This window comes from Nelumbo nucifera, chromosome 7 (genome assembly GCF_055504915.1).
Source record: "Nelumbo nucifera cultivar China Antique chromosome 7, China Antique-T2T, whole genome shotgun sequence".
NCBI classification, from domain to species: Eukaryota; Viridiplantae; Streptophyta; class Magnoliopsida; order Proteales; family Nelumbonaceae; genus Nelumbo; species Nelumbo nucifera.
Genome location: NC_142655.1, coordinates 15,878,559 through 15,999,784, shown reverse-complemented (window position 1 = coordinate 15,999,784; position 121,226 = coordinate 15,878,559). Strand labels below are relative to the sequence as shown.

Below are 121,226 nucleotides of genomic sequence, written 5' to 3'. Positions count from 1 at the left end.
CATCATACTCAACTACTACCATGGATTTGATTACAGAATAGCATCTTTAGTTAATAAATTTAATGCCTACATTAATCCAGTGCATCGCATCGTATAGGTCCCAATTAGACAAATCCCGGGTCCAAATTGGTATCTTATATAGGGTGCAAGTTGGGCATTCCCCAACTCGAGCTAGGGATAATCATGGGCCGGGCCAGGTTTTACAGGGTATCAATGGCATTAAGGCCTGCCTGGGCCCAGCTCGACCCACACCCCAGGCCTGATATTACATGTCTGGGCCGAGTCCCATGCTGGGAGATATAATACCGTCTTTTCTTTTTTTGATAAATTTGCAACTTTATATTAAAAATCACAAAAAGAATATATTTAAAAATTATTACGCTTTCATAAATATATACCATGTATGTAAAATATTATATTATTATCAAAAAAACATATACATATAAATGTAAGATATAAGATATAATACTATATATATATATATATATATATACACATAAGTTCCGAGCCGGGCGGGCCAGCCGAACCTAAGACTTGCTTGATCGAGTCTCGCCCCAGGTCCGGCCGGGCCAGGCTGAATCATAAAGAATCATCCGTAACCCGAGCCCACCAACTTTTAAGATGAGGAGGACCCTTTGTCATCATCATTATCAGCATTAAAAGACAATTCACAATTCAAATAATACCAACTGGCAACCTGACACAACCCTCCTCCGGTTAAAACAAACAGACAGTGATGGAGTTATGAGAGAGAACCACCGGTATACCAACAAAATGCATGAGTATTAAATGTCTGATCGGTGCTGGTCTTAGTGGTCTCTGGGTATAGTTGTAGAACTTCTATCTTTTCATCGAGACACAGATATTTGTTGGTTTGGATTCTTAATGCCACATTATTAATTTAATTGGTTATGAAGAGCTATAATCCTTCAACCCCAAGTGCTGACAAATAGAACGTACAGCTCTAGAAAATGGGCAATCACAGATCCAAGAGACAAGTCGATCTCCTCAACCCTCATGCCTCATGCCTGTAGAGAGCAGCAGAACATCTCTAGTTTCTTCAAAATTCCTGCATACTCTCCTTTGAAGCTGTAAAGTGGGTACTGGGTAGGCCACTCGCAGGCCAAAGTGAAAACCGGGGATAGGAATCGGGTCAATTTAATAGAGTTAATTGAGTAAATTACTTTATGGTCAAATTAAATGACCCTAAAGTATTTAATTAAGTTAATTAATTAAATTAAATAAATTATACTAACTAACATAATTAAGGAAATAAAGTTAATTCATTAGATTAAATAAACAAGGGAAATTTTCAGATTAGTACCCTGTACCAAAAACTGTTAGTTTAGTCCAAAATTGTTAAGAAGTGGTATATAAAATGACATAAATGCCCTTTAAACATTATCCAATTTTCTTTGCAACACCCACTTGAACTTCATTAAAAAATGAAAGAGAAGATGTATAGACGCTTCTTAACGCTTCGTTGTAGTAGCTTAAACGTTTCCAACTGATTATGTATGCACAGCAGCACAGGTAAGAGAAATGAGGAAAGACATCTATAGATTGGTCTTTGTTCATCTGTATAAACGCCAACTGATCTCTAATGATCATGGATCAACACATACTAAAATAGCCAAAAACTAGAAATATCACAGAGAACAGTTTCGTTTTCCCCCCTTTTCTCTTGTCTGCTTTTTCTCCCAATTCATGGATAGGTTTAAAAACCTAATCAAAGAGATAATGGTTCTTGAGGTACTGAAGAACTAGAGATCCCATCATCTTTCTAAAACCAAAAGGGGAAAATAACAAACAAAGCAGAGAAAATAGGGAGGGTAGTCTATTGAAGATGGAAGAAGCTACTACCGGTCAGTCTCCAAAGCTTCCAAGATTCAAAAGCCTTGGATGCTTCATCCATGGGAATTGGAGATTTCAGCCATTGCCTCCCCCAATCACCAATCACTCGGATTCAATAAATGGGTTCAGTCTGGTCCTTTACAGCCAATCACTCAAACACTTCTTCCAATGACTTGAGATTGATGAGTAGTTCATTAGCCTGTGACGAAGGTTCCTGGCCTACCCTCAATAACTCTTGGACTGAGGGTAATGATTGATGAATAGTTCCTTAGCCTGTGATTCCCACCAACAAACTGAATACTGAGTCTATATTCATAATCGAGAAGATCCAAACGTTTAATGTTAGTTGTGGCCAGCAATCCTAATTTAACATTCACTTCTTTGGCACTCCCAATCTCAAAGTCTCCCTGCACAATTCACCTACTTCTGAGGTTGATCGAATCTCCTCACCAAGGACCAGACGGGATGAACAGGAGCGTTGATGTGTTTAACGAGTGCGGAGCTGCACTGATCGTCTTTTGTATCGTGTTTGTGGTGTCTCTATATATATCCATTACCATATGTGCACATAACTTTCACTTAAGTTTATTACAAGTTGTTTAGCTTGGGCCCTATCCTTTAGGGTCATGATTGGACTTCAAAAGTTCGATATTCAATTAGACTTTGAATCCGACTATCCTACATTTGGATGTTGGAACTTGCATCCGGATGATAATTCGATTGGATGTGGATTTAACCTCATCCAATTTGATTAAAATCCATGTCTAATAAAAATTAATTATTTTGTTTATGTAGCATAACTATTGTATATACATAGATATTAATATATGTATTTATACTTTAAAATTTATAATCCAACATAGTAATAATTAGATGTGGATGTGCATTTAGAAATTTCATAATCGGATGTTGATGTGAATGTAGCCGGATTTGATTAATCTGATCCATTTATAGCCCTATTACCCACATTATGTATAGGCTTAGTACATTTTTGAGCTAGACCTAATTCAAAAAAAAAAAAAAAAACAGTTGCTTGAGCATGGAAATTTCTAGATCTAATCATGTTAGGTTAAGTTATAAATTATTTGTTACTTTTTATTATTAATTTTAATTATCCTACCAATAACAACTTTTATTAATTTATTAATTTACTAATTTTATTAATTGTACAACCCTACTACCTGCATTATTTGCTTGAGCCCAAAGTTGGGCTAAGTTATAAATGGTCTTCTCTAAGTAGGAGTCTTATGATATAATTAATTTTTGTAATCTTTATATGGAATGCAATTGGTTTATTTTTATTATTTTTCATAATTGTTTACTTTTTATTATTAATTTTAAATTATCCTAATTTGTTATTATTAATTGTAATTATTTTATTAATATTAATGATATTCAAATAAAATTAAATTGTATTTTAGTTTTTAAATTTATGAATTGATAATCTTTATTAATTTCTTAACTTTTAATAGTTGCTAGATAAAAACTTGTTAAATTTTAATATTTTTATTAACTTTAGTAATTTTTATTAATTATAGTTATTAAGTTTCAAATTATATATAAATTATTATTATCATCATCATCATCATTATTATTATTTTATACTTTTATTATATAGATAAACCGAAACTATTTTCGAAAATGGGTCAATATAGACCCGTTTAACTTGTCGTCTTTGTTTGAGTGATAAAATGGGTTCTACATTTTAAATTTTCATTAAAATTTATGTCTTTTGTGTAGTATAAGCACTATGCATAGTAAAGGTCTCAACTCATAAAAATTATTAATTTTAATAATATTATTATTTAAGTAATTAAAATGCATTAATACAAAAAAAAAACACAACATAAGAACATGGGTTCAATTTGCAATATATCAAACTCATGTTTAAATCATAATATTATTAAAGTTATTAATTAATATTTTTGTATTTAAATTTACTATTTTTATTAGTGTTTATTAAGTTTTAAGTGGAGAGACATGCTGACATGGAATGCCCAATTTTATTTATCTATCTATCTTCTATTGGGCAAATTACATTTTTTCACTTTGAAAGCCAATCTTCTCACAATATTAAATTCTTGAGCTTTAGTAACGATCTATGGTCGATTTGATTTCTACTGATCATGATAAATGAAAAGATTTAGGCCCGGTTCAGTTGCTAAGAAAGCAAAGAAGAGAAAAGAACACTGATGAAGCAAATTAGAACGTAGTTAATTTTCTTTTATATTGTTTGGTCATTTTAAGAAAGAAAAATAGAAGTGAAAGAAATTGTGTAAACGTTTTTTGAGAAGTAAACAAATTAGTTTAGTTGAATCAACCATTGACATGCATTAATACGAAAGTGGTATGAAGTACACGTAAACACAAGAGAGCCAAAGCAAGATGTAAAGCTTGACGTGTGATCTTCATTTCAGTGTTTATGGCTGGTGTGGAGAATTATCATTAGTTTCAAATCTCGCTGCACACGTACCCAACCATCACGTTCACATCTTACCATGTTTATGGGTGATGCAGTTAATGCAGTTATCACCATATCTCTTTCTTAGAACAATAATTTCACCTGTGCAATTTCAACTACTGCGGGATTCCTTTAGGCTCAATTTGAAAAGATTATAAATGCAAATATGTACAATACAAATGTATACAAAATACAAAGTTTTGCACTTTATATATTTGTATTTATATTTTTTCCAAATTGAGCCTTACTTCCAATTAAATGGACTAAATCGGCCATTAATTGGAGTGGTCCTGTCCTAACTCTGCAATTATATTCCTAGAGGGTTCTGATTCCCCTTGATACATCATCCATATTACATCATTCTCCTATTGTTTTGGTTTTGTTGAGTGAAATCATTCTTGGGGCTTAAAAAAGTAAAAAAAAAAAAGGATAAACTAACATGTTTTTATTGGCAGTAGTACTATAATGAGTATAGAAAATTAGAAATTGCCATATCTCCCCTATTCTGCTTGCCCTAACCATAGCCAACTAGCATATGTTTGGCATCGATGCTGCAGTTGTAGCACCGTTTTCTGATGTGTGGGTTGAAAGTACTATTTTCTGCCTTTTTTCTTTGTTTGGAATCGTTGCTGTCAGGTAGGACGTTTCTTGGAGCAATAACAACTTTTTTTGTTTGGTACCAATGCTCCAAGAAACGTTTTCTGCACTTCTGCCCATTATCCAATGCTACATCATTGCCACATCACTGCCCTGTTGGCAGCAACAACCTGCAGCTCCAGAAAACGCCAAATTTGGCGTTGCTCCAAGCCATGCCTTCCCAATTTCCAAGGCGTGGCTTGAAGCATCGTCTTCTATGGAAAAACGGTTCCAAACAGATGGTTGTTTCCTAGAGCACCATTTTTTCTTACGTGGCGCTGATGTGGTGCCTAGGGATGGCAATTTCCCTCGTAAAACCGGGGTCCCACCCATCCCGAACGGGGTGGGTTTTCCTCGACCCTAAACAAGGACGGGGCGGGGATAGGGAAAATAAATTTTCCTCGAACCGGGGACAGGGCGGGGACGGGTTTTGTATATAATTCCCCGAACCCGCCCCGAACCCAAAGGTAAATTAGTAAAATATCTCTAAGTTTTCCCTAATTTTTTTAAATCCTAGGATCCCATAATTTTATTTTTAAATTACCTCTAAAGTATTATAATTCAATTCTAAAATACCTCCAAATTCCTATATCTTATGTATAAATTGTCCATAAAATTGATAATTTTTAAGTAATTGCCTTAGAGCGGAGAAAATTCGGGGATTCCCCGTCCCCGATAGGGCATGGATGCCCCGCCCCGAACCTGCTCCACCACCGGGGACGGGGCGGGCACGGGGCAAGGTATCACAACTTCGGAGCAAGAATGAAGAAGGGGTGCCCCACCCTAAATCCGCCCCGTTGCCATTCCTCATGGCGCCGTTGCTCCAGAAAATGGAAAGGATGCCAAACAGCCGCCTAATGAATGCTCTCCTTTTCAGTTCTAAGAAGTCAGAAAATTGCTATATAGTTTAGCCACTCATGGCGCAGGCCTGGCTGAGCTTCAATGCTGCATTGTTAAAAAATAAATATTATTTATGTTTAATATAAGATATATTAAATTATACTGCATTGGAGCAGGTCTGGCTGAGCTTTAATTTAGTATTAAACATATTATATTTAGTATAAGATATACTATACTGCATTGCTAATAAATAAATAAATCTATTATTTATTATTATATAAAATGGATACTTACACTAGTAAATAAAACAACTATTATGCCCTTTTTTTGGCATAATATGCCCATTTCTACATTCTTGTTGTCAATTTCAAAAACAAATTAAAACCATCTTATTTGAAATAGATTGTTTTTCAAAAAAAAAAAAAACATGTTCTGTGCTTTTCATCTTACAAAATGAAACCAAAAATATGTTTTTAAATTTCTAGTTTCAAAAACATGTTTTCATCTCGTCATCTAATATCGTTTAACATAAATCATATAATTCCTATACTATAAAATTTGTTTTGTTTTAAAAACCATTATTTTAATGATTTCAAAAACATGTATTTTTTTCTTTAACTGTGGAGATGTAGAACAATGATGTGGTCCCCATTGCTGCATGTCTGTTTATGTTACTTAGGAGCTTAGGAGTAGACTAGAATTCTTTTGTGTACATATTTATAGAGAGGCTAATCAACCGGCGGATGCTCTCACAAAGCTTGGTTGCTTAACTTATCAGAAAATTGCTTATGACTGCATAAAACTTCTTCCTTCTCATGTCTAGAACTTGGTGATTGCAGATGGTCTAAATCTTCCATTTTTGCGAATTCATTGATCTTAGGTTTCCTATACACCCGATGTTTATGAACCCAGTTTCCTTTGTATAGTTTTGAGGGGTAAGGTCTCACGTCCCCCCTGATGATGCACAATCTGGCCGGTCTTAGTTGTCGATGATCTGGCCTCTGAACTGAGTAACAGGGACCTGAAACGGAAGGAGAAGAGAAGCTCCAGGGAGAACCCGGCGTAAGGGCTCCGAAGCTCAAGTTAGAATCCTTCAAAGGCAAGATAAACCAGATAGCGCGAAAGTTAGCATACCTCGTTCCTGGGGTGATAGAAGCCTTTTATAACCACCTCGTGCACTCACTTCCAGGCCTCCGTCAGGTCGGGCATGATTACTTCTGAACTCCTGCCAGTTCGGGTGTCATTTCCTCTGGCCGGCCAGAACCGCCACTGTTCCTTTTGTCGGAGCCGTCTCTGTGGCTAGTGACGACGATTGCAGGTGGCGGTGGCAGGAAGCCGTTTGAAATGCGGCTGTCAGGCGTCAGATCCCAAATCAGTCAGGCGTGTCGCCCTTGGATACGGATGTCCTTGGTGTCGGGTACGTTCGGCTGGCCTGGTGCTTTGGAAGTGAAGTGTTGGAGTGGCAAGCGAGGTGTCTTGAGTTCGGTTTGGAGTGTTTCGAGCTGCCATGGGCCAGCTCGGGTCAGCTTTGTGAGGCTTGGGGCCCAGTATAGTTCGGGCTCCTTGCAGGGAGCTCGGGTTCTCAGTAGGGAGCTCGCTCTTAACAGGGAGCTCGCTCTTAATGGGGAGCTCGGACTCCCAGTAGGGAGCTTGTTCTTAATAGGGAGCTCGGACCCTTAATAGGGAGCTTGCTCTAAACAGGGATCTCGGGCTCCTAGTAGGGAGCTCGGACTTGGGGAGCTCGGGTTCTTAGGGAGCTCGGACCTTTAACAGGGAGCTCGCTCTTAACAAGGAGCTCGGGCTCCTAGTAGGGAGCTCGGACTTGGGGAGCTCGGGTTCTTAGGGAGCTCGGACCTAACAGGGAGCTCGCTCTTAACAAGGAGCTCGGGCTCCTAGTAGGCAGCTCGCTCTAAATAGGGAGCTCGCTCTCAATCAAGGAGCTCGGACTAAGTACAACAGTCTGGAGTTCGGGCTCGGTAGTGAGTTTGGACTTGCTTCCGATGTTCGCTTTGGGCGCTCTACTGTCTCGAGCTGCTTGCCTTTGCCACGTGTCGGGCGATCGCGAGGTCGGGCCAAATTTCCCTTCATCAATTGCCCCCCACTCCCTGCGACAACGGTCCCGTCTTGGTGCGGGGAGTTTTCAAGGTAGCAGGAGGGTTTTGGTCCGTGCTGAGCGCGCTTGCCCTAATTTGATTTTCAAAAAAGGGCGCGCGTTTGGGAGTCGTGACGGAAGTTGTTCGGGAGTTGCGCTGTAGACGCTTTTATTGCGAGGAGACGTGCGCCGTTACCCCGTCAGTTTCGGGAAGACGCGTGCCGACACCTGTCCTCTGACAAAACGTGTGCGACGTTCCATCAGTTTCGGAAAGACATGCGCTGATTGGTCTTTGGAAGACGTGCGGCTTAGCGCGGCTGCGGGCCATTGGATTGGCTTCGATCTGGGCCGTCGCTTTCCGGCTGCTGTGGATATAAATAGCGCGCGGGGGGGGGGGGGGCGTCCTTGCTACTGTTGTACACCTTGAGCTCGCGCCCAAGTTTCAGCTCGCGTCTAGGCTTTTCAGCTCGCGTCCCTAGTTTCCTTGCTTGTTCGAGTTTTCGTGGTCTGCTTCAGTCTTCTTCTCGGGTGAGTTTTTTGGAATCCCGTTCCGTTTCCCGATGTCTGGTTTGGAGGGTTCAGACTGTTCAAGCGGGTCTGATGTGGGTTCTACGAACCAGTTTGCGTCCCCCGGTAGTTCAAGTGAGCCCGATGTAGGTCCTGAGGAAGGGGTCGGGCCTACCACCCGAGGTGCTTCGGGTAGGTCGGCATCCACCTCCCGTCGTGGCCGGGTTGTAGATCAGTTCGGCCCTTCAACTATGACGCTTGAGGAACTTCAAACCCTCGTAGACTACTACAACTTGCCTAGTGAGTACGGTTACTTTATCCCTACGGGCAGCTTTCCTAGGGAACACGGTCCTGATGAGATGGTGATTTTCCGGGAACAGCTCGCCGCGGGGCTGCGACTGCCCTTCCACCCTCTTCTTGTCGAGGTCCTAAACCACTTCGGTGTGACGGTTGGCCAGCTTCACCCGAACTCTGTTAGGAATTTAGTGGGAACGATCTCTTTATTTTGCGACGAGAACTTCCCTCTGGATCTGGAGATTTTTTCTTCTATCTTAATGCTGAAAAAGCAAGTGGGTCCCCTTCCTGGGCGTAGGCGGGCATACTACTTGTTCCCTCGCCCAGGCTTCAAGCTTTTACACGGACTCCCCAATAAGGTCCCGGCGTGGAAGCGGGACTATTTCGGGGTGCGAAGTGCGATGGGGTGGCCGTTTCAGACCGGCTGGGGGGTGGCCGCTCCTGATTCCGGCATCACACTTGATGAGGAGACGGCAAAGGGCCTCCGGCAATGGGCGCGGCTTGGGCTGGATTGCCAATGGTATCTGACGGAGGCCAAGCTTATTGCTGCGGGCCTGAGTTCGGGTAGGTTCTTTCCCTAGTGATCCTGTCTTGCTCTTCTTTTATGTGTCTTATTGATGCAGAACTCCTTTTCGCAGGTACAATGGATTCTCGAGGGTCCCGAGGTGGGCACTTGTTCGAGGGGATGAAGAGGAGAAAGCGGGTGGCCAAGCGAGCTCGCGCCGAGCCATCCCGAGCTACGGAACCCGAGGTGCCGGATTATCCGGCAGAGGAGCCCGAGATGGTTCCTCCTATGCAGGAGCCGGCGGGGGCTCCTTATGCCGAAACCACACACACGGGGGCTCCCGCCTATTCCGAGTCCGCTCATATGCGAGCTGGGCCGTCGAGCTTGGAGGCCCTGGGGGACTTCAGGAGCGTGCTGTCGCCTGTGCATGCTCTTCAACGGAGTAAGGAGGTGGTGTTTCCCGAGGAAGTTGTGGCGTGGACCGAGCTCCCTCTGCACCAAGTGGCCTGCCGTGCCGTTACTCACGCCATGGTGGTAAGTGATCCCTTCTTTATAGCTCGGCTTTTACTCTTTTATTCGTTTCTTTGATCCCGTTTTCCTTTGATAGGTGAACTCTTCCATTCACGCCTTGGCGAACCAGGTGGAGAAATGCTCAAGGCAGGCGCGAGCTGCCGAGGAGGCTGCTCGGGCTGCCGATGCTGCTGCTCGCCTTGCGCGGTCTAGGCAGGCGAGGTCTCAGAGGGATGTCGAGGCCATGGGAGTGGTGGTACAGCATATGGCGGAAATGAAGCTGGACCTGGAGCACCAGGTCGAGTATCTTCAGGAGGATATCAGGGAGAGGACTCAGATCTTCTCTCAAGGCATCGAAGACGCGAAGAAGAAGGCTGTCAGCGATTACATTGCTTCACCGGATTTCGATGATCTGATGGTAGACTCCTACAGGAGGGGTTTCAAGCTAAGCCGGTGGATGATCCAGAATACGTACCCCGACCTCGATACCAGTGCCATATCCACTTCGCGCATCACTCAAGAGATGGCTAACGCTGCGGATGCCGAACCGGACTCTGAGGGGGAGGCAGGTCCTTCGGGTGTTGTCGAAGTGGCTTCTGATAACGATGAAGTAGCCCCGGGCTTGTGAATGTACACATTTTTTTTTATATGTCCACATCTATTTTGAAATGAAATGGCTTTTTGTTCATGTACTGGTGTCTTCGAGCTATATTTTTTGCCGAACTGACCATTTCGGTCCTTCAGTTCGTTTTATGAAATGACTTCGGCGTACTTGCCTTGGTGGCCTATAGATAGTACCTTCTCAAGTTGACAACGTTCCATGCTCGGGGTACTTGTTTCCCTTCTAGGGTTCCGAGCTCGTACGCTCCCCCACCGAGTGCTTTCATTACTCTATAGGGTCCTTCCCAGTTTGGTCCAAGTTCCCCTACGCCGGGTTCGGGCACCACGACCTTACGGAGAACCAGGTCGCCGACGCAGAAGTTCCTCTTCTTTACTCGCACATTGTAGTACCGAGCTATCTTTTGTTGGTAAGCCGCAGTTCGGATGTGCGCGAGGTCTCTCACTTCGTCCAGTAGGTCGAGGTTGGTGCGTAACTCGCCCTCGTTTGTCCGTTCGTCGTACGCTTCTAGTCGCAACGTAGGCACTTCGATTTCCACCGGGATCACTGCTTCGGTGCCGTAGGTGAGGTTAAAGGGGGTCTCACCTGTGGCGGTCTTTTCCGTGGTTCGGTGTGCCCATAAAACACTTGGTAATTCGTCTGCCCACAAACCTTTGGCTCGGTCCAATCGCGCTTTCAGTCCGCGGAGGATGGCTCTGTTCATTACTTCTGTTTGGCCATTTGCTTGCGGGTGTGCGACCGATGTGAAGTTTTGACTAATTCCCATACTTCGGCACCATTCTTGGAACTTGATATCTTTGAACTGTTTGCCGTTGTCGGAGATCAGTACCCGAGGTAGCCCAAAGCGACATACGATGTTCTTCCAAAAGAAGTTTTGTATGTTTCGGGCTGTAACTATTGCCAGGGGTTCGGCTTCTATCCACTTTGTGAAATAATCTACTGCTACCACTAGGAATTTTCTCCCGCTTGTCGCTGGTGGGAATGTCCCCAGTAGGTCGATGCCCCATTGGGCGAAGGGCCATGGACTGGTGAGGTATTTGAGGTTGGCAGCGGGCTGATGGTGGATGCTGGCATGCTTCTGACACTTGTCGCATTTTCTGACGAGCTCGATTGCCTCTGTCTTCATCGTTGGCCAGTAGTATCCTTGTCGAAGTGCCTTTTGGGCGAGGGCTCTGCCCCCCAGGTGTCCGCCGCACAAGCCTTCATGGATGTCGCGGAGTACCAGCTCGGCTTCGGCTGGGTGCAAGCATCGCAGATAGGGGAGCGTGTAGGATCGTTGGTACAACCGTTCGTCTATCATGATGTATTTGGCTGCCTGGCGCTGCATCCTCTTGGCTGTGTTGCGGTCCGCAGGGAGGGTTCCGTCTAACAGGAAGCTCGCGAGTGGGTCGATCCAGCTCGGCTCTGCTTCGGTGACGGGAGTGACCTCTTCTGCCCCACCGAGAATGCTAGGCCGAGGCAAGTCCTCCACGTACACGGTTCTCCTGGCGTTGTGGCTCGTGCTAGCCAGTCGGGATAGGGCGTCGGCCTCAGCGTTCTCTGACCTTGGGATTTGCTTGATGAAGTGTGATTGGAAGTTGAGCAGAGCTTCCTTTACTTTTGCTAAGTACGCAATCATAGTGAGTTCGCGTGCTTCGTATTCGCCTGTAACTTGGTTGACCACGAGCTGGGAATCGCTGCAGATAACCATGTGCTTTGCTTCGACCTTGCGCGCTAGGTTTAGCCCGGCTATCAGTGCCTCGTACTTCGCCTCGTTGTTGGATGCCGCGAACTCAAAGCGTAGTGCATATTCCAGTTTTGTTCCGCCCGGGCCGCGTAGCACTATTCCAGCCCGGCTGCCTTGTTGGTTAGAGGAGCCATCTACATGAAGGATCCAGGGCTCCTCATCCCAGTTCGCGCTTGGTCTAACTAGGAGGGAAGCCACGCTGGCTGCTACTTCACGGGGTTCGGACTCGTTTGGCTTGGGAGCTCCGAGTTCACCCGAACTGGGGACCTCGGACTCGACCGGCTCAGGGGCTTCGAGGCTAAACGTGCACTCTGCAATAAAATCTGCCAAGGCTTGGGCCTTGATGGCAGTTCTTGGCTTGTACCGGAGATCGTACTCGCTGAGTTCGATGGACCACTTCGTCAGCCGGCCGGAAACCTCGAGTTTGAGTAAAACTTGTCTCAGAGGTTTGTCGGTCAGGACGATGACGGTGTGGGCCTGGAAGTACGGGCGGAGTTTCCCTGCTGCTATCACCAGGGCATACGCTAGCTTTTCTATCTGTGGGTACCTTGTCTCTGCTCCCTGCAAGATTTTACTAACATAATATATGGGTCGTTGGACCCGGTCTGCCTCCTTTACTAGTACCGAACTGACCACCTCGTCGCTAGCCGAGAGGTACAGCTCTAAGACTTCGCCTTCCTCGGGCCGAGCTAAGGTTGGCACATTGGCGAGGTAGCCTTTTAGCTCGTCAAACGCGAGCTGACAGTCTTGGGTCCATTTGAACCCTTTGCCTTTGATTGCTTTGAAGAAGGGTAGGCAGCGATCTGCCGACTTGGACATGAAGCGGCTTAGGGCGGCTATGCGGCCGTTTAGCCTTTGGACTTCTTTTATTTTCCGAGGTGGTCTCATATCTAGGATGGCTTGTATTTTGTCTGGGTTGGCCTCGATGCCACATCGATTGACAACGTAGCCCAGGAACTTGCCCGAGGTGATGCCAAAGACACATTTGTTGGGGTTTAATTTCATGTTATACTGACGCAGGATTTGGAAGACAGAATCTAAGTCTTGTATTAATTCTCGCGAAAACTGTGTTTTGACGACCATGTCGTCTACATAGCACTCTATCTTTGTGCCGATCAGGGGCCGAAACAGCATATTTACAAGTCTTTGGAAGGTCGCCCCGGCGTTTTTTAGCCCGAAGGGCACATGACCTTGTAACAGTATAGACCGAACTCGGTTATGAAGCTGGTTTTTTCCTCGTCGGACTGGTCCATCCGGATTTGGTTGTAGCCTGAGTAGGCATCCAGGAAGCTTAGCAATTCATGTCCCGAGGTCGCGTCCACTAGGCGGTCGATCATAGGAAGGGGGAAGCAGTCTTTCGGGCAAGCTCGGTTCAGGTCGGTGTAGTCGACGCACATGCGCCACTTGCCGTTCGCCTTTTTCACCAGCACAGGGTTGGCCACCCAGCTCGGGTAATGGACTTCCCTTATGAAGTCTGCCGCGAGGAGCTTTTCGACTTCCTCGTCGACCGCTTTCCAGCGCTCCGGGGCTAAGTTCCGTTTCTTCTGTCTAACGGGTCTGACTAAAGGGTCAGTGTTAAGTTTGTGAGTTATAAGACTAGGGTCAATACCGGGCATATCGGCCGCGGACCATGCAAAAATATCTAAATTTTGGAGTAAAAAACTTACCAGTTCGGTCCGTAGGGGTTCCTTGACAGAAGCACCAATCTGGAGTGCGCGAGCTGGGTCCGTAGGTGAGGTCGGGATCGCGACTGTTTCTTCTGTTGGCGAGGATCATTCTTCGCCTTGCTCCGTAGGCCGCTCCAGATCGAGGTTGCCGGCCGGCTTGGACTTGCCTTTTTGGGCGGCGACGTAGCACTGGCGGGACTCGAGCTGGTCGCCCCGCACTACCCCCACACCGAAGTCCGTAGGGAACTTCATTGCCAAATAGTAGGTAGAGACCACCGCCCGCAGGATATGCGTGATTGGCCGTCCTATTATGGCGTTGTATGGGGAGGGGGTCGCGACCACCAGAAAATCGTGGTTGAGTCTGACCGCACAAGGCCACGTGCCGACTTCCACGGGCACCGTTATCTTTCCAAGGGGCCTGACTTCCTCTCCGCTGAAGCCCACCAGGGGAGTGCTTGCATGTTTTAGTTCGCTCCTTGGCAGCTGTAGCCGATCAAACGCCGACTTGAATAGGATGTCCGTCGAGCTGCCTGAATCTATGAGCACGCGCCTAACTTCGAAGTCGCTGATCCTGAGTTTAATGACAAGTGCATCATCGTGAGGGTAGCGAACTCCCCGTGCGTCGTCTTCTGTGAAGAGGATCGGCTCCTCGGTCTTCAGCCTCTTCGGGGGGTTCCGCTCCTCGAGAACCTCTTCGCGAACTGAGGTCCAGGATGCCGCTGATGTGCACCCCGCCACCACCGAACCTCCCACAATTACATGGATGGTTCCCCGAATTGGCCTTTCTGCCGGAGGCTGTCGCTGCATCGGTTCGGCAGGCCTGCTGCTAGTCTCTGGGGCGTCTTTTAAGTGTTCGCCCGGCTGATCCGCTTTATTGCTATTATTGTTGTGCTGTACAAAGTTTCTTAAGTATCCGCGACGGATGAGCCCCTCTATCTCGTCTCGGAGGTTATTACATTGCTCGGTACTGTGACCGTGGTCCCTATGGAAACTACAATACAAATTCTTGTTTCTTTCGTTCGGATTTCCCTTTAGGCGAGGTGGCCATTTCATGAAGGGGGCGTCCTTGATCGTCATTAGGATCTCGGTCCGCCTCGTGTTCAGTGGCGTGTAATCCGTCCGAGCTGGCAGGGGAGCTCGGAACGACTGGTTCGGTTTTGGGTCCCGGGCCGGGTTTTTTCGGTCGGCCGAGCTAGAGGGCTCGCCGTCCCTCTTTCTTTTCTCGTTTCCGCCCTCGGTTCTTTGGTTGATTTCCTCCTCCGTCCTCATGAACTTGTCCGCGAGCTTGAGGAACTCGGCCACGGTCGCGGGCTGGTTAGCTACCATGTGCCACTTGAATTCCTTGTGCGTCACCCCTCTTTTTGCTGCGGCGAGCTGCACTGCGGGGTCTAACCGAGGTATCTGTAAGCATGCCTCATTGAATCGTTTGATGTAGCCCCGTATGGGTTCTCCTTCCCTTTGGACTACTCCGAAGATGCTTTCCTTTGCTCTGGGGCACCGTTTGCTGGTGACAAAGTGTGCAATGAAGACCTGCACGAACTGAGCCCAACACTTTATCGATCCGGGGGCCAGGTTCCTGTACCAAGTGCGTGCTACCCCCTTGAGGGTGGTGGTGAAGGCCACGCACATTCATGATTCGTTGGCTCTGGCGAGGTGCATTTGGGACTGGAAAGCGTCCCCGTGGTCATTGGGGTCGAAGGACCCGTCATACTTGTCCAGGGGCGGGAGCTTGAAATCTCTGGGCAAGGGGACTGCCAGGAGTTCTGAGGCGAGGGGGGAAGGAACTGAGAGAATTGGGGCGACTCCTACCTTGTCCGAGCTCGTCTCGCCTTTGCCTCTGAGCTCGGATAGGACGCGGGTGGCAGTTCGTCGACTTCAACGGCGCCTTCGCTGCTGAGTGGGCCTTGTACTGGCGCTGCTGGCCTCCGTGTTATCGAGCTTGATGGGCTCAGAGTGCTGGTAGTCCGCTGCTGCCAGTGCGCCGAATCGGTTTTCCACCACTGGGGACTCCGGTTTGGAGACCCGAGGTGCTGACCTCGCGGGCGAGGTTCCTGATCCGCCTGCGAGCCGCGAGGCGGGGATGACTTTTCTTTCTCTCCGGCCTGGAGACGAGGCCTGGCTGTTTGGGGGGTTCTGGGGCCTAGGGGCCTTTCCTTGGTGGAGGCGCCTTTACTGGCTTCGGGGCAGGGTGGCGAGGTGGAAGTAGTGGTTGGTTCAGTGTCAGTTGGGGGAACTGCTGCTGATAGTGGTATTGGGAGAGGTTGTGCAACACTTGGTGCTGGTGAAGCTGGTGTTGCTGGAACTGCTGCATCTGGGCTTGCATTACCCGCATGCATTGCATCAAGTCGTCCAACCGATTTTGGCTAGCTGCTAGGGGGACGGCGGTTGGTTCAGTGAAGGTAGTCTCGATGGGAAGAGGGAAGGGGATGTTTGCGGAAGGTAGGCTTACAGGTGCCACTGCTTGTGGCGTAGTCAGATTGGGGATTCCATCCACCGTGAGGGGGATGGTGAACTGCCCAACACACACCACGGGAACTTGGAGCTGTTCCCCGGTGGTGTTTGTCTCTGTGCCACGTCCGGTGTTGCTGGATGAGGCCATGAGTAATGAGTTTTTCAGAGAAGAAGGAAAGGGTATGAAAGTTTTGGAGGGAGGCCTTTTGAAGCGTTCCCACAGATGGCGCCAATTGTTGATGCACAATCTGGCCGGTCTTAGCTGTCGATGATCTTGCCTCTGAACTGAGTAACAGGGACCTGAAACGGAAGGAGAAGAGAAGCTCCGGGGAGAACCCGGCGTAAGGGCTCCAAAGCTCAAGTTAGAATCCTTCAAAGGCAAGATAAACCAGATAGCGCAAAAGTTAGCATACCTCGTTCCTGGGGGGGTAGAAGCCTTTTATAACCACCTCGCGCACTCACTTCCAGGCCTCCGTCAGGTCGGGCATGATTACTTCTGAACTCCTGCCAGTTCGGGTGTCATTTCCTCTGGCCGGCCAGAACCGCCACTGTTCCTTTTGTCGGAGCCGTCTCTACGGCTAGTGACGACGATTGTAGGTGGCGGTGGCAGGAAGCCGTTTGAAATGCGGCTATCAGGCGTCAGATTCCAAATCAGTCAGGCGCGTCGCCCTTGGATACGGACGTCCTTGGTGTCGGGTACGTTCGGCTGGCCTGGTGCTTTGGAAGTGAAGTGTTGGAGTGGCGAGCGAGGTGTCTTGAGTTCGGTTTGGAGTGTTCCGAGCTTCCGTGGGCCAGCTCGGGTCAGCTTTGTGAGGCTTGGGGCCCAGTATAGTTCGGGCTCCTTGCAGGGAGCTCGGGTTCTCAGTAGGGAGCTCGCTCTTAACAGGGAGCTCGGGCTCATAGTAGGGAGCTCCCTCTTAATAGGGAGCTCGGACTCCCAGTAGGGAGCTTGTTCTTAATAGGGAGCTCGGACCCTTAACAGGGAGCTTGCTCTAAATAGGGAGCTCGGGCTCCTAGTAGGGAGCTTGGACTTGGGGAGCTCGGGTTCTTAGGGAGCTCGGACCTTTAACAGGGAGCTTGCTCTTAACAAGGAGCTCGGGCTCCTAGTAGGGAGCTCGGACTTGGGGAGCTCGGGTTCTTAGGGAGCTCAGACCTAACAGGGAGCTCGCTCTTAACAAGGAGCTCGGGCTCCTAGTAGGGAGCTCGCTCTAAATAGGGAGCTTGGACCCTTAACAGGGAGCTTGCTCTCAATCAAGGAGCTCGGACTAAGTACAGCGGTCTAGAGTTCGGGCTCGGTAGTGAGTTTGGACTTGCTTCCGATGTTCGCTTTGGGCGCTCTACTGTCCCGAGCTGCTTGCCTTTGCCACGTGTTGGGCGATCGCGAGGTCGGGCCAAATTTCCCTTCATCACCCCCCTTTGAGGTTTTTTATTACATATGAATAAATTTGCGGTGACCACCCCTCCACTACGAGTAAACTTTGGGGTTTAAAGAAAAATGTAAGCAGTAGCGGTAATACTAGTTTTTTACCTTATTGTAAATCATTAATATAAATAGTTGAGTAGGGCGACAACCTATGTTATGACCCACATTTTTTTCTGAAATTTTCTCCTCTTCGTGTTCTCTCTTCTTCTTCTCTTCTTCTCTTCTTCTCCTTCTCTTATTCTTCTTCTTCTTCTTCTATTCTCTGCATTCTTTCTTGTTGAATTCACATCTAAACTGATTGCAGTCTTACTAGACAAGATTAACTTGGTTTTGCCTTTCGAAACGAAATCAGGGTTTAATAACAAGTTTTTGTTTTTGTTTTTATTTTTTTAATTTGGTCAATGTCACAATTTCAAAAACAAGTGAAACTAAATACATTCATATTGTATATAACACACTATATGGGGTATTATCCCATGTGAATAATTTTTTTTGTTGTTGCTAGAAATCAAAACCAGTTGGTCATGTTAAGATTGTTTCAATTGTACAACGTATCACGTAAGTACCACCGACACCCACATTCATGGGTTATGTGAGCATGTGCACTCAAATTAATAGCTTCAATCAACTTGCAAGTCAACTTTGACCAATCATCATCATCATCTCCTTTTCTTTTCTTTCTTGGCTTGAGCCAAGCACACCAATGGGAACCTCCTTGGCACCACAACCTCAAACTTGCTGTCTATCTTCACAAGTAGGGGTGTTAATGGACCAGTTTTGGGTTGGACCCAGTTAAATCAAAATCAATTTGGATGGATTGGACAGACTAATAAGACATATTGAATTGGATCAATCCAAACTTAATGATCCAAAGTATTTATTGGATTGGATTGGACTTGGTCCATCCATAATGGATTTATATTGGATTGGGTCAGATTTAACCAATATCTGGTCCATTAATAGAAGATAAGAATATAGGTGTTAATGGACCAAGTTTGAATTGAAACCAATCTAAATTGAAACCAATTTGAACAGATTGGATGGTCTAAACATTGAATTGGACTGGTCCAAGATGTTTTGCAGTATTCATCAGATTGTATTGGACCTGGTCCATCTGTAGTGATTCATATTCAACCGGATCAGATTGGACCAAATCCAGTCCAAATGACACCTCTATTCACAAGTACATTTCAAAGTGTTTACCCAAGTTTGTGTCACTTTGCATGTGGGTCATCAAGTTAGCCACACCATACCTTTGGATCACGAGCCTTGGTTGCTCTGAATCATCTACCATTCTACTAAGTGCAATCTGTCAGGGGCTCATATCTAATACCCACGAGCTGTTCCCACATCTCTACTCACAAGACATTATAGCTGCACATTGAGAATATCTCCCTTGTCATTCGTGAAAACAATTTGTGGGTAGTAAATCTAGAACCCATCTGTCAATCCTTATTGTAGTTTTCAAAACCGGACCGGACCGGACGATCGGACCAGACGGTCGGACCGGAAAAACCGGGAATCAGACAGGTGACCAGTTCCGTTTTCCCCAAAAACCAGATTCCCTCCCAAAACTGTTGATTTTGGTCAACGAAGGTTAATGAACCGCTGAACCGAGCAATTGACCGTTCGAACCATTCGAACGGTTTTGACCATTTTTATTTTTTTGAATTTTTTATTTTTTTGTCAGAACGGGCCGAGCGTTCGATTCGAACAATCGAACCGTTCAACCCGAGAACCGGACCCCTGACTAGGTCGATCACCATGTCGGTTTTAAAAACCATGATCCTTATAGCCCATCACCTCCATCGATTCACCAGCCTCGTTTCTTAAAATTTTTGGATCAATAGACAGAATTTATTAATGACCTAGGGTTCTTTACCCATAAGCAACAACAAGCCATATTCGACCATATTTTTAAAGATATTTGACCATTTTCAATTTACAAAGCATTTATGTAGTTGTTATTGCAGACTTTCTATATGTTTTTTCACTTAGGCCCTGTTTGCTTTTCGGTAAATTACTTACTCGGGTAAATACAATTACCTGGGTAAGTTTTTCCTTGGAAGCACTTACCCGGGTAAGTGCATTTACCCATGTTCTTTTATTTCCTAGGTAAATAAGGTAATGACCATTTTATCCATAAAAATCCATTATTAAAATGGGCATTTTTGTCCCATTCAAGTGTTAGCAATTTTCCCCTAGGTGGAAAAATTATTTACCCACCAGGAAAATAAACTTTTACTGGTCCCCACATAAATCTAAAAATGAACATAGGATTCTTGGTCAATGGGAACTAAAATCCCATTAACCATTTTTCCCCACTCAAAATCCAAAAAAAGAACACCCCATTAAAAATAAACAAAATACATCGTAACATAGTTCAAGAGTGGATTAAATATTAACAGAATGTGTATTAGGTTTTCTACATTGATGACAGTTGCTAGTCATACAATTGGAGATTTGAATATATATATACAGAATAGCTACACAATCAACAGTCCTAGTTGCATATTATTTGCTTTTGTAGATCGAATTTATTTGTGCATTAATGGCTTTTTGTAGACCTCTCAAAGGATGATTTTGAACTTTTGATGGTCTTTAATTACCAAAAGAACAAAGAACTATTGATGGAAAATTTGCCAAGAAAGTCATGGTTTGTGTGGAATTGTGGTTCAGACCAGGACTCTAGCATAGACAAATTTTCAGTGCTAAGCAAGGAACACTTGTTCAAGTGTAAAAGTAGAGCTTCAAAGCTGTCAATAGATCGGGTATCTAATATGGGGACTGGTCCAATTCAATGTTTGGACCGTCCTATCTATTTAAATTGGTTTTAATTTGGACTGGGTCGTTCAATCCAAATCTGGTCTATTGACCCGTATTCTTATCTTCTGTCAATGAACTGGATATTACAACCCGACCCAATTTAATATAAATCTATTACAGACAGGACAGATCAGGTCCAATCCAATTCAATAAATACTTTGAAGTTTAAACCAATGATACTGAACTGGCCCGGTTCAACATATGTTAGTTCATCTGTCCTTCAAATTGGTTTTTATTTGGACAGGCCCAACCACCCAACCCAAACTCAGTCCATTGAGAAATCGGATTCAGTTGCTCACAAGATCATATTCACATCATTCTCACAGTTTGTTTACAGCCAAGCATTGAGAATATCTTTATACTTGTATGCTTTTTTTCATGAAAGATATTCCCAATACAAGGGTGCAAAGGAATGTGTGAACGGTCTGAGGACCGAATCCGATTTCGTCCATTGGCACCCCTACCTAGGACCTCAAATAATCCAGTATTCACCTGGCTTGGCCGTCCTCCACAGAGCTGGGTTAGATTGATTTCCTCAGCACCTGATTTCTCAATCCGGTTTGTGTAAGCCATGTTCTTCGGGTTAAGGATTGCACCCAGAAAATTTCCATGTGGCAAGATGGCTGGGACCCAGGAAGGGCCCACATCTGACATCTCCATCTTGTATTTGTAGCAGATCCGGAACCTTCAATTCTGGGGCCAAATTTCAGCTCCAACGGAGGAGAAAATGTTAAGGCACTTGAAAGCTATCCTTTCAGCGCTCAAAGTTTCAACCCAAAGCGTCGATCAACTCGCCCAAATCTTCGCCAAATCCATTACAACTGGTCTCATCAACAGTATTGTCACCTGGAATTGTATCATTAGAGCCTATTCTAAGAGCCCAACACCCATCAAAGCCGTCTTCATATACAACTACTTCATTAGAGCATGCTCTATCTCTCCTGATAATCACACATTTCCTGCATTGCTCAAGTCTTGCACTCGTCTACTTTCTTTACCAAAGGGCAGAGAAATCCATGCCCATATCATAAAGGCTGGCCTAGAGTCAGATATTTATATACAGAATTCTCTCATTCATTTTTATGGGTCAGGAGCCATGATGGAAGAGGCAAGACTTGTGTTTGATTTAATGCCTCAGAGAGACTTGGCAAGTTGGAATTCGGTTCTATCAAGTTATAGTGCAAGTCCAAATTCATGGTTTGAAGCCTTGGTTCTGTTTAAGACAATGGTGGTTAATGGCATTGGAGTTGATGGAATCACCCTTGCTGTGGTATTGTCGGGTTGTACAAAGGTAGGAGATACAAGGTGTGGAAGATCAATCCACGGTTATTTAATAAAACTGGGCATTAGACGTAACTTGAAATTGGAGAATGCAGTATTGGGTATGTATGCTAAAGGTTGTGACATGGATTCTGCAATTCAGTTGTTTCATGAAATGGTGGACAGAAGAGATGTTGCGTCACATACAATTTTGATCAATGGCTACACAGAGTTGGGTTTAATAGATTTAGCTCGTTGCATCTTTGATCAGATGCCTGTTAAAGATTTGATTTCATGGAACTCGATGATACATGGTTATGTTAAGGCCAAGCGTCCAAAGGATGCTTTAGAACTTTTTGAAAAAATGGAGAAAGAATTTGTAACACCAGATGAGACCACTATTGTGAGTGTGCTTTCAGCTTGCTCTAGCTTATCTGAACTGCAATTAGGAAGGCTGGTTCATCATCGATTTATCATGCAAAGGAATATAAGAATAGATGTTTTTGTTGGAACTGCACTGATTGATATGTATGCCAAATGTGGGAGTCTGGAGGAAGCTGTAAAAGCGTTCTATAAGATGGAGCACAAGGATATCTTCACCTGGACTGCGTTGATCACAGGGTTTGCCAGTTATGGGCTTGGGCACAAAGCTCTGAGATTGTTTGAGCAGATGGAAAAGGAAGGTATAGAGCCAAATGAAACTACATTTGTTGCAGCTTTGACAGCATGCAGCCGATCAGGTCTGCTTGAGGAAGGCCTCCTTTTGTTTGGTAGGATGGTGGAGATTTATAAAATCCAACCCAAGATTGAGCACTTTTACTGCCTGATAGATTTGTTGAGTAGAGGCGGGTTGTTATACCAAGCAGAAGAGTTCATTGAAGCCATGGCCACAGAAGATAGAGTTATAGCCTACAAGACTCTGCTTAGTTCTTGCATGATTTATTCTGATATCAGTTTAGGAGAGAAGATTGCAGAACAACTTGTCAAGTTGGGTTCTCAGAACCATGAGGTTTATGTATTGTTAGCAAATTTCTATGCATTGACAGGAAAATGGAACAAAGCTGTGGAGATAAGAAGTAGCATGAAGGAATTTGATATGAGAAAGAAGGCAGGCATCAGTTTTATACAAGTGGAAAACATTGAAAATTCACAGGCATATGAATCAAAAGAAATGACTAACTATCCAGTTTAAGGAATGCATATATCCAAATTTCGTTTTTTTTTTTTCATTCTTAATTTGTTTGGTTCTGTTTATTTCTAATTTCAAGGTTTAAAATTTTGTTACGTATCGTATCAGGCCCTTCCCGGTATGCCCCTGCAGGGGTTGTATTGGGTCAGGCCATGGTTCAAGAGGGTAGGCATGAAACATATAGAACGACAAGGTTCAAACTCTGACATCCATGCATGAAACATATAGAACGACATTAGTAAGGCATTTCACATAAGCGCTGCTAGTCATACACATAGGAGTGCAGCAGGAACGGCTTCTGGATTCAAAAAAACGTTTAGGTCCTTTATGTAAAACCTTATCCAAGCATGCTGTTCCCATTTCAAGCTGCATCATCTCTACCAAATACAAGTTTTGAACGTCAAGACTATGTTTTGGTTTGATAAAAAATAAGAGAGAAACACAAAGTTTAGGGAAATTTGTGGAGCGAAAGAAAGCACTTGTGAAATTTTGTGGAGCTTACATAAAGAAGAAATGGGAATGTAACACCACGATGAGTAGGGCTGCAACTTGGTTGGGCCCAATTCGAGTTACATATGTAAAATTAATATTTTTATTCATCAATATAGTTTGTATTGGTTTCCTAGAGTTAATATAATTGAGATCTGGATGATAATGATGAGGCTCTGTTTGGTTTATCAGAAAATAAGAGAGAAATGGAAAGTTGAAAGAAAGACATTAAGAAATTGTATATAATTCCCTAATAACTTTTTCTCCAACTTCCTATTTTTCTTGTATCAGTGGTGTGCTTGCATTCTATCCTTCCTGACAGACCTGAAAGATCGTAGCTACTCTCATAATGCATATTGGACAAGAGCAGGGTAGGCTCTCCTAGGCTGCAGTGCAAGTTCTTTCTACCGACTTGCACAAGTGCAGGTGAACCCTCTGAACATTGGAAAAGAGGTTCAGGGAAGCCAAAAGACAAATCAATTCATTCAATATAACTGCTCAATACATCAATATTTATAGCATCAGCTAAAAAATAGGCAAAACGGACCAGGTAAATCTGTTAAAACATTTTCAGGACGTGCTTGACCACAAACAAGATGAGCAGCGTGGTTGCCCGGTCTAGGGATGAAATGGACTGAGCGGCAGGAGAGTCGCGTAAAGAGAGCTCTGCAATCGGATTGAAATTAAGGCAAGGAAGACAATCAAACACTCCAACAGAGTTTGGCTGTTTATAGTCATCCAAAGTTTCAAACCTTAGGTTTAGTTTTGGCATGTTGGATTTTATTTTAACTAGTATAAGGGCACCTGCACAGGTAAAGATAAAAGGGAAAAAGCTTGGCTGTACGGAGAAAACAGCCCGAGCTGTTAAAGCTTCCTCCCCATGACACTACGTTACTACCCCATACCCATGCTAATGTGTCATACAGATGAAGCTCTGAAACAGCCCATGCTGTTTTTTTCCAAATCGCCAAGCTTTCCCTGACAAAAGGGCAAAGCTATAGGTAAACCTTATATGATATGAGACTCTGATTTTAACTCTTTATGACCTAAACCAAAAGAAAGCAAGCATTGGCATCATATACTATAATATATTGATTTCTCTAAGGTATCTGTGTATCTTAATTTTTCTGCCATGTCCATGCATCCATGTGTTTCCTATGTATATCTTGACATAATGATCACTCTTAAAATAGAACTACTAATTGCATAGGAAAGGTATGCCTAGTATTACCCATCTCAGAATTATTGGGTTGAACTGTTCTTAGTATAATCTTTGGACCTTGGATCTGGTGTATGGGTGGAGGAAATTCTGGACTATGTATCGAGCAGAATTCTTGTGCTCTATGCTCACAGCAAAACATCAAGATAATAAATAATGACGGGTTTCACAAGCAAAGGTGGAAGTGAAGATAGGAGGGTATTTTCTTGAAGTGGGTTATCACAGATAAAGAAAGATTAGATACATGACTTCACATTCCCTTGGCTTGTACGAAATTACAGGGAAGGAACAATGGAGTGAATACTTACAATTTACAATTATTTCTGCAATGAATCTCCAGTACTTTCCAGAAAATCTTTCATCTAGTGTATAATTTTCACAACTTAGCATATCACTTCTAGATAAGAGCTTCATACTCGATGTTTACGCTGCTTTCCTGAGGATCTCCTACTCCAACCACCTGAATAAGCTTTTCGGTCTCCTCGTTTTCTCTTGTTCTTTGGAGCTTTAAACTCAGAGGCTGGAGAGGCATTAACTGTCGATTGCTCCTTGGCAATTTTGGGGGCTAGATCAGGTTCGGTTGCTGAAACTGGAAGAATCTCCTCTTGATCTTTCATCATTTTCTGAGGCTTCTCTATGGGCTGACCACTAATCCTTTCAAAATTATGAAACTCTTCCTGTGCTGCCTGATTATGGATCAGAATATCATCCACCATCTGCTGACATTAAATGGTGAAAGAACAATTTGATCAGAAACTTCTACCAACATTAACCACTGGAAAATTAACACTAGAAGCCATTATCTATAGGACACAATTTCAAAATACTTTAAGAACTAGGTTTCGTTAACAAGCCAAATAAATATGAAGCTCTATATACTCATGGTTGAGAGAACCTCTCCAACCAGTAGAATCAAGGGTGAGTCCTTGGATCAACTCCAGGGTACACTCCATTTTCAGGAAAATCTCCATACATGGATCTGTATCTGAGGTTGGGTAGACTGCAGTGAAAATATTAGCCATAAAAACAATTATAGATGAGAACGGGCCTAAGGGTAAACATCAATGACTGCAAAGCTAATTAACAAGAAATATCAAGGAAAAAAATGACCATAAATAATACTATATGTGCATTCTGGTGTCTCGTGTAGACTCATCATTCTTATCATGATTTCATGGTCAGCCTTTCAACTAAAATAAGTTGTGGGGAATTTTCACCTTCAGTATCATACAAAGTTAAACTAATTCTAAATCATCACAGAAAAATGCTTACATTATGACAAGAATCTCCCATCTGTGGTTGATCCAGTGCAACATTAGCAGCAGATAATAATCCCATTGTGCTTTCAATTATATCAGGATGTGGAGTAGCTTCTCCATGACTTGAAACTGCACTTTCAGGCATAACGAGATCTGGATCATATTCTGAAATGTGTTGAGGTGGTGTATACAAAGTTCCAACTGGTGTTATGTCTCCATTGCCAGGAGGAAGATTAGGAGTTCGTGCAGAGCTGGTGGGCACATCAGATGGCACAAGAAGGCTTAAGTTCTCAGCAGATGAGAACTTACCAGCATTTTTGCACATAACCTTGTCAAGCTGAGTTTTCAGCTTGATAACTCGAGATTGCAAAACTTCAATCTTCCAAAGGATCTGCTCCGGAGGATTATTAAACTCAAGTGATGACCACTCGTAATTAGCACCAAGCTCTTCATTACCATTAATATTCTGATCTGCTGCAATCACTGCCATAAGATACAATAAAGTGAAATCTGATATTTCTGAAAGTCAACAATTTCAATAAGTTATTTCACTATTAAGCAGATTTTGCAAAATGAACTGGCCATTGAATTGAGGATTCTCAAGGCACCACATGGAACCTACAAAGCATAATATGCCCCATGGTGTACATGTGAACATCATCCATGAATGCATGTGATATTATAATATGAGGTTGCTGTGCTTTGATTAAATCCATCAGTTTTTGTCAACAGAAGAAAATTTTACTAGAACTAAGTTGAAACTGTTTGCTTCATAAATGGATAAAGAAATAACGTAGTACCATGCCTAGCACAAGTTCATAGTGCAGTGTCTCAAACTGCATAAGTATGCAGTAAAAAAAGTTCCATGCAGTAAAATCAACAATTCTTCCTACCTTGATTACCAAAATCATCATCCAAAGAAGCACCATCTGGATTAGACTTCCTGTTCTCTAAAAGAGATCAGGCAAGCAATTAGATAAAACAAGAAATTGATGGACAAAGAACAAAATGGCTGACCACAGAAAAGCAATTTGTACCATAATAGGAGAAGAGGCCATGGCTTGACATATATGACGGTATATCAATTGTGTCTTCTCTTCTCTTTCTTCTCCTCCTTTTCATGACTTCATTTCTGCTTTGTCTAGAAAATGGCAGTGCTCTCATAGCACTATCTTCTAATGCATGCTCCCCAAAATATAATTGCTTTCCTTGATCATATTCGGCAAGTTCTTTGTCATATTTTAATGCCTGTGACTGAAGTTCCTTTATCCGCAGTTCTATCCACTTGCACCGCCACATTAAAGGTTGTATATACCTTCTCCAATGAGCTGTCAACTTCTTCTTCCTGGAAAATTGGAACAACCTGACAAGAAGTGTGAGGACTCTACAAAACACAGGAAACTACAATTTTCTTATCAAAAGACTTTATTTTGTTCAACAATGATTTAAAAAATCAAATATAATCAGAAGGGAATGGTATGTTATTGTTATCCATTAACAGTAGTTTCTCTTTCACTAAAAATGTTAGTGGAGAATACAAAGAGACAAATGATAACATAAAATGGAAAATAAATTCCAACACTCAATTTGACTAAACATGTATTTTCTGGTCTTGTTTGACACCCATGAGGACGCAGAAGTCCAAATTCTTTTACAAGATAAGACATCCTTCAGACCTTCACCAACCCCCTTTTAGTTATTTACAAATGTGAAGCATTCCATGAATCTCCTTCAGAACCAATTTTCATATGAGAGCTCCTTAGAAAATGATAGGACCATGGAAAGAAAACTTCAGCTCTGTCAGACTCACTAATAACAACTTCTTTTTTGAGAAAGATAATACTAATTGTGTTAAAAGTCCATCAACTAAACTCCCCAAGGATTCACCTGAAACTATCATCTGTGGAGTCAGCAATCTACCTTGGTTCACTCCAAAAATGAGCCAGGCACCAAGAGGCACTTCCGCACTTCCCCAGGCATCTAATAGCGTTTGCTGAGTCCCCTTCAATGGCTAGGGAAGAGCCACCTCACTGTTTAGCTATGTGCAGGCCAGTCAGGAGAGAATAGACTTTAGCCTTAGTAGTCTGCCAGTGTTTTAAAAGCGCAAGGCACAAAAAAAGTGCAAGGGCCAATTTGTGCCTGAGGTGTAAGGCGAGGCACGAGCCTTTTTAAGCAAGCCACAGAATTACAAAAAATAAATAAAAAAAAGTCTGAAAATTCAAAAAATGCCAAAAAAAAATAAAAAAATATTAAACATAATGTTAATAAAAAATATGAACTTAAATTTTAAAATAAATGTTTTAAAAAGCCTATTATCTAAAATTAAAATACATAAACATAACATGTAATGCATATTCAAATGAAAATTTAAAAATAAAAGCAAACATATAAAGCATTTTCAAGCATGTAAAACCCAAAATCTCTTTTTTTGTTAATTGCATTGCTTCAAGTAGCTAATGTGATGTAAAACATATTGCACTCTTGATTCTATGAATCACCTTTGTACCACGCCTCTCAAGGCAAGCCCGAACAAGTCTATTTGCTAATGTTGTTCATTCATTCATTGCAATAAAATATCTTCTTAAAAGGCAATGAAAGTTATAGAATCATTATTTTTTATGTGAGAAATAAGAATTTCATACTCTGACATAGACTTGTTCGGGCTTGCCTCGAGGGGCGTGGTCGGGGGTCTGGGGGCAGAGCCCTCGGCCTAGCCATTAGACTAAAAAACAGCAAAAAGCACAAAATTTTAAAAAGGCGCACGCCTGGGCTGAGGCGCAAGGTGCATCAGATGCATGCCTAGGCACCTTTTGAAAGGGGGCGAGGCACATACCCCAAAATGTGCCTCGCCTGTGCACCTACGCGTGCCTCAGGCGCGCCTTTTAAATCATTGGTCTGCCATCAAATGGCTCACTGAGGCCCAAACAACACTGTCATCCACATTGTTTTTTTTTTAAGTAAAATAAAAATTTATTAAAGAGAAGGAAAACTGATTACAACCACTTCACAGGTGTTAAGGTAACACCCCCCACAAACATAAACGACCCTTCCAGACAAAAAGCAAACTACAGAGCAAAAACTAAAATGAGAAACCCATCTTACTAGCACCAGATCCCAAACCTCAGAAACTTCTCCTAAAGCTCAAATCAGTCTTCCCCATCGAAAAATTCTTCCTGCCCTCCTTTTTTTTTTATAGATAATTCTTCCTGGCCTCCTTCCCCATCCCACATTTCTTCTCCTTCCCCTGCTATTGTTTTCTTAAGTCTCTTTTCCTTCCTTCTCTCAAAGTCTTCAAAAGCTCTTCTAGAAAAAGTCTCTCCTCCCAAAAAAAAACAAACCCAAAGACTTACCAACCTCCACCTCCTTGTCAACAATTTTCTTCAAGTCCATGTTTCCTTGTTTAACCTCCTCCCCATCCTGCACCCCCTTGACACCATCTTTTTTTATCAATAACTGCAAGCTTTCATTAATTTAAGAAGATGGCATATGAGAAAAAATACAAGGTAAAGTCAGCGAGAGATAAAAAAATCTCTCTCTCCTCGACACAAAACCCCTCTTACAATTGTGCCCAGAAAATAGCTTTTTGTCCCACCCCTTGCTTGGCTAATGTATCTGCTAAGGAATTAGCACTGCGCTTACACCAACTGAAGGATACTTCCATGCTTTTTGTTAGCCACCTGAATTTTTTCTTCTCATTATTGTAAATCAACATCTTCATTTCCTCATTGTGAAGTCAATTTCAACCAATTGTGAGTCCTTGCCCTTTGCACTCCTTCCATCATTGCCAAAACCTCTGCTCTAAGAGAATCTCCCTCCCCTGCTGGTCCTTAATATAAGGCAACTATTTTCCCCTCTTCATTCCTAAATACACCTTCAATTGATGATAGTCCTGGGTTTCCATGCTACTACCATCAAAGTTGAGTTTGACGAATCTTGTTCCAGTGGAGACCAAGTATTAGTAACAGTCTTGTTTGGAGGAGAAACCGCCACTTCCAATTTTTGAGAATGTCATCAGTTGTAACATTAGAAAAGATCTCTATTTTTTTTTTATCTATAACACCAACTTCATTAAATTAAAATAAGAGAGGGAATAAGGATACAAAGGGAGAGATAAAATAACTTAGCTCCCCAAAAACAGAAAACAAAGGGAAAGCAAAGAAAAAGATTAAAAACTAGCCCAAAAAACAGACTCCCTATTCACTCCTTGCTTGGCCAACCCATCCGCAAATGAGTTGGCACTCCTCTTCACCCAGTTGTACTGAATCTCAATGTCCCTACCCAGCCATAAGAACTGTTTTTTTTTTCATTGTTAAAGTTCCACAAGCCACAGTCCTCTATCTTCAACCAACTAACCACCACCTTCGAATCACCTTCCAGAGGCAATGGGCCACCATCCTCCTTATCAACATTTCCAGTCACCCTCTCCTTCTCTAAAACTCCACCCCCCCCCCTCGCCCTAGGAAGGGATGCTGACAGGTTCTTCAAATCAAAACCTTGCAAGTCTTGACTCTCCCTAGTAGGGCAAGGTCATCACAAGGTGGGGCTCTAAACTTCACCCCTTTTCTTTTGTACTTTTTTTTTGTATTTATTGGTAGGACCTGCCCCAATGAAACCCACTCTCAACCTTGAAAGAAGGTTAGTAACAGTGTTTGAAAAGTGCAAGGTGCAAAAAAGGCATAGAGGTCAATTTACGCTTGAGGCACAAGGCGCAAGGTGAGGTGCGTGCCTTTTTGAAGCAAGGTGCAAAAATACAAAAAAAAAGTCAGAACATTAAAAAAAAATCAAAAAGAAAATATTGAACATAATATTAATAAAAAATATAAACTTATTAAAATAATTTTTTTAAAAAACCTATTGTCTAAAATTAAAATACATAAACATAAGATGTAAAGCATATTCAAATGAGAACTTAAAAAAAAAATCAAACATATAAAACATTTTCAAGCATGTAAAACCTTTAATCTCTTGTTTCACTCAATTGCATTACTTCAAGTAGCTAATGTAATGTAAAACATATTACATTCCTGATTCAATGAGCTGCCTTTGTGCCACATCCCTCAAGGCAAGCCCAAACAAGTCCATGTTAGGTGTTCAATTCAACTTTCTCACACAAAAAATAATGAATTTATAATTTTAATTGCTTTTTAAGAAAATATTTTATTAAGATGAATGAATGAACAACATTAGCAAATAGGGGGTTCTTGGAGAAAAAAAGCATCAAATTTTCAAAAGGCACACGCCTGGGCTGAGGCACAAGGCGCATCGGGCGCACACCTAGGCGCACCAGGCATGCGCCTTTTGAAAGGGCTGCGCCTAGGACCTAGGCGAGGTGCATACCCTAAAATGCACCTCACCTGTGTGCCTAGGCGCGCCTCAGGCATGCCTTCTAAATCACTGGTTAGTAACATGCATGATGTGGGTTTTGTTTGAAGCTTTGGACTTCTTTTGAGCCACCGAAACAACAATACTCCAAACCTCAATAGACTCCTTCCTTCTCCAACCCAAATCAACACCCACTTTTCCAATCCACATTGTAGAAGACTCCCATGTCACCAGGGCTAGGGTTCCCAAAGGAATTCCCATCAAACTGAAGTCTAACTTGACACTCCATTTGCTGTGCTATGGCAGATCCTAATACCAAAACCACAGGAGAAGAATGTAGGATATCAATAATGTTTCTATTTAGGTAAGAATGAATAAACGGTACACCCCAAAAAGTTTCTGAAGTGGTAACCCAAGAGTATATGCAGTACACGCACAAGTAAATCCTCAAGAAACCTCATTATATCTTCAAAGGTTCTTTTCTTCCTTCCTTCCCACAACTCCCACATTATTGCATGAGTAATAGCCTGCCAAAACTCAATTAAGGTAAATGGTTGAAGAGGTTTGGGGTAGATAATGATGCATTATGGAGTAGTGGTATGTAATATGGGGTTATAAAATTTGGGTGGGACTCTATGATGACTTCATCAACATATGGCATTTGTATGTGGAAAGTGGTCATGAAGTTTCCTAGTTACACAAAGTAGGAAAGGAAACTAGAATGAGATTTTGGGAGGAGGAATGGTGTAGATTGGATAATGAAAATACTGTGATCTCTATCCTCAATAACATTTTGAAAGGAGGGTGGGGACTAGTTTACTTTCCTACATTCTGAATAGAAAATCAGGAGAATGTACTAATCTCTCAAACAGGATGGAATAGACTGAAATGGATCCTTGCTTGACTGAAATTAAGTGGTGGAAAGAATGCACTTGTAAGAAACCAGGTTGAGCAATTCCATATCAAAGCAGTGTGGGAAAATCCAGTTCCTTCTAGGGTGGAACCATTTGCTTGGTTGATGTCAATAGATAGCATGACCATCAATCATATGAAGTCCATAGAATATCATATGACAAGTCTTTGCTTCATGTGCAAAAGCCATGAGGAAGGTGTTTGCCATTTGTTTATTCACTGAGATGTGGCAAAATTCATATGGTCAAATTTCCTTGGACCTTTTAGAAGATCAAGTTTCAGTCTAAAACAACTGCATGAGATATTTTCTTGTTGGCCACCAGTAATTTGGAGCATAATTCCTATCTCTGTTTGCTGGAGCCTTGGGAAGGAGAGGAACAAGCATATCTTTGAAGATAAACTCCATTCCAATAGAAGAATTCTGGCTGACATTTGTTCCATGATATTGGAGTAGCTATTGAGGCATGCGTGGTTCAAGAACATCAAGAACATCAGAAGTTGGAATGTGAGAATTTTAGGTAATTTAGGAATCTAGAGGATTCTTGTGTGTGGGACAATGTGTGGATCAATAAGTGTAATTAGTTAAGTCAAAGTCTAGTAAAATATGGGAAGGGATGCTGTTGCAAAGGTGCAAGAAAAGCACGTGTGAAAAAAAAGCAATTATATCAATAAGTGTAGTTAGTTAAGTCGAAGTATAATAAAATATGGTAAGGGATGTTGCAAATGTGCAAGAAAAGCAAGTGTAAATAAGCAAGTATACAGAAGAATTTTGAGTTCCAAGAGTTCTGCTGGATGTCTAATCCTTTTAATGGATCTCTCTATGACCCAAATGGGGAGTACATCTCTTACATCCTCTCTGTATTCTAGATTCATTCTGCTTTAGCATATCTCTCCTAAATTATCCCTTAGCACAGTGGGAGATCTTGACCCAAATAACATTTTCACTAGTTTTAGCACTTATATTTTCTCTAGCTTATTATCTTTTACATGAGACTGTCAAAGTTCAAATTGAGCCTAGGTGGTGTGCCACACTTGTTCCAACACCAGCTGCTATCTAGGAGGGCTGAACTGGATACCAACCTAACCTCCAGCATTTATACTACAAAGTGGCTGCTCTCAGATTAGCACACATTCTCAATTTTGTATACAAGATTTGCCAGATGCTGTAATGGATGATGTACAATTATTAATCATGGTCTGCCATTTATTATTCGTGTTTCATGCTTTCTTTTTGAAAGGGGATACCTCTTCACCTTGTATTTGTAATTACTTTTAATGAAATTCTCATTTATTGTCAAAAAAAAATCTTCTCAAGACTAGACCAATTGTTTGACAGCTTCCAAACTCTGTATAGAAGGAAGTCCCTTCCCCTGTAGCTGCTGCCATGACCCAAAATAAAAAATCATATAATCAGTCAAATAATGGGACAAATCTACAAATTCCATAATGCTTTACATGGATATTTTGTGTAAAACAAGGGCTTTAGGAAGGGCAAATTGCCCCTGTATCATATATTCACATGCACATCACAGGATGCCACATAGGCCAAGTTTGGTCCTTAGGTATAACACTATAACATTAAGGACTCAGATGCTTCACCATTACCCTCCATCAACTGAAAGGGAAGAGGAGAAATGGCAAACTCTCAGTTCAATCTTGCTTGAGGAAGCTGAGTGACCCTACACTCCTACAGTGAATAATTTTCCATGGAAGAAGCCTGGCTTCCTCATGAGCCTTCAAAGTAGGGCTGTCAATGGACCGAGTTCGGATTGGACCCCATTCGAACCGTAACCAATTGGACCGATTTGGATGGTCAGAAGTGTTACATCAGACTGGACTGGTCCAAAATTTGATTCTCCAGTAAATTAGTGGACTGAAATGGATATAATCCAAATACCCAATGGTCTGTTCAATTGTCCACTTAATTTCTCTCCCTCTGTCTCTCTTGGATAGCATATCAGAGAGGGTAGGGTTTATCTCCAACAACGATTCCGCCAGTATTTAAGAGACTGTTTTCAAACGATTTCAGCAACGATCTCTCTCTTTCTATGTTACAGAGGCTTTATCTCTGGCAGTATTTTAGAGAGTGTTTTCAAACAATTTCAGGAACGATCTCTCTCTGTTTTTTTTTTTTTGAACAATTGAAAGAGAACATAGATAAGATAATAACCTTCCTAAACAAATCCTTGTTTCCAGATCACAAACACAAGCAAAATTTAGGAATTCATCAAAACCCAATCCATTTTCAAACTATGTATTAGCAGTACGACTTCAATAGAGGATTCCCATTAAAACAAAAAAATAAAATAAAAACCTGACAGAAGAAATCTCTTAAAATGTAACAGGCCCTCAGCGCAACCTCCTGGTTCCCTTTCAGACTCGAGCAAGGTGAAGATATCACCCTCCCTGAAAGGCCCCTTCACATCCTCATGATAGGCCTGTTCTGGTAATCCAGAAATTTGACCCTGATCTGAGTCACCTATCCCCCTGACCCAGTTTGTCCTATTACCTTCACCACGACTACAATTTTCGCCTAAGAATTCATCCTGTGCTCGGATTGGAGAAAGCAAGTTCAGAGAGAAGAAGTTGAAGGCCGCTCACTCAAAACTAATATGCACAGAACGATTTCTATCATTGTAGAAATTGATTTTCTTTTTATCTTTTTTATTTTCTATTTTGATACATTTTTATATTTTGTGAAATTTTTAATCAATGTTTTAAAAACCAACCCAAAACCAAAATCGCTTTGGCCACCGGTTTCTAGGTCAGTGGTTCAAACATTCGGTTCGAATGAATGTCCCATTCCTATTTAAAAAAATAAAAATAATTTAAATAAAAGAAATGACCAAAAACGGTCAAACAGATTGATGGTTTGACCGCCCAGGTCAACAGGTCATTGACCAAGTCAAGGATTTTTTGCCAAGATACGGGTTAAGAGTGAAATGGGACCAGTTGCCTTGATGGTTTTCAGGGTGAATGGTCCGACCATCTAGGTCAATGACGGTTCGAAAACCATGTTTTTAATATATTTCTTTGATTTTTTATATAATTTTTTATGTTTTATTCAATTTGGATTGGATTGGATCCAATCCAATCCATTTGCATTTTAATTGGACAGGTTTGGATCCAGTTTGTATGGGTTTTGGACTGGATTGGATCTGGTCCATTTGTAAATGGACACCTATTGGATTGGACCAAATCCAGTCCAGTTGACACCCTTACTTATTGATGAGTTTTTTGTTAGTAAGGATGAACTGGACTTCGATTGGATTGGATTGGACCTAATCTGTCCATTTGCATTTTAATTGGATTGGATTGGATTGCAATAGGTGTTGTAGTTTTTTTATATATTTTTCTGGATTTTTCATGTTATTTTGGTGTTTGATTCAATTTGGATTGAATTGGACCCAATCCGGCCCATTGGCATTTTAAATGGATTGGATTGCAGCAGGTGCTGTAGTTTTTTTTATATACATTTTATGGATTTCTCATGTTATTTTGGTGTTTGATTCAATTTGGATTGGATTGGACCCAATCCGGTCCATTTGCATTTTAATTGGATTGAATTGGATTGCAGCAGGTGTTGTAGTTTTTTCATACATTTTTATGGATTTCTCATGTTTTTTTGGCATTTGATTCAATTTGGATTGGATTGGACCAATCTGGTCCGTTTGCATTTTATTTGGACCGGATTGGACTTGGTTTGCATGGATTTGGACTGGCTTTGGTCCAGTCCATTTGTAAATGGACCAATATTGGATTGGACCGGATTGAACCAAATCCAGTCCAATTGACAGCCCTACTTTAAAGGTGGGGTGTCCTTGGTGTAGACTGCTACTTAAGGAAAATATCTAACCAGGGATAATCTGTTTAGAAAGGGTCTGAGAATACCAGACATGGAATGCGTCTTCTGCCTCCTGGAAAGGGAAATGGCAGACCATCCAAAAACTGGGGAGCAGCTGTTGGGATGGAAACTGATGGTCCTGAGCCATAGAGGCAAACTTCTATGGAACACCAAACAAATGGCTGTACTTTGGGTAGTATGAAAAGGGAGGTGAAGGTGACTGTAGTGAAGAACAAGAACCTGATTAGAAGGGTTCAATAGAGAAAATGAATGGCATAGATGAAAATTATAACTTGGATTTGCAGGGGCCTTAGGAATTAGGATCATAACGAGGATAGAAGTATGAATTGTGGCTTGGATTTGCATAATGGAGGTTGCTTCGAAGTACAAACTGGTAAGGTGAGAAAAGCGCTGGGTCGAAGGTTTGTCATACACAAAAGGATGTTTCTTTGCATCTTAACCGTGGGAACAAGGAAATAGGGAAGAAAGAAAAGATTTCCAGCACTGCTAGGCATATTAAGGAGAAGAAGATCCTAAGAATTGTCCAAGTAATAGAGGTCATTACTTGGCTAAGAAGGGGTTTATTCAGGATTGGTCCCAATAAGGTTAAGAAGATGCATAAGAAAAGAGTAGTGAAGGATATAATTCAAGCTGCAAAAACAGTTAAAGGCGGCAATCAAAGACCTGATTCCTAAGCATAGTTGTCAAGGCGATGCCTAGGCAACAAGGCGCCGTTTGAGGCTCGCCTCGCCTAATCGCCAAGCAGTTTTCTACTTCCTACTATAAAATACTTTTTTATTCATTCTTTTTTGAGATTATAATTATAAAATAGACATTATTAAACTAAAATATTCATTTTGTGTTTATATACTAATTTCTTTTTATTATTTTCTTATTTATTAGGGTTTAATCAACACAAACATAGCTAAATGCTGTATTGAACCCTCAAAGACTTAAAAACCTGAACTAATAAGTAAGGAAGAACTTAAAATTTTATCTAATCAGCACATTTTCCTCTTCCATATATTCTTCTACTTCTTCCTCTTCTACTACTACTACTACTACTACTACTACTACTACCAATACCTTTTATTTTATTATTTTCCTATAACAAAAATAAGGGTTCAGCCCCTATATTTTTTGAATTTTATTTTCCTTCTTCCTTTTCTTCTCATGAACATGTTGATTTTCTATACTTTAATATGAAATTTATACTTTTTTATGAAAATCATGAATAGTTATTAAAGAAATATGGCTATGGTACCTAGGGAACTACCCTAGGATCTATGCTTTCAACATAAAAAATCCATCACCTAGGTGACTAGGCGACAAGGCGCCTCCCAGTCGCCTAGCCTCGCGTTGGCGCCTTGAAAACTATGTTCCTAAGTATTACTAAAGTTGAGTTATCATTAACAGACAACGTTTGTGGAAATTCTTTGGGCATGAAAGACATTTAAATATTGGAGATATGTCTGGCAGCATATAAGCTAATTACAAAATATCCTTTTTTGGTCAATAATTACACAATATGCTTTAAAGAATTTATAAACTCCCACGCAGTGCCTGAAAATTGGAGAGAATGAATAAAATCTGCATATTTAATATCCAGATTGTAATATTGGGATGGAATTCCAGGAAATGAACCATTAGGGGTAGATAAGCTTGTGATGTTTTGTGGGTTTCTGTTTGAGATTGTAAATCTGGAGGGTCTTTGGGAGGGGGTGGAGGCTGATGCTCTGTTTTATTGCTGAACTGAGATAGAGGGAATTGCTTTATTTTTTATGTGGACATGGTTCTGTCACAGGATGCTTGGAAGAGATTTTGATTTGGTTGACCAATGGGATTGTCATTGTCATTGAAGTTAATGGGTTTAATTTTACTATTAAAAAACTTAAAAAAACGGTGATTTGCACAAAAGTGGAAAGAAAAAAAAAAGAAATGGAATGAAGAGGGGAAAAAGAAAAAATATGAGAAGTAGCAGAGTCTCACTGCTGGGTTACAATCTTCTGTTTACACCAGGACAAAAATCTTATTTGTCAACCTACAAGGAAGCTACAAATAACTCTCAAAATCTTTTATCAACTAAAAAAGTAAACAAAGGGAAATAACTTTTACAGAAAAAAGACTAAGCTGTCTTGCAAAGTAAGAAAATAAAATTGAAAAATAACAAGCATCTAGAAAATTTATTTTTCTTATCTCCTGAGAATCTACTAGGAATTTTATTTTTCTGATTGGTCATCTACTAGGAATATTCTTTTTCTTTGATAAATAAAATTCATCAAATTTCATTAGAAGCAAAGGATAAAAGTCTGTTACAAGCATCCCAGCGGGAGGCGTGAGGTACAGTCTCATTCTTTAACAAAGAAATAAAACAAATTTACAAATGGGTCCAGTACATCTGATCCGTAGTTACCCCTTGCTTAGCTAGAGAATCTGCTAGGAATATTCTTTTCTACCTTATTCATTATAGGACTGTAAGAACAGGCTTGCAAGCAGGCTTCAATTGTGTGTTATGATCCTTAAGTATTAGGCTGTAGAATAGCAAGAATGTCTTCTTCCTTGGATTTAATGAAGGACTTTCACATGTGTATAGGCCTGAGGAGTGAGATCACATAAGCCAATACCTGCCTATATCACAATTGAAGCATTGGATTCAGTTGAGATGAAAGGGCTTTAATGATAATGAGAGACAGAAAATAATGAATTGAGAACCAAATTGGAGATGGCCACTAGGAGGGAAGAAATATGCCAGAGGCAAATATCCAGGTGCAAAAGGAGGAAGATGGGAATAGTAAGTTTCTCCATTCTGTGGCAAATGGGAGAAGGAAGAAAAATATGATTTCAAGAGTAGTGGTTAATGGGGAAGAATTGGCAGGTGTGGAGTGGGACAGGATTCCAGTGAAGTTGGCAACAAAGTTGGAGGAATCCTTCTCATTGGAAGAAGTAAAGGTGGCTGTAATGGGAATGAGTGGTGGTAAGGCTCCTGGCCCCAATGGCTCCACTATGGCCTTTTATCATGAGTGTTGGGAGAAAATTAAGGAGGAATGGAGGATATGAAGAGAGCTTTTGATGAATTCCATGAGAAAGGAAAGTGAGAAAAGGGATGAATGCCACTTCCATCTCCTTAATACCCTAGCGTGTAAGGGCTGCTTCCACCAATGATTTTAGACACATAAGCCTCAGTACGAGCTTATATAAAATTTTGGCTAAGGTACTTTCTTTGAGGCTGAAGAAGTGCTTCATTCAGTGGTGTCAAGGGAAAAAAGGGCTATTGTAAAGGATAGGCAAATTCTGGGTCAATTTCTTGAAGCTAATGACTTAATGAGGTTGTTGAGCATTTTACGAAGTCAAGAAGAAAAGGTTATGTTTCTAAATTGAATTTGGAAAAGGCTTATTATCATGTCAATTGAGGGTTTCTACAGTAGGTGATGGAGAATATGAGCTCTGGGCAAAGGTGGGTAGGCTGGATAATGGGATGTTTGAGAACTACCCACTTCTCAATTTTCTTAAATGGATCCCAAAAGGATTTTTTTAAGGCCTCAGGGGGGTTAAGACAGGGTGATCCTTTGTCTCCCATGTTGTTTATTTTGGTGGCTGAACACTTGAGCAAATTGAAGAAGGCGGATAAGAGAGGCATCTTGAGAGGTTTCAGAGTAGGGAGACGAAACCAAGTGGTCTCACAATTGCAATTTGTGGATGACACTTTGATTTTGGGAGAGTTTAGGGGTGGTCAAGATTGAGAATCCTTAAATGCATTTTAGAGTTAGTGGAAGAGAGTTTCTGGCTTAAGGGTGAATTTAGCCAAATGTAGTTTGGTGGGAACTTGAGGTCGGAGGTGGAGTGTGCAGAGTTTTTGGGTTGTGAAATTCAAAACTGGCCTATTAAGTATCTAGGACTACCTTTGGAGGGGTTGGGGGGGGATCCTAGGTATATGGGGTTCACTCTAATTAATAATTACATCTCTAGGGGGGAGGGGCGTCACTCTAATTAAATTCACCTTGTTCAATCTTTCTTCCTATCTGTTTTTAAGGCCACTCAACCAAGGCCTAGAATTTTTTTATTACTATTTTTACTTTGGATCTACTTGGGCTGTAGGAAGAAGGAGCCTGATGAGGTCAAGACTGCTGTTGCTTTGGTGGTTCTGAAGAATCCAGAGTTCCAAGCAAAACCCACATCGTGCTTTTTTTTTACTTTTTCACAGTTGAAAGAACAGGTTGTACAAAAGAAAGTTGGTAAAATTCAGAGCTCCAAATCATGAAGACCCTTCTGGTAAGAAGATGTGAAGCTAAGGAAATTGCTGTTGAGATGTTGCCAGAAGGGGAGGAGGTGAAGCAAGGAAGTGTGGATTTAAAGAAAATTGTTGACAAAGACGTGGAGGTTGGCAGCAAGCATTTTGGTTTGTTTTTCTAGGGAAGAGAGACTTTTGCTAAGAACTTTTGAAGAATTTGAGAGAAGCAAGGAGAGAGACTTAAGAAAACCATAGTAGGGGAAGAGGCAGAAATATGGAACAAGGAAGGAAGGCAGGAAGAACTTTTTGATGGGGCCTTTAGGAGGAGTTACTGGGGGATGCCGTTAGGTGTTTGTAAGAAGGGAATCTCATTTAGTTTGTTTGGTAGTTTGCTTTTAGTTTGGATGAAAGGGTTGCTTTTAGCTTGTTTGAAACTTTGAGAGGTTTACCTTGGCACTTGTTATGTGATTGTAATCGGTTTTTCTTTTTCCTTTTCATACAATTTTTCTTTTGCTATATATATATGTTGAGAGAAGATAAATGTAATAGGTCAAGAAGTAGAAGAGTAAATGAGGGGGTAAATATTAATGTACAAAAGGTACAGGCAGCTCCTCCAGTCTCCCACTACACAATACAAATAAGTGTCCCCCACCCCACCCCAAATCCCCAAGTTAAAAAGACCATATGATACCAAATTCATCTCTTTAAGGATTCATATCAAAAAAAAAAAAAAAAAAATCTCTTTAAGGATCCATCTTATCTGAATAGTCATGCTAGCTAATATCTCTTCAAGGCCCACTTTCTATGCTATGACACCACTTTATAACATTATATCTTTTATAGTAAAATAAAAAGAAAAATCTATCAAAAGAAGAACAAGAACTTCTAATAAAATAGCTTGGTTATTTCTTAATAAAATAGCATTTTGCATATCAAACAAAAAAAAAAAGAACAAGAACTGGGTAGGGTGAAAAGGTAGTCCCCAACACAAGAGAGAGTCAATACAGCAAGAGCAATATAGTACAATTAAACATATCAGCTATGAAATGATTGACTACAATGAAGGACAAGCCAAAGGTTTCTCTTTCAAATGAAGGACAGTCCAAGATCAGATTTCTGACCACAGAACATAATCTTTCATGACTCTTCTGGATTCCTTCAAAATCTCTTTTATTTCTCTCCTTGCACCAAACTACAGCAAATGGTACACAGCTCAAACATATTTTAGCCTTCTTGCACTCCTAAAGCCTCAGCAATAGAGAAAACAGTTTATATCAGAGTCCTCTTAATTGCAATCAAGATGAAACTGCTTCTACAACCACTTAGAAGAACCCCCACCCCCGCTTCAGTAGAGTAAGCATCACTTATGACCACTAAATGCTAGGACATGCTCCCAGTGGATGCCCATTACAAGGTCTGGTTCTGAGGATTACCTAGTTTCCTTCATAACCATTGTCTAATTTCCTGATATGTTAGAATTAATTTCTCCTATAAAGTTCAGAGACAAGCACTAGCAATAAATATAGAAGAACCATGTGTGTGGCTTGGACCCCTCCACCTAGTGGTTTTGTGAAACTAAACTTTGATGGGTGTAGCAGGGGAAATCCGGGACAATCAGGGATTGGGGGGGTTTTTAGGGATGAAAATGGGGTCATTTCTGCCATGTTCTCAGGCCCAATTGGAGTGGGTGACTCCCTTAGAGCTGAGATCTTTGCAGTTATGGAAGGAGTCCAAAAGGCTAAGGAGTTGGACATCAGGAAACTCTTAATTGAAGGGGATTCAGAGGTGGTGATAGGGTGGCTGCTTAAAGATCACAATGGTTTATGGAAATACAATAATGAGAGGAGGAAATTCAAGTGGCTGGTGCGGGAGATGGAAGTTAAGATACGTTGGGTTAAAAGATCGGCTAATTCCCTAGCTGACGGTTTAGCTAAACAAGGGGCAGAAAGGGACTCACTTTTTTGGGCCAAGCTGTGACTGTAGTGTGTTTTCTTTCTTTTTTTCTTTTCTTTTTCTTTTTTTCCTTTTCTTGAGGTTCTTTGTTGCTCTTGGAAGATAAGCGTGTTTGTCTTCCTTTTGTAAATCTTCTATTGATGAATTAATGAAAGTGTTATTGATCAAAAAAAATATATATAGAAGAACCATGAAGAAAATCGGTTCATCTCTTCTCCCATCAATGTGGATCTTTCGTTCTGTGGTAAACCTTTATTTAATTATTTTTCTGTTTCGGAAAAGTAACATGAAACCTATCAATGGAAGCTTGAAATCTATTCTGAGTTGAGGGATATATAGAGCTTCTAAACTTTCTTTGCATTGGTGAGGAAAGCTTCTAGAAACAATGATTGTCATAATAACACCACTCAGTTAGTAAAGCAGGTTTCTGATCATTTGGCAGAGGAAGGGGACTTGCAAGAATAACGCTGGGATTGTTGACCAAGCCTAGTTTTCGTTTAGGTGGGTGATTTTGTTGTTAGTTTCCTTTGATTACCAATCAACAAAATGCTAGAAATCAGTTTTATAATTTTATTCTTTTTTAGTTGTCTTCCAACTTAACATTTTTCTAAATGTTCAGACAGTTCAAATTGGACATTCAAACTTAAACTTGTAAATCACCTGTCCCCCAGTTCCATAGTTCACTATCCAATGCAGTTGCAAGGCATCAACATTGCATTGTTGGTATGTTTCTTTTCTGGTTCTCTTTTTCTTTTTTTTCCCTTTTTTTCTTGGAGGTTATGGAGAGGGGAAGGATAGGGCAATATATAGGCGAATGTGGATTACACCCAGGTCATTTGCATGATTGTATCAATATTCACAAGGTCTAACAATTAGCAAGCAGGCATCTTCAAATATAGCAGGCACCAAAACTATTAATATATTTTTTTGAGAGAAGGTAACTGGTGAAGTATAGAAATTTATTAATCAAAAAACCAATAATATAAAATAGAACACACAAGCATTGATAAGAAAAAACAAAGTGATAGAAGAAAACCTTTTCTCAAAAACACTATTAAAGCCATCAACAAAAGTAGAAGTTGGCGCATTGTCACCACAGAATTGAGACTCCACTTCAGTGTCACTCAGCCTTGTATTATCTTCGCTTTCAGTATTTGTGTCAGCAAAAGAGCTCGAATACTCAGTAGCATCTGTCTCTTTAGCTTCAGCAGAACCAATCTCATTAGCATTGAAACAGCCAACGATATCAACATCCACATCCGATGTCTCATCTGCTGACTCTGTATGTTGATCCAACAAGTTTTCCATATCAAAGGTAGTATCCTCACAATTGTTCATACACTTCAGTCCCTTCTCATCTTGGAATGTCAAGGGAACCCTATTTGCTTCCCCTGCATCAACTTCTGGGGTGGGATCTGGTTTCTTTTCTGATTCTATATCAGTTAAGACTTGTGCAGGAGCCATGCCGTAACTATACCCAAATTCCAACTTATTTTCCTAACATGTACAACTCAAAATGTTTCTTCATAGTCCACCTGCATTTAGATCCAATTAGCAAAACTCACTCCATTTAAATATGAAATATGATAAAATAGCATCCAATTTCAATTTAATGATTGACACGCATATCTAGTGCAACCAAAAAAAAGGAAATTGCATATCTAAACAAGTACAATCCAAATTTCGCATCCATTAGAGAAGCTCTTTTGTGTTTTGTAACTTAAACTGCAAACAAACATGTTCTAAGTGTGTCACATTAGAATTGAATCAGACCTTCCAGAAATATAAGCAGTGTCAGACCCACGGTTAAAATCACTTAAGAAACAAATAGAAAATCTGAGTGAAAATAATTCAACTGAGGGCTCCATAATCCACTGCTTAAGTTAAAACAACAGAAACAATCAGAGAACAAGATAAATTCCCGGTACATGCATACAACTACAACTAGAGAACCTAGGCACTCACTCTGATAAGAAAGCCACCCACATTAAAGAGCCCCCATGCTAAGAATCTTTATGCGAGTTTAAAGGCCAAATATCGGATGCCTTTTTTTCTACAATAGTGCCTCCTAAGTCACAATTTTCTAATTACTCTACCCTTGAGAGTTGCCATCCCCCTTTCAAGTTTGATTAATAACAAGATTGTAGTTTTCTTTGTTTTTCACTTTCTAAAATTTCTTCTTTTGTTGGGTTTATTATCAACTGGACCTAGAAGATACCATCAGAACAGAAATTTAATGTGGGATAAGGTTCAATCAACACCCATTACAAGATCAGAGTAGAAAACACGTACCGGCAATAATAAAAATAAAAGTAAGAACAGTTAATAATAAATAACATAAAAAAGATGAAAAGAAACTTGCAAACAATAAATTTGATAAAACACCACAAAGATAGAGAGGGGTACCAAGTGGTGAGAGGAAGAGACGAAAAGGAAGCTCCTACTCTTTATTTGATTCGTGACCCTGCAACAGGAAGGAGGAAAAGGGTAGGTGCCGAAGAGAAGAAGACGATTGAGAAAGAAAGAAAGAGATTCACGATTCGCAACTCGGACTGAAAGACAGAAAGAGGACGGAAATACGGGAAGAGGGTCGGTGACTAGCTGACTCCCGAGTCCTGACTGCTGCCTTCCGCCATGACAGGCTTAGGCTGGGCTGGATTTTTGATCCAAGTCCAAGACATCCTGTTCATGCCAATATGGGCCAAGCCTCAAAACTCAGCCTATAACAATCCACCTCGAGAAAACTTTTGGGTGTCTCGTGTCCACCACGGTCGGATTTGTTCCGCGCCTCACACCGACCTCACTGCACGTATCAGCCGTGCATTGGGAGCATGTCCCCCATAATAAAAATTTATAATTACAGATATGTTCCATATACACGGCTGAAACGTGCTGTGAGGTATGCTCTAAGGAGCAAATCCGATCTCGTCCACGTTTGGATTGAGACGGGATCTGCTCCTCACAAATGGGCGCCTCACAAACATATCCACTGTTCATTAGGAATATCTCCCATGAATAATAATTAATAAGTACAGGAAATATTTCCTAGGATGTGCATGTGAGGCGCCAAGTGTGAGGAGCAGATCCGGTCTCATTTGGATCGGTACCACTGTTATTCGACAGCCAGGCTTAAGGAGCAAATGTATATGTTCCATATACACTCGACAGCCAGCCATTGTTATTCGACTTCATATTGGTACTCCACATGCACATACCACCGTGCATTGTGAATATCTCCCCTACTTGTCATGTATAATGTGATGTAGGGTGTATTTTATGGGGCGCCCATTAGTCCGTACTCCATAGAGTCTGGATCTGCTTCTCACACTGACCTCACAGGCACATCCCACCATGTATCAGGAACATTTTCTATACTTTTGTATAATTATTTGTAAGAGATGTTCCCAATGCATGGTGGGATGTTTTCGTGAGGTAGGTGTGAGGTGTGCTCAGTAAAGAGCAGATCCCAATTCCTTCGTAGAACCACGCCTTCAACGAGTCCAAATCTGTGCCTCACACCAATCTCACAAAATGTACCAATTAAACATTGGGAACATCTCTTATACTCCTATGATTATTATTCATGGGAGATGTTCCCAATACATGGTAGGATGTGACTGATTGCGGAACACACCAACGCTAAGTCTTCTTGCATATCAAAGATGCAATGTTTGGGTAAGAAAAAATGAAAAGAATGAACATAGAGTTTTTCTCCGGTTGGTGGTATTAACAGTTGCCGGTGATGGCCATTGGTCACAGCTTGTTGAAGAGGGAGAGAGTGAGAGTGAAAAGGGTGGGTTAAATTGGGTGTGGCAAGAGAGTGAGAGTGAGAGGAATCTGGTGAGAGAGGAGCATAAGGAATGAGGAGGGGTTATTAGTGATGCACATTGATGCAGAATCGATTCCAATTAAGGTGGCTTATTATTGGTATGTTGGTTTGCTCTCACATTGATGCAGAATCGATTCCAATAACCATTGATTTAGGGAACTGGGAGGAGGGGTTATTAGTGGTGCACAGCACCAAATACCCAAAATCTATCACTTGAGAGCTATTGCAACTAGTGTTTACCCAGGGGTACAGCAATTTGACTATTAGGTCAAATGGTTTGACTGCAAGTCGCATGCAAAACATATAAAATAGATTTTGTAAATAAAATTAAACTTGAAAGTGGCATCTAGATGTATGTATCTATCAAACATCTAAATACGTTTCAACTCCGTTTTAAGTTCTAACATGATGTGACGGGATTTGCTCTTCACACTTGGGCATCTCATATGCACATCCACCGTGCAATGAAAACATCTCCTGTGAATAATAACTTAAAAGTACAGGAGATGTATCCAATACATGGTAGTATGTGCGTGTGAGGAGCAGATCCAGTCTGATCGGAAACATCTTTCGGAGTTATACATAGGTGCCATTTACCATCAATTCTGAGGATTCTCATTCTCATAATCTTTTTCAGAAAAGACTTGTTTGATTGTCAAATACGAAATCACAGTTGGAGAGAATGTTTGTTTTGACCAAGGGTGTTTTGGAAATTAACATAAACATGAAAGAATGTTTTAATAATCATGCAACCTTATGAAATTCATCAAAACACACTCAGCAAACAAATGTCAAAGAAAGGGGGAGGAGGTACAACGTTTTGTTTTCCACTTATGCACTCAAGCAAGCACCTAGAGGATAATAGCATATTAATCAACCAAGTTAAGGAAAGTATTACTCTAAATGTTATTCCAATCAAATTACATGTAAGAACCAAAAACCTTCAGCATTTCAAGAATGTAATATTAAGCTAAATTCGTAGAAAATAATAATAATAATAATAATAATAATAAAAATGGAGGAATATAGAAAGCTTTTATTAATCATCTCAGGAAGAAAAATCCCTACTAATACCAGGGAATAATCTTGATTTTTGATTCTTGAGTTGTTACAGCCACGGTAGAATGTATAAATTGGAAAAGATAGTAACCACCGAAAAAAGGAGGAGAAATTTCAAGCGTGACTCAATGCGACAGGAACTGGATGCTGTATAATTGGGTTTGGAGCATCAGCTGAAGCTGCAACTAGTAACACTTACGCCCATGTTCCCTTGGAATGGGCTAATTAAGAAACATGTTGCCCAAAGAGCTTACCACGAAGCCCTCCAGACTCTCACTCTCATGCACCGCACTGACATCTGCCTCCTTGACCACTTCACCTTCCCAATTGCTCTCAAAGCTTGCACCAACATCCAAGCATGGAAACAAGGCCGGCAGCTCCACGGCCTCATCCTTCGTCTAGGCTTCGACTGGGATGTCTACACCAGCAACGCCCTCTTGTCTATGTACTCGGGATGTGGACAAATTCGAGTTGCCATTCAGTTGTTCGACGCAATGCCTCAAAGAAATACTGTTAGTTGGAATTCTATAATGGCTGGCTGCATCCGTAACGACCTTGCCCATGAATCTCTTTCCTATTTCTCCAAGATGATAGTGAAACCCAAATCCTCGTTCTCTGTCTCATCCTTGGCCTCAGAGGAACCTGACACCATCACCATGTGCACTGTGCTCCATGCTCATGCCCATCTTGGACCTACTGGGTTTCCAAGTGCCAAGGCTGTTCATGGTTACATCATAAGACGAGGCTTCCAAATTGAAAATGAAAAGCCTGCACCTGCAGCAATGAGAACCGAGCCCTTTGTGGAGAATGCTCTAATCCATACGTATCTCGAGGCTTCATGTTTGGCATATGCACAGAAAGTTTTTCAAGAAATGCAGCCCGAAAAAAGAGATGTGGTTACTTGGACCACCATGATCTCCGGGTATCTTCATCACAAACTAGAGAATTTGGCACTAGCAACATTCATGTCCATGTTGCAGCAGCAACAGCAGGTACGTGAGGGGAATGTATATGTAGATGCAGTCACACTGGCCACAGTGATACCGGCTCTCGGCTCTCTTCGGCAAGGAAAACAGATCCATTGCCTTGCAGTCAAGAATGGCTATGATCAATTAAACGTGTTCGTTGCAACTTCTCTTATCCATGTTTATGCTGAATTTGGAACTATAGAATATGCTGATAAACTGTTCCAAAGAGTCAAGGACAGAAATGTGGTGGCATGGACTGCCATTATCACAGCCTATGCTAAACATGGCCAAGGTGAGGATTCTGTGAGACTTTTCAACGAGATGAGACGGCAAGGTGTGACTCCAAACCATCTGACCTTCATGGGTGTCCTTACTGCATGCAACCATGCCGGCCTTGTTGACCAAGCTCAGGAGTGTTTCAGGTGTATGACCCAAGATTATGGGTTGATACCTGAAATGCATCATTATGCGGCAATGGTTGATGTGCTGGGTCGAGCTGGGCGATTGAGAGAGGCTCTGGAATTTATAAAGGCAATGCCTGTAGATGCAAGCTCGCCTGTTTGGGGGTCTCTGCTAGCTTCTTGTGGCTACCATGAGGATGTGGAGCTGGCACATGAGGTGGCCAAGATCTTGTTAAGCATGGAACCAGACAATCCAGCAAATCTGGTGCTCCTATCGAACATGTTGGCTCAGAAGGAAAGATGGAGTGATGCCAGTGAAGTCAGAGAGACAATGAAACGCCTTGGTCTGAGAAAGGTGCCTGGTCAGAGTTCTATCCCTGTTCACTAACCAAATTGCTAAATGCAAAGCAAAAGAAACAAATCCCAAATCCTTTTTTCTTCACCTCCTTTTAGTCCGACTAGTGTACCAATGTACCATAACACCAATAATACAAATTACAAACTATCTAATTTACTTTGATGTCTTTGTGCAAAAACAACAATGTAGCAAGAAATGGACTTAGATTTTGCTTGTGTCAAATTGATGATATTTCTTTTAGTGCTTGGCACAAACTTGTAAGACCTTGTTAATATTTCTGCGATTGATTTCTTCTCGCCTTGCCACATTTTGGGACCAAAATCAAACTGATTATATTTGGACTGAATGTGCCAAGGGTCAACTCAAGACCACCCAAGTACTTAAAGAAATATAAAAGTAGAGCCATCCTCTCCTTAAGATGCCAAAAGAGCTTGGCTTGATCTAGTCATTGAGTAAATCAATTGAAGGACGGGAATTACTCATGTCTAATCAATTGAAGGATGAGAGCCAAACACCCATTCACAAGTATTCGACGCCCTTCTGATTACTTCACTTTCACTTTCTAACGATGCATTTTAAAGAGTACAAATTCTTGGAGTCTCATCAGCATAGCTGACGACATTAAAAATCCACACTGTTCTGTCAATTGAGACAGCCATAAACTCAAGCTACGCAGATGGTGGTGATAGGCCCGGCCGATAGGGTCCATAGAATTGATCTCTTTTAATCGGCTTTAGTGTCTTGATTTCAAATGTGATTTAGTATGGCATGGTGCACTATAATCCAGAGTCCTTTATCAGGCTTCAAAAAGACTGATGCCCATATGAGTTTGGGTGGGTTACAAACTTGCAACTTACAATAGGGTTAAAAATTGCCACCCCTAATTCTTACCATTAAATTATACCACACTTGGTTCAAACCTTTCAATTAATCTGTCCTTTAAGTCTTTGCAAAAAAGCATAAAAAAAAAAAAAAATCATCTGATTGACAGGATTCAAAATCAAGCCACCCATGTTAGATAACGAGTTCTAACCACTAGACTTTAGCATAATAAGGTGCTAAATAAACTTAGTTTTTTGAGGCACCCTAATTAATTTTGCCATTTCCAAACATTTCTTGAAGCGTAGCATCCTAGTAATAAACACTTCACTCAAACTATTATAAGGTGTTTTATTGTGCGTGTACAACTTAATAATCATTTAAGTCAGACTCAGTGTTACCAATGCATTTGTGAATTTATATGAACATATCCATGTGCATCATATTCATTCTGCCATATCCACGCATTTATTCAAATATGTTACTCGTGCATGCACATCTTATTTAATTAAAGTTATTTGAGATTTGTTTTATCATGTGTTTCATCATATTTATCATGTGTTTCTTAAACATATCCTTATACATCTCCCAAAATCATCTTTCCAATACTCTTATGAAATCAATACTTCGAACCTTGTCCTCCATTGGAATTATAGATGAATATACCCTTCTATGGTCCAAGCCTTCCCGATTCAGTCACCTGAACCATGGAAATAGAACGTTGCTAATCTTTCAACTTGCTACGAGGACATCATGTTCACCTAGGCGGGTGAGGCTAGACAGCCCAATGATAATTTTATGATTTTATCTATGACTAGATAAAAAGATTAACTCTTTTAACATTTTAGGGATAATTCAAGAAAGGATTCTAATATGTGCTAATTTTACACTGCATCTTCCTGAATTCTTCAAGCAATGGGATCTCTAGATAATGTACAAATGACCAAATAAATATCAGATCCACAGCTGACCAACCTGCATTGCTGAAGCAACAACTTTACAATATTGAGTCTCTCTCAAATGATGTGCAAGTTCAAAAATACCGTAAACAATTATACAGGCTCCTAATCTTAGTTTCATTAGTGTGTAAAACTGTCATCTTGAACCCAAGCCAAGAGGGGAAACAGAAAGATGAACAAGAAGATGAAAACAGTATAATCGTTGATCTTCCTTGATGGTTGTCCCTGTAGACTGATGGATCTGTAATGCTTCATCGACCAACCTGGCTGTCCTTTTTTATCCTAGCAAAATTTAACTCTGATTAAATTAGTGGGACTGTGCCTCAAGGAGGATGTTTGTCGCTACATTAATGTCATTTCTAGCGTGCACGAGTGCCTGCCTTGCTGAGTTTCTGTCAAAACCCATTGACACCAGTGTAGCAATGGAATCCTCGGGTGGCTCTGTTGTGGAAGCATGGAGAGTAGCAGGATAGTTTCTCTGCAGCCAACTAAGAAAATAAGTAGTTGCATATAGACAATAATAATACATCTAAAATTACAAATTCATGCAGAGAAACAATTACTAATGTTGCAAATATAAAAACTTTGAAGATGGAACATAGAAGGAAAAGAAGAAATTTGCATCCTGATCTTGGATTCTATCTTGGCTTCATGATTCAGGAAAGATTTTCAACTCGAAAAATCTGGAAGTTGAAAATAAATAGGGACAGTGACCAGACTCCAGAGAACCAGAATAATAAAATCCATCATAGAGATTAGGCATCAAATATGTCACACTAACAGCAATTCATTAGTTTGTAAAGTTCTCTAACCTATGAGTTACTAGGAAGTAATTAGGAAAATTAATCATTTAATTTCATGAAACTAGTAAAAAGCCAGTGATAGTCTTGAAGCATTAGAAATTGACCTACCGCAAAAATGGCTTTTTTTTTTCCAATAAGAACAGAAAAGAACAACTTAGCATTTGTAATTACATTAACATCCCTCAATCCTTACGGTATTTTAAAAGGATTTTCCTACAGTTTCAGCAATGGTGGGCTATCTGAAGAGGACATAATCAGACCTGTAAATACTAAATACCAAAGGGAAGTTTAGATCTAAAGTGGGAGATGAACAAAATTCAAACTTATGTTCTATTCTAGGTTTATTAGGAAGTCAATATACCATTAAAAGGTGTAAGAACATTACAATATGGAAAAAGGTGTGCAGCTTTTGAAAATGGAATTGTTTCGGTTCATGAGAATCACATGCCCTAAATACACTATGAGAAGCATTAGAAATTCAAGTAGAGCCAATTAGTGAGAAAAGATTTGTAAGATCGCCAATTAAGAGAAGATATGGCTTCAGATGAGCAGAATGGAGAAACATGATCCTGCATTTAAACCCCACCTAGGTGTGTAATTATAATATATGGTGTCTTAGTTTACTTCAAAATTGTTTTAAGTTTCCACACAATATGAAGTTCAATATATTTTAAGCATGTTATTATATTTATGAATTTGATTACTTCAGCATGTTATCCTACAGCTTTATGCTTATTGAGTATCCTGTTCTGTGCCCTTGCTACATTATAGACAATAAGACAAGTAGAAAAAACATATGATTTTCAATTTTTCATGCATTAATGACTTAATGTTGGACTTCTGAAATGCCAATGGATAAGTACGAATGTACAACTCAGGGACCCATGGTCACAAGCAAGTATTGGTGCCTAGGGTTGCTTAGTCACCTTGAGAACCCAGATGAATATAAACAACTTGAAATAAAGACAGAAAAGGAAAAAACATAGAACTGAAGGCATAATTATTGCTTTCAAAAAGATCCAACATGATACTTATCAGAATAATCAAACACAAACAATTTCTTTAATAAAGACAAGCAAAATGTCCATGGAGCACAACTTGCCTCCACTTGGCGGCCCACGAAAGAAGGTGCAGTCCCAGTAATATTCCTGCTTGATGATCTTGGAGATGAACCTCCCGGATAAAGCCCATAGAGGCGTGAAAAAAATGAAGTGACAAACTCTGGAAACTGTGAAATATAAAAAATGCAAATCCACTAATGAGCATACCACAGTCAAATCTTCCAAATTGAAACTATAAATCTATTACTATCATAATAGGGATGTTAGAACTTAGAAAGTTGATGGTATATTGGATAAGTTAGCTACTTCCTTTTTTATTCATAATACATTAAGGCCCCGTTTGGTTCGCAGGAATAGGTGTCTGGAATCGGAATTAGAATGGACTATTCCGATTCCAGCTGTTTGGTTGGGCAGAATCGGAATCCCATTCCCGTTCCTGCTGGAATGGCAATCCTCCATTTGAGGGAATGACCATTCCCTTCCCCTCTCTTGGGAATGAAATCTCATTCCTGCTGATTCCAATTCCTATTCCCACTCCTGTCTGAACCAGACAGACTATGGGAATAGGCCATTCTGATTCCAATTTCAATTCCGATTCCGACTGCGAACCAAACAGACCCTAAATGTTTTACAAGATTCATATCAATACTCAATAAGAAAAAGAATATACAAATACACATCAATATAAAAATCTAAGATAAAGAAAGCATAACAATGATATATTGGATAAACTCAACAAACCTTTAACAAAAAAAGTAGATAACTGTTACTCAATAACTTAATTTTTATTAGTCTACCACCATAATAAACAAAGTCTGAAAAGGTTGAAGCATGCATACATGCTTTTAAGTTCATAATTGATGCAGACATCAGAAAATTTGATAACACTATGATCAAATAATAGAGACAACTAGACAAGAAATTCTATACATCCAATGTCATATATAAATAACAAGTTAATAACATCACTGTAAAGTCTCAATTGTAGTTAATTTAACCTGTTGTAACAGGGTCCTTGACAAAAGTGTCTTGGAGCAGATAAAATCTATATGGGTGGACTATCATTATTGTTCAAGCTGACAAGAAAATTCAAGAAACTTAGGCTGCATTTGGTACGAGTGCAAAATTAAGCTTATGATGGCAATGACCACATGATTACAACATTACAATCCAAACCCATGGAGCATGGTCATTTGGTTAGAGAGCTGTACACTCTAAGAGTTAAGAATGGGGAAAGACTTTAGTTATCATGAGCTGTTGTTGGTAGAGAGGGATTCAAAAGATAGTGGGGTGGTTCAAAAATAATAGTGCGAGTCCATTGCAATATAGACACATCCTAAGAGAAATCAGATACTAGCTAGAAAGATAGAAACTGGTTTATATGGGCACAAAGATCATGTAATTGTATGGCAGATATACTGGCCAAGCAAGGGGTTAACAAGACACCAATGTAGGGGGATGATTCCTAGGGAAACTGAAAGATAATGTAATACACTGTTTTAAGAAGTGCTGGAGGTGTGCCTCCAGGGGTACACCTCCATGCGAGGTGCTAAGAAAATGCATGGAGGTGCACCCTAGATGCATATAGACCTTTGAAGCATATACCTCCAGCATAAAGGTGTACTCTTCCTGCCTAGAGGCATATGAAACGTACACATCTCTTGCACTTTATACAAGAGGCTTACACCTTATATGTTTTTATATCTAAGACAATTTTTATAATAAAAATGTTAAAAATAAAATGGGGGAACCATTATATATTAACATAATGCAGAGGATGAAAACCCTCCAAATTTATGTATTGTAATATTATCAAAATGCTCTTGTACAGATTTTCTGGCTCGCCCCCACACTTCCCTATGCCCCCAAACCACCACCAAGGGGCACATGCCCCCAGACTTAAAAAAACTATTCATAGTGCACTATATATGAACACAACCACTAAGACCATAACATCAGTTTTATTGATCAGCACCATAACAGCAAAATAAAAAACATGTACACATATATGCCTCCTTATGCTCAGGAGGCCTACGCCTCTTCTGTTCTAAACTACATGTCACACCTCTAAGTAGTGGAACTCCTTGCTTCACGCCTCTGCATTTTAAAACATTGTTAATACAATAAATGGAGTAAAACGGGCAATTGGTTAGATAGCAGGGCTACTCTAAAATAGTGGGATGCTTGTCATATTCCTATATGCATAACATAGAGACACACAAACATACACTAAAATGGTATTGTTCATGCCAATAGAATTCTTTTTTCTGGTATTTTTTGAGTTTTTCTTATGTTTTTGTTGTTTTTAATTTTTTTGATGATTAACTGTATCATCATCATCATCATCACCCATGCCTCATCCCAACTATATGGGGTTGGCTAAATGAATATTGTTTCATCAATCTGTTCTATTTAAAGCCATATCCACTGTTAAACTACTAGTCTTTAAAACATTTCTTACTACTTCTACCCATGTTCTTTTTGGTCTACCCCTAGCTCTTCTAGCCCATTCCACTTGTAACAAATCACTTCTTCTAACTGGATCTGTTGGTAGTCTTCCATGCATGTGACCAAACCATTAGTCTACTCTCTCTCATTTTATCATTTATTGGAGCTACTCCTAGGTTCCTACAGATGACTTCATTCCTGAGCCTGTCCTTCCTAGTTTTTCAACTCATCCATCTTAGCATTTGCATTTCTACCACACTCATTTTCTAGACATATTTCTTGACTACCCAACACTTTGTTCCATAGTCCATACAACATAGCTGGCCTTACAACTGTTTTATAGAATTTTCCTTTTAATCTAAGTGGAATTTGCCTATTACACAAAAGTCCAGATGCACCACTCTATTTTGTCCAACCTGCTCTAATTCTTTGGATGATGTCCTCCTCAATCTCTCTCTTGTTATGAATTATTGAAGCAAGGTATCAGAAATGGTCACATTGAGTTATCTCTTGGTCTCCAATACAAAGTGTATCCTGATTTACACTCCTATTATTACTAAATTTACATGTCAAATGTCATATATAGTCCTACTATGGGGTTCCAACAATTACTGCTTCTAGGATTATCTCCAAAAGGTAAACCCAAATAACTCATAGACCATTGAGCAACAACACAACCCAAAGTTCCAGCACTCTAATATTTATCTCTCCTCCATGTTCACTCCCACAATAGATCTTTTATCCAAATTGACCTTCAAATTAGACATTTGCTCAAAGATATAAATAATCAGCTTCAAGTTCCTCACCCACCTGAGATCACCACCCTTACAAAAGAGTATTGTGTCATCAGCAAATTGTAAGTGAGTTAATGGAATCCAATTCCTTCCAACTCTCCATCCCCTCACCAAATTTCTGGAGTCAGCCCTATAAATTAATTTTCCAAGGGCCCCAGCAACTAGAGTAAACAGGAACGGAGAGAGAAGGTCCCCTTGCCTCAATCCTCCTAAGACATTCTTTGCTACTTTCTTTATATTGTTTCTCGTTTCAAGCCAAATATAATCAACCTATTTCTAAATTGAGCTACCTTCTCCTTTTAGGGTTTCCCACCTCATTCTTGGACACCTATTTTCTTCCCTATTTCTCTTTCATTTCCTAATATGCACATCTACTACCACTAAGCACTAATCATAGTTTCCAAAGCACCAAGGTGAGGTTAGGTGACAGGGGGTGCTTTATCACCTAGTCACCTAGGTGATGGGTTTTAAGTAAAAAACTAATAACCTAGGGTAGTTCCCTAGGTTCCATAACCATAATTCCTATCTAATTATCCATAATTTTCATAAGAAAAATGTAAACTTCATATTAAAGTATAGAAAATCAACATGTTTGTGAGAAGAAAAAGAAAGAAAAGAAAATTCAAAAAATATAGGGGCTGAACCCCTATTAGACAAAATTTTAAGTTCCTCCTTATTAGTTCAGGTTTTGAAGTCTTTGAGGGTTCAATACAGCATTTAGCTATGTCTGTGTTGATTAAACCCTAACAAATAAGAAAATAATCAAAAGAAATTAGTATATAAACACAAGATGAATATTTTAGTTTAATAATGTATATTTTAAAATTATAATCTCAAAAAATTAAGAATATAAAAGTATTTTATAGCACAATGTACAAAACTGCTTGGCGAGTAGGCAAGGCAAGCCTCCAAGGGCACCTTGTTGCCTAGGCGTTGTTGCCTTGACAACTATGCCACTAATGCAAGTTGATAACTGTATGGCTGTATGCATTTCATTCAAAAGGAAAAACATCCTACTACTTACAAGAAGGCAGCAGAACCATAAGTAAGAAAGCTTGCCACAACATAACCTTAATAGAGCAATAAAAAAAACAGACTTTTACAAGATACACCCCAGCCCTAGACAACCCAAAACTAGTAATTCTCTCCCAACCCCTAATCTTTCCAAAGAATCTGCCACCATGTTTGCACTTCTAGGAGCCCATTTGAATGAGATGTTCAACATAGCACCTAAGGATTTAACCAGCCTCACCAATGGCCTGAACACCCACGGAGCATGTAGTTGTGTTTCCATCCAACCTATAACAGTTTGACAGTCTCCTTCCACAATCACACCCCTCAATCCATGCTGCCAAAGCAATTTTAAACCTTGAATTAGAAACAGTTCAGCTTCAGAGATTAGCTTGACCTGCATGTCCTAAGAAGCTTAGTATTATGTTACCACCATGATCTCTCACCACACCTCCCACCACCCCAGATGGTCTTGGTTTTCCAACACAGCAGCCAAAAAAAGTTGAATTTAACCATCCCTGTTCCTGGAGGGCTCCACTCCAACATCTTTTTCTGTTTATTCGATTGAAAACCAGCTAAAATCTGCCATTCCCTCTATCATTTAAGCTCACCACTTCGAACTCTTCCATGACAAAAGCCCAATGAGCAACTCTTATCATTGTTAGCTCTACCACCTCTTCAACCTGCATATGTTCTAAAAAATTCTTGCATTTCTTTCACACCACAACCCCCACAAAACTCTCCCTTGCACACATTGCCAAAGAATCCTTTGTCTTCAAGTGGAGTTACCTATTATATCTGTCTTGAACAGATCCAAAACTTCAGATGGTAGCTCCCACACCTTTCCAACCAAAGAACACAAACATTGTCAAATGGCTCAAATTATAGAGGCATGGGAGCAATGTAACAATATCTGGTTGTTTTTAAAATTGAACAAAATAACTCGAGTATCCAATCACTTTTAAGATTTTTCCCATTCTCTCTCCTCATTAACTCACTGCTAACTCTCTCTCTTTCTCCTCTTCTCATCGACTCCTCCAATTACCTATCCTTATTAATCACACTATTAACTCTCTACCCTCCAATAACTCTAATTCTCTTGCCTCTCAATTATCCCATTAAATTGCCTAAAAACAATAGTTTTTTAATTTAAAACCCATCATACAAATTTATCTAACAATAATTAACCCAAAAATAATACTTGGGTTGGACTTGGACTGGTTCTCCCCAAATGAGAATGTCTTTCTACTTTAATTTCACTTACATAGCCCATGTATTGCAAACACTAATTAATAAAAATTAAATCCATTTACATTTAATCTAAAAAGAGTAAAAAAATAATACGAAATTTTCTAACAATAATAAAAGTAATAACATTAATTAAAACAATAAAAATTAATGATAATTTATACAAATTTATCAAACAATACCTAACAAAAAAATAATACTCAGTGTGGAATTGATCTGGATTAGCTCAATTAGGAAACGTCAAAAGACCTCTTCCATCTCACTTTTCTTAACAAAGCCCGTGCATTGTTTGGGTCCCGACTAGTTCTTTCCATAAATTAATAATGTTTCAGTTAATGATTGGAGGAAAAAAAAAACATAATTGGGGAAACATGGATGTTTTATCCAATGAATACTCTGTAGGCTCTCTTCATTGCTATTGGATAAATAAATTCCAATACAATGAAACTTCATTGGAAAGATGGGACAGCAAGTATGTGGGTAAACAGGGCCTTCAATCCATGCCATGGTAGCAAATATGTCAAAAGCAAATGTTTCCAGAGATGTGAATATTGTCAATATAGCAACTTATTGGGATATAATTCCATAGAACATATTTAACCAGCAATGCAAATTAGAAGCCTTAGTGAAAAAGCTGTTGGCATTGAACTTATTGGAACATAATTCCACAGAACATATGGAACATTTTTAACCAGCAATGCATATTAGAAGCCTTAGTGAAAAAGATGTTGCCGTCGAACTTATTGGGATATAATTCCATAGAACATATTTAACCAGCCATGCATATTATATTAGAAGCAGCAATGAAAATTTTGTTGTATATCCTTCCATCTTTTTGTTAATGAAAGTTACCTTTTTTCTCAAAAAAAAAAAGAAAAATTGTTGGCATTCAAGCTAGAGAGAAAGAGAAGTAAAAAATTACCTTCATTCTGCGAATGTGAAGAATATTAAGGCGATAGAGAGAACCAGCAAGAATGCCACACATTCCTGGTATAACAGACCTTCTCAAGGATGATAAAAGAAGCTGCCATATAAAGATTAATGTACATAATCAGGTCATGAAATATCAAAGGAAGAGATAGGCTTGTCTAAATCAAACCTATGCAACATACACATAAACATTAACAAAAAGAAAAAAAAAAAAAAAAGAATGAGAGAGAGAGAGAAACAAAGAAAGAACACATGGGCATTTTACCTGAAGACCAGCTAAATATATGAACGACTTGTCAGAAAAGTTAATACCAAATATACGGAACCGGGTTGAAACTGGAATGTCAAAGTAGAAGGGCACAAATGAAGAAAAAATAAGGCCATAGGGTCCAGATGCCAGAATGTTTAAGGTAGGATCTGCAGAAACAAAGAAACAAAATGGATCCTCACACTAATCTTCACTTGGCAAGTTGGCACTTGGCATCCAAACAGTAAAACATAAATAAACAAATAAATGATGAATAAAAACAATCAAGTCAAGACAGTCAAGCATGCCAATATTCGACTTCTACTCTGATGGTACATAAACACACACACACACACACAAGGAAGAAAAGAGCTATGGAGTGTTGAGCTCAATGTTGGTTCATATAAACCTGGAGGGTTCATGGGGGCAAATATGGCAGATTTTGGATGCATGGATATATTCCACAAAAGAAGAAATGATAATAATAACATATGAAAAAGAAAGAAAAAAAAAATCCAAACTAAGTTATAGATCCATCATTTCACTTTCTTTCAAAGTTTTCTGTTTGACATACCCAAGTTTTTAGTTCTAATACGAGGAAGATTATTTGATTTCCCATCCAACTGGATTAACAGGGAAAAGCTGGACTGGAACCACCTAAATCTGATCCAGATCCAAATCTACATTGGAATTACAATATCCACAACTAGGTCTGATTAGGATCTTATAATTACAATATCCAACCTGCTCCATTCAGCTATATGGTTGGACCCAGGTTGGACCTTAAGGGTTTCAAACCTGATCTGGGATCTATATAGAATCCAAATTATATTGAATCCAGAAATTCTTAAATTGGTGTAGGAATCGGAGAACTGAATTATTTCTCCATGGTTCTTTCCTTGCTTCCACATATGCATTAGTGTTGCCCTTGGGAAGAATAAGGTTGCTCGTTGGCTTTGAAGTTTTGGTTCTTTTATAATCTCTTTGATACCATTGGATTTTCTGTTCGTCCTCACACATAGACATAGGCATATTGTTGAACCACATAAATATTGTATTTATGTGGTTTGTTATTTTCTATTATTTTCTCTATTTCTTGTGATTCCATCAAACCATTGATTGTGTTTCAACACAACATAAAAAATATGCAGCATAAAAATAACGTACCACAGATTGAATAATTTAGTTGGCGGAGAAAGAAAACTAGTGTATTGTTCAAAAAGAAGCACGAGGCGATCAGACAAGGCATCAGAAGAACACTTATAGTCGGACCTCAAAAGTATCCAAAGCATAAGACCCTGATGATCAGCCTCTAGAAACCAATAAATAAATAAATAAATACTGTTTCTGTCTCTGTACATCCCAAGGAACATTCATGATTCTGACTCAGAAAAGCAAAATAATTCTTTATGGGTAAAGAAGATAAATTTATTCTAGGAAATACTCAATCTGGTACGACCACTGATTTGAACTCAGGAAAAGAAATGGTAATGAATTAAGATTACCATTGTGATCGGTCCTGGACAACATTTTGAGTCCAATTATAATAGATTCAAGTTCCGGATCTACCTTTTGAGTCCCAATTCTGGATTGGTTTTACTGATTTCATCCCAATTATGACTGGAATTAATTATAAGATGTCTAAAATTATTAGTTTATAATGGATATCTAACTATCTAAGAAACTTAGAGATGAGAGAGAAAGATAATTAGTTGATTTAGTATCAAATTTCCACTGTCAATTATAACTGGGTCTTGAAGCAAAATATATATATATATATATAACTGGGTCTTATCAGTCAGAATAGAAATGCCTAAATTAATTATAGGATTTCTAGGTCTTTTGCTTATAGACCCTACAGGGTTAGGATCAGAAATGAGTAAGGGTAAGGACCAAGTCTACCATGACCCAGCTCAGACCCAACCCACGGACAACACTAGTTAAGAGAAATTACTATCAAGGAATAATGGGAATTTCATGTATGAATCATTATCATCATCTAAGCCTTGTCCCAACTATATGGGCTCAGCTAAACGAATCCTGTTTCACCATTCTGTTCTGTTCAGTGTCATATCAATTGTTAAATTATGGGCATTTAAATGAATTTCAGGTATGAACATAAAGAGTTAAAACAAGAAAAAAAGACATTTAGACCAAAAGGACAAGGATTGTAGTAGTAAGAAATGATTTAAGCGCTCATAATTTAACAATGGATATGGCACGGAACAGAATGGAATGGGTGAAACAGATTCTTTTTTTGAGGGGTAAATAGTGAAACAGGATTCATGTAGCTGACATCATATAGTTAGGACAAGGCTTAGATGATGATGATGAGACGAGAAAATTAACAGGTTAGAGTATATTGCTTCCAAGTAGTACAACAAGATTAAGGGGCTACCACTGTAATTAACTGAAGCATCCATTGAAATTTTAGAATCATGTATACCTTTAAGGAATGCCAATGTGAGGACCTCAAACAGTGATGAAATTATCACAGAGAACAAGATGAAGACCTGTAGGCAGAAGTATGAACAAAAATGATTAACTCAAAATAAGAGAACAAAATTTGAGTCTTTTTTTTTATCATTAAGAAGAATCAAATCATAGAAAATAAAAATGCTTTTATTACCACATTAAGAAGAATCTTGTTTTATTATATTAATACTTACCTTTTCATCACATGGATAGAGACACGTTTTTGAAATAAGTCAGTTGTTCTTAATTTCTTCATGTGCACATAATTGTATATTTGAATGTGAAATAATCAATGAATAACTTAAGAAACAATTGACACAAATACATTACATTATCATTTCTAATCTATGAAGTGACTTTTTATTTTGTAGTTCTAGAACAATTCTTTATCAATTAACAGTAAATCACACCAACCATTATAAAGTCAGTGTTCCCATCTATCAGAAAAGGACATGCACAGAACCAATAAAAAATGGTGTCCACAAATCACCACCCAGTGTTAATATTATTAAAATACCATTTTATTTAGTACATCTAATAATATTCCAGGAATGGGCAACCATCTGAACTGGTCCACTTTAATTTGATTTAGGGTGGCAATCTAACAAGAATTCATTCTCATGGGGAATTTTCTAATATAAAAATAAATAAATAAAGGCCATTACCCAATGTTGATCCATTTATCTGGGGTCTTGGGAGGGTAGACTGGATATGGTTCTAAACTTGGGCGTTTGCACAAAGTGGCTGCTCTCAGACTCAAAGCTGGATTTTCACACTCATGTTTGCCAACCTGAGATTTTGCCACCGATGGCCCCCAAGGAAGTTTTCTACTATATATATATGTCCTATCTGACATATGTCCTATCTGACAGCAATTCATTGGGTGTATTGGTGATTTTCAGGGTTGTAAATCAACAGATAACAGTCATAGTTTTCAAGGCACCAAGGCGAGGCTAGGCGCCTTATCGCCTAGGCGATGGATTTTTTTTAAGTAAAACCATATGTCCTAGGGTAGTTCCCTAGGTTCCATAACCATCTTTCCTTAATAATTATTCATAATTTTCATAAGAGAAGTATAAATTTCATGTTTAAGTCTAGAAAAATCAACATTTTATGAGAAGAAAAAGAACAAAGGAAAGAAAATTCAAAAAGTATAGGGGCTGAACCCCTACTTTTGTTATAGGAAAGAAGAAAAGAAAAGGTGGAAGAAGAAGAAGAAGTGAAAGAAGAAAATGTGTTGGTTAGACAAAATTTTAAGTTCTTCCCTTGCTTATTGGTTCAGGTTTTGAAATTTTTGAGGGTTCAATCAAGGATCAAAATTTCGATACAATACGCCCCGTATCGGGTGTATTGTATTGTATTTTTGAGATTCCGATACCTGTTTACAGGTGTTTTCGGGGAGCCATTTTTTAAATAATATATATTTAAAAATGAAATTAGAAACCAAAGAAATGAAAAAAATAGGGGGAGTATCGTTATAAGTACCGATACACCTCTGCCAATACATAGAGGTGTATCAATACTCTGAACCATGGGTTCAATACAGCAGTTAGCAATGTTTGCGTTGATTAAACCCTAACAAAATAAGAAATTAGTATATAAACACATAAAATGAATATTCTAGTTTAATAATGTATATTTTATAATTATAATGTCAAAAAATTAAAATATAAAAGTATTTTATAATCCAGTGCACAAAAATGCTTGGCGACTGGGCGAGGCAAGCCTCCAAGGGCGCCTTGTCGCCTAGGCGTTGCCTTGACAACTATGATACCAGTATTGCACATCTATACATGATTGAGGATGCGATTGACTCCTAGCTTTTATCTAATCTTCAATAATTGATATATCTAGCTGGGCCGTGAAATATCTAGCCCTTCATCTTCAAGCCACAACCTTAAAGCACGCACTTGGCCTTTGGGATCTTATCATTGAGAGATTACCTATCCCAGAGGAGATCACCCAATGGACTGGCTGACCTACAATTCTTCTTCACTTCACTCACCCCTTCCCTAGCCAAGGAATCTGCTAATGAATTTGCAAAGCTTTGTCCCCATCTGAACAAGGTATTCTATCCATTTTCAAGTTTGAAACAGAACTTGATGGATTCACAATAAGAAATACTGCTTTATGTATTGGAGATTTTATGACAGCAAACACTTTTTTTACTTGAGAAAGTATTGTATTACAATAGCCAAAAAATTATATCAGCCCATGTACATTGAGATGAGAAGCTATACAGTTGGAATGTACAAGAGTATTCTATAACAGCAAACTCTTAGAGAGATCTCAAATTGGACGATGACAAATTCCCATCCGTTCAACATTGAATATATTGACCAGCATACATGAACTCAGGGAATTAAGATTCTCGAACAGCCTTGTCCTAGTGTAATAGGATCTAATGAATTTCCAATTTTACATTTTTCCAACCTATAAAACCCTAATATCAAGTTGCTTCTGTTCCTATGTTGTATCATATTTTCCTAAACCTACATCAAAAACCCATTGTCACCATTAAAAACTATGTCAATAAGATCACAAAGACCCAAAAGGTGTTTATAAGGAGGTTATGTAGCAAAAATAAAAAGAGGTTGTGTAGAAGATAAAGGGAGAGCCCTTTGGTAGAGCGAATCATTCTGTTCCATAGTTCCCCATTAGCTGCAAGAAGGTATAAACTTTGTTTCTAATTTATTTGATTTCTTTTTCTTTCATTTTTGTTGAAGTCATCCAACTTCTTCGATGAAAACATCAATAAAAAAGCATAGAGATTGCAAGTTGGTCATATCATGGACAAAGAACACAAATGTGAAATGCAAATCCAATATAAATATCAAACTTGGATGGTTCTTAATAATTTATCTTAATGATCAAAAGGTATATAACTCGAACAGCACAAAAAATTATCAAGAACCTTTAATTCTCTTAGCAGTCTTCTAAGCAGTTTAGTTTAATCAATTACTTACTGAATATTTATTAGACCCTATCTGTCTTTCAAAAACCCTGAAGTAGTAAAGAAGATACAATTAGTTTAATCAATTACTTACTGAATATTTATTAGACCCTATCTGTCTTTCAAAAACCCTGAAGTAGTAAAGAAGATACAATCCAAACATCAGTTCTGGTGTTGATGAGAAGGTAATAAATGATGCCAGAAACCTCCAGAGGTGAAGCTTTCCAAAAACATCCTGTGATAACAAAAAAGTAGATTTGGTGGTAAGTCATCAATTCTAGTTAACCCTCAAACAATAAGCAATGGTATTTTAGAATCTGCACTTTCCAACCATATCTGACTTTAAAAAGATCAACGGAGTAATGTGAGACCTACAGGACTACTAAAACAGTAAGATATTATCAAAACTTCTACCTGACAATGTGCAAGGACTACTCTCTCTCTCTCTTTCTCTCAATAAGTAATTTGAAACTTTATTAAGTGAAAAGAGGAAATGTACATATAGAATAATCAATTCATGGAGAGGTACAAGATGCTACCTCTCCAGAGCTATATTTACATTACAACTGAACCCAATACAATTTTTCTCTATTATGGTTTAAAACGTCCCTAATTTCCCTAATATTTCCACGACACATTTCCATTTCCATGGGTAGCGACATGAAATTTTACTGGAATCGACATTTCCCCAATGAACACTACCAGACTTATGTGGAGTACAAGAGATAGTACCCACGACATATTTCCATTTTCACTTCCATGGGTAGCAACATGTAATTTTACTAGAATTGACATATTCCTTTTGAACACTACCAGTACTATGTGGGATACAAAAGATAGTATTATAACATAAGTTGGTGACAATATTGTAGATATGTGAAGTAACAAGTTTTTGTCCACGTAACTTACATGATTACAACTTTGAGCTAGCTCTATATTCATTTCAAACATGAAGTTAAATAATAGTTTTTGTTTCTGTAGTAGATTATTTGGTTGATCTGTTACAACCATTTACATTTTCTATGAGTTTAAATTTTGCTTTAATTAATTCTATCATGAAGTTCTAAAGCTTAAGGTTACAAGGCAACTTCAGAACGCATTCTTTTGTCTATAATCCTAGTTTCTTAGTTTTGTTTAATAACTTGGAACAAGACAATAATTTAAAAAGGTGTGCATATGCTTCTTTTGACATTTCATAAAATATCATTCTATATTTTGCATATTTTACAATGTTTCCACCATGTCTATTTTTTTTTTTATTGGAAATGGTAACTTTCATTAGTGATATCAAATAAACATCTTGCACTGTCAACCACTCAAACAAAGAGTGTTGACCCCAAAATAACATCAAGAATTACAGTACAGCCCAAAAGAAGTTTTCCCTGAAGGTCCCCTGTTTCCACCATGTCTATAATTTTTACAATATTTCCATATGACATTTCCGACATTTTCTTATATTTGGATGACCAACATTTCCACCGACATCGACATTTTAAACCTTGCTATTAACCCCTGCTTAGTTAATATGCCAGTCAACGCATTAGAAGACCTTTGGACCCACTTATCCTTGACACCATATTGCCAGTAGGCCATTTGAATTTTTTAAACTAAATCATCCAGGTTCCTTATCCATCCTACTACCACCTTTGAGCCCCCTTCAATTGGTCATGAAAACAAAGCAAGAATGTGACCTTGTTCATTTCTAAACACTCCCCCTATTCCAAAAGGACCTAGATTACCTTGACTACTTCCATCAAAGTTTAACAAAATAAATCCATCCAATAGGAGGTGACCAAGATTTACAAGCAGATTTCTTTCTTGAGGAACTTCTTGCCACCTCCCCCCATTTTCTCCACATATCATCATAGGACTAGAGGTGAGAATATTTCCATTTTTCTTACCCAATGTATCACCCTAGTCAATACGCATCCCATTACTACTTCCTTACTTCTTTCCTTCTCCAACAATATTCTTGCACTCCTTTCCTCCAAAATTGTCCAAATCAAACTCCCCCCGTACATCCCAACACTCTTCTCTTCTTAGGCCATGTAAAGACAGAAGAGTCAAACAACTTGTTAATATCCATAGCAATAGTTCACATGCACCCAAATAAAGCATAGAACGAACCAATCCCAAATACAAGTAACAACTTTACAGGAGATTGTTAGGTGGAGCAAATCTCACAACTAGCTATGCAGAGAATGCACCAGCTCAGAGATAAGGATGTATTTGGCCTTCTTTTTTGCAACAAATCCATAGTATTGATCTTCCCAAATACTCTTCAAAACAAAAGGATCGAAGTTTGGGAGGGATGGTCTATGCCAAACATCTTTTACAAGAAAAATTCCTTTATATCTTTCTACTGCTCTTATTTTAAAGATCCATCCAAAAATCATTCACCTCTATTGGTGTCTCTTTTTATAATCAATAACAGCCAAATTTTAGTGCTGAATCTGATAAAATAGAAAGGAGTGTACGAAGTATAGAAATACAAAGGTGTAAAGTAGGTCAGTGAGAGATAAAATCTCTCTTGATTTCTCATTGTAAAGTGATCTGGCTTTTGACCCTAGACCCCCTAAAAATGGGAAAAACTTTGGCTGTTAGGAACATTCTTGGGTATGACATGTTACCATGGGTGTGGGATAAGAGTAATTTCCCTCAATATGCTTTTGATCAAAAAGAAAAGCAGGGGACTGAATGGGTTGATGTGTCATACTCATACCCAAGAATGGCCTCCAACAGCCAAATTTTTCTCCTAAAAAAATGAGCTCTATGTTGGGAAACTATGCATCAAAAGAGTCAACACCTGCGAGATACTTCAGCACAAAAGGAAAATTTACTCTATATCTCCCTACAAGTGTAGTTTCCATAGGTCTAACAGTGAGGCAACAATGTCAACTCCTTGTTATGGTGCCCCCAGTTTCAGGGATATTAAAAAAAAATATTCTAGCCCTCTGTGATATCTACTGGAAGCTGCTATCTGATATTCCTCATCTATTTGGATCTGTTTTTATAAAAGAGGAAAGACAATGTGTACAGATGCAACAACAGCTATATTTTACACCACTTGGAAAGAGAGGAACTGAAGAGTCTTCTCAAATAAGAAATGACATCTGATATTTTAACTGATATTATCCTTAGCTTATACTTGTGATTTTTTTCTTGCCAAGAGCCTTTAAGTTTCTATTTGATTGTTGAGCTATTTAAATTGTTTAGATGTAGGGTTGGTTTCCTAAGGGTATTCAGAAAGGTAGTGGGTCCAGGCTTTTTACTTTTCTTGGTTTTATCTATGTTTAGGTAGGGATGAGCATTATTCGGTTAAAACCGAAAATTTCGGTTTTGGTTTTTTCGGTTTTGTAAAATTTCAGTTTTGGTTTTGGTTTTGGTTTCGGTTTTCAGGTTTAGAAATTCAGTTAACTGAAAAAACCAAATTAGCCAAATTTTATTATCTATTATATATATATATATTAACATATAATACATATATAATATGTATAAAATATATTATATTGTATTATATTATGTATTAAAATATATAATTTATTATATACATTGTATAATATATATTTTTTAATATATAATATATATTAAAATATATAGTGTTGAAATTCGGTAACCGAAATTACCAAAAATTTCGGTTTCGGTTGTTTCAGTTTTTCAATATTTCGGTTTCGGTTCGGTTTTTCATTTAAAATTTCGGTTTATTTGGTTCGGTTTTTAACCGAATAAACCGTTTGCTCACCCCTATGTTTAGATACTTTGAACTCCAATCTCTTCAATCTTTGATAAAATTATATTATCAATCAAAACATAGAAAGAAATTAAGAAACTTTTCCTTTGATGGCAGTTCATATTGGCCTTATGGGGCTAGATCCTCTAGTTACAACAAGATCCCCACAGAGCTGGTCTCCCTGCCTCGGGGAGCAGTGAAGCTCAAATTTTGATGTATGGGGGAGGAGTCTTCAGGTCCTATTGAGTCAAGAGTAGTTGGAGCGCTTGCTTCCCGAGTGAATGTCTCTTTCAAGTAGATTCAGAGGCCAACCAACTTTTTGGCTGGTAGGCTAGAGGTGTGAAGAGATTTCAGTTATATTGGACGTGGCTTGCTGACTCCCATGTCAACTCCACTCCTATGTGTAGGGAGTCAAGTCATGGTTCTGAGTGCTGACTCCACTCCTTTAGAATATGTGATGTAAGGCCAACTCAGTTCTAGTCCTTAGAGAATGTTGAATGGTTTTCTTGGATCAGGCTTTTTACTTTTCTTGGTTTTATCTATGTTTAGGTAGGGACGAGCATTATTCGGTTAAAACCGAAAATTTCGGTTTTGGTTTTTTCGGTTTTGTAAAATTTCAGTTTTGGTTTTGGTTTTGGTTTCGGTTTTCAGGTTTAGAAATTCGGTTAACTGAAAAAACCAAATTAGCCAAATTTTATTATCTATTATATATATATATTAACATATAATACATATATAATATGTATAAAATATATTATATTGTATTATATTATGTATTAAAATATATAATTTATTATATACATTGTATAATATATATTTTTTAATATATAATATATATTAAAATATATAGTGTTGAAATTCGGTAACCGAAATTACCAAAAATTTCGGTTTCGGTTGTTTCAGTTTTTCAATATTTCGGTTTCGGTTCAGTTTTTCATTTAAAATTTCGGTTTATTTGGTTCGGTTTTTAACCGAATAAACCGTTTGCTCACCCCTATGTTTAGATACTTTGAACTCCAATCTCTTCAATCTTTGATAAAATTATATTATCAATCAAAACATAGAAAGAAATTAAGAAACTTTTCCTTTGATGACAGTTCATATTGGCCTTATGGGGCTGGATCCTCTAGTTACAACAAGATCCCCACAGAGCTGGTCTCCCCGCCTCAGGGAGCAGTGAAGCTCAAATTTTGATGTATGGGGGAGAAGTCTTCAGGTCCTATTGAGTCAAGAGTAGTTGGAGCGCTTGCTTCCCGAGTGAATGTCTCTTTCAAGTAGATTCAGAGGCCAACCAACTTTTTGGCTGGTAGGCTAGAGGTGTGAAGAGATTTCAGTTATATTGGACGTGGCTTGCTGACTCCCATGTCAACTCCACTCCTATGTGTAGGGAGTCAAGTCATGGTTCTGAGTGCTGACTCCACTCCTTTAGAATATGTGATGTAAGGCCAACTCAGTTCTAGTCCTTAGAGAATGTTGAATGGTTTTCTTGGATCAGAATTTTATGGCTGTTAATGGATGTAATGGCTTCTTCAAGGAATAGGAGAGAAAATAGGGAGAGAAAGAAGAAAGAAAATACCTAGAATCACTTGGCATAGGAATCACTCACCATAGCTAGCATAAGCTGAAGAAAACTCAATATAATTCATTGCCTTTGAGTAAAACGTCCAAACATATTTATAGACTTTAAACTCATAATAATCCTATGAGTCAAACTGTTAGACTCAATAATCCTAGTGGGACTCAAACTAAGCTGTTATATCATATTTCAATTCAAAGGCGGCTTCAATAACTCTAATCCTACTTATGCAATGACTCTGAAATTTTAAAGATAAACAAACTATAACTAGACAAATTAAACCCTATCATTGGACCAAGCAAGGAATTGCAAAATGACAAAAATACCCTTGGTGTTCAATTCGGTCCAAATCCTAAGTACCATCACTATGCCATATCAGGACCTGTTGTAAGGCCTTCTTCTTTCTAGAATAAGTCTTGAAGGGTGTTGATCAATTCCTATCATCTCTCCCTGGCTTGAAAGAACTCGACCCCAGCGAGTTAGAAGCATGGTACCTTTCATAAATATCTGGGTTGAGACGATGAAAGTCTTCAGCAGTGATCCAAGAACTCTCGGACATAAGCTTGCATTTCCACTTGACAAGGAATTTCTAATACCCTCCTATAGCAGTAGATATTATTTCCTCATCTAACACATCCTCTAGAATGTCATTTGGAGCTGCAATAGTTGGCGATTTAAGTATAGGAGTCTTAAAGGAATCCACATGTCCATGGTAAGGAGTCAAGTCCTCAACATTGAAGATAGGACCAATTCCCATGTCATCTGGCAACTCTAGAACATAGGCATTAGAACTTATCTTCTTGATGATTTTGTAAGGACTGACACTCTTTGAGTGGAGCTTCTTGTACACACCTTTAGGAAGACATTCTGACTGTATACGTACCATAACCATGTCTCCCTCTTGATAATTTGCCAAATGTCGATGAATGTCAGCTCTAGCCTTGTATAAATCATTGCTTAATGCAATTTTTCTCTTAACATCATCATGTATCGCTCTTATGTGCCTAGCAAATGCTTCTGCTTCAATGCTAGTACACGTATCCGGTGGTAAGGTAACTAAGTCAATTGGCCACTTAGGCTGAATACCAGTCACCACTTCAAATGGACTTCTTTCTGTGATAAGGTAACCAAGTAATATTCACAAATACAGTTTGAATAACTTTTTAGAGTTCAGACTGTACTGTTTTATTTCTTAGAAATTTAGACTTTTAAGAGTTTCCTGGTCTTTTCTGTCAGGTTATTAATGCTCAATCCTCAAAAGGAGTGAAAGACAACTTTTGAATGAATAATGGCTTCTTTTCTCGAAACTAGGAAGGAAATTTTGGAAAATAAAACTTTTATATAAATTCTAACCTTTTTTGAAATTAGAAATCAGGACAAATTGGAAAATTGAGAATTTTGAACATTGGAAATTGAATATTTTGCCTTTTTTAAATTATAGTCAGTTCGGTTCGGGTTGTTTTCGGTTTACAAATACATAAACCAAAACCGAACTGACCAATCAGATTATGCATGTTTATAAACCGAAACTGAACCGATATACTTTAAAAACCAACTATATCGATTCGAGTCGGACCGATTTGGTCGGTTTAGCCCTTCTCACGAACAACCCTAGCAGAAACAACAAACCCCAAAAATAAAACTTTGGGTGACATGAAAGAGCATTTCTTTAAGTTGATGTAGAGTTTCTCTTGGCGTAAAACTCTCATCACTTGACGTAGATGATCAATATGCTCTTTTGGACTATGGCTATATATAAGAATATCATCAAAATAAACAACTAGGAAATGACCAATGAAGGATCAAAGTACCTGGGTCATCATACTAGGGGCATTGGTTAGTCCAAATGGCATAACTAACCACTCATATAAGCCATCTTTTGTCTTAAATGTTGCTTCCACTCATCACTAGGCCTAATTCGTATTTGATAATAGTCATTCCTTGGATCGATCTTAAAAAAAATGGTCGCTCCAGTCATCATGTCAAGCATGTCATCAAGCCTAGGAATTGGGAACTTATACTTGAGAGTAATCTTGTTGATTGCTCTACTATTAACGCACATACGCCAAGAACCATCCTTCTTTGGAGTGAGAAGAGCTGGAACAGCACATGGACTAAGGCTTTCTCTAATAAAACCTTTCTTTAGGAGGTCATCAACTTGTCATTTAAGTTCAGCTTGCTCTATAGGATTCATACGATAAGCTGGTAAGTTGGGCAATTGTGACCCTGGCTGCAAGTCAATAGCAAGTTGAATGTCTCTCATGGGCGGTAACTCATTAGATAGCTCTTCTGGCACCAAATCTGAAAACTCATCCAACACTTGGACCACTTCTTTAGGCATTTTAGTAAGTGGAACAACATCTGGTTGCTTTACCTCCTTGGATATTAGTATATTACAACATATACAACTCCTGTCTCCTTGCTTTCTACTTCAAACTCTTTTTTGGAGAGCAAATGCAATGGTTTTTTCTTAGATTCAACAATGGGTCCTTGGGCTGTAGTCTCCTTTTGAGGTGGTTTGCCATGTCTTTTAATAACTTCTGGTGACATTGGGTTCATGATAACTTGCTTCCCATCAAATAGAAAGTGATAGGTGTTCTCCCTTCCACAATGGTAGATATCCCTATCATAAAACCAAGCCCTCCAAGCAATATGTGTGTAACATTCATAGGAACAATGTCACACCAAATAGAATCAGAATAACTACCATAAGAAATAGTCACAAGGGCTCATTGAGTTACCGGAATTGTTGTCATATCAACCTAAGCAATCTTGTATAGTTGTGGTGTCAACTTTAGCCGATCCACAGTGACTTCAGAAATCACATTCATACTACTGCCACCATCTATGATGAGATTACAATACTTGTCCCCACTCTTTACTATAGTTTGAAATATTGTTGTATGAAGCCAATCTTCCTTGATTTCCTCCTTTGGGGATGTAAGAATACGCCAAACAACACTAACATAGTTGATGTCTTCATCTAAAGCATCACCATTGGTGAAGGAATAATCCTCTTCTTCAGCTAAATCATCACCCAGGTCACCTACCACTTCAATGCCATCTTCATAAATGATATTAAGGCTTTTGGTAGGACATTGGTAAGCCATATGGCCCTTTCCTCCACATCTAAAACAACTAGTACCAGGCTGTTTTTTCTGAGTAATACCACTAGCAATTTACTCTTATAGTCAGCCCCTTGATAAGGTCTAGACCCACTAAGCTTATTAGAATACGTTGGCCTAGAAGTCTTTCCCCCATCAGCTTGCTTACGAGCTGCATATTCCCCGGTTTGTGATACAAATTGCCTTGTATTTGTTTGCTTTAAACTCTTCTCAATTTTAACAGCAACTTGGTAGGCATCCTCTAAGTCAAAGACTCGAGCAGTTACCATCTCTTTCTTAATTTCAGCCTGTTGTCCATTCTTGAATCAAGCCAACTTTTGCCTCTCACTTTCAGTAGTATCAAATCTAATAGATAAGTCATCAAATTTACGCATGTATTCAACTACAGATAGCATACCTTGCTTGAGGTTAGTCAATTCCTCATACAACTCATCTTAGAAGTCCATTAGGAGGTACTTGTCTCTCAAATGATTCTTCATTTCTGACCATGTAGACATAGGACCATCACCTCTATTCTCCAATTGTCGTTCCATGCTTCTCCACCATACTTTAGCATGATCACCAAGCTTCACACGTGCAAATCTGATCCTCCAATCATCAGTCATGTCATACCAGTCAAAATATTCCTCTGGTGCAGCCAGCCAATCTAAAAAAGATTGAGGGTTTAAATCTCCATTGAAATCATAAACATCCATCTTTGCCTTCTTGGTTATATCATTTGCATAACCACCATGTTCAGCTTGTTCCATCATCTCATCAAATAGATCTGTGAGTGATGCTTCTTGATCAATCCCTTGATGGGTATTTCGGATTCGATTAGCTTGTGCAGGCAGTACCCTTGTGCAGTTTGCAGCTCTTTGCCATCCTCTAAAATTAACAGATCCTTCATTTTCACCATTATCATCTTCATGGACAGCTACATTGTTTCATCCTCCATCCCTTTCATTGATTAGAGGTGCTTCTTGCTAGACTTCTGCTTCTTTATCTTCTTGCTAGACTTCAACTCTCTTGCAAAGGGTAGAAATCAATGAATCTCTTTGTGTATCAGTCAGCCGACCCCTGTAATGCTTGCCACTACGTGTAGACATGATGATAACAGCCTATAACCTTGGCTCTGGTACCAAACTGATATAGGACCAGCTCAGTTCTAGTCCTTAGAGAATGTTGAATGGTCTTCTTGGATCAGAATTTATGGTTGTTGATGGCTATAATGGCTTCTTGAAGGAATAGGAGAGAAAATAGGGAGAGAAAGAAGAGAGAAAATACCTGGAATCACTCACAGGGTGCCTAGGATCACTCTAGGGCATGAGAATCACTCACCATAGCTAACATAAGTTGAAGAAAAAAACTCAATATAATTCATTGCCTTTGTGTAAAACGTCCATACATATTTATAGACTCTAAACTCATAATAATCTAGGAGTCAAACTGTTAGACTCATAATAGTCTTAGGAGTCAAACTGTTAGACTTAATAATCCTAGTAGGATTCAAACTAAGCTGTTATGTCCTATATCAATTCAAAGAAGACTCATTAACTCTAATCCTACTTATGCAACCACTCTGAAATTTTAAATATAAACAAACTACAACTAGACAAATTAAACCCTATCATTGGACCCCACAGAAAATTTCCAAAATGACAAAAATACCCTTGGTGTTCAATTTAGTCCAAATCCAAAGTACCATCACTGTGCCATATCAGGACATGCTGTAAGACCTTCTTCTTTCTAGAATAAGTCTTCAAGGGTGCTGATCGATTCCTATCAATATGACTCTTCCAAGTCAAGTGATGGACTCAAGTGACTCCTAGTCAGGTCAATTTTCATTGACATAGATCATGGTTTGTACTAGTCATAGACTCACTGTTTTGGAAACACTGCTACCATGACACAATTCAGGTATAATTGGGATGTTAGGTCATTGCCTCCTAGAAACAGTTTTTTTAGAAAGCTCCTTGAGTAAGGAAAAGATGCTGAGTTGCTCTTTTAGTTGCAACAGTCAAGTTTCTGATTTAAAAACAGAAAGAAAAAGAAAAATATCTTTCAAGTCAGTGGGCATAGACTGTTTCACTAAGCAGCTAAATTCATGTGATAAGTGAAGATTAATGTATAATTGCATAGCTTTCTGAAGATACTAGAGCTCTTGAAGAAACCCCCAGGAGTGTCAAATCTCATCCCCAACATCCCAACAACACTAACTAGATGTATAAAAGGAAATAACCAATTCACTGAATCAGGGGATATGGCAGCAAAGAAATGAATAGGTTGTCAAATGTCATATAAACCCATTGAAAAGAATGGAAATAAGAAGATGGTATCATACATTCAAGTAAATTATCCTCATATCTATCTGTTGATTTAAGAAAGCAGGATCATAAACACTACCAGAGGCAAAGACCCGTTATGATTTAAACAAGCAATAGATGAATCGACCAGCAAATCAATAAGAATGTGTATACAACAGAAAACCACAAGGTCATAAGGAAAAACTTGAAATTTAGTCTAAAGGAACTAAAAAAGAAAAGAAACAAAGAGTTGCAATTCAAATATTATTTCCGGTCTATTCTTACTGAAATGGAAAAAATAAAAAAGGGAACATCTCCATCATTATACCCAATACAATGCACCTAAATTGAGCCTGATCATAGGAGCTCAGAACTTAATTCAATACCCACATCACAAAACACAAACAATTTCCACTTAACCATCAAAAACCTGAAAAAAAAAGACAAAACATTGAGGAAATTCACGTGCAAAAACAGATAAAACTGAAGAACAAGAAACCGGGAAAACGGAGAAGAAAACAAAAAGTGGGAAAAAGATCTCCAATCTCGATTCAAGGGATTCCCGAAAGGAAACAGAAAGACCCACTTCAAATTACATGTGCACTGTGATAATTCATCGTCACTTTAACGAAAAATAGTGTCAAAATAAAGCAAAAAGGAGTATAATAGGTCAATGGAAACTACAGTACCTGATACGATAATCCGAGCGTCGACGAACGGCCTTGAATCCCAAGGAAGATCGTGAAGAGGGCACACGCAATAACGAATGTTTTTGTGACAGGAGCATTGTCTGTGAGGGAAAAAATATAAGTTTTCATTAAAATGTGCAACGAAAAGAAAATCTAGTAAAGGATCTATGATTGCAAAGATGGGATTCTTTGTTTCTTCCGATCTCTTGTGAAAATTTGGGAGGAAGAAATACGTACAGAAACCAGATGGGCCGCCGTTCATCTTCGAGGTGAAGGAAGCAACGACCAACCCCCTTCGCCTCCCTTTGAAAACTCAAAGAAATGGAAGAAACGAATCCGGTATCTGTTTCTGTTTCTGAGTTTTTCGTTTTTACGTTTATTGAATTGTATCCTATAAATACTTAAATCTCCCCCGAGTAACAACTAATTACTTGTTGACACCTTGACTTTTCTATTAACTGAAAAACGATCCTTGTTGGAAAAAACTTACACAACTGAAATAGCCGAACTGAATGACTTATTGCTGGAAAAATACAATACGTGAGGGGTGCAATAGAACTGAGTCGAGCCAAACTTCGACCTGTCTTGACTAAGTTGGACTAAAATACTCGTATAAGCCTCAAGTTGAAGATCAAAATTTCTAATTTTTGTTCCGGCTGCAAATTATATGATTAATTCAAACTATTGATTAGTATTGAACTCGAAATAAGCCTCAAGCCCAAATGGTTCAATTAAAGCTTGAGTTAATTACATCTCTACCCTTAATTTGAGGGTAGTGACACTTACTCCTCAAACTTTAATTTGCCATAAGATCTACCCTCTACTTTCAAGTTTCAACACTCTACTACCATCATGTTAATTAGGGGTGTAAACGGTATTCAATTATTCAATTTTGAATTTGATATTGGATATAATCGAATCGAATTCAGATGATTTAATAAGTTTAATGGTCGAATTTGAATTTTTATGTCAATACCGATTATTTTATTGAATTGAATATGGATTAATATTGATTCGATTCGATTAATATTCAAATTTTATTATTATATAAATTTAATATATTAATAATAAATACAATATAATATATCAATTTAAACTTACAATCCCCAATCCCATTCATCAAAGGCCTGGAGCTACGAGTTGTTATCCATGTGTAAGATTTTCTCTATAGTTTTTTTTTTCTCTCTTTTTCTTTTCACCGGAGCTGTGATCTGCCATCCATACTCAAGAAGAGCAACAGGGATCCATCCCAACGCATTCAACATCACCCTCAACATATCTCCACCTTACCCTAATAATATATCATATTGTTTTTTAGGTTTTTTAGTTTTACCTTGTTTTCTTTTTTCTTTCTTGTGTTCAATGTTTTGGTGCGGACATGGGTATTTTCTTGCAATGAACAACATCAACGCCACAGGGTGGCTATATTGGGGTTTTGAAGAAAAATAATTGGACGAATTCAAATTCAATTCAAATATTCGATGCTTTAATCGATTTTGAATTCGGTTGATAGTTTTGAATATTAGTGGTTATTTAACCAGATTTGAATAACATACTTTGTAATCGAATTCGAATTCGAATATAGACTGATTTGATTCGAATTCGCTCCGTTTACAGGTCAATGTTAATGGGCTTGACTTTAAGGGTAAATTTATGAATATGCCCATTCAAAATTGGTTAGGTGATAGAAGAAAATAGGAAAAATGATGAAAATGGACATTGTTAAAGTGTGGTGTCTCTTGGGGAGTGTCACTTTGCTTTCCAAGGTGTTGATGTAATGCTATGGTCCTTGAATTTTGAGAAAGAAGATAGGAAAGGTTTAGAACTCGGGTTTTAGATATACAATAAAAGAGAAGACAAAAGGATTTCTATTGCCCCTATGTGTTTTGATGATAATAAACTTATTTAAAGTATTAACAGTGTGTAAGTGTGTAGTAAACTTAAGTAAGTTTCTCTAAGGTATAATTGTGTTAAGCAAAATTGCTACTGAAGATGAAGAAATGAAAGCATTGTTTGATTCAGCTGCCTGAGTTTCATATTTCAAATACCATCTCCAATCTCTTAGTTGGTGATGCTCTAATCAAATTCAAGTATGAAAAGGCCACAAAAGGAATTCAAAGGCTTTAAAGTTGTTCAAGAATTTCAATTCTACTACAACTTAACAAGGAGGACGATGACATCAAGTTGTGTTTAAAAGAGTCATATCTTTAAGTTCTTGATGTAATCAGTTGCTTGAGGTGCACTTTTTGTAATATTCAACAAGACCAAACTCGGTTTAGTCAACCTTAAAGACCAACCGTTAAAATTAGGTTTGGCTCCTAGGATTTCTTGGACTTAAAATAAGTTTTTAAAGTCTTCAAAATCAATATTGAAGGAAAAAGGAAGAATTCTTGAACTTTTAAATAAATATTTCTAAGATTTCTAAGTGTTGGGTTGTCAATAAGGCATAAATTGTCCAAGCTTTACAGTATAGTTGACTACCTGACTATTAATTGTGATAACAAGTCATATTATTAGCCAACCAAATGAGAGAAAAAAAAGATTTCTTCCTTTGTCTAGTAGATGCCTACTAGAATTAGAAAGTAGTAGTCAACTACTTCGAAGAAATTGAACCATTTAAAGGCTTAAATGACTATTTCTATCTTTGGCAAGCCTTCTATCATATTGAAGGTTTTTTTAATCATTACTATGTTTGGCAAGACACCTCCAACAGCTAAAAAATGATCACTTGCTCTCCAAACCTCCATAAATAAAGGTCATTAGCATGATTCAAACAAACAAGAAAAAGGGAAAGAAAACAACTAAAGCTATTAATGCACAGTCTTTAGTTGTTTTTGTAGAAAACAAGTTATCAAGAGTCCTTCTTTGAAAAGATTTATGAGCTCCAATAGTTTTTAGAGGTGAGTAGAGCTAAGAAGCCATAAGGGTTCATACAGTTTCACACATATATTGAATGTCTCTTCATTAAGCTGAGCATTTTTAGTTACACTGTTTTTGTGCTACCTATTTGCGAGGTTTTGTGCCATGTTGTATTGTGCTTCACTTGTAATATCTCTGAGTGCAAGAGGTGTTCTAAGTTGAACACCTATTAGGGTTTGGTAGAGGCTTTGAAGATCTACTAGGTCAAGTTTGGTAGGCACCCATGAAGTTCTATTGAGTTTGGGTAGTATTCAAAAGCCTATCCAAGATTTTAGGAGCCTTGAAAAAATCTATGGTTGTAAAGCTTTGCTAGCACCCGGGAAGTCCAACTATTTTGATTAGTGGAAATCCTCAAAGGGTGTTTGAGGTGTAAAGGACAAAGCAATAAGTCATTCAAATCAGCTACTTCAACTGTTATCAAACAACCCTTTATAGTTAATGCAGTGTTCAAAAATCAAAATGACTACGATACCCTTATAAACCTCCCCCACCCCCTCAAAAATCAAAATTCATTAAATTGGGCTCTAAAGAATCCCTCCGCTATACAGCCATCAAACTACCCAAAATAAATAACAGAGGATGGAATAAAAATTTGAAGGATTTTAAACCTCCAAATTCACCTTAAAATTCAAGATCAATGCTATAATTTGCAGTACTACTGAACCTTCGTGGCAGTGAGGTTTCACCTCCAAGTTATTCTGGTTTCTCACTTTCTTGTCTTTGTATCATCTATTCAGCTCAAGATGAAGCACCAATTTTCCCTGCTTTGAGACTTGCAGAAATCACATTTTGTCCAACTTTCTTTTCTGACTCTTCTCATCTAGAACTTTTTTTGTATTCCTATACCTAAGCTCTTTAGAAAGTGAATTGACTGGATGAGTCCTCTCTTAGAGGAGGTTCTTAAGGACTACACAGCAAGGAGCTAGGAATCTGAAACAAGAAACCCAATAGATTCTGGATCTCAAGCAAACCCCAGAGCTGGCTACTTCCTATTGGTGTCTAATTAACGAAGTAGAATGAATGAATGAAACCCTTCTAGATCGATGGCAATAGAGCTAGATGATTCTCATTAGGTGGTCAAGCTGAACATTAAATCAATATACAGTCTTCCTTGCCAATAATTAAATAGGAGAAGAGAAGCTACTGATAAGCTCTAGATTGTCCATTTTCCACTAAAATCTCCATGTATATATCACCATTGATGTTGAAGATACCATGGCCCAAGAGGTTGGCATATAACAGGAAAAGGCTCTCTCACCATTGATGTTCAACTTTCATTCAAGCATGATTCAAAAGTTCAAAACAGATCTTCAATGAAATTGCATATATGTAACAAGGGTGATATTAAAAAAGGGTTGATTTAGAATGCGAAATAAGAATACATATGGAAAACAATAGGGGGTGTTTGTTCGAATCGTTCTAATTTGTTTTGTTATGGTGGATTCAGACCACAGTTGATGTTTGAACGAAGATTATCCCAACTTCCAAGAAAAAAATGCTATTTTAATTTGGTTGCCCATGTATATGTCTTCAAGTTTCTGCTCTAAACCAATTGTTGTTTTGAAATTTGATATGATTTGTGCTAGAAAAAGCGCAAAAACTTTGGTCTGTTTTAATTATCAAAACACTGATGAAAGAGTGCCAGTTTCCATATATGCCTAGTTGATAAATGTTCCGCTTAGAGTTTAAAAATAAGATCTTGAAGAAAAATTGGTTATGGGAAATAGAGATTGGGAGGAGGCTATTTTGCAGAGATAGAATGCACTGCCCATTACAGTAAATACCACTCCTTTTTTTTTTGATATTAGGAGGCTGAGACTGAAAAGAACATAAATTGATAGTTGAGGTCCTTAAGGAAGTGGAAGAGAAATGAACACCATAGTTATTGTGCATGAACTATGAGATTGTTTTAATATCAGAAATGAACTACCAAGACTTTTATCCAACAAGATTACTTAGTCACTTATCCATTTTCATGAAACATGGCATGCATGGATCACCTGAATCATTTGATAAAAATCATTGAACCCAATTTGACTTCTTAGTCGTTTTAAATATGAGAGTTCAAATTGAACAATGTGGTCAGTCCAATCAGGCTTCAGCCCCCTATTCAACGAGAATTAGGTTGATCACAATGTCTCTCTAGCGGCAAAGTGGGTGAGGGGATTGTTGTATATAGGGTAGCTCACTTGAGAAAGGATTAGCTGAACTTGATAACTGTTTTACAGGCTATAGGACTAAACATAATGTCCCACACCTGCCAAAAAGTGCATAGCCCACAATAGGGGGACCCTCCACATCATCCCATGTGAAAGGATGATGTGGTTCATGTGAAAGGATGATGTGGCCAAACCACCTCATCCAATAAATAAGGGACCCTCCAGATTGGCCAATTTCAATCCTCCCGTCTACAAGAACTATATATCTCGCATTTTCATAGACTATATATCTCACATTTTGTTAGTGCTTGTGATAAGTAATATTGGTCATTGAAACTTTCATTATTTTAATATCAAACTTGCCTTAAAAATAGGATTTATTTTGGCTGTATGCAAGGTTTTTGGGTTCAAGGGTGTCCCATATATTGAAGTTTCACTGGTTGGGTCAAATGGGATATGCAATTAACCCTATTTTTACCACAGTTAGAGCTATCCATCATTGTATGGGAGACTCTCTTGATTGCCACTATTCAATATTCTAGTCCATATCAGTTTATGATCCACCTTTATTGATGTCTTTAGGGGGGGGGGGGGGGGGGGGGGGGGGGGGAGTTGACCAACATTCCCATGTTCTTTTTTCTTGACAATGATACTTTCCCTAAGTTTTTTGGTCACTTGCGTAGAAAATCTTACCCTCTCCCAAGCGGGTAAATTATTTTTCCACTTATGGAATATTCTAAAATTTAAGGGGACAAAAATACCCATTAAACAGGTGCAAAAACAAAAAGATACAAGGATAAAAATGGAAACAAAAAACTCACAGGGCATGTGAAAACAAATGGGTCCTTAATATAAACAAGCAATAAAGGTTTAACCTCAAAGTTAAAGAAACTTGTGGGGCTATTTTATTCCTAAAACCAATTTGTCACATGTAGGATTTTTATTTATCATTCAAGCTTCTTTGGTAAAAGATATTGATTGTATGCTAGTTGAGTTGCTTAGTGAGCTTCTGTAAAGTATACAAGAATTCTTCCACGTAACATGGCAAAGTAGTTAGGGGAATTTGGATCCTTTGAAGCCATTGACCAAAATAATGTATTCTTATTTACCCTTTTGAAGTGGACTTATGCTTTCAATAGTTGTAATTTCCTCAATAATAAAAAGGTCATAATCATTGTGTTTTAGGTTTGTACAAACTTTATAAACATATATCAACCAGAGTATGTTACCCTATTAAATGGTCTAAAGGACTTTTTCTCTAGTTTAGGGTTCAAGAGGAGTCCTCATCACCCTCTCCTGCACTTTAATAGGGGGTGTTCCTTTCCCCTCTTTTTGACAATTCAATGCAAATTTACCTTAACTTAAAAAAAAAAAAAAAAAAAAAGCTGAAAAGACCTTGCAACATTCTCTAGATATATAAGCTTTGAAATAGGGCTGAGGTTGGTTGTAGGATTCAACCATGGTAAATCATACGGGCTCCCTATCTTATCAATTTTCTAGATTAACCACTAGTTCCATGGTAAAGAATAGGTGAATTTGTGCAAGGAAGTTCTCCACTTACCCTAATTAACTTCCCTACTTGACACTATCTTATTTTAGTCATGTAGAGGAATCTTATGGCCAATCTAGCTATATCAGTTTTCTCAATCCATCGTTGGCCCAGATGGTCAAACCAATGAACCATTGAGTTGGGTAGTTGATGAGGTCCCTCTTTTTTAACAGTTTTAGAAATTACACTAGAGTAATTGTCCAATTGTTGTGTTGAAGTAGTTGGAGTCTCTTTTGAGTTCTAAATAAATTTGCCACCTACTATTGACCCAGTAGATGAGATTAGGAGTGTCAATGGACTGCTTTTGGGTTGGATCCGTCCAATTCAAAATCAATTTGGACAGATTGGACGGACCAGTAAGACATATTGAATTGGACCAGTCCAGACTTAATGGTCCAAAGTATTTATTGTATTGGATTGGATCTAGTCCATTTGAAATGAATTTATATTGGATTGAGTCAGGTTGAACTAATATCTGGTCTATTGATAGAAAATAAGGATACAAATATCAATGAACCAGTTTTGAATTGAAACCAATTTAAACAGATTGGACTAATTCGAAATGGTTCAAAATATTCATTGGATTGGATTGGACCTGATCCATTACTAATGAACTCATATTGAACTGTATCGGATTGGACCAAATCCGGTCCAATTGACACCCCTAAATGAGATGGTCACTTGGCATCACTCTGGTCACGTAGGTGTGGATTTAAATTTGCATAGCTGCATGCTTTCTGTGGCGAGGTCGGTGAATCTCATGTGCACCCTGCTCTGTCCCCACCTGTTGATCCCCTGTAATAATAATAATAATAATAATAATAATAACTTGACACATGTAATTAAGATTATTTAATAGCCGAGGAAAGCTCACTAGATGATCCAGTGGATGAAAAACTATCTGCGATACCCATCGTGAGGCCTTATTTGGGAGGGTTTAAACGTTGGTTCAATTGCTTTAGCCAACTATTTGTGAAGAACCTACTAAAAAAAGCTTCAATGAATTATATATGTGGTTTAAAAGTAGTCCATTTGGGCTCTCCAAAATTTTCACCAAACATTGCTTATGGGCTTTTCTAGTAGGCTCCACCTCATAAAATCTAAAATCAACAATGTCAAATCCCTCCCAAATTGGCACTAAACGTGTTTGGTTAATCAATAGGATTATCATAAGTTGCTTTTGAACAAGTAACTTCACATTAATTACTTATCGTCTGTACTAAGTTTTTTTTTATGCCTAAATTGAAGCTTACTTATCAAATCTATTTTATAAAGGGGAAATCCGATATGATCAATTGATATCAATAAAAAAATTACTTATATGAAAGGAGAACCAAAATGTCCTTAAGCCTAAATTTAAGAACATATATTTCGGCCAACTCAAACCTAACCTGATTGCATTGGGTAGAGTTAGGGTTAGGGCTGGGGGTTCAACAACTTAGATTGGGTTAGTGTTGAATTGGTTGACCACAACCTGACCTAACCCTGCCTGACTTGCACCCCTAACCTTTAGCTCCATGTGTTCAAATTTGGATTCTCTAGACCATTGACCAGAGTGGGAGATACAGGTACTCTGGTTAACCCTTGTAATTCTACACATGTTCCTGTCCTCATCCTATCCTGATGGACTAAATTTCAGCCCAAGGCCCCTTGACATGCGTCCACAATTTGCCCCTCTCTGTGAGGAAACCTTACATTGAAAAGATTAAAACTTTCTGATGGGATTAGTCCACCTTTGTGAAGCACTAACAGAAGCCTCGCTCTAATGTCTCGATAGTTAGATTAGCAGGGATGACTGAGAGTTTAGGAAGTCATTAGCTAAAAATATATGGTTAGACAGGAGATATTGCTTATATTGTTCCGGGATGGAGTTAATTTACTCTAAGGATGTGTTTGGTTTGAAGGAAAAAGTAGGGAAAGGTTTACAAACCTTATATAGGTTTCCCTACCTTTTCCTTCAAAACAAATATAGCCTTATGGACAGGTCCTGGCAACAGTTAAAGCTTTGGAAGATTGACTACAGAACTAAAGCACATGATTCTGAAACAGAGAAGTTTAGAGAAAGAGATGGCCAGATGGACAGTGGTACACTTGTCTTAGTATGGAGTATGGTACTTGGACGATCCAATAGGAAGATCACTAGTCATCTTTCCACACGTGGAGTGGAATTTCCATCTTTCTGTATATCATTAATGGTAAAAGTGGATTGAACTTAGTTCTAAATTTATTAGTGATTTTTCCTTTCAGGTTCAGAATCAAAAACATGTTTCTTGGACCTTGTTATACATACTGCATCTGAGGTGGTGCATTCCATTCTTGCAACTAGCCAACTAGGCTTATCTAAGTTCTCTTTTATGAGGTTTCTGATACCCCGAATGAGGGGTGTTTTGGATTTTGAGTGGTTCCACGGGGTAGGTGCATGCCTAAAACCAACCCCCAAAGGCTGCATTTGGAAATGATGCAAATGGAGTGTAAATCTTGGTTTAGGGTAATTTTGCACTCTGGTTCACTTTTGCCCGTGTTTGGCAACATTACATTTATGCATTGACAATTGACAGAAAATACATTTTCCAATGCATATTTACATTGATAATAAGATGTAAAAGTACATCAATAAAAAAGAAGTAAATTTGCATTCAAGTGGGCTTTTGATAAAACAAGGCATATGCTTTATCGGAATTCATGTTTGCATCCATTACAACTGAAAGTCTATTTGGTAAGAAGGTAAATTTTCCAGTGCAAAACTAATCCAACTTTGCAATTTATATGAACCATTTTAAACTACATATTTGCATTCACACTTATTTGCATCGTTTCTAAATGCAGCCTAAGCAATTTTGAATAAAAAGCTGAAATAAAATTTATTAAGCATTGAAATACCTGATATCCTTGTTCGTGCCTATTGGGTGTATTGATACTTTGAACCTTTGTGTATTATAAAACTAGAATAAGGGCCTTTTGTTTTCAGTCCTAATGTGGGAAGTATTTCAGGCCTGTAGGAGTAAGTCGATCCATATTCATGAGGGTTTGGCAAAGGTTTTAGTGCTGGCTACCAACTTGACACAACCCTCATTTATCCAGGCTTGGGACTGGCGGTGTAAGACAAGCTCACACTGGTGAAGTCAATATGGTTGTGATTTTATGATTTATTTCTTCATTTAGGCACAGTTTGAAAAGAGAAGAGTACAAATACAAATATGTACAGTGCAAATACATACAAAATGATACAAAATATAAGGTTTTGCACCCTATATATTTGTATTTGTACTCCTTCCAAACTGAGCCTAAGGATTTGGCCACACTGAACATATGATAAATGCGTATACTCTTAATAGCACAAACATTCTTTTCTGAAAAGAGAAAAACATTCTGGTGAATTCAGTTTCACCACTCTCTTACAAAACATATTCTGTTGTACAGAGAATTTCAAAGTTGAAGAGATGGATGCACAAACTATATTCTAGTTCTGTTTTGCTTGTTTTGGACTTCTTTAGTTGTCTCACAAAAGTAGCAAGATTCCCATATTTCCAGATTAAATTTGGTTTCTATCATAGAGTAGAACTGTAGAAGTGCCTTGTAGTATTCCCAACAATTCTAGTTTGCATCAGAAAAGATCGAGTAGTTTAAAATTTGAACTTTAACCAAGTAGATTTGAAATAACAATTCTAGTTTGCATCAGATTAAATTTGGTTCAGTCCTATTATCGGTTGCAATAACATTTGAAGTCTTAAATTGTAGATTTTAAAACCAAAGTCACACTTGTACCCATTACAGTTGCACCATTTCAGTTCAATAGTCAAGCCTTAAAGCTCAATTACATTTACTTAATCTTCCAATATTAAGGCTCTCATTCATGTTGAGAGAAGAAAAATGGTATGAGCATTTTATCTTTCATTGCATGGCACATTATCGTTAATTTCTGCTGATGGAACTACTGGAGCCACAGAAAAGTGAAAAGATTTTTGTAACAATACACAAAGTAAGAGGGAAAAAACATATCTTCCTCATGATATGAAATATGGTTGTCATATTTCACTTGGCAGACAGAGTTTGTATTAGTCAGAGTTGAAAGAACAGAATTTGTATTGGTCATTTGAGAGGACACATTTATCAGAATACAAGTAAATCTTTGTACCACAAAAACATTACATCCCCACTGTTTAAGGACTTGCTAGCAAGCAATAGGAAGAGTTTTTCCAATTTCATAATCAATAGCACCACAGTTATATAATGTAGTATATGGTACACTCTATTCACATTTATTGAGAAAAGGGTTTTTTCTTTCCGTGGACCAGGGTCACATCTAACAGCTGAAAATTCCCACCAGCCGGAAAAAACATGGCCTCCACATCCACCCAACTTAAATTGAATCCTAATTTTAGACCCTAAGAACCACATAGGCACTAGTGTGTATTGTGATTCAAGCTATATCAACCTATTCTAAAACCTCCTTTGGCCATAGCCGCTTCCATGTTGAGATCTCCTCCTTACAGTAAAGTTTCCTGATTCCTCCATAAAATCCATCTGCTTCATTACCTTCTTCCCGATGATCCTTCCTGCTAATGGTTGTTTGCCTCCACCGTGATCCATGGGTGTACTGGTTGAACTCCAGAACCACAGTATCTGTCAGCATGCATTAGTTTTAGTCATATCATTAGGTGAGCAGTTGACAAAACATTACTATTGGACAAATCAAGAGAAAAAAAAATTAAAGAAATAAGATCAACACATACTAAACAGGAAAGAAAAAAGGTAGAACATCCTAAAGAAGGGAGTTGATCTGTTCACTATTTAGTTGCATCCTGAGTAATATAAAAATGATATACTACTTGATTAAAAAGTTTCAAAAGGATGCATGCAGGACGGATGCTTACAACCATCTATCAAAGATCTGTACTGGCAAACTTGATGAAAATTTGATCTTACAGGAAGACATAATGAATGCCGGGTCTTGACCCCAAGCATGTGAGAACTGTGTATCAGCACACCATGGCTAAGAAATTAGAGACCACCAGATTGTTTGGTATTAATTATTCAGTATGATCTATAAAGATCTTCTTGAAAGTAATCCATATAGACCAAATCAAAAACCTGAATCCCGAGTTTCCAATAAGGCAAGTGGATATGGAATCTCTTATGGTTGCAGGATATCTTCTACTTTAAGAGAGGTTTCAGAGAGCCGTTATAGGAACTTCATATACTTGAGCATGACTGAACTTTTGCTTAATCCCTTCTTCAATGGCAGTGAACTCAACATATTTCCTTTGACTAGATGCTAAGAATGACATATTCCCTTCAATGGTTAGGTTACTCCATTGTGACCTGGGTGACCAGGGATCGAATCTTGGAAGCAGCCTCTCTGTGTATCTTCAAGGTTAAGGCTGTGTGCACTTATCCCTTCCCAGACCCCGCATTTGCGGGAGCCTCATGTACTGTGCTGCCCTTTAGATACTAAGAATTAGGAATCAACATTTCTTTCCAGTCTTCAATTCAGTCCATGAACTGAAGACATTGACACTCATTTAGGGCAGCACTTCGAATTCTGTTCCAACCAATAAGGTTCCCTATAGATTAAATGATCACATCAACTCAACTCAAGCCTTAATACCAATATGAGGTTGGCCATTCTCTATTGGTTACATGAGACAAGTAGAAGTTAATTTGGGTTTACATTGATCTGAATGTTGTTCCAAACCATTTGATATGCTTATCTGAATAAGGGATCATTTTCACATACACAAGAAACTAGAAGATGATAGAATTGAAAAACGTAAACAACCAAGGCCCATAACAACTATTCTGGTTTTCCATTTTATTATTTAATGAGTGAACCAGGTGAAATAGGGCATTACTTTTATCCCATCTTTGAGATAGGTATTTTGGACAGGACCCATTTTCTCTATAATGAAGTGAATCTTCATACTTACATTACACATTAGAAGTAAATATTACCAAGCTCCAAAAGATTTTACTAGGCTCCTTAAGTTAATTGATACATGAACTGATTTTTGCGCTGTAATTTTTGCATTAAAGCTGAATAGCAAGGAATAATGAGGTCTAGTAGGACATAAAATTATAGTCAAGTGGGACATCAAATGACAGTCATTTGGTAACTTGACTGGCAAACCCATCTGGTTAAGGCTGCATATTGAGAGATAACAAGGGAGACTGAGAAAATATGTTCCAGTCTGTTTGGCCTTCAGGATTCTTCTGAGGTAGAAAATTAGAAAGTTGTTGGCAAGTTCATCATGTGGGATGGTAAATAGAGAGTAGGTACTCCTGTTTGACAGCCAGATGGTTTTCACAAAAGTGTCCAGGACAAAATTTGTTTGATATAAATAGTTTCTAGGTAACAAAATAGTTAGGTGGAGTACGAAAGTAACTTTATGGGCAGGGAATCAGACTGTGCTTACAGAAATAGAACTTCTCTATCTCTAGTCATTTTTCCATAAAGACTAAATGCTCACAAAATATAAATCTAGTTGAAAGAAAAAGATCAGCTACTAGCATCCTTGATTTTCTTACCACTATAAGAACAGAGGCAGTGATTCTCATTTCTATCACAGGATTCCAGGTGACCCACAACTCCATACCACCAACCTGAAACAAATATAGAACACATTAGCATGAAGAGAAAGTTGTATTTATGCATGAATTCACAGTAAGGTTGGATTAATTTACATGTTGAAATGCCATATCTAATTATTGAAAAATACAAACTAGTAAAGGAAAACAAGCTAAATTCCTGCAGAAGATTGAAAACGAATTTTGTTCTTGCACAGTAATCTTGGTGAAAGCTAGGGATTTCAGAAAGCATAAAAACTTATCTCTTAAAGAGCATACCATATGGAAACTCCTTATTCCTTCTCCACTGAATCTCAATATGATCACCAGGGTGTAAATCATTTAAACAGTCAGAGACATGAAGATCATGTGGAGGAGTATCAACAGGTGGTGCTCTTATCCTATCCCACTGCACACCATCTTCTATCACAGCTGTCCGCCTACCATGTGGTGGGTATCTACATAAAAGTAATAGAAAAAATCATCTGTCAAGACACATTCTACATCTCATCATAGACAACCACAGGGACAAATGCCTCTAACATGAATTGATTTGCACTGAGACAAACCAAAACCACCTGAAAATATGTAAATCCTTTTTCTTGTTTACAACTAAACACAACAAAAGGCTTTAAAGAATCAGAACAAGATGTTTCAGAGCATATAACAGCATGAGCAGTGAATAAGTCCACAAGAATTCATGTTAAAGAAAACCATCTTCTCTATTACCTGGCATAGAATGTATCTGTGCGGCTATCATAGCTAAGCTCTGCGTCATAACAAGACAACATGAAGCCCACATGCCCATGCTGCCAAAAAAGGAAAAAAAAGATTCAGAATACTTTCAGTAAGCAGCAGGCAACCACACAACAAAGCTTATATCAACAGCACCCAGCTCAAGGGAAACATAGAAAATAAGAATCCAAGTCAATTAGAGCTTGAAGTCATGGATCTTTGTCAAACTGAAGCAAATTAATGATTTCTAATAAGAAAATCAGAACAAAAAAGAAAAAGATCCAGCCATTTCAGTAACAAAGAGAAAAACTGAATAGAGATAAGAGAGATTGAAAATTGAAGTAATGTCTTCAGTTCAATACCTCGCGGTTGTAGACCTGAGCAGGGAACCAGAACTTGCCGCTTTCAAGAGCGAGATACCAAGACATGATCGAATCCACAGGCAAAGAACTCCTCGGCTTGTCATACTTCGATCTAGCCCATGGAATAGAGCACATACAGGAAAGAGACATGACCAAGGATTTCTTCTTGGTTTTCCTTGGTGCACTGACATCCTTCATAGAAGCAATATGCCATTGCCATTCACGATAAGCTGCACGGTCTATTACTCCACCCCATTTCTTCTTCATATGACTCTCCCATAGGTGGTTACTCCTGCATCTGTCCCTCAAAGAGCGACAAACTCCAGCCATGCGACACAACCCAGATGGGGGAAGCTTTCCGAGAATGCATTCCAAGGCCAATTCAGGCAAATCCAATATGGACATCTCTGGTGTCTCCTCCACAATCTCTAGTTTCAGACTAGCAGGCCTCTTGTTCATAGGCATACTTGCGGGACTTTGGAAAAAACTGCCGGTTAGCTTACTTTCTCTTGACCAGGATACAAGAAAAGATGAAAATTCCTGCCAAAACCAAATCGAGAGCAATTTCAACTTACTCGCCCATGGTGGGAGAGGCTTGAGAGAAAGGGACTTGGAAAGAATGATGAAGGAGAGGCAGGATATCAGGAAGAAAAGCATCAGATAAGGGTAGTTCTCAGATTGGTTGATTCAAGTTTGGCACAAAAGATAAAAGAAGAAAGGAGAGGACCCAATTGAGGAAAAAGAAAAAGCAATGGTGATATATATAAAAGAAAAGGTCTGATGTCTGAAATCTCCTCCCTTGAACACCTCCCTTCCCCTCAGCCCCTCAGCCCCTCACCCCCTTAAAATTACAGAGAACGAAAGAAATGGAATCTACCAATGCGAGAGAGCATTGGATAACAGAATTCTGTTAGTGGGACCTCATTCAGGTTTTAGTCCAAAGATGGATATGGGTGTCCACTCTACACGCATAAACGACAAGGTTTTATTGGTGGTAGTTAGATTAATCAACCCAAACTTCAAAGCTCCAGAGCCAGCAGAAGAGCTCCTCCGATGATCAACTAGCCTCTGTGTTACAGTGATCCCTATTGGTGAAACCTTGAAGCATTCAGGACAGCTGTCAATTAGAGATAGGAAAGTGAAAAGGGGAGAAAAAAATAGAAGGAATGGTTGAACAAGGAACTGGTTACAAAGGTAAGAAGACTGTTGTCTGTAGATATTATGTTATGGGTGGCTGACAAATGAGAATTAAGAGAAGTAGGGTTGAATCTGGATTCAAATACCAATATCTTTCTGATACTTGGAGAAAGAAAAACACGGATCTTCAGGAATAAAAGTTAGCAATGCTTCTCAATTAGGTGCAACCAACAAATTTTAAAATCAGTCACAAAGTATACGAACCCAATTAAAAAAAAAAAAGTACAGAGGAAATGGAATTATCACAGAACGGAAGGATCTGGTCAAAGAGAGAGTGGAGATTGATGAAGATGAAGATGAACGTGAAGTGGGTCCTCCTTCAGTTCACCCAAATCTCCATCAAAAACCATAAACCTCTCTCACACTCTCTCCCCTCTCCCTTTCTTCTGCTGTCCCTCTTCTTCGTCTTCTCTCCCTTCAATTTAAGAGGAAGAAAAGAAGAAACTGAAACGACTGACTGGGTTCTGATTGGTAAACGTTTACAGTTAACAGACTTAATTTTGAACGGTACTTTTTTGTGGGTGTCAGCAAACTGCGGCCCATCACCACCTGAACTCTTCCTAATTTCCACCAAACCAAACTCCTCCATTCACGCAACGCAAACTCCGCCCAACCAGAAGTTCTAGCTGGTTGGGCAATCCATTTTGATGTTATCACCGCAGATTCTATTCTATTTGCTTTATGTTCATTAATTAAAACAGAATCACTGACTGGTAATACAAGAAATAAAGGTGGTATTTAATATCATTTAATCTATCAAAAAAAAGGTGATAACATCATTTGCTTGCACGCCCATGTGACATAGTTCCAAGTTCCAACTTCCATCGTCTCCTATTTTTTTAATTTTCATTTTTTTAGTTCAATTCTGGCCTCATGAGAAGTCATGATTCCTTTGCGTATGAGAAAAGAGAAACTAGGGCCAGTGGACCTTGGCTTAATCGATGATTCCAAGGTTTCTAAAAGAGGATAATTCCAAAAGGATTAATTGATTATACTAGGTGTAGGTGAGTAGACCTTGAAATCCTCTCACCCTGAGAGATTGATTTGGGTGGCCCATTAAAATGCAAAACAACCTTACATACCCTTCAAACGGAATCTCTATTCAGCAATTTAAGAAACACTTCCTTTGATTTTAGTTATATCAGTGACTGTTTGGGGGTGCTTCCACAAACAGTATTGTGTTGCAAGGTGGGCCTCATATGAAAAGCCTAGAAGTTATGTTTGATGAAATATCCAAAAAGCTAATATATACTTAATTGAGCTATTAAATTGACATTTTCAAAGAAAGTTTCACCAGTTTCTTCAACCGAGATAAATCAAAGATGAAGCCCTTCCAAGAGCCAATAGGGATTAATTCTGCCAATGTGAGCTTGTTTTATATAGAGAGGAGGGTTGCATTAGACTGGAGGATGGATCTAATCTCAACACAGTCCCAACAACCATTGCAGCCGTACAAATGGGTAGCCTTGTTGCAATACCGAGGACAGAAGTTAAGTGAACAGTGAAGAAGATGAAAAATAGCTCTGCAATCTATTAGAGAAATTGGGATCACAAATTTTGGAGGAAAAGCTATGAGGCATATCTAAAGACATTCTTTAAAATGTTATTTGTCCCTATTCAATTTTACTAAATTTGTTGTTGGGTTACATGCAAATTTGTTCCTAATTAGGATACAATAAAGCCTTTGGTGAGAAACTACAATTAACAAAGTTGAAGAATTTCCAAAAAAATCTTCTGTGAGACAGTAGCAAATCAGATTGAAAGAAACAATTAGAAGTGATCAAAAAATTGTGTCAAGCGACTTGGTTTACCTCCTTTAAATCATCTCAAAGAGGGATGTGTTAGTTTGAAGGGTCTCTTTGTACAATTACAATTTCAAATTTTGTGACTTCTCAGTTAATTAATAACTAGTGATCGTTAATATTTAAATATTGTCCATTTATCACACCCGATCAAGTCATGACTATTGGATTAACTTAAAATGTCAATGGTTATGTTTAATCCTTCAAACCAAATGCATCCTTATATGTGGCTCAAATTGCAATGTGTGCAACTAATGTATTGCAACTTTGTGATTTTGTAAAATTATAGTATGCAATTAATGTGTTATTGCAAACTTTCTCACCACATCAAATTATCATCGCACTAGTGCAAGCAAAATGCGCCTTTAAAGCAACTCATTGCACTGCATATACACGCATGAGTGCATTGCGCGGTAGGAAGTCTTTATACTTTCCTTTGTCACTCTAAAAAGTATAAACAAGTTCATACTTAAAGCTCAAAACAGGTTCAATAATATTTCAATGTGGGACAAGATTAAAAACAAGTAAAACAAAGTTTTGTTGGAAATTTTAAAACCAATTCTCAAGGTGTATGTGAAGTGTGTTTTTCTCCATATAATTTATTAATCAAACCCCATCGAATTTTAATCTTCTAGAGAAATTAAAGTCCAACAATATCCATCAGGTTATTTTAGCTAAGAGAAAACTCTCCATTTATCAATTTTGAATATTTCTCTCTTTCTAACCCTTTCCTAAAATTTTGCATTGCCGTCAAGTTACTTTTTGTCTGTTATCCTTTTGTTTCACATAGTTTTGACTCCTTTTGTCACCATTTGAAAGATACAAAAGAGAATGACCATCATCTATCCTGTTTTCTAGGTTTGTTTATATTATATGATTATACATAATCTTTTTTTTTGTCAATAGTGCAAAGAGAATATGGTGTGATGTATTTTTACCCTTTTGGACAGTTCTTTTTATAATGGGGTAATGTCAAGGTTATTTTTAGTCAAGAAAGAAACTGCAGCCAAGGCTAAGATAATTGTGAGGCTATGTTTGGTTGCAGTGCAATTTTATTTGCACTAGTACAAATGCATTTGAGTGTAAATGTAAAAAATTCAAATTATTATTTAATTTTGTTTTGGATTTTATTTTATTCTACTTCATGTCTTAATTTACTTCATTTTTATTGTAATCAAACAAAATGAACTAAAATTTGAAACAAAAATTGGTCATAATTTACATTCAAATCATTTGCACTGCTATGATTTTGCATCAGTGCAAATTTATTTGCATTGCAACCAAACACAGCCTAAATGGTTGTTTCTCAAAGAGTAAAAATGGCAAAAGTACTTTCAAATTTCAATAGCCTTTCAAAACAAAATCATACATATTGGCTGTGGAGCACCCCTTAATTGTTATTAATTATAATATGACAATATCAGTAATTCCCCTAAAAGATTTTGAGTAGGGGCAATAAAAAAATATTCTTTTTTACTAGTAGTTAGGGACAAGCCTTTTATCAAAAAAATATGTGCACTCCTATTTTCTTCTAAAAAGAATAAATCCAGATGCATATATCATCAATTATATATTAATTATTGAACCATAGACAAACCTTCAAAAAAAAATATTGAGCAATAGACTGTCTTATTTTGGACTTCATGCTAGGATTGAAGCCACTTTTCTCAATTGATGGGCACAGTTTTTAACTGCTCACTTGTTTAGCAAATAAGTAAGAAATATCCAATCAATATTCCTTTTAAATAATGAAAGTTTCAGTTGTTTGTGTGGTTATCAAAATTTGCAGCTATGTTATTTTCTTAATATGATAATTTTTTGAATGGCAACTCTCAATAAATAAACCTCTTTGATAATTGTGGATTCTTTCTAATGATACTAGGGATGTATTTGGTACCATTGCTACTTCTACCTATAATATTTTAAGTTGGTCAATACAAATTTTTGAAAATTTGTCTTATTACATCATATCCGATAATCACATCTACTAAAAAAATATAGTCATTGTATTAGATATTAACATTTATAGTAAAAACACAAAATTTAACGTTGCCTAAAGAAACAACAATGATATTGACTAACCTAAAATGTTACAAGTAAATGTAAAAATGACAATGGTACCAAACACAGTCCTAAGTCTTCAAGAGTGATTTAATTAGCTATTATGAATGTTGTACTCATCAAATCATGGATGGATACGTTTGAATCCATTAACCCTTGCAATTGATATAGGAATCAAGAGTCTAACAGAACAACTAATTACAAGAAAAAGAAAGAAAACCAAAAGAGTAGTAAGAATTTGTTACAAAATGATACATATTCAAATGTCTGTCTCCTAAAAACATTCTGTGTCATGGGACCAGTCTTTGACTGATCTTTTTTATGCAAAGCTGCGATTTGGATCATATTCAATTCAATTATCAATGGATTGAATTTCGAACGCTTAATTAGATCCAATTTGTATTCAATTCTTTCTTGGGTTTATATAAAAAGTAGTTAACAAATGACAACCATGGGCGGTGTTTAATCTATCAATAGTTTTTAATATAATTATCTAGGCAAGTCTCCATCCTCCATGTAAGGCTGCTAACATGATCAATGGGATGGATAGGATAACGTATCTCAATTTCCAATAAGATATTGATCCAATGTGCATGGGATCTTCCATCCGAGTGGTGGCTTTTGGACACAGAATCCATCCATTCAACACAGAAGACTTCCAGTCCATCTTAGGTGATGTTTGGTATCTTTATGTTTATTCAATAAACGTTTGTTGATGTTGTCATATAGGCGTCATTTCAGCATTTTCTCTCTCTTATATTCTTTTGCATATATCGAAAATGTAAAAAATGAATTTTGGTTTATGTGCATGCCAGCCATTTGTAGAAATTATTTTTTGAAACTTCTATAAACAGTCAGGTGTTTATTTATTGTTACGCTGAAGTGATGCATAGTTGTCATAAACGATTATAATTATTACATTTCTCGATTTTATCAGCAAATAAAATACAAATATTTATTTAATAAATATAAGCGGTACCAAACACATACTTGGTGATGCTGACCATTCAGTCCACCTACCCAAAACAGATTTTAAATTGCAACCACTCACGCAAGGGACCCATATATAAATAATGTTTTACTTTATACCTTAGATACAAATTGACCATGGAATTTAGTGAGGATTTTGATTTCATCAAGGAATTGAATGAGAATTGAGTCCAATTTTGTGCCTTCCCAGTTGCACAATCATTGACTCAATGTAGTGAGAGTGTGTGGAGAGTGATTTCTGACCGGAAGATGCTGAGCCAATGGTGAGAACCATCATTTTAGCTGGTCCCTATAGAATTCAAACCCTCTTGACATAGGAAAAGGAGCTGTGCTTTTCAGTGCACAGCAGTCTGAAAGTGAGTTTGTTTTGAATAATTAAAATTCTAGAGACATGACAAGCCCAAAATAATGGTGACCCAATGACTGGCCTAGCATGGTTGTTCTAGAATAGAAGATGATAGTGGAAGATTATTCCACAATGAAAAGAATAGAAGTTGGTCAGCATCATGAAATGGGAATTTCCAATATGTGGTCTTGCTTTGGATTCAGATCCTACTTATGTGGGTCTATTGTTTATTGATTTTGATTCAAACAAGGCTCCTCACATTCACATGTGGGGATATATATCAACTTGATATCTGATTGAAACACATAGCCCATCTTGCATCCACATGGGCCCTTATTGAAACCATTACATTGGGCACTGGCCAACCCCCTTCACTCCTAATGTGAGGGATGAGGGATCCCTCATTCAATTGCAATCAATTCTGCATCATGTGCATATGCAATCTGATTGCAGTCCACCACTGGGAGGTCTAGTGGGTTAGGAATGTAAATTGAGCAATAATAGCTCTAGCTATATCCTTAGGTCTATCTTTTGTGTCATTGGTCCATTTCTATTAGTACCCTTGTCCCCTTTTTTTCTGCCCAATCAACAAACAAAACCTGGAATAAGTTATGTTGAATGAGCTCATCTTCAACAGGGCTATGTTGGAATATGTTAGAATAAACTCCCTTTTGTATAGTTAATAAATAAATCACTGTTTTGATTTTTGAAATCTTTTTTTTTTTCTAGGAGAAGATCTAAGGCCTAAAGTGGATGTTCTCATTGTTGGACCCACTAAGTGGACTTCCACCTGTTATCTTGATTACCTAAAACTAGAAAACAAAACGAAAATTAAGTGGACTTCCACCTCTTTGCGTGTTATATAAACTTTGTCATACATTACATGTAAGGTCTTATCCAGTTTAGTTCAATTTTCATAAGTGATGGTCACTGGGCAGCAGGTTCTATTTCAAATAGAAACTTTAAGCCCTCTAAATAAGTTCTTGGCCTAAGTCTGTCAGCCCCCACATGCCCACTGAGATCAGTCCCAATTTGGTCTTGTCTCAAATTCAGACCACATTCAAGTGGGAATTCATCAATTTGGACTCAAATATCTCTCTCTCTTCTTTTCCAAGTTGGAGGCTGGGCATATTTAGAAGCCATCAGGTAGGGAACCCCACGAAGTAAAATTTGCTGACTTGAAACCTATTTGAGGTTATCTTAAACATGGGCAGCATGCATGGTTAATCCACCGTCAAAAAGGAGAGCCAAAATTTTTTCCTACCTAAGGAGTAGAAAGCCATAGAGCTATAATACGAATTCTACTGGAAAGCGATTCTTGCACTGTTTAAGAAGTTTCTTAAGACTCAGTTTGGAAGGAGTAAAAACACAATTTTGTAGAGTGCAAAATCTTATATTTTATATTATTTTGTTTGTATTTTCATAGTATATATTACTTCTTCCAAACTGAGAAGGCCAAAACAAGGTGGGCATACAGTCAATATGACTCCGGATCTCCTCTATGAGAACTCTGCCCATGTCTACTCACAACACACTATTCCCATGAATTGGGAACATCTCCCCCTACATAATACTATATAAAAGGATGAGATATTCTCCATATATGATTGCAGTATTATGTGGATAGATGTGAACAGAGTTTGTGTAGACAGGAGATCCGGACTCAGTTAATACTGAATCCATCTGAAGAAGTTTGGAGGTTTGACCAAATCTTACTCAAATAAAAAAAAATGAGAATTTGAGTGTGGTTTATGCATCCACTAGCATTACGATTTACGAGAAACCAAGCTAATGAGTTTATGAGATTAATTAGAAATTTAATATATAAAATGTATCAACACAATTACAAAGAAAAACAAAAAAAAAATGCGAGTAGTGCACATTAGGTCCACTAACCATTACAACTACCAAGTCATCAGCAGTGTTTGGTTATTGCTTAAAAAACCCTTTTAGTATTGTTGAAAACCCTGAACTCTACTTTTTTTTTTTTTTTTTTGGGGGGGGGGGTCTGATTTTTTTCAACCATGCAAAGAGAGAAAATCATCCAGTGTGCGATATACAAACTAGACCACACCCATAATTTCATGTTTGCATTAACAAAATCTCTTTCCTGTTAAAAGCACTAGAATTTGGATTGTTCAAAAAATGGGAAAGTTTGTGATTCAGGAGGACCATATGGTTTGTGGTCTTAATGCTCTTTTGTGTTTTATTTAACTAAATGAAACACAAAATGAACCATCAACCAAATATACCTTTAAAGGAACACTAGTAAATAAGTCTATGCAACTCTTGGTTTACCAACCTCAAATGACAATGAGTCTATGCAACCTTGTCCTGTAGTATGTCTTTATTTCATGGATCCAATCATGTCTGTGGACCAAAAACTACAAGGGTTGTAACAACATGGTATTTACTATATATAATGTGTCATAATTTAAGCAAATTCTGTGATCAAAATACCACTTTGCAGTACCTGCACTGGAAAAGCATGATAGGCTGTAAATGTTGCACAAAGAAGGTACAAAGTTTTATTGAACGACAAGATTCAATGTATCTACCCACTTTGGCAATACACAAAGTGGCATTAAATGTTTATCTATTGATTTTGATCCATTCACAATAAATGTATGATCTCAACCAAATGAACAATTACCCAATGAACATTTTTTATCTAAAAAAGAAAACCCAGTGAACTTTTAACCTCAGAGAACTTCAGAAACTATTTCATCCTTTAGAACAAACAAGGGTTCATTTCGGACAAACAATAGAAGATTCTTTTTCTTTTTCTTGTTGCCAACTTTTCTTCTTCCTCTTTGTTTTTCTTCTTGATGAGGGTGGATTTGGCCCTAGATATTGTGACAAATGGTACCTCGAAACAAATGGGTGACACTCAAAATCACTTAGGCAACAACTTAGCTAAGATGATGTTGTCCTGAACTGACGATCAGGCACAGGCGTCAACCTGGCGACCTGGCACAGGCGCTGAACTAGCGACCAACCTTTATGCCGAATTAGCGACCTGACTAGTAGGACAACAGCTTAGCCTGACACACCAAGTCCGCAACAGATCGAACTCGGATAACCGGATCACCTCGGACAAGTCCACATTGGGACAAGTCTACCTTGGTGCAAGGTTACATCAAGACCACCTTGGTTCCAAGGCACTTCGGCATTCATATCAGGTCGGATCTAAAGAGCACGAGCTCAGGCAATGTTGATCGACCACCGCATGGCAACCCCGGGGATCTCGTCACCGTACTCCGCGTCTTACGGGATCATACCTTGCAACGGCTAATATTATCTCCCCACTCCCCGATTCAGGCGGAAATGTTCAGCCTTACCGGTTGGTAGCGTTATCCCCAACTAACACGGAAACGGATCCTGTCGCAGCGAGAATTCCGGAACTACTCCACCGAACCCGCAAGGACTTCAGTATATAAAGGCTTCACCCCCCGGGGGTGAGGGGACGCGTAATCTCTACTCTCTAGCTCTCTCGCAATCTAATATCATTTTCAGCTCGCAACCAAGTGCTAACTTAAGCATCGGAGCAACCCCGCCGGGTAAACAACCCTGGGTTCTCTGGTTCATCTCCTGCAGGTTCATCGAGCCCATCGTTGCTGGTAGCCAAATCATCTCCTGTAGGGAGCAGTCGGATTGCGCTACATCATTTGGCGTCGTCTGTGGGAAATGCTACAAAAAGCTAAGTTCTCATCTTCTAAAAGGCTAAGTCCTCTTCTTCCAGAAAGCTAAGTTCTCACATTTTAGAAACTAAAGCTCTCACTTTCTAGTTTCCATTTTTTATGAACTCAAAGACTAAGTTGAAAGTTGATGGCCAACAGACTAAGCAGCTCTGCCGACTTTATTTCAACTCGGATAAAGCCTCATCAATCCTCTTCGCGATGTACCCTCTACAATATGAGCTCTTTGTGGCTTCCGCGGGAGTTGGCGGCCAACGGACTGCACGGACGCCCCTGTCAGTCGAGCCTTCCAAGGCTCCTGTGCGAGCTAGTGACCTAAAGTCAGTAGTGTTGCCCCCATAGGTCGAGTTCCCAGTAGCTTTTTCTAGGAGTGAGTGGCCGGCATCACTAATGAGGCTAATGCAGCGTAGCCGTAGCTCTAAAGTGTCGAGCTGATAAAAGACCTCGGCACCGCATAAGACCCAGTCGCCTCTTCGGCATGGGCAAAATCAAGGGGAGTGGACTACGAGTCGCTCCTAGAGCCTAAGGGCTAAAGTGCCGAACTGATAAAAGACTTCAGCACCACATAAGACCCAATCGCCTCTTCGGCATGGAAAAAATCAAGGGTAAGGAGAGTGGACTGTGAGTCCCTCCCAGAGCCTAAGGAATTGAATCGACGCTTACGAGCTCATCGAATTAGTCATTTCAGGTCAGAAGGAGCAGTCTACTCCCCTCGCCGAGTTACTTTCAGTTCGGGAGTGGGGGGCAAATGATGAGGGTGGATTTGGCCCTCCAATGATATTGTGACACATGACACCTCAAAACAACTAGGTGACACCCGAAACCACTTAGGCAACAACTTAGCCAAGATGATGGTGTCCCGAACTGGCGATCAGGCACAAGCGTCGACCTGGCACAGGCGCCGAACTGGCAACCAGCCTTTATGCCGAACTAGCGACCTAACTAGTAGGACAATAGCTCAGCCTAACACGCCAAGTCCGCAACGGATCGAGCTCGGATAACCGAACCACCTCGGACAAGTCCACCTCGGGACAAGTATACCTCGGTGCAAGGTCACATCAGGACCACCTTGGTCACAAGGTACTTCGCCATTCATATCAGGTCGGATCTAAAGAGCATGAGCTCAGGCAATGCTGACCGACCACCACATGGCAACCCCAGGGATCTCGTCACCGTACTCCGCGTCTTACGGGATCATACCTTGCAACGGCTAATATTATCTCCCCACTCCCCGATTCAGGCGAAAATGGTCAGCCTTACCGGTTGGGCGTTATCCCCAACTAACACGGAAACGGATCCTGTCATAGCGAGAATTCCGGAACTACTCCACCAAACCCGCAAGGACTCCAGTATATAAAGGCTTCACCCATCGGGGTGAGGGGACGCGTAATCTCTGCTTTCTAGCTCTCTTGCAATCTAATATCATTTTCAGCTCGCAACCAAGTGCTAACTTAAGCATCTGAGCAACCCCGCCGGATAAACAACCCCGGGTTCTCTGGTTCATCTCTTACAGGTTTATTGAGCCCGTCATTACTGGTAGCCAGATCATCTCCTGCAGGGAGCAGCCAGATTACACTACATCACTTTTTATGGGAGTAATACTAACTTCCATGAACTAAGTATTAAGATATTTTATAGAAGTTTGAAACCATCTTTGAAGGAGAAACAGGAGATATGTGGAAACAAAAAGGAGATCAGCTAAGTACAGCATATAGCATCATCATATATATAAGTTGTTTGTTTATTATTTTTATAGAATAATTTATTTTATATGCAACTGACACCCAGAACCCTAACAAATCATGGTGCACTTTCAATAGTGGTAAACAATAACCCCAAGTATACCACAATCTCATTAAACAAATCAGCTTCCCATTATTGGGAATAGGGAATTAGGGAAGGGTGTGATCAATGACAACATTGCTACATGGAATCATAAAGTAAAGGAGACAAACATAAATTAAAATAGGATAATAGAAGGTGTCTGGGTTTCTCTAAGTTAGTTAATCACTTAATTGTGGATCATACATATATTAAGAGATTTAGGCTTGGATAGGGACCAATAGTTGGATAAATCAACATAATACTGTGTTTTCTGTAATCTATCATTTTCTCATTGGCAGATGCATGGCAACCCTCTCCCTAGCCTCTTTCCTTATTCTGGGTCTCATGGGACTTAGAGGTTTTAGTCTCTGAACAAGGTCATTGGGTCAGATATTATAATGAACAGGGTTTGCAGATAGGGATATGAGGATATCAGTTTCTTGTGCAGGGTGAACAATACTAGTGTTTTTCCTGAATAAATGAATGGATAGAGTATAGATTTAGCCCCCACAAGCCCCAAGTGCAGCCTTGCAAGCAAGGGCAACAAGGCGAAAGCGACCGATGTTTTCTGGTCGGTATAGTGGGGGGCGACGTGGCCGGAGGAATTGCAATATCTAGCTAAGATGAGCCCACCCATGAACAGCGACTACCACAAAAGGGGTAATTGAACAAAGTCATGCTTAGATATGACTGGCACTATGTGTGATTTTAGGTAAAATGGGTCATGATGATGTGGGTAGGTTGAGGGGTGGGGGTCAAGTTTCACAAACAACAACTTTAGCCCCAATTGGACCTCTTCAGTTTAATTGAGAAGCTTCTTTGCTTTCTCTCATGGTGACTACTGACATCCTCCCAAAGGAAGAAACTGGTTAATTATATATACATATATGTATAAAATTAGTTGATGACTCATAGAATCTGATCCAATTGAATATGCTTTACTGAGCTAAAAAAGCCAATCTCATTCCAACCCATTAGAACACATGCTTACACATACCACGAAGTTTCTTTTGGTCTCTAATCTGCTCATCTGTATCTCTCTTTAATTTCCTTGGATCATGGAGAGAATGGGAAAGAAAGATGGCACGCCAGGATTGCACAAAGATGTATTAATGTTATAATTAATGTTGTTATCAATATATATATATCATATATCATATATATATCATGACTCCATGAGGTAAAAGCAGCATCAACCACCTCTCCCACAAGTTGCAAAGAAATCGCCAAAGAGGCCGGTCCCTTATAAATGCTTGTCTCCCCAAGTCTAAACATCTTACTCATCACCCCATCTATTCAATGCACCCATCAACATCTACCAGAGCTAATTAATCACCACCACCTCTCTCCTATCCTAGGCTTACTTCTTGTTAGAATTATGAATACCCACCACTTCTACTGTTTTTTTTTTTATTTATTGTTGGGAAAATTATTGGAAGGTAGAGAAAAAAAAACACTTTCAGTAATTGATACATCCAATATATTTAAAAAAAAAATAATGGAAACTGAATCACTTTTCCCTCTTTAATTCAACCATTCAGGTTAAATGGGTTAATTCATGATGTTAATATTAAATATAAAAAATTTAAGAAAATTACAAAAAATTGGCTGTCTCTAATATCATATTATTCAACGTATTAAATAAAAACAAGTGTGATAAAAGAAAGTTTTTGTTATCAATGATAGAAATAGATAAAAATATAAAAAAAAAAGAAAACAAAATTAATATCTAACCCATGATCCACTGGCCCAGTTAAACGGTTCAATGATTCACAGCAGGGTCACTAGATCATTGATTGAATCATCAGAAACCTTGCCAAGTGACAGTTTGATTGGTCTAACTGGTCAGTTTAAGTGCAGGTTAAAGACATTTCTGGTACCACAAAATGCACTGTAAATTTTGCATCCTGGTTATATATAATGTTGCATTCAATGTATTTTGCCAAGGCAAACACAACGTAATGTAAAACATGTGGCAAGGTGCAGCATTAAATTACTCTTGGTGGAACTTTTATGGTTCAAGCTTTTCAAGGTGCATTTTGTACTTTTCTTTTTCTTTTTTGCTCAATGACGGTGAAAAATGTTTCTAACTTTATATTCTATGGATTTGCTTTTATGTATTTTATACATCAAATATTGCCTTTAAGTTGAGAGAATTACAAATTAAGACTCAGTTCTCTACATATTTGCATTTGTACTCCTTTCAAACTGAGCCTTTCCTCTTTGTGGCCATGGCAATTGCTTTGAACTTGAGCCTCTAGTTGAGGAGCAAATTTGTGCAGACCTTGGGCCTTACTGCAGTAAGGCTAGCCAAGCCAAACTGCCAAACCTATGTCTGCCAAAAGTCTTAATGGTCATGTCTAATCTTGTCTAGATAACTCATAAGTTGGTGACACGTCTCCAAACCAAGCCTTAGCCAAATGGAATCCTTGAGGGGGAAGAAAAAGGCTTGGACGGACGAGCTGTCTTCTTTTTTAACTTCTTTTGTAGCAACCAGATTGGATACCCTGAAGGTCATCATGTTAGCTCATAAAATGTCATCCATGCCCGACCTAGATTGAAACCAATAACAAAGCAAAAATGCTGATAACTGAAGAAAAAAGACAACAAGAAAGAGAGAAGATGCAGACATTATTGCACAGGTGAACAACATGTTATTCCAATCTTATATGCACAAAATACAGGAGAGAACTCCTCCCCACGGCCACATATGTTTGGTATGATCAGTCATTACTGTTTATGAGATTGGGGACCCTTTGATATATATAATGGGTGTAGTTCACTAGGGTACATCAGTATTATTCATGGGTATATATTGCACCTTTTTTCTCAGATGTTGCTTGCCCTATAAGCTTGTTAAACAAACAAGTCTATCTTTCTTTCTTATATGTTGAGATCACATCAGTGCCCCACATGTACATCTCAGTGTGTATTAGAAACACCTCCTGTACTTGTCATTAGGAGATATTCCTAATACACTGTCACGGTTGGGATTGGGATGTATTGTGATACACGCACCCAATTTGTCTATGTCATGCCAAGAAAAAAATACAAACCCTGAACAAGAAACAAAGTCCCAATAAAGTGGTCTTTACTTGGCCCCTGCAAAGTGTCCAGTCCAAGGTTCAAAGTATCGATACATATCGGCTCGTATTGGCCAATACGTATCATGTTGGGAGCTTTTTGATACGTCCCTACAGGGGTTGTATCGGGTCAGCCCATGTTTCAGAGGGTAGTCGGGACTTAAACCGACTCCTCTGAATCGGTTTTGAAAAATAATAAATAAAATATAAAAAAAAACATCGATACAGTCCGATATGCCCTGTGTTGAGACAAATATTTTTCCAAAAGAATAATTAATTTATTGCAAGTTAAAAGGGGTTAAAAGGAATAGGGGCAGACTAAAAAGGATATAGATCGATTTGAAATGGTAAAAAATTATTCAATCACTCATAATTTAACAAGGGGACGAAAAGCTTGTGCCTGCAGACCGAAGTCAATACCTTGAAAATATATAAATGTCATCTTTATATTTTTAAGATCTATTTGGTTTGCAGTTGGAATTGGATTTGGATTTGGAATTGAAAATCCCTAAAATCGGAATTGTCTATTCCCCCATATATTTGGTTGGAATCAAAATCTGATTTCATAAGACATGCATGAGCACGCCTTCTAAGAAGGGCTGCTGTCCGATAAAGAGAAATAAGGTTGGAGGGAATTTTAAGTCATCTGTCTCTTTTTCTTCTAGTTAGAATGACCGAATGAGATTCTCATCCCCAAGGGATGAGATCAGAATGGCCATTTCTATCCAATCAAATGGTTGAAATTGAAATTGATCATTCTAATTCCAATTTCAAATCTTATTTCTGTCAATCAAAATTCCACAATATAGTTGGGATAGGTGCTGATTCCAAATTGATGTTAATATATGGGTGAGTATTGGTGTTTTAGGGTGGAGATATTTGTTATTTTGAATTATGTAGAATTACAGTAAAATTCAGAATTCTGCAGTGTGATACAGGTAAAATTTGTGAGTTCCGCTAGTTAATTTCTTGAAATTTTATTTGTTTGTTTGATCCCCTTTGAACGGCCAGCAATACACGACATAACTGACAAGGAAAGATCGTTAGTCCCATCATTGATGATGTTTCAATTTGCGGTCGAGATGGTCTTCTAGGTGGGTTCCACCAATTCAATCAATTCAGATCGGAAAGTCAACACCCAAGTTGTTGTGGAAGTACCCACTAGTATTCCAAATTGTAATTTGCTTCAAGCCTTCAACCACTCTGAAAATGACTTAATTTGCAAAATTAAATAAATAAATAAATAAAATAAGTATTTTATACCTCTCCTGACATTTCTGACAAATACCTAAACTTTGCCTCAAATTTAACACCTCCAAAAATCTTCCCCTGACGTTTGGGATAAATTATTCTTATTAACCCTTTTAGTAGACGAAGAACATTTTTTTGTATATTATTAATTTTCCTTTGTCATTGCTTTTTTTCATTTATTCTTGTTGTTATTTTATACTACTTTCCTTCTATATTCTGTTTCTTATTTTCTATTTTTGTTTCACTTTATTTTCAATTATTTTTATTGTTTCTTATTTTATTTTTATCATTTCCACTATTTTCTGCTTTATTTTTATTTTCTATAATTTTCTTTAGTGCAAGACCATTCATGAGCATGTTAAGGATTTTAAATCCTTTAAAAGCACGACATCATCAATTATGGTTAGGTTCATAATGCCACACTAAAAGAAGGGGTCTGTAAGTAAAGTTTAACTCAAACGTGAGGAATATATAACCAATTACGAGTGAACACGCTACCCCTTGTGAATTGGGAACATCTCCCCCTGCATAATACTATGCAAAGGATGAGATGTTCTCCATGTGTGGCTCCGATAAATGTGGGTAGGAGATTCAGACTTTATTTATACATATTTGTGTTTGCAGTAGATCCAGAGTGAGCTTCAATATGGTTTGAAAGCCAACCAGTACCCCAAGTTATCTAAGTTCACTGTGACTCTTCATAGCATATGGCCCATAAGCCCATGGGCTTTTTGGGAAACACATAAATGGGGGCCATCACGATCCATTTAGGTCAAATTTATCATAATGGCAGTGTTTGGTATAGCTTTTGTTTATTTGATAAACAGTGTCATATCATCACCAAATCAGCATTTATTCCATCATGTTGATTGGTACGCATCCGTATTGATAAAAGGTGGTTCTGATTTATATGTATGTTAACTATTGGAGGAAGCTTCATTTTAATGCTTCCCCCAACAACTAAGCCTTTATTCACTATTCCATTGATGTGGCGCCTGGTTATCAATAAACGATTTATCAAGTACTTTTTTTGACTTTACAGATAAATCAAGTATAAATATTTATTTAATAAATAGAACCTATATCAAACACATACAATATTTCGAAACAAAGAAATACCAAGCTGGCCTAAGAAATACTAATGGGTCCAATGCTGAAAGAAGCAAATTTCATCTGAGGCTCATAGAAGAGGAAAAGCCAACGACTGGGGCTGGCTAAGAAACAACAGCGTCCAAGTCAAGTCTCAGGTCAAGTTAAGTCGATAAGCAAATATTAACAACAGTATAGCAGGTATTTCATCTTGGGCCATATAAAACATAGGGGGATGTTTGGAACCGTGGCCGTTTTTCAAAAAAATGGTGCCACATCAGATCCACGTAGGTGTTTCAACAAATGTCCATGTATCTCATTGTTTGGTTCAGCCGATTATTAAAAAACCAGTCATGCCTCAAAAATCGGGACCCCACCGATGCATAAAATGTCAAATTTGGCGTTACATGCATCGGTGAACCATTTCCTCCAACGGTTGACTGATGTGTATCTTATGTGGTACTTACCTGTCAGCACATACATGAAAAACGGTGATGAAAATCACCTTACCAAACAGCATAGTGTTGTTCACTGTCTATGTGACAGAAGCATTTTTTTTTTTTTGTGAAAAACGGGTCTTGGAAACATGGGCGTTTTTTCTTGAAAATCGGTCCCAAAAATCGCCCACGCTTCCAAACACCATGTAGCAGGGGCAGATCTAGAGGGGGACCCAGGGGAGCCATGGCCCCCCCTATGGTCTAGAAATCTATACACAAATTACATTTTTTCTATGTAAGTTTCCTCCTTCTTCTCACTTCTCACCTAATAGTTGGCCCCCCTATGCCCCCATCCATGAGTTTTGACCCCCCTCATAAAAAATTTCTGGCTCCGCCCTTGCCATATAGTTTATACGATGCTAATTGTTAGCTTGAGTTTTATAAATGTATTTATCCACTGAAACCTTTTAGATTCATGGGACTTATAAAAGTTTATTTGGTTAGGGTTGTTTGATAACAGTTGAAGATGCTAAACTGAAAAATTCATCGCTTTGTTTTTTTAATAAGATTTTAAGTAGATTCTAACCTCCTTAATGGCTAAAACTGAAATTGAATAGCCCATTACATCTTTAAATGTTTTATTATTTAATTAATTTAACAACTAAAAGAAAAAAGTAGTAAGTTTTTCAGCAGAGCAACTTCACATTACCAACTGATGGTCACTCAAATTTTGGGAGGTTAAGGGGATGGGGGACAAGCAACCCCTGTTGTGTGTTGTGTAGGAGTGGCCCCATGAAGCCAAAAAAGCTGAACCATTCCAAATTTGATTCAATATGATCAGTTTTGTGCAAGCTTGCAAGATGCAGGCCATTCAATCTTCAGATTGTAGGGTATCCGGAGATGCACCTGATGTGCGGCACTGCGGCTATAGTATCTTGCGACTAGGATTAAGCTTCAAAGTATCTGAAGATCGGGAGATGCACCCAATACACATGAACATGCTTTCCGGGTGTTTCAACCGACAAATTCTGTTTTCAATTTTTTTTCCTAAAATTAGTCAGGGTATCAATCTTAAACCTAAACCTGCTTACCCCACTGAAACCGTTTAAAACCCCAAAAGATCTTTAGGGTGCATTTGGAACTGATGTAAAACATCATCGGTGTAGAAGTATATCGATGATGTTTTATATGAACCATTAAAAAATAGGGATTTTTGGACTGCAATCTCCCTCAGAAATCTGATTTGTAGTCCCCTCCTAGTTTACTAGTAGACCCCCCTATAAATCGCATCCTACCCGTGGATTCCATGGTCAGGATTCAGTCCACCCTTAAAGTGGAGCTTTAGATTTCTAGGGGTGGGCTGAACTGTTAAAACCCTTAAAAAATAATCGTTTGAATTTCAAAAAGTGTGAAAAAATTAAACTTTACATCGATAATCGATATAAAACTTTGCTTTAATGAACTTTTACATTGATTTACAATGTAAAACTCCACTCCATCTAAACGTACACAAAAGTGAACTGGAATGAAATTTTACGCTGATCATGATTGTACACCTTCCAAACACCGACAAAATCAAACCAGCGTAAATATTTACACCGAGTAGCCGATGACATTTTACATCAGTTCGAAATGCAGCCTTAAGAATATCGGTGCCAATCCGTTTCAGCTGATTCGTGAAATTTTGAAGCTTGGCTAAAAGATGTGTCATGTGACCAGCGAACTCACTCACCAGCAGGCTCTAAGAAGGCAACATTCGTGAAGGACTGGGTCACTGGAGGGACCTATATGACTGGCACCCTCTTTGGATGCCACAAGGCTTCCTAGAATATGCAAGGTGCCTTCCCATTTGTGCTGCGATCCCAATCCCATCCCATCGGCCAAGCTACGCCAAGAGATGAGATCTGGTCTGATAAAGATTACACTCAAACGCGAGAATCACTGAGACCCCATTTGGTTCACAAGAATAAGGTCTAGAATCAAAATTGGAATGAATTATTTTGATTCCAATAATTTGGTTGGACAGGAATGGAAACAGGAATGGCATTCTCCCATTTGAAGAATGGCCATCCCCTGCCCCTCCTTTGGGAATGAAATTTCATTCCTACTGATTCCAATTCTTATTCCCATTCCCGTCTGAACCAGACCATGAGTAGGCCATTCCGATTCCAATTCCGGCTATAACCCAAATGGACCCTGAGAAGAGGAGACAAAATTCATTGACGAGTCTGTCTGGTACTGCAATCATCAATGGTCGAAACCCTAAGGCTATGTTTGGTTTGAAGGAAAAGGTAGGGAAAGAAAAGGAAAGGTAGGAAAACCTATACAAGGTTAAAGGTTTGTAAAAGTTTCCCCAACTTTCCCTTCCTTTCTCTACTTTTTCCTTCAAACCAAACATAGCATAAAGGTGGTGTTCTTGTGCAACAGTGCTTTATTGAGGGACAAAACATGCTTGATGGGGAATTTAGGTCCCGTTTGGTTTGCAGGAATCAGAATCAAACAAATGCCAACTGTTTGGTTGGATGGAATCAGAATCTCATTCCCATTCCTGGTGGAATGACAATTCCCCCATTTATGGGAATGACCATACCATTCCGATACCAATTCGAACTGCGACCCAAACGGACTCTCAGCAATGTTAGAACCCACTATGAACATTTATTAGTGTCAATAGACTTTCCTAACTTGCTACATGATGAAACCGTATGGCAACAATGATCCAAACTGGCATCTCTTTTGTCAGGATCCCAAGTTTTTGGCAAACACATCCTTTTACCAAATGATAAAAATACAGGGGATCACAACCATGATTCTTACAGAGAACACGAGTACATGAAAACGTTAAGAAATATTGTTGCAAGAGTATGGAGAAAAGGCAGAAGGATATTACTACAGGCCAAGTCCAACTGTGCGACCATCTCTCCGACGAAGCCCAGCAGTGTATTGCTTCTCCAAATCCAGCTGAAGCTCTTTTTGTTTCTCGGCTCGGAGGAGGGCACCTCCATCTTTCTCGTCCTGTTTGTGATCTACTTTCGATTCGCCCTTCACACCCTACAATTGGCCATAGGTACCAAGGCAACCTCAGACTCTAAAACAGTGTTAGTAAGGGTTGAGAAATTCCAACAGAGATTTTGCCATTCAGGAAGAAAAATAATAGATATTTACCATCTGTAAACACTTTTGAAAGTAACAACTGTAAAAGAAAATAAAGGAATCAGGAATTACCATGAGTTTATTGAATTTCTCTTGTCTCTCTCGATCCGAAAACTGTGCCATATCCCATCGGTGACTTGACTGCAAGATTTTGACGCAAGGCAAAAAAGAACAGGCAGTAACAGAAGTTAAAAAAATAACATTAAGGAAACCAACACCCTGCAATAACCCTAACATTTATTTTTGAAATGAATAAAATTAACTTTTGATGATACCTCTTCTGTATTGCTGTTCTTTTTGTTCCCCCACAAAAGTTTCTTTTTCTGGTCGGTAGTCATGTATCCACCACTGATAAGGTTCCTATTCACTGTTTTGATGTAGAGATAGTCCAAAATCAGCACAAGTATGAAGAATTCTAGAGTTAGTCCACAAGAATCAACTTCCAACTAAATAACGTCACTCAGTTTTTCTTGTTTCTTTTAATAGAAAAGACAAGTTTACTCTGTCTGGGCATTGAGGTAAGCTCAGGTTCCAACTGGCCACTCTATCATTTACCAGGAACTCACACCAAATATCAAGCATCAGAAAGATGATGTAAAGAACCAAATGATGCAATGTTCAGTTGTTCACATGTATGTATATTAATGATAGAGAAGAAATGAGTCAAATGACTACTAATTAGCGTCAAGTTTAGAAATGAATGACATGAAGGTCAAAACTATACCAAATGGAGTAAGATAAGATATTACTTATTGGTATACCTGTTCATGGGTTGGGCTAGGTTGAGCTTTTGCCAAATTTTGAATGGGCCTGGCCTGAAGCCCGAGCCCAAAACAGTGTAAAATGTTCATGGGCTTAGCCTGAAGCCCAGCCTGTGAACAGGTCTATTTATTTATCAGAGAAATTGGCTACAAAGAATCTTCATTGTTCAGGATCAAAATGGAAATTGAGTATGTGAAGGCCATAGTTAACCAAAATGAATATTGATCAAAAAATTAATTAACCAAAATGAAGAATGTCAAATAAGAGATGTTATCCTGATGCTCCAGAAGGACATTAAAATCTGTACCAAGAGATGCTTGTGATTTTCATTTATGCACACTATCATACCCTTGGTGTGTCTTATTGCTTCTGACAAGTGGAAGTGTGAAACTAAGATAAAGCTAAATAGTAAAACTGTAATTCTTGGAAACTTGTGACCCTTTACCATTTTGGTCGAATCCACCCATATTTCACTCTATTAACCAACAAAATGTCAAAACTCCAGAAATTTCCATGAAATATAAAACCTTTCAGTGTACAGGGGAATGACAATATGTAGAATCAAATTCAGGTCAGTCTAGAAATGTCAAACCAAAATCTGACCCAAACTGGTCCGGATAAACCACAACCAAAATTTGGCCAGGCCAAGAATGGACTGGATCAGGAATCACAAACACAAATCTTAATCCATATGTGCAAACCACATGGAACTAACCAACCTGTAAAAAATGTTATCCATAAAAAAAAAAAAACTGTAAAAAACCACATAAGAATAGCAGCTGAAAGATTCCTATTTACGACCAATAGGATTAGGATTTAGGATAGGGATGTAGAAGTTAGAGCTTCATTGAATCAGTTAGGTTAATTGTAAACCCAAACCCAATAAATCTAATTAGTAAATCAAAGTTAATAAAAAGATGAACAAGAATGCCAGTATCGAAAGGATAAACAAGAAATAATGGACACAATATAGGGTGCTATATATAATTCACATGGATTTCCTATTTCAATTAATCATTTCAGGGATTAGGCCTAAAAAGAACTTAACAACTACAGAGATCAGCATAGCAAAAAAAAGAACCATAATTTGCCATAGTGTTTCGTACCTAATTCTGCAGCTTTCATTGCAGCAACTTTTGCAGCATTTAGATCATGAGCAGCTTCAGCTTCACCAGCAGAAGAATGGGCATGTTCTGAAATTTTATCAGCAATCTCTTGAACTTGCTTTGAAGTTGAAGACAACCTTCCATCAGATGATGATGTACTGGACTTTGCAACTGATTGTCCTGAAATAATGTTCTAAGAGTCAAGGAATAAAAAAAAAAAACTCCAGGATATAAGAAAAGAAGAACTGATTAAATGCTTAATGCATAATGAAGTTAATTAAAACTATTAAGTTAGTAAATTACCAACCTTCTTTTGCAGAACCAGAGCCAGTGTCCGAATTGAATAACTTTAGCTTTTTGGAAGATTCCTCATCCAGGTTTGCACGAATTTCTTTATCTTGATATTGTTCATTTACCACATCTCGTGGTCTGTAACCAGAGTTTCTGGAATCACTTTTAAAATGTTCCTCTGATTCTCTATCATATCGCTCCTTTGGCCTTTCAGTATCCTTGCCATCATTTTTTCTCTTTTCTGTTGCAGCATTTCTTTCCCTCTCCAGTTCCTTTGAGTTGCTCTTTTGAGTTTCTCTAAGGGAAATTCCACCATCATCCCTCTCTGTGGTCGAGTCTTTTCCATGTCCTCTATATTCTCCATGGTAAGATGTTTGGTCATTCTTGTGGTCAACTAGACTCCTTTTATAATCCCTTTTGTCATCTCGACCTCCTCTATCCCTGTTATGCCTATCCCAATCCCCCATCTTAGTCTCTTCCATATTTGAATTAGCATGTCTCCTTCCAGATACAGTTCTATCAGTTGTTGAGTCTTTACCTTTATATTTTGGATGCTCTAGATCCATAGCTTCTCTCTCCTTATCCTTAATTCTGTGTCTGTCAGCATCAGGCTTATGTAGGGAATGCTTATCTACATGCCATCCATAGTCTCTCAATTTATCATGCTCACTTTCATGTCTTGTATTATCTGCACGACTGTCACCTCTTGGCTCTCGACCAGACCTAGAAGACAACCTCTGATAGCTTCTTTCCCCTTCACTAGTATACTTGTGTCTGCTGTAGTCATCATGTCTGCGGTAATCACGTGAACTTCCATAGGACTGTCTATCAGAATGTCTATATGCATCACTATCTTTGCCATACCGACCACGAGCAGGATCTACCTCTATCTCCCTTCCATCATCCCTCCTTCTCCGTCGATCATCAGATACTTTTGTGGGCTCTTCCCTGGAATAAACTGGACTACGGCTTCGGCCACGCTTGGGACTACCTGGTAGAGATACAAAATTAATAATTAAGTCCTACAAAGTCCACTGCCAAATATTAAACTTCAAGGGAATGTTTGATACCATTGCCATTTCCCAGAAAAATGGTGCCACATATATGTCAACTAAGCATTTCTAGTTAAACAGTCTAATCTTCTGTTTGGTAAGATATTTATCCAAAAAACACTAAAAATGCATCACCTTCATGACGTTTCTTGCCATGGCTCACTGTTGCTAGCAACGGTTGGATGACCTGACATCGTAAGAACGTCTTACCAAACTGAAATTTTTGTAAGTGTTGCTGCATCTGCTTAGGTGGCAGCAACACTACCAAACAACATTCATGGTTGTTTTCTTAGAAAACAACAATGCAACACTATGCCATTTTCTAAGAAAACTGCAATTGTACCAAACACCAATCCAATTTGTCCTGGATTCTCTACTGTTAAAAAATGCTCTGGACTCTCCAAAAATATAGGAGACAAACACCTAATAAGAACCCCCCTATTCACAACATACTTTCTCTTTCCCCACATAAGCCACTGATAGTCTAAGTTCAAACAGTCCACTAGCCTCAAATAATAATATGTTCAGGTTATCTTAAACTCAGAACAACAGAGAACCTCATTTGAAAATAATTGATACAAAAACTAATTAAAGAACATGTTTTACCAGTAAATAACATGAAATTTTAATTAAATGAAAAAACATTCAAAATGTTAAAGAGAGTAAGTCCCACAAAATAACAAGCTAATCGAGAACTAACCATCAGATGACGAGGAAGCTGATCCACTACCAGGAGAACGGCGCCGATACTTCCTATTAGCGGCATCATTGGAAGGTTTACGGAATGATGGCTTCTTATCAGCATTGTCTTGAGACTGTGACTGTGCATTGGACTCCATGAATCTTAACACCTGAAAATGCCACAACTTCAAATTTAAAATTCAAAATTGCAATCGTCAGCACAGAATAATTTTAAGAAGTCATAGGAATACATATTCATGGGGGGAAAATAAAAAAGAAGGAAAAGAAAGAGAAAGGAGATTGTGAGGGAAAGGGGGTGGTGTAATGCAGTAATGCTAACTGTCCAAAAACAAATGCTGAAATAAATGAATTTAAACCAAGAGCCAAGAAATAAAGACAAGATTTTGTGGCTAATTTGCATTTTAAGTTACAACTCCCAACATATGAATTCAAGAAACTCCCTAATAAAAAGAGAAATGCATTATGTCACTAAGAGAAAGCATACTTATCATGTCATAATCTTGGGACTTGAATGCTTTGGCCAATATTTGTTTCCCCCCTTTTTCCCCAAATACAGCAACCTTGGCCATGAACAATGAATCATGCCTTTTCTAAAGGTTAAAACTATATAGAAAGAATCATTCTATACTTTGAATTCTATTGCATCATTGGCTGGGTAAGATCACCCCACCTCCTCTTCCTTTTTACTTTTTCTTTTCTTTGCGTAAAATGACCATGCCTTCCAGTAGATTATACCATTCGTGTCATCCTGTGGAAGTCAATGTCAACAAATTCCTAAACACTAACAGCACAAGAAATAGTGTTACAAGAGATTGGTTGCTTTATTACCTCACCCTTTCATGGTTTTGGGGGTTGTCTCCTTTCTTTGGATTTTTTCTCCTTTAATAATCCTTATTACAGATTGATAAAGGGAAGTTTGAGTTGCTTATGCAACTACAAGCTTGATAGGTCCAGCAATTCAGATTGCTCCAAGCTTCAAAAAAATGCCTTCATATAATGTGGAATCCTAGTTCAAGACTATATCACTCTTAACTATTATTCCATCTCCACTGTTAACATAATTCTTGTACCTATTTATTTTAATCCTACCTTTTTTCAACGTTTCAAAACACAAAGATCGGAGGAATGGTGTTCCACCATCCTAAGGCATGAAACGTAAATCAATAAAAGAGGCATGAACCTCCAGCGAATGGATTTCTAATAGATGTATAAATAATAAAGAATATTTCAAAATGGGGAAAACAAGCTTATCTTAACAATCACTAATAATATAACGATCACATTCAAAATCCCAAGATATTTTAGCAAATAAGTAAGCCAATCAAGTGACAAGTAACAAACGGGTGTACAAATTATAGTATTATAATCTACACATCCAAGAACAGAACTGCACCATCAATTTTAAATTATCAATGAAACAAAAATGTCCACAAAAACCCAAACATAAATTACACGCTCTTAGATCAGTAATTCATATAAGCTACATGACATAGAACGCATTGAAACATTTAAAGTAATTTTTTTATAAATGTTTAAAGTAACTTTTCTTGAGCAATTAACAGAAAGCATACATATTCTTTTCAATTTATTAAAGCATAAATCTCTAATTTTGCCGTTGACTACTTACAGATAAAGCATTAAAGCAACTAACAGGACCAAATTTAGTAATTAAACAGAAGGAAGAAGTTCGGACAGGGATTTCTCTAGATAACGATCGCTGCTGAAATGAAAAGGGGCGGAGCCGGAGGTCCTGTTTTCTCCTAAAGACACAGGGGAAATGAACGAAAATAGGAAAGGGAAGAACCCCTATAGGCGCACAGAAATAGAAGCAACGATGGAGGAAGATGATGAAGAGAAAAAATAAAAAATAAAAAAAGTAAAAACGATAAAACCCTCCTTTCGAAGAAACGCAAAGAAAAAGAAAAGCATGTGCCCAGCGCTCGCATTACGTACGCATATAACGAACAGTACGCAGATGAGAAAAGGAGAAGAAAACCTATTTCTGCAAAGAGATGGTGAGGAGAAAGTTGCAGAAAACCCTAGTAACGTACCTGTACCTCGATGTGATCTGTAATCTATCGAGGAAAACCCTTCCAACTTCGATTTCCACCTGCTTAACTAAAGAGTCTTCATATGTTAACATATTACGCGATACAAAGATAGTATGGTAGCCCCGCACGTTTTGTCCTTTTCTTAGGCTATGTTTGGTTTGAAGGAAAAGGTGAGGAAAAGAAAGGAAAGGTAAGGAAACCCATACAAAGTTTGTAAAAGTTTCCCTACCTTTCCTTTCCTTTCCCTACTTTTTCCTTCAAACCAAATACAGCCTTAGGGAAAATTACTATTAAGCATGGTTTTCAAAACCGGACCGGACCGAAAAAACAGGAACCGGTCAAACCAGTTCCATTTCCCCCCAAAACCGGATTTTCTCAAAAAAATGTTGATTTTGGTAAACAAATTGCTGAACTGGGCAATTAACCATTCGAACTGTTCGACCCAGTAACCAGATCCCTGACCTGTTCGGTCTCCAGGTCGGTTTTAAAAACCATGCTATTAAGTGCACTTGAAAAATTTCCTTTCTAAAATCTAAATAATGAATTTGCATTAAAAATTTAAAATCTCGCAAAAAAATCCCTCAAATTTCAATTTGAGCCACTAGGTGCTCTTAGGGGTGAATTCAAGCTAGGCCGAGCAGAATACTTGGCATTTTGAGCTTGACTCATTAAAATAGTGTTAGGGTCGAGCTTGAGCTCAGCTAAATTCAAAAGCTCGCAATTCGAGCTCGTCTATAAGCCAATCTTTTTAAAAAGATAAAAAATATACATATAAAGGTAATTTTTTATTTTACATACAAAAAATAAGAATTATAAACATTATTTACTATTATAAATAAAAGTAAAAATATTATTTAGGGAAATTCCCGATCAATACCCTGTACTTTGGCTCAAGTGACAATTTGGTCCCCGAACTTTAAAATGCAACAATCCAATATCCAAATTTTCAAAATGTGACAATCCAGTACCTGTCATTAACCAATTCGTTAATCAGTCGTTAAGTGACATTTGAAAAGTCAAAAATGCCCTTCAAATGCCATCTAATTCTCTTTATCAACCATTCAAACATTAACAATAAAATGAATAGTCCAAAATTCTATATTCTTCTAAACAGTCACCAACTTTTTTGAATAGAAGAGGCTAAGATTTGGGATTGTTCAGTTTTTTGTCAACGTTTAGATGGTTGATAAAGAGAATTAGATGGCATTCAAATGGCATTTTTGACTTTTCAAATATCACTTAATGGCTGGTTAACGGATTTCTTAACGACAAGTACTGGATTGTCACATTTTGAAAGTTTGGGTACTAGATTGTCGCATTTTACTAGATTTGATTAAACTCACGAGCCTCACGAGCCGAACTTCATTGGGCTTGAGCTTGGCTCGAAGCTCAATTTAAACCGAACCGAGCCAAGATCGAATAGCTCCTAAGGAGCTCAACTTGTAGCCACCCCTAGGTGCTCTAGCTTCTTCATTGTCATCTTCTAGCGGTTACTTTTTAAACAGCTCTTAAACATTGTACATTTAGAGGTTTTTTTTTTTTTTGAAAATTCTTTCAGTACCTAAACTTTAGGAGTTATATCAAGTCAGCCCCCAAAATTCAAAACGTGTCTCTACAATACCTGAACTTTCAAAATGTGTCAAATAGGTCCCTATAGTTAATGGACAAATAAAATGACAGAAATACCTATGAGGTCACTTCCACATAAACCCATTTAAACAAAACTCCTCAAAAGTCAAGATTGAACCAAAGCAAATGAGAGAACGATGATGAACAGTGTCTTCGCTCCCTTGATCTAACACATTTCGGCCTTGAGCCTGCCAAAAAAGGCCTCGGTGACTGTACTGATTTCACCCCATATGTGGTGGCGGCAACTGAAATGAATCAAACTCAGGCAGCTGCTTCTTGCTTGGAAGAAGCAGCTTTCTTCCAGTCCAAGGTTAAGGAATTGTGTTTGGTCCAAAATGGCACTAATGGTGGCTCACCGATGTAAGTAGAACTGTCAAAATGAGAAGATATCTCAACTTCAAACACTCATAGAGCATGAAGAAGGGTTGGGGGTTCTCGGTGTGCATGGTCGTAGGTGTTGGCAATGGTAAAGCTGTGGAGTTTTCTGATCAAATTCATCTTGTTTCTTGGGCCAATTAGAATCGGTTACAGCAAGAAATCAAAATAGAGCGTTCTGGGTAAGTCTTTGTGCTTCCAATTTCTTGATCTCACTACACCCTCAGAAATCAACTCCTCAAGACTAGTGGATTTGATTCTTAAACCCAAAAATGCAGGCAACCCAGTGGCTGGTCCACTGCTCTCGAATCTGATAAAAGACTCGGTACTTCTTCAAACCACCCAAGGAGAACAAGGCCAGCTATAGCATGAAGCAGCCTTGCTCGATCATTTTCTGCACCAAGTCGTCGTCCCATCTGCTGGAGATCCCACCCAACTCCTCGTCTCTATACTCATATATGGATTTAGCTTGGTTCTTTACTCTAGGTATTGCATAGACCTCTTCATCGGCCGGGCTTCGGGCCCAATTTTACACTGTTTCGGACTCGGGCTTTAAGTCGGGCACATTAGAATTTTGACAAAAACCAAGCCCAAACCCGGCCCATGAACATGTCTACTACTGCATTCTTGTATTGTTTAAGGATCATGCTGTCAATCCCACCCAGCCTTTTCAACAAATGGTGCATTTGGGAATCTATACAATACTCCGTTTTCCCCAACGATGACACCAGTTTCAGCTTTTAGAGGAACTATAGCAAGATTAGAAACCTTTGAAACTCGACAGAACGTGGGTGCAAGATCATCATTCTCTTAGGTAAAGCAAACCAAAGCAACTGAAATTCTCTTCTAGGTAGGAAATTGTAGTAGCAACTGAATCAGTCTCAAGGTAAAAGACAATGAACAATATTTTCTTTTAAATGGTAGTTTTGACATTTTCAAAAGTTTTCAGTGGCACATGTCATCACGTGATACAGATACCGACAAACTATTAATGGTAGGGACCTATTAGACACATTTTGAAAGTTTAGGTACTAAAGATACATGTTTTGAAGTTCGGGGACTAACTTGAGACAATTCCTAAAATTCCGAGTGCTGGTTAGGAATTTTCGGTATTTCATGAATGCTTGGTTTTTTGAAACATGTGACACCCATTAGGCATTTCTTTTAGGGTAAATTGTAGATTAGTATCTTGTACTTTGGATACAAATCAATTTTTTCACAAACTATTCGAGCTTGTCTTGAGCTTGATTTGGCTCGATCTAAACCAAGCTTTGAGCCAAGCTCAAACCCAATCTATAGACTTGTTTGCTAGTCAAGTTGAGTTCGAGCCCAGTAAAGTTTATATTATATATTATTTTTATTTTTATATGTCTAATAAAAAATTATATATATAACCTTTTTATATGTATAATTTTTTATTTTGTTATAGGAAGCTTGGCTCACAGTCAAGCTCAAACTTGAGCATATGATTTTTCATTCAAGTCAAATTCAAACTCAAGTCTTTAGCTTGAATTGAGATTGAGCTTGAACTCAAGTCTCATGTATTTGTGGTGAGTTGAACTAGTTGTGCTTGTGCATATATAGACCTTGGTGCACATTTATTTATTCTGCTAAATGCACCTATGTGTAATGCTAAATGCACATTTATTTATTTAGGGGCCACATAGGATAGAAGAGGTGAAATACTAGAAATATAAAAAAGTTGTGTTCACCAAAAGCTACTTTGATAGAAACTAAGGTAAGGAGAGTATAACCACTTTTACTTGAATTACATGGTATCAACATGGCATTGTTTATTAAAATAACAACCACACTATTCAACACCATCTATATGTAAAATGTTTTATTTAAAATTTTGCTAATAATACATCCACACCACATTGCAAAACACCTTATAGAGTGCAATGTGATTTCAACCACACTATAGTATTCCTATTAGATTCAAACAAACCACACTTTATATAAACCACAACACCAAATACTCCCTTAGGCTGTGTTTGGTTTGAAGGAAAAAATAGGGAAACCTTTACAAACCTTGTATAGGTTTCCTTCCCTTTCCCTTCCTTTCCCTACTTTTTCCTTCAAACCAAACATAACCTTAGTATTGCAAGAGTACTAGGACTAGGCCGAATGACTTGGTGACTCAATGACCATTTTGATCTCAATTAAATAATGGTTTAATTTC

At 38.5% G+C, this 121,226-nt stretch overlaps 5 protein-coding genes and 1 pseudogene across 7 annotated transcripts; 2 read left to right on the top strand and 4 right to left on the bottom strand.

Moving 5' to 3' along the window:
- Positions 1-21,138: 21,138 nt before the first annotated feature.
- On the top strand, positions 21,139-22,863 carry LOC104607879 (putative pentatricopeptide repeat-containing protein At3g15930 pseudogene; annotated as a pseudogene).
- A 1,884-nt stretch (positions 22,864-24,747) lies between these two features.
- LOC104607789 (uncharacterized) lies at positions 24,748-44,784 on the bottom strand. Of its 2 annotated transcripts, none has more exons than XM_010273494.3 (6): positions 44,493-44,784; positions 43,123-43,621; positions 26,865-27,190; positions 26,721-26,777; positions 25,841-26,310; positions 24,748-25,284 (listed from the first exon to the last, which is right to left on the bottom strand). In XM_010273494.3, exons 2-6 carry the CDS (start codon positions 43,548-43,550, stop codon positions 24,979-24,981), a joined length of 1,587 nt encoding a protein of 528 aa, XP_010271796.1. In that variant the 5' UTR covers positions 43,551-43,621; positions 44,493-44,784; the 3' UTR covers positions 24,748-24,978. The 2 variants fall into 2 exon arrangements, with proteins under 2 accessions (XP_010271796.1, XP_088748176.1); XM_088892050.1 differs by having other exon boundaries at positions 26,865-27,172; positions 44,493-44,782.
- A 1,820-nt stretch (positions 44,785-46,604) lies between these two features.
- LOC104607788 (putative pentatricopeptide repeat-containing protein At3g23330) lies at positions 46,605-48,923 on the top strand. Its single transcript, XM_010273493.3, has one exon. The coding sequence runs from the start codon at positions 47,178-47,180 to the stop codon at positions 48,729-48,731; it is 1,554 nt and encodes a 517-aa protein (XP_010271795.1). The 5' UTR covers positions 46,605-47,177; the 3' UTR covers positions 48,732-48,923.
- A 1,439-nt stretch (positions 48,924-50,362) lies between these two features.
- Positions 50,363-76,246, bottom strand: LOC104607787 (Ubiquitin-associated (UBA) protein). Of its 2 annotated transcripts, XM_010273492.3 has the most exons (9): positions 76,092-76,246; positions 75,855-75,955; positions 64,544-64,684; positions 61,468-61,534; positions 59,040-59,191; positions 58,767-58,868; positions 52,385-52,510; positions 50,860-50,957; positions 50,363-50,761 (listed from the first exon to the last, which is right to left on the bottom strand). In XM_010273492.3, the coding sequence occupies exons 1-9, from the start codon at positions 76,114-76,116 to the stop codon at positions 50,731-50,733; spliced, it is 843 nt and encodes a 280-aa protein (XP_010271794.1). In that variant the 5' UTR covers positions 76,117-76,246; the 3' UTR covers positions 50,363-50,730. The 2 variants fall into 2 exon arrangements, with proteins under 2 accessions (XP_010271794.1, XP_010271793.1); XM_010273491.3 differs by having other exon boundaries at positions 50,363-50,957.
- A 10,215-nt stretch (positions 76,247-86,461) lies between these two features.
- Positions 86,462-91,988, bottom strand: LOC104607786 (F-box protein At2g32560-like). Its single transcript, XM_010273490.3, has 5 exons — positions 90,143-91,988; positions 89,775-89,854; positions 89,325-89,503; positions 89,007-89,081; positions 86,462-87,104 (listed from the first exon to the last, which is right to left on the bottom strand). The coding sequence occupies exons 1-5, from the start codon at positions 90,797-90,799 to the stop codon at positions 86,917-86,919; spliced, it is 1,179 nt and encodes a 392-aa protein (XP_010271792.1). The 5' UTR covers positions 90,800-91,988; the 3' UTR covers positions 86,462-86,916.
- An 18,589-nt stretch (positions 91,989-110,577) lies between these two features.
- Positions 110,578-117,033, bottom strand: LOC104607785 (pre-mRNA-splicing factor). Its single transcript, XM_088891969.1, has 8 exons — positions 116,940-117,033; positions 115,657-115,734; positions 114,985-115,135; positions 113,249-114,223; positions 112,942-113,121; positions 111,349-111,440; positions 111,146-111,214; positions 110,578-111,008 (listed from the first exon to the last, which is right to left on the bottom strand). Exons 3-8 carry the CDS (start codon positions 115,121-115,123, stop codon positions 110,601-110,603), a joined length of 1,863 nt encoding a protein of 620 aa, XP_088748095.1. The 5' UTR covers positions 115,124-115,135; positions 115,657-115,734; positions 116,940-117,033; the 3' UTR covers positions 110,578-110,600.
- Positions 117,034-121,226: the final 4,193 nt, after the last annotated feature.

Excerpts from the sequence above, each read along its gene's own strand:
- LOC104607789 (XM_010273494.3), bottom strand. The coding sequence starts at position 43,550 with ATGGCTCCTGCACAAGTCTTAACTGATATAGAATCAGAAAAGAAACCA. Across the intron at positions 26,778-26,864 it reads TGGCCTCTTCTCCTATTATG|AGAACAGGAAGTCTAATCCA; the intron begins GTACAAATTGCT and ends GATCTCTTTTAG. Across the intron at positions 26,311-26,720 it reads TGATGATTTTGGTAATCAAG|TGATTGCAGCAGATCAGAAT; the intron begins GTAGGAAGAATT and ends ATCTTATGGCAG.
- LOC104607788 (XM_010273493.3), top strand. The coding sequence starts at position 47,178 with ATGTTCCCTTGGAATGGGCTAATTAAGAAACATGTTGCCCAAAGAGCT.
- LOC104607787 (XM_010273491.3), bottom strand. The coding sequence starts at position 76,116 with ATGAACGGCGGCCCATCTGGTTTCT. Across the intron at positions 75,956-76,091 it reads CGGCGGCCCATCTGGTTTCT|ACAATGCTCCTGTCACAAAA; the intron begins GTACGTATTTCT and ends TTTCCCTCACAG. Across the intron at positions 59,192-61,467 it reads CACATTGGCATTCCTTAAAG|ATCCTACCTTAAACATTCTG; the intron begins GTATACATGATT and ends TTGTTTCTGCAG.
- LOC104607785 (XM_088891969.1), bottom strand. The coding sequence starts at position 115,123 with ATGGAGTCCAATGCACAGTCACAGTCTCAAGACAATGCTGATAAGAAG. Across the intron at positions 114,224-114,984 it reads AGCTTCCTCGTCATCTGATG|GTAGTCCCAAGCGTGGCCGA; the intron begins GTTAGTTCTCGA and ends TATCTCTACCAG. Across the intron at positions 113,122-113,248 it reads CTCTGGTTCTGCAAAAGAAG|GACAATCAGTTGCAAAGTCC; the intron begins GTTGGTAATTTA and ends ACATTATTTCAG.
- LOC104607786 (XM_010273490.3), bottom strand. The coding sequence starts at position 90,799 with ATGCTTTTCTTCCTGATATCCTGCCTCTCCTTCATCATTCTTTCCAAG. Across the intron at positions 89,855-90,142 it reads CTCAGGTCTACAACCGCGAG|CATGGGCATGTGGGCTTCAT; the intron begins GTATTGAACTGA and ends CTTTTTTGGCAG. Across the intron at positions 89,082-89,324 it reads GAATAAGGAGTTTCCATATG|GTTGGTGGTATGGAGTTGTG; the intron begins GTATGCTCTTTA and ends TATTTGTTTCAG.